The sequence below is a fragment of the Ischnura elegans genome, chromosome 1 (genome assembly GCF_921293095.1).
Source record: "Ischnura elegans chromosome 1, ioIscEleg1.1, whole genome shotgun sequence".
NCBI lineage: Eukaryota > Metazoa > Arthropoda > Insecta > Odonata > Coenagrionidae > Ischnura > Ischnura elegans.
In genome coordinates, this window is record NC_060246.1 from 36,626,697 (window position 1) to 36,770,875 (window position 144,179).

A 144,179-nucleotide genomic window follows, 5' to 3' on the forward strand; every position below is an offset into this window, starting at 1 on the left:
CATTCATACTTACGCGTCGCGTTTTCGTGCGCTAGAAAATTTTCACTTTTCATTTAATCGCAAAAAATAGATATCGTCATTTAAAAATCTAAAAGCGTGAAATACGTACTCCAGGAGTAATAATCTTTCGATTTAGGTAATAAAAAATAGGAAACCACCCCATTGGATGACTATGACAGATTCTTTGGATGCTATGAGAGGTTTGGTCTACATTGTCATGCCTGTGTGCCAATCTTTACATCGCCATGGCTTTTTAAAATGCATACACGTTACCAATGATATTTTTAAATCAATACTCACTGTAAATTATCCCAACAAATGTAAGAATGGGCATGTGATGGACTAGTGGTTCATGTTTGAATGACCTCAGGTTCGAATGCAGGTGAAGCCTTTAGAGACTCCCAGAATACAGCATATCATAGTTTGCCACTGAATGGAAAGGAAGTTGCCACTACACAAGGACTTCAGGATATTCGCACCCCTGAGGAATAATTTGAAGCAAAAAAGCTTTACCTCACTTGTCCGTCCCAACATCGAGTGTGAGTAGTGTATTAACATCAATATCTAGTAATATGTCCTCATTTCAAGCATTTCACTATCTGATGTATCAGAATGATTTCAGTTAAATGAGCCCAATTTTTCACTTCTTTTCACCCAGTAGTTGCCTCCATATGTGGCAATTTCAGCATCAAAAAAATATATTTCCCATACAAGGAATTTCTCCCAGTTTCAACAACCGCCAATGGTCAGCAGTCACAGCTTCTTCTGCTCTAAGCAATAATATAATTGCCTGCTCTTGAGCTTTACTTTGACGAAATACTTTGGAACACGGTATGGGAATGGCTCTCTATTTTCTGGGAAAATACGTTTGAATTCTTGAACCTTAAACGGGACAGTTTTGACGGGTAAATTCAAATTGTTCTTTTCTTGGCAATTTTTTTTATAGGAAAATGAGAATGCTGGCTTTTAATCAATTTTAGGGCACACACTCCCAGAAACAATGGGATGATTGAGCCATTAAATTTTTATTATTTGACTAGAGGGCCACCCGACGTTGCTCGGGAAGGACAGTCCCCAGAGAAGTGCAAAACTTGGAACTTGGAATTCATGGATAGGCATATCATAAAAAGGAACAAAGCCGGTATGATGATGTTATACATATGTAACAGCAAACAATGGAAAAAATTATTTGCCTATACCGCACCCTGGATCAGCCTATACCCCGCTCCACAACATTGATCGTTATGCACGTAGGCCAAATGTGTCGTGTGAGCAAATATCAAAGCAAAAAGGTGTGCACCATAGGGATTGATAGTTAAGTGTAGAATTCTTTGAGTTACTTTTTCCCTTTGAGCGTGCCAGAGGTGTGTCTACCCGGCAGGATGTCCAACCATTGAAATTGCATGACGTGGCGTAACAAACGGAAATGAGAAAATGCCGCAGAGGACACATTGGACATAACCAGAAGTAGCACTGCAGGCTCTGGGAGCATGAGATGCACACACGTGCTAACTTGGGTTGCAATCTGTCCAGCTGTATGGAAATTCATAGCAGACAGACAAACAGACATCCTCTTTTATTTATATATATAGATGAACCCACAGTTGTTAATGGGGCTTTTTTATCTCATGCGACATCTTTTTAATTGATATCTTAAGCTATGATTGCTGATATCTTATCATAAATTTGGTGTATGTGTACTGGCATTATAAATTTGTTTTATCAAATAAGGCTCTTACTTCAAAACTTATTGCTTACTACCATTTCAAAACATAGGTATATACTAGGGATTGTTATGTTGACTGTGATTGCAAAAAAATTCAATTAGGTTATAGCTGGAAAAAAACATCAGCAAATCATGATGATTTACTCTTTTTAAAGCCAAGAGAGTGAAATGTATGATAAAATTATCATTAACTCCTGTTCTTAAGGAGCACTGCCCTCAAGCATAAAGTCTTTGGTTGGACCAGGTTTGTCAAATTAATTGGGTATGGCTACAGCTTAAAACATTCAAGTGATTCTCACACATCTGGTGCCTAATAATGGTGCAGCCAGTGCCACAGTCCACCTCTATCATCAACACCATTCCTTCAATCCATATAACTATCTGAATGGGGATGGGGCTCCCAAGGAAAAGGTGAAGAATATTAAGGAGCCAAATTTACCTCGATTATTCCTTCAGAATGGAGTCTCCGATGATTCAGTGATTAAGTGAGTTGCAGCTGCAGTGGGTCACCAGTTTAGTCTGTTGTCCCAGTGATATGTCTGTGATGGTTCTTGGCTTGAGCAGCCTCGTGTCGCTTAGCGAAGCACTCCTTGGTCAAATGTCCAATCCCATGGCAAGAGTGGTAGCGGAAACGAGAATCCAGGCTGGGCTCGCAGGGTCAACGGCACAGCGAGGACAGCGAGTTTTGGGGGATAAAACCCCCCCCAGAGCTCAGAGAAATTTTTAAGTTTAATCCATTTTACTTAATTGGATTGATATTACTACATAATATAAAAGTGTAAGGATTAATAAAATATCCCTCATAAAGCCGTAAAACTCACCAATTTGAACCATTTATCTTAAAATTCCGTAATTTATTAATCTCGCACATACCGCTTATCCTGGTGGGTATTCCATGCCCCCACACACCCCAGTATTAGTTGCACCAAACCACCAAACCCCCCCCCCCCCCCCAAGCCTTAATTCCTAGCTACGCCCCTGCGCAGGGTTACAGTCCTGAGTCTGTAAGTCCGAGACTTTTCATCCTCACACCTCAGGAGGGGAAGGACAGAGGAAGGAAAAAAGGTTAGGAGGCGCCGCTGCGATGAGAGCCCAACAACGCCTCCAGGGAAAGGATAGGGATGGAAGGAATAGGGTAGGGAAATACCAATGCCATCACTAGGGCAATGTGGGCTATTACTAGCGAAAACATGATTAAATGTTTCTGCAGAAAGGAAAGATTTTCCTATGGAGAAGAAAAATCCTATGATTTTCCATAGATTGGCAAGGGTAGCAGTGATCAGGACCCTAGGTGGGTTCTCTGAGGGTTACAACACACCGGGGCCAGGACCCAATAACTTAACTGATATGCCCGCACACCCAGGGTGGGGAGTGGAATGGGTAGGAAAAAAATGTAGGCGCCGCCATGATAGGAGCCCAACATCGCCTCCAGGGTAGGGATAGGTATGGAAGGGCGGGACAGGAAAAACCTCGGCGATATGGAAGCGACCAGGGCCCACTACCAGGAAAACCAGGATTTCATGTTTCTACAGAAAGGAAAAAATTTCTGTGATTTTCCGTAGATTGGCAAGAGCAGCAGGTGGCATTCCTGGACAGGCAGTCTCTGTGGGAGTTCTCCGTGCCGCAACAGTAACAGCCCGCATGAATATCTTCATTTTCACTGCCACTTAGTGATGGCTGGTATTCAGGGATGCCGACTTACAAAAAATATTGGGGAGGCCCAAACCGGGGATCTTGCCCCAGGAAATTTTATAAGTAGTGAGTTATAAGTTTTTTAAGCATTTTAAAAGAGTCATATGATCAACATTAGAACCCTGATAACTCAAATCTTGACATCTGGACACTCTGGACATTTTTTCCTCACACTCAGAACAAATTTTCGAGGGGGCTCGCGCCCCCTAAGGCCCCATGAAGTCGGCGCCACTGCTTGTATTCTCTTGGCCAGTTAGGGCACTGGAATCTGTTAGGACATTCACTTCAGCTTGGCAACTACCCCTTGGGAGGGACCATGGTGCTGTGGACCATGGACCATGGTGCACAGCAATTTTTAATGCAAGGTGATCACATTTTAAAGAAAATAATAGTTCTTTCAGAGTCAGGTTTTTCATACCTGGAAGCACTTGCTCCAAGAGTGCCTAGTCTAAGTACTGAAATTTGCAATTGTCCAAGAGTTGCCTTAAGTTTTCTCATCTGGACACTGAATTCGCAAGTCAAACTTTCTTTGCTCTACCTACGCACATTTTGAAGGGATAAAATGATGAAAAGTTCAATAATTTCATTGGAGGATGCAGTTGATACTTTTTCTGGAGTTTTTTAACAAGAGCATATGTGCAGGTCCTAATACTTACAGTACAACTTTACTCCTTATTTTTCAGTGCATGAAGGTACATTATAAAATTAAACTGCAATGTTCCTTAAAAGAATTGCATAGACTATTATGGTCATGGTCTTCTGGCCTGGCTATCCTATTACAAATCCTCATTGTCAGAGGAAATTCCATAAAATTGTGAGACCTTACCAAAATTCATCATCACAATAGCACCAAACATGGGGGTTGCTACGCTATCAGCTGAATACCCAGGCATCACGCTGAATTGCAATATGTATATGTAAACATATGAACTGGGAAAATGTTCACTTATTAGGTCAATAAGAGGACTTGTGATGTATGAAAATACATATAGTCCTTCCTCATCCACACAAATACATTGTATTCATAAGTACATATTTAAAAGGCCCAGTGGCATAGCAAGGGAAGAGATATGGGGGGTCCTGACCCTCCCCCCTGAAATACAATAACACAGTTATTTTCCTTCTTAAAACAAAACAAAATATTGAATAATCATGAATTTACAAAATATTTCTTTCACAAATGAAGTTTTTCCGATTATCAAAAGTGTAAAAATTAGTTTAAAACCCTCTACTTAGTACCTGTATTTCAAAAATTTTCTCCCCTTGTTTTGGACTTCCCCGGAATGAAATTCCTGCAATACACCTACCATTCCTAATAAGGACAAAGAGATAGTTAAATGAAGAAAACCATTTTATGAAAATGACCAAATAAGGTTAGAAAATATTTACTCAAATATGTACTCCTTTGCTGAATAACAATCCAAAAAAAATATAGCATACCTTTTGGAAAATAGGACCCTTTTATACATATTTTACTCATAGGAAAGGGAGAAAATATGGGGTGTACTAATTGCTACTTGTTACAATGGAACTTTGTTCAAACTTAAATAAAAAGGATTTTCTTGGCAGAAAGCATTTTTTCTGGAAAAGGTGGCATTATTGATGCAGATATGAACCACAACCCGCAGCCTAAAGTATTTTGTATCCACAACCGCCACACCAACCACCTTCATCGCCTGCAGGATGCTGCCACCCATACTTGCACCAAGATGTCACACACTTGCTTCACGCAAGGGAACCATCAAAATGTGGATTTTAGTGCTCCCTATCAATACCATTCCCATCCCTTCCCTCTGCAGTTTCATTCCTATGTGCCTGTCTTGGGGTAGGAATAGGCATGTCAGACACCTTGGAGTTCCCTCTGACACTAACTGGTATCGATTCGAGATGGGGATAGGATTTGCCACAGGATCCCTCAAACCCCATCTTAGAGTAACTATACCACCATCCCTCTGAGACACGAACCTCCAAACCCAAGAATAGCTGAAAGGGGTGACTCCTTCATCGGGTGATGGTCCTCGAGCAAGGCTATTAATCAACCAGCCACTATTTGCAATCAGGGAAACTAATTTAGTCTGTAAGTAATGGCAAGCTTTCAAAGGAACCACCTGAGGAACCATTCCATTCAGAGGCATAAGCTACTCTTTAAAATTGAGCCTTAGGTTACCACACCAGGATAAAGACCCAGAGATCCTGGCACTTCCCAGCATTTTCGGCTCTGGCAACTGTGATCTGCTCGAATACATCCTATCACTATCGCATCCTATCACAACTTGTGAATTCTAAGAAGCTAACCAAAAGGGAGATCCAATTTATTAGTAGATACATGAGCTTGATTACAGAAAACCAAGAACTAGGTATGTATATAGCTTTGTCACTTACGTAATGTAAGCAAGAAATGCCACTAAGCTTATAAGCTATGTAACTTTAATGATAGGTGTATTTGATCAATGGATTTAAGACAGGATAATAAAAATATTTCGATATAGCATAATGCATGTAAATGAGATAAAACTGAACACAAAACAAATCTGGGGAAGTTTCTATGCACTAACATTTTTGTTGCTCTTCTGTAATTTTCCTTGTTGCCTTGAATATAGCATTTAATGCCTACTTTAAGTCAAAAGTGCCAGTTTATTATTACAAAATTTTTCAGCTAAAAACATATTTATAATTAGTGCATACTCTACGAAATCATAAACTTAATTTTTATATAACATACATTGTATGGGTAGCACACTACCTTTACATCTAACTTTTTTTTGTCTTTTTTGTATCTTCAGAGACAGATACATATAAGTTTTGCCTGAGACCCATTACTGTTAGTGTAGGTAAACTTTATCTTTTAAAATGCTATACGTATGTATGCTGAGAAAATGTAGCCCTTGCTTAATTTCCCTAGGAATTCAAAGGAACATTTCAATTTCTCTTGAAAACCTTGGAGATGTGTACTCTATTATCTGCAGACTCTACTGTAAAACATCTTAAGGCAATAAAAGTTTTGTCATATTTTCTTTGGTCAACTTTTTTCTCAGCTTCTGTTTAACACTAGAATGCCGGGAAATTTGTATCCCCTAGAATGCCGGGAGGGTGTCATTTTGACACCCATGTTCTTATATGCATGTTACGTTGCAGATTAGCTTTATTTCGGAGTCGATAGTGTCAACTTTTGTTTGATACTGATTTTGTGCCCTAATATTAAAAAAAAACCTAATGTTTTAATAGAGTACCATTGAAGTAAAAAAATTTTTACAAAAAAATACTCTCCTGGAATGCGTCATCCATCGAAAAGATTGCGCTGAAACGTCAGAGGGCGTGTGGAAGTGCAATAATAGCTATATATAATCATTGAATACTTTTTTATGAGTATTTATTGTTCACTGTAATTGGTTAAATTGTATGTGCATAAAATAATTAAAATCTACCCAGTGCCCCTTCCACATCGGCACACCATGTCGCGACCACACACAATTTCTTTTCTGTCCGATAACCAGTGCAGATCCAGTAACTCAATTATTTGTATATGCGCATTGTAAAATAAATATGTGTATCTTTCGTGATTAAATTACTAATACACTAATACACTGAAATATACAAAACACTGAAACTGACCGTTCTCACTATTTTCATCATTTTTGGACTATCTAAATTGCACCTCCTGTGCAACCCAATCGTTGTCCGACTCAACATCTGCATCAGACCCTTTCTCCAACACGTCTCCAGAAATATCACTTAATATTGCAATACTTTGCTCCGTCGTTATATGTCTATGCAGTGCCATTATCAAGACAGAACTGCCGAAGCAAGTCAAGCAGCACGACACACTAGCGACCTAGTCCGCCAAACACGCGCGCTAGCCAGGCAGCCGAACACAGAGGATCGGCAGCAGCCAACTGCATTGTCGCGCGCGTCACTTCACTGCAATGTTTCAGGGCAAATAACTGTCACCACGGTAAAAAAAAGTTAGCTGGTTTCAAGGTGAATCATTTGCAAAAGGCAGCGGAATATACTTACGTTACGAGCTACTAAACTTTTGAAAAAAGTAGTATACAGCCGATGCTCATTGAAATAATGTAAAACAAACAATCATGAAGGTAATATACTATACTAAAATATACTGTACCATACATAAAGGTACTACACATGAAGATAATGTACTACACTATACTAATTTGACAAATAATTATCAAGCCGCATCCCACGAGACACCTAAACCGAAGTAAGAAATGATATAATATACTGGGTGTCAAAATGACACCCTCCGGCATTCAAGGTAAATTTGAATTTTTGAGACGAAAAAAATTAGGGGGGTATCCCTTTTACTGCCGTTTCGTTAAGATCTAAAAATGAATAAAATTCACGAAAGATTTTTTTCTACAACACTCTCTAAGGGCCAGCTCCGTAAAAAATGTACGCGTAGGGTGTCAAAATGACACCCTTCGGCATTCTAGTGTTAAGCCAACAAGGACTTCATATGAAGGCTCAGAAAGTGGATATATAATTCCAAAAAATATTTGAGTACGATTTTTTCTCAAGATTTAAAATTACAGTACACTCCCGATTATCCAGGCTAGGAGAGACGACACGAATAATCGGAAAACCCGGATAATCCAAACTTTCACTTAAATGTCTTTTAATGTTCATAATCTACGTAAAACAAAAAAATATATTATTATTCATGTAGTTATTCTGTTATTGAAGAGTGCTTCCTGGACTCATTGAGAGCTTTCTTCGCCAGTTCGCGATCTTGTTAGCGGCGATAACATGGTTGTACTCGTATTATTAATGCTCCATGCAAGGCCTGGTTTCGAAAACCACACATCCGTGGCTTTGTGGTCACGGATTCAGAAAAGTGGATTACAAGAATGCTTAAAAACCACTGCTTGACATCGGAAACTACACTGTTCGGCACCACGCCACGTAGTCGCGTCTCGCACAAGTTGCCCGGGTTGCAACTGCTGCGGGACGTGTATCCGTGATCACTGAGTGCGGTCGTACACTACGAGGCTCGGATACAGGAACACGGTGCTCCCGTGAATGCAGCTATCACGCGATCGCTTCCGTTTTACGAAGGGGATTCTAACGGAAATAATAAGCCCGGTGTATCCTAGCATTAATGCCGTAATTCCGATGATTTTGCGTCTGATTTTATTTATTTATTTAAATAAATATCGCGGAAAAAATTGAGCAAGAGTGAAAACCATGCACGGATAATCCACAACCCGGATAAACCGCAGCCGGATAATCAGGAGTCTGCTGAATATTGTATATACTTAAATACACATATTTTCATTGGAAAAGATTTTGCATCAGAAAGTTATGGTTAATTTTCAGGAAATAAAGTTATGAATTTGGAACAGATAAGTGACACCATTTAATAGATATTTGAGTAAAGATTTTTAACTTTTAAGTGGAAATAATGGTTCAACACTTTTTTCCCTTATGTTTCCGTGGCATATATTCCTTTTGATATATTTCTTTTGTCCCAAAGGTGTAGGGAACTTTTGCACATAAATTTTTTGTATGATAACAATTAAAACATCATGTATTTTTTTAACAATTACTTGCTAACTTTTCTTCTTTCATCAGGCATTTTTCAAGTATAATTTACCATTCTAGGTGGGAAATACAGAGCATTCAATGGGTTGAGTTTTCTCTGATCAAGACTGTTAAAGCTGTTGCATTCCCTTTTGGTATGAGCAGAGTCCCATCAGGGGCAGCAGGTGATAGGCCCACGTCTCTGGCTCCGAGACAGCTTTCCCCCTGACAGACTCAGGGCTCCTGGTCAAAAGAAACTCCATTAGAAAAGGACTTTTAAATAACAATGTCTTAAAAAAATTTCCTTGAAACCAAAGTTTTTTTTATATTTTCAACCCATCAACGCCAACTGGTTCCATGAAGAACGTCAGTACAGAGTTGATTTCAATCTACAACAACTTCACTGTATTGGATTTTCTTGACATATTTATGATTTTTTCACGTAACAGATGGCTCATTCTCTCATATTAACAACAAAATAAAGTGTCTATGTATTACCGCAAATGATCATTTTATGTGCCTTTCAGTTATACATGTAGTGCCTTTTACTAAAAATGTTCACCATTTATGCAAGTAGAAAATTATTTTGAAAAATTGAATGAACCATTGTAATAAATCAGTTAATCACAAATTCTCAGCCCCAACCTTATTCGACCCTTCCTAGCAGGGTTATTATCTCGGACTCCGAAGGTAGTTGCGCTCCTTCCTACCAGCGGCATTGGTTCCCAGTCAGCTTGTAATTTGGGTATATGAATTAGCTACTACATGTACAATTGTTGTTTCTATGTAAATTGCAAACTTTGAATTGAATCCCTCAGTTTTTTTTAGAGAATTTTAAGATTTTGAACGAATCTCTACCATCACTGTTAATCCATCAATAATTTCAATGTAGATGTTTACACCAAAATTGAAATATAATTTAATATTTATGGTAGAGTTTCTTTAAAAATTGTAAATGCTGCATAAAAGGAAAATAATTCCATTCTTCGTTTAAATTGTTTGAGAAAGGAACAAATATTTATTTTGCAAAATGACTGAATAAACAATTGTATGACCGTTCTGCTCCCGGATTTTGAGGGTAAGGCCTAAGCCCCACTGCGTTGGGTCCCCAAACTAAGACTTTGAATACCAGCAATCGTCATGAAAGGGAGGGAGTAAGGGCCCGGAAATTTACTTCACTCATTCACTTGCTTAAGAATATCTCCAACCGATATTTTCGTCTTTCATCTCCCAGGTCTAGAAACGTACTGACAAATATTTCCGGCATTAGTAGCTGAAGGTATAAGGTGTATCAACTATTTTTGCAACAATAGGAAATTTAAGAAAAAATGTTTGAAACATTGTGCCAACAAATGATACATTATTCAAAAGCAATGTTTTTGAGTTCCTTTTCACTTTATTTTGCTACACGTGTTACATTGTGACAAAGAATGGTATTTTGTGCGCAAATGGTATTTTATTTTCCGTAGAAGGAGGAACTGAGGAGCGGAGTCCAAAGTGACACATGTACCTCAAGGCATCAACCACAGAAAATGTTATTTATCACAGCATTGCATTAATAGTATAAATCGAAACTGCAATAAGCAATATGATCTTTTACCTCTTGCTATATTAATGTATTGGTATTGGAGTATTTTCATTTAGTAGTGTTTACTCTGTTTCATGGGTGCCAAAGCACTTACTGTAAGCAAAGCAATTAAAGGGCCTATATCTTGATCAAATTAAATTTAATTAAAAATTTTTTATCATTACAATTTTTATTATTAAAATTTAAAAATTAAAGAGAAAATTTTAATAAAATTTATTTTATTTATTCATCATAATGAGATCGATATTTTTCTATGAAAAGTGAAGAGAAAGAGGGTGGAATAAGACTGGATGAGTTATTTTTGTCCTGATGAGGAGTGTCTTACGAGCACGTGAGGCCTTGGATGTTGATGGCTGCAGGCAAGGCAAGCCTGTGTCCTTCACTGTCTTCCCTCTCAGATATTGGCCGAATCTCCTGGAGCGAGTACCGCAGCAAACGGAAGACTTCACACCCGCATCTGAATGGGTTACCACCTAGGCGGATGGTAGCCCTGGCAAATTGAGTCTCCACGTCACAGTCCTGCGGAACCGTCCTTGTCTGTCGGTGTGAAAATTATGCATTCATATTTTTTTCCATAAAATTTTACCAAGAAGTGAAGATGTGCCTACATTATTCATTTGATGTAGTAACCGTATTTAATACCATAATGTATGCTTCATTCGGGTATCAGCTGTATTCTATTCTTTTGGGTCTCAAAATAAGGAAAAATTTCATGAGAAAATTTGACCAGAACCCAGTTAAGAGGATCCAGAGTGTAAAAAGCAAGAGAAAAATTTGATTGGACTTTTCCAGGTGCTGCTAATGTTGCTCTACATGCCCTTTGCAGACCTACTCTTGCACCACCCTTAAAATGTATGAATAACTTGTGTAATTTTATTTATACAGTTGAGGACCTCAAATCCGGAAAGCTTGGGACCAAAGGATTTCCGGATTTCAGGTTTTTCTGGATTTCTGGTCTTCATGGTATATTTTGTAAATTAATTAATTTATAAGTGCGTTCAGGCTCTTGTGCTCGATATTTGAGATCCATTTGTGTACCTGCCTAGGTTGTTAGCATATGTTCATAGCTTGTGCTAACTTCCTCCTCATCCCAGAACAAGGCTCAGAGAGTGGTGCCACGAGGTAGCAATTCAAATCACTATGCAGAGGAATTTTCAAATGTTATGGATTTCTGGTTTATTAGGGTTCTGAATTCCAGATTCGAGGTCCTCTACTGTATTTTATTATTCAAAAACAGCCGATATGGCCTTTGCATTGAACGTATAATCTGAAGCTATAACAAATATAAAAAGGATAAAACAAAGATTCAGGAGGAGATGACTTTTCGAAGCTGCCTCTTGAATAAACCGAAGGGCATTGAGAAATCCAGGGAAGGGTAGGTAGACAAAATGGTGTTGAAAAAGGTAGGAAGTCTGTGAAAAGGGATCTCTAGGAGAGAGAAATGAAGTTAGGTAGGTGCAGTAGGTGGTTATTACGAAAGACGCAGGTGGGAATGTTCAGTGAAATGATCTTCAAACCGATCCTCAGAAATACTACCATTCAAATGGTAGTATTTCTGAGGATCGGTATTTGCCATTTACGGCATTGCAAATGAAAGACATATCATGATTCATGAATATTCTTACGAGTGGATAGTGGTAATGATAGGACAGACATTATAATATTAGTATGCAGCATTATTTCTAACTTGCTGCATCCAAATCTGTTATTTTTCCAATTTCTTTTAAGTTCTCATATTAAATATAAACACAAACCGGATTTCGACTACTAAAGTCATTAAAAAATACTGCAGTAAAATACGATACTCAGGAACATGAATGAATACCTCATGTAATAATACAGTAAAACCTCTATGTAGTGAACCTCTTTACATAGTAAACCTCCATACTTCATACCACCCCTGCGGTCCCGTAAATTTATTTTTTCATGTAAGTTTATGGGCAAACCACTACTTAGTGAACCTCTTTATCTTGTAAAACCTTCACTTATCATACAAAGGAGACATCCCCTAGATGGCCAACTACCTCCGCAAATCATACAGAGTCAATAAGAGACCATTAATGCTGCGGCGATTACATACATGGAATGACATTTTCAGCAATAAATGTTTCACGCTTATATTTTTTATACACCGGTAATATGCTATAATTTTCACGTAAACCATTAGTTATGGCCATTTTGTTCCATAAGAGAGCTTACCTAACAGTAAATAAGAGAAAAGGTGAATCATTTTAAGTGACTGTTGGATAAAGAGAGATCACATCATTTTCTCTCGAATCATGGTAAAAATCATGTGATAGTGCTCGTTCTCTGTTATTATTAAATAATAAACATATGTTCACTAATGCATGCATGTTTGTTTAAACACATGAATGTAATGGTTTAAAAGCAGAAGTGCCTTTCATTTTCGAAGGATATGAAAAAATGGTGCCTGTCACTAAAACCTCTCTATAGTGAACCTCCATACATCAAATTGCCCAAATTTTGGTCCCCTCCATTACGATGTAAAGAGGTTTTACTGTAATAAGTTTTATAAACTCAGATGAATACTCAGATAAGTACATTTGCATGTGGATACCCAAATGAAAACTATATATGTATAGTCCAAAATGTACAAAAGTGATCAAGAAAGTTTATTGGATAATTATGGGTGATGTTTTGCTATAAGGCTGTCATAACAAAAAATGCCTTTTTTCATTCCATTTACACTAAAATGCACCAGCATTTAGAGGATCCACTTAGACACTCTCTTCCAAATATGTCCATGCCACTCGTTCTTGGGCATAAAACATTATTAATTCAAATCAGAATCATGATAATTCAGTTAGAAATAGGTGATAGAATTATTCTAAAATGGGCTATGGCATTTGAGTGGAACCACCGTCATAAATTTTTCATAATAATTGACACAACATTAATGGCTGGTAGATATCAATATGGAATGTTTTATCTATATAAATCCCATTAAAGATTTCCCAAATATATTACATACATCCAAAGAGTTAACAGAAAAAATGGCACTTACCTTTTCATCTGGCAAGACTATGGAAGTTATGTTGTTGTAGCTGAGGTCAATAATGAGGTGATGCGAGTTAGGGTATTCATAATAGATGTCTCCACTCACGCTAGTCCTCTTCACAAAATGGTGGCCATCAAGAGCAAAGGCATCTAGGTCATCTTCAGTGACACCATTAGTAATTAGGAAATCATGGTGCCACAATCTTTTAATCCTGTTATGGCTGAGGTCCACAAATCTCAGTCTTGGCAGGTAGTGCTGGAACTCCATAGGGATGAAGTTGATATAATTGTGAGAGAGAATGATAACCTGAAAAGATAATGGGCTAGTTCACCAATTTTATTTTACTACCACTTGCGATAGAGCTTAGAAAATAAATTGAACTGTATTTTTCCAATTTTTGATAGAGGACTATTTCTACAGCAATTTGTGACAAAAAATCGTCGACCTTAAACTTTTCACAGATCAGTTGATGGGGTCACAAACTCATGCATAGCAGGAAACTGCTTCCCCACTGTTCCATTTACTGTGCAATGGCCGCAAATGGTTTGATATTGTAAACACTCTTGTATATGATGTCTTCAATAAAAGATTCCTCCTTAGTAAGCTTATGATCCTTTCTTCTGGTATCAGCAACTCATGAAAAAGGGCAGCAACTTTTATGTTCTGTTCTTTACAATTAAGACCAATTTGCTTACGCTAAATTTGTTTTACTGCAACTCATCATTCCCAAATATCTGCTGAATTCTTTCCATAAATTGCGATTTTGGTATGATTGAACGGCCTCATTATTTTTAACCCATTATAACCAACATAATTTTGCTTCCAAGAAACAAAAAAAAAATTATACATTTCCAGCTTTATTCAGAAAAGATTTAAACTGCTCTTAGGTGCTATAAAGTTTATTGGCGAAATATGTAGCTGCCACAATAATTATGATTGAGTAGAGTTTCACCTTTTTAAGATAGGAAGTCTTGAAATTAAATTTTTCCCAGAAACAGCTCTGGGTAAGAAAGAGTTAAGACCTTTTATTCTTAAAACATTCTGAAGTATCTGATTGATGTGCTGTAACTGCCATAGAACAAATATCACCCCAGATTTTTACAATAATAGTTTCTAAATTGTTATTATTCCCTTTATAAAAATATTATTATCAACACCCTAATTCTTCAATGTTTTAAAGGCAGACCATATCTTCAGCATTGGGGAACAATCTAGAAGAATTAAATAAATTCCAGTGCCTACAAACAGACAGAAACTTAATATCGCCCAAAGTGTTTGAAAACAGCCTTGACAGTCATCACCCAACATGGGCGGATCTAGGGGAGGGGCATGGGGGTACATGTCCCCCCAGACCCTTAAAAAATATGCAAGATTTTTAATATGGTCCCATTATCATTGTGTTCGTTTTGTATTAGGAGGTATCCTTGTGCCCCCCCCCCCCCCTCAACAAAATCCTGAATACGCTTGTGCCCCCCAAGAAACAAATCCTGGATCTGCCCCTATCACCCAACACTCTCAAAATGGGCCATTAGAAAAAGGGTGAAAGCAAAATCATCTCAAGAGATTGGATTCATTTAAATGACTTCTGAAGGGGTGAAAATTCAACTGTTTTCTCATAGGGAAGCGTTAGCAATGGGATTTGGAGAGGGCATAAGGTTAGCATAATCTTAAGTTGGGTGGAAATTAACAGCTATGACGGAGTACTGGAGATGATTTTCAAAGAAATCCCAAGATTGCATGTGAGGGTGGTTACCAGTGGATGGCCCATTGTCATTCTATTGCAGAGCCATCACATACAAATTCATGAAGATGTGGGTCTTCATTGTGGATACTTCATGAAAGAATTTGGCTTAACCCTCTCACTGTGGCCCACCCTTGGGAAACCTACCTGTTACATGGGGCGAAAGCACTGAGCACATGGCAGGGAGGATGTAAAGGTACTTTCACAGCAGCAAAAGAACTAACACTTTGCATGCCACGGACGAAATATAACATCCTGCTAATCCTTCTGAGGATTGCCATGGACGTAATATTACGTCTTTCCATTTAATTGGCTTTGTATGCGTGAAGCCATAATATTTCGCCCGTGGTACTTTTCCAGTTTACTGCTTAGGGGTTCTGTTTTTTCAAAAATCAACTGCTCGATGGAAAAAGAGTTCACTTTATGTCTTGAGGACGAAAAGTCCTCCGTAGCTACCGGCATCCTCATCTTAGGCCACTTAGTGTGAAAATTCTTTGGGCCAATGGACCATTCGTTGAGGGTGCATTGACCCTTTTTGTCATCCAGGATTTATAATGCTTTGCTTGGAACAATGCTTTTTTATGATTTCAATGCTTTAAATAGCTCAAATTGAGGGTATTAAAAAAATTATTATGTATGTTACGGCAGTACAGCATTTGTTGCAACTATTTTATTTTTCAAAAACAGTAGGTTTTCATTGTTAAATTATATATTTAAAAATTAGCAATAAATGTTATTCAACTCATTCATAAAGAAGAGCAAAGTCCATTTTTATTGAAATGCACATCGAATTAAATATATTTTTTTTGTTAATGTTTTAAAAAATGTATGAATATAGTAAAAATGGCTGGATTTTTCAGTAGGGCTTTAAATTTAGCAGCCGGCACTCAAAGTGTTAAGGCCTATGTGGGTGATTTCAATTAATATTAATTATTATTTTAAAGATGAGTTACTTCGAAGCGCCTCTTATTTTACGGAAAATTTTCATTTTTTTATGCTTCAACATCATATTTTATAGTAATAATAATAATAATATTTATTTATCACCGTTGGCAAAATACAATGCATGGCTACGTCAAGATTTGCATACAAAAAAAGATGCAATATAAAAAAACAAAAGACATTAGGAGATGCGTATTGCAACTCTATTGGAGTTATGAAATATACTGCACCTAGCATGAGAACCATATCATATGAAACAGCTTTTTGTTCTTAGGGTACTTTTTGTGGCTCTTAAACTGTATCAGAATAGGCAATTTGGTGCAGCAATTGAAACAGCATTACTCTGTGGAATTTTCTCATCATGGAGACAGAATAGATTAAATTTTGCGATCCCACATAAAAATCTATTTTATCTAGAAATTTTCTCACTTGAGTTATAAATGAAATTGCAATTTGTGATTTTCAAATAATTGTGAAATTTATATGATACCACCTACTCTATGCTTCAAATGTTTTTCTTAGTAATTAAAGAAAATCACAAAATCATTTCAAAACATGGAAATTTTCAACATACTAGCCTAGGTAGTTATTTTTAAAATTGATGTTAAGTATTTGAAAATGGACTCTTCTCCCATTGATCATTGGAATGGCCATTTTGGATTTTCTTTTTCAATGGATATGTGACTTCATGAAATATTTCCTTACAAATTTACTTAAGTCAAATGTGGTCAATCAATAAATCCCACATGCACAACACGTAGTTTTTCATGAAATATCCTATAGTGGCAAATTTACCCTATAATGGCATATTTATCCTATAATGGAAAAATTAGCAGTGCCGGAACACACTTCCCTTAACTTTTTTTGAAGTGAAATATTACTGTTTGTTCTTTTATTGCAAGTTTTTATTTGCATTTTATTATAATATTTTTTTATGTTACAGATGTAAATATTAAAAATTTTGTGGCAATAAAATTGATAAAAGTGTCATTTGACTATGTACCTATTCTGTATTTTGTTAACCAGTGCCAGAACGGCTTTCCAGCACCATGAAAACACAGATATCCTAGATGGTGAACCAACACCTTTCATGTAGTCCTGCATGAATTTGGATACATAGTAATTCTGTTCATTGAGTTCTGTGAGTGATATCCATGCTATGTATGACAGTAACTCACCTCAAGTGCCTCCATCTCAGTGAAGAACGACATGCAGCCATAAACTTTCCTCTTCCTCTCCATCTTCTCCTCGCAGTAAGAGAAGTTCATCCCATTCCAGGAAAGATTAAGGTGTTTGACGTTTATCACCATTGCCCTCTCCCAGGCACATTGCATGTAAAATGGTTTCAACCTGAAGCTGTTGTTGGACAGGTCCAAGGTTTCCAATGCTGAGTCTTCATCTAGATCTTTATCTTCACCTGGACACTCAGAAATGAATCCGGGGATTTTATTGCCACTTAGGTTAAGGAATTTCAGGTGAGTGAAGATGAGTTTGAGGCTTGGAAATGATAAGATCTGGTTTCCTGACAGGTCAGCCCACTCGAGTTTCTTTAGATGGCTGCCAAAGAATAAATGTGATTCGTTCAGGTGAGTAGAAGGCAACTGGTGAGGTTTGTCTAAAGATTTGATTAGGTTATGGGAAAGGTCAAGGACTTCTAGGAAAGGGAGAGCGTTCAGAGCATCAGGGTCAATGTGAGTAAGTCGATTTCTAGACAAACCCAAGTGGGTCAACCTGGGAAGAGTTAAAGCTGGTATCCTCTCAAGCAAGTTTCCACTAAGTGACAGCACGAGGCCATTCATGTCGACTCCTCTTGGACCAAGTTTCACATCAAAGGGCTTGAATATGTTTGGTGGCAAAAATTCAATCCTAAGAAAACAAATCACACTATGAATGAATGCAATTTTGGGAGAAAGATGTAAAATCTACAAGTTATATCTTTCACATGCAAATTTATAAAGTAGAAACATCATTAATTGATTAACGTGGGTAAAGATCTAAACTTTAAGAAAATAAAAATATTTTATGATTCCAAATATTCGTCAAAATTCTTTGGGTAATAGTTCCCAGCAGCTGTAGATGCTTATAATTATTTTAGAGGCAATGATGCATCAACTAAAATAATTGGTATTGTTGAGATGCTAAATTTTAGGAAAAACCATGAGTCTTATGTCACACTCACATGAGTTAAACACATCTGTAAATAATGTAAATACATATACCAGGACTAGCCATGGTGAAATCTTTATGCAGTCACCAGCAATGCACAAACTGTGCAAAAAATCCACAGAGAGAAAATCATTCACCTTGACTGGGATTCGAACCCTGATCTCCCAATATTCGGTCGAGTGCTTCAGCCAGTTAAGCTACTGATGCGTCATTCTCTCCTCCTCAAATTCCTCAAATTTCCACGTCCAGGTTCAAATCCCACTCAAGGCGAATATTCTTTTCTCTGTGGATTTTTCACACAGCATCAATTAATTTCTGTTTCATTGTTAAATGTACCACAAATATTTCTTTGGAGATGAATGATTGATCATGAAGTAGAACATTTAATTAGAATAAAAAGGGCTTTAAGCTTTTCAAATCACAGGAAAAAATATTGAGAAATCTATGATATGTACGTATTTGATTGATTGATTATAATAATCACTTGTATCTATGGAAGTAAAATGATGTAATAATTGAAAATGAACCCCTTAAATGTTGGTCAAAATAATGACTGTTTGATAAATGAAAATGAATTGTGTAAGAATGAACGGAAATTGATTATAAAAACTAATTTGTTTCAATCTTAAAAAAAGGTTTAAGATTAAATTTTTTAATTCTGCCAAAAGTTTCAAGCATAGAGTGGAATGTTAATTTATTTAGATACAAAAAAGACACATCTATTTTTCTAAAATGTAAACAGGACCTGTTGTTGTGAAGTGATATGCTGAAGAGACCGGTGGTGTTTGCGAAGAAATCAGAGCCCAGGGTCTTGATACGGTTTCCAGAAAAATCCAAAAACTTCAGGTTGGCATTGTTTTTCAGAAGATTTTCCGAAAGATCTGTTATTAAATTATCAGATGCTTCAAGGTAAATTAGCTTCTGGTTTTCGGAGAAAGTGTCAGGGTGCAGGTTTGTGATCTTGTTCCTGGAGATATCCACATGATTTAATTCATCCAACTTGTAGAATGCGTCATCTGGCAAGTACTTCAGGGAGTTGTTCCGAAGATACACTTGGCGAATGGAAGCACTGCTGAAGATTCTGTTTCCCATCCTGTTAGCCGAGATGAATGACCTACTCGAATTAGATTCATTATTCCTTACTTCATCACTAATTTTGCCTTCTGCTCCCGTAAGACCTGGTATTTTTTCGCCTCCATTAAAATCATCTGTGATTTCTTTGGTATCTTTGGAATAATGTAGCGCTAAACTATTTAGTGAGGTCAAATCTGATTCCAGACTAAGCAATCTGTTTCCATCGACTTCCAAAACGATCAATGAATCAAGTCCAGAGAGACACTCCTGGGGAATGAATGTAATAAGGTTATTCTTTACACTCAGTCTGTAAAGCTTAGACAGAGAGCACAAGCTGGAAGGAATTTTGGGGATTAAGTTGTCCCCAATATCCAGCATGGTTAAATTCGTTGTGGTCAGAAACGAGTCATCATCTATGTGTCCTATTTCATTTTGACATAGATTCAACCTCTTCAATTCGTGAAGACCTCGGAGCACAGATGCATGGACCACTTTGAGTCTGTTTAGTGGCATCGTAATGTCTTGAAGGTGAGGTAGATTAGAGAAAAAACCTGGGGGAATGGTTGTTATCATAGTTTTGGAGATACTTACAAAATAGGCTTCTGCACCAATACCTGACAGAAGGTCTGGGTTCAAAGTTGAAAGTTTTGGGCATACAATCTCAAGAGACCTAAGCTTTATCAGTCCACGTAGTTGGCAGCTTGTCAGCTTGAAGCTTTTAGAATCAGCACAGTCTATGAAAAGAGTCAATAGTGGAAAATACTCTCCATGTATTTTTTTGCTCTCGCCTTCTCTCATGATGACTTCGGAGTAGCTCTGATTGGGAGGAGGACATCCCCTCACCATAAGCATTGCCCCACTAACTGAATGTTTTCCAGGTGTGGCCATGGAAAGATAATGATAAGGGTCAACATCGGTTTTCCCTTCGCATTGCATCAAGTAATTAGTGTGAAGTGACTGCTCCTCTTGGTATATATGGACCTTTCCCTCGCAGTGTCTGGAGACATACAAATTGCCAAAGCAAATGCATCTTTTGTCCTCCTCGCAAAAGAAACCTGAATCACGTCTAACTGGAATGATTCTAGGCTTCATCAATTGCTGGCCAGAACACACATTGGCAAGAGGCAAAAAGAACAACATCATAGTAGAGAAAAACATGACTTCAGCTGCTCAGGAAACACTGTCAATGCTCACTTGATCCAGGACCCAGTCTTTTCTTTCCATCCACGCCACATGTACCTGCAAAACTAGAGCAAAAAAAGGAGTCAATCAATGACATAGGTATGTATATACATAGATCCATAGACCTTAGTCACAGCAGAGAGGAGAAAGCAGGCCCTCTCCCATATATTTGCACCTGGGCCCCTTTCTTAGCACCCTTTCTTATCCTAGCCCCTATTAGGACTACAATTAGAATCTTTTAACATTGGTTTCACCTTAATGCAGAGTGAAACCTCAAATATTCAGTATGGCAATTCCGTTGGTTCAGGAATGGCTCTCTCTATCAGATATTCTTCACCAGGGTTAGTTAAAAACGTTCAACAAATACGTTTAATATGATATTTATCAAATTAAATGCATAAGTATAGTTTTTTATAGTTAGCTTTTACAAGGCAGATTCTTCTCTCGTTTTCAAGCATTTTCGTCAAAATTTTGAATATCTGCAAAACATCCAACATTGATAAGAATCTAGCCAGCTTCCTCTCTATTTAGGGATTCACAAAGAATTGGCAAAAATAGGGATTCACAGTATGCCATTGGCAGTGGCGTAGCAAGGGAGGAGGCTCAGGGGGTCCAGTAGCATACAAAGTACATAAAAAGTACACAAGTACATAAAAACACAATTACTTTTCTTCATAAATATAAATAAAATAAATAAATTGTTTTATTACTCCAAAAAAGTAAAAAGTATAGAATAGCATTAATTACATAAAAAGAATTTACTCAGCAATTTCTCGGTTAACTTTGGGTAGCCATTAAGAACAACCTGTTTTATGGCTACCATCATTTACATCGGGTCATGCTGACATAGAAACATTTTAGGCACAGCATTTGAATTGAAGTAAGTAGGTACATGTATTACATAGTATTATATCAAAGAAAAATAAATAATATATAAAATCAAATGAAAAAAAATATTGAAAAATCATGAATTTACAAAATATTACATTGAGAAATGAAGTTTTTCAACTATGGTAACCGTAAAAATAAGTTTAAAACCTTCTACTCAGTACCCTGTTTCCAAAAATTTACCCCCCTGGTTTTGGACCCAATCTGAACATAATTCCTGGCTACCCTACTGGCCATTGGAACTAAAATCGATCAACTTGGAGAAAATTGTCGGTAGAAAATTTAAGGCCACCTCTATGTGCTTGAACAAAATCCCCACTCTCTTTCCAAAGGTCATTGGATCCGTAAAAACTCTTATATATCACCTTTATCATTAATACCATTTGATAAATTTGGCGAATGAAAAGGCGGTCTTACATTTTCTTCCAACGTTTTTCTCCAAAAAGTTGGATTTAAATACCAAATGCTATTTTTAAATTAAAAAAAGAACTGAAGAAGCAGGATCCTTATAAATATTTAATTTTTTGCGATTTTTCTAATATCCGTACAAAATAATAAAAAAATGAGTGAAAAAGCGTCCTAAATAATGATAGGATAAAATTTTCACCTTTTATTCGATAAATATCATGTAAAACGTATTTATTTGAATATTTGATTTTTTTTTATTTTCGAAAATTCTTTATTTTGAAAACGAATATATTCGAATATATTCGTTTTCAAACTTTTTTGAGCGAATATATTCGTTCAATAAAGTTTAAAAAGGAGTGAAAAAGTCTCCTAAATAACGATAAAATAAATTTTCACTTTTTATTCAATAAGTTTCATTTAAACTTATTTATTTTAACATTTCATTTTTTGCATATTTTTTACTATTCCTTCAAAATATTTTAAAATTAGTAAAAAAAAGCCTCCTAAAAATGATAAGTAAAATTCTTCTCTTATTATTCGAAAAATTTCACATGAGGCGTACTTATTTGAGCATTTCATTTGTTTGCATATTTTTGCATATTCGTTCAAAATGTTAAAAAATGAGGGGAAAAGCCTCCTAAATAATGATTTAATAAAATTTTTCTCCTTTTATCAGATAAATTTCATGTTTATTATTCACGTATTTATTGAACAGTTTTTAACTAACCATGGCGAGGAAAAAATAACTTTATTTCAGCCGAAATGGAAGAAAATCTTAAGAAAATCAAGAATTCTTGAAAATTTGCCTATAGCTACATTGTTCTGGTCAGGTTAGATTGGAAGGGCTCAAGAAGGGCAAGAATATTTTGCATATCATCTAGTCATAGCAAAAGATTAGGAATGGATCCCGTCGCCTGAAAATAGGGTGGTTTCGTTTTATTTTTTTATTGCCTGAATCGAAAGATTATTACTCCTGGAGTACGTATTTCACGCTTTTAGATTTTTAGATTAATAACGATATCTATTTTTCGTGATTAAATGAAAATTGAAATTTTTCAAGCGCACGAAAACGTGAAGGCTAAGTATAAATCCTGGGAAAAGCCCATTTGACGTCATTATGGTTCCAGCTGCCGCTGTATAAGGCCACCTTGGTGCGAGGCTATGAGATCCGCTACGATGCAGGCTACTAGCAGGTAGCAGAGTACCCTGCTGGTAGGTAGCGCTTGGCTTAAATAAGGATTATTAATACCCAATCAGACGAAGGAAACTTTCCGACCTTAGGCGGTTTTAATACGTGATTATTAAGACATGTTTCCCTGAGCTCTGTGCCTCATGCATGCATTGGTAATCTCAGACGATGTAAAACTCCTATCTACTCGTATAGAAACTAACAACTTGTAAGTCCCTGTGACGTCACGTGGAGTTGCATCGCATGGGCGCCAATCTGGCCTTTTTCAAATGCAGTTAAAATTGACAATTGCCATTCATCTGAACTGGGATTTCTAAAACCAAATAATTTGTGTATTATGAATACAGTAATGGTGGGTAACGAATCGCAATCAATGCCTTTCGTTTTCTTTGATGAAGGAAACTACCCTATTTGAGACATTAACTCCGTTTCGATGCACCCTACCTCTCGCGTGATATCGGGATGGTAATCCCTAGAATAACTTGAAATGACGGGTTGATGATGGTAGAGTGGGCAGGATCATTTTAGCGTTTGTTTCTATTTTGGTTTAAGTCAGGGCACTGACTTGTGATGGTGTCATGGTGACGGAACGCGTCATAACGCCGTTCCGGCACTGGTTAACAAAAGACATAATAGTCAAGTAACACTTTTATCAATTTTGCTGCCTCAAAATTTCTAATATACACAATCGTAACCAAGACAAAAGTTTTGTCATAAAATGTAGATAATGACTTGCACTAAAAAAAACACACAGAGTAGGTGATATTTCACTTCTAAGAAAAGTCAGGGAAAGTGCGTCCCGGCACCGCTACTTTTGCCGTGACGTCACTGGGTTTAACTCGTTTTAAATTAGGCTACTAAAGTGGTATTTAAGGTACCTATTTAAAAAGTATTCAAGTTATATAAGGAAGCGTAGTGGTCTGCGCAGTGTCCCGTAAAGCCTAAGTTCCGTGGTTCCACTCTCTGTCCAGAAGATTTTTTCCATGGCAATTCATGTAAATACTTCACCGTCTTTCGTGTGGAAGACTTCGAAACATCACAATAACCCCGAGATTTCTCTATTATAGGGTAGTTGGAATTTACCTCGTGCACGATTTATTTTCCTAATTCAAACTACAGTACATACTCGATTTTTTATTTTCATTTCGAAGGGGGATCCCCCTTATCCCCCTTATGGGGATAACCTCCCCTTCGCGCCCATGGAGTTCACTCTTTCCCGCGCGCCATTTGCTCTCTGCGCGCTCCATCAAATGACGCTGCGGCATCGCAGAGGGGATGTGTCGCAGAGAGATGGCGCGCGAAGGAAGCAGCAGAGTCCTCTGGATTACTTCCTTAACACTACTCCGTCTCCAAGACCACGAGCAAGAGCTAGGTATTTTAGTTTTTGTCGACTCGAATTTACCGATCCTCAGAAATACTTCTTCTTTCCATTCCACAGTCGCACCCACTCGCACATGGGCGTACCCAGCGGGTCTCGGGGCGGGTCAGCGGGGCGGGTCAGCGGGGGCAGGAGGGGGCAGCAAAATTAAAATTAGTCCAAAGAAAGTTTAGGAAAAAAAATATTATCCAAGAAATTTAATATTAGTATGAAACAATTATTTCAAATTAGAATATTTTTCTGAGCAAATAATTATAAAAAATAATAAAGCGCTGTCACAATTTTTTTTAAATTTTGGTTTCCATAACCTTTTCTGTGTTACAACCTGAACGACCTCGGCTTACCCCCCTCTAATTTTGATCCTGGGTACGCCCTTGCATTCGCGAACCATTCTTTTCATTCCACATTCGCACCCGCGCCTTACGTAATAAGTACCTACTACACCAACCCAAATAACGTTTTTCTCTCTCCCAGATATCACACTTTTAAAGAGTGCTACACTATTTCGTCTATCTACCCTTCTCTGGATCTCTCAATGTCCTTCGGATTATTCAAGAGGCATCTTCAAAAAGTCATCTCCTCTTCAATTTTATTTTTATCCATTTTGTAGTTCTATTTTATTATATATTTACATTTAGATTATTTGGTACATTATAACTAGGGGAGAGTTAACTAGATCGCACCGCCTCCCAAATCACACCACCATCCTATAAACCAATGTATGAGATACATTTGCAATCTAATTGCTGCATTTGGAACTTCCTGCATCACCAAGCACACCGCACTTCAATTGTGGCCACCGGTGTAGTGACAAGTCAGGTGCGTAGGTATTAAGAAAAGAAGTATCTCCTCTGCTATTTCTTTCGTCTTTTCACAAGAATATTGAAGGCAATAAAATTTTCATTTACGTAGTTTTAGCTACATATCATATTTTTAAGTATATTGTGTTTCATTTAGTGGTATTAACAGCGTAATATAGTGACGTGCTTAGGCAGTGGAGATGATTTCATATAAATTGGCGTTCGCTCCCAAATCGCACCACGTCTCTCTATACATGTACGAACTAAAGTGTCTTGAAAAAGCTGCCGAGAAAAGACTGTTCCAAATAATAAACACTTCTACAAAAGACTTTTAAATTTTGTTTCAATTATTGCAGTCTTTTTATCGAGCAAAAAGCTTATTATACATCAAAGCTACATCTTTTATTAATGTCAAAGATATGAGTCATTCAACTTTTTTCGTTCCTTATGTTACGGCTATTTTAATGGGTATGTTTACTCTGTTAAGGGATCTAAAAATAACCTTAAATAACTTGCCTTCCTAATTTTGGCCTCCAGTGGAGCGATTTGGGAAATCGGTTACCTAAATCGCACCTTTTGTAAACGTTTGAAGCTCAAATTTTATCCATGAGTTCAACTTGGAATTGATTTTCCCCAAAAATTGTGAGAGAAGTGGAAATTCCTCTTCATATTAAGCAGCATTAAAAACTTACATTGCGTCACTTATTTTTGAGTTGATTCGTTTATTTCCAAAATTGATGCGATTTAGGCAACCTTCCCCTATATATTTTACTATTTAATATTTGCTAGGTATGGCCAGGTCGGTTGGTCGGCAATCGCCGCGGAAAGAGAGAAAGAAATTTAGCTGTTACAATAAATTACGCTAAATTTAGAAATTTAATGTAATTTATTTCAATATACTAAAATAAATAAAAATTTATTTATATCAAAAAAATTAATTTTAAGATAATGGAATCAATATTCATGATTTATCTCAGAGTGAATTATGGAGAAAAGCACAAGGTTAAATAAGTGGAATGATGGTTTTAGGGTTATTTTTCCGCTCAGTTTGAAACCATCCTCTGAATTAAAGATAAAAATCTTTTTTTATAAGATGCAACTTGAGTAGATCAAATCATTTTAATCCTGGAAGAACAATAAATCAATAAATTTTCTATCAGAGAAATGATTATTTACTAAAGTGACAAATACACCGTTCAAATTACATCAACGATAGCCATTATCATCATTTTCACATTAACATCACTTTTTATAAGTTTTATTTGTTTTGAAAACAATTCATAAATTTAGGTATAAACTTAAAAATTAATAAAACTTATTAAAAAACACTTTAAAGTATATCAATTGACCATAAAAGTTTAAATATTTCTTCAAAATTGAATAAGTGTAAATTCTAAAGATAAATGTAATTTATTTGAGGTCATGAATTTGCATCAAAAAAACTTAAAGAACACGCTTTTTATGGCAAGCCTGTAGCAAATACCTGAGATTCAATTTACTAACATGTTTAATGTTAGGTAATTATTTGTTATTATGTATATCTTTTATTTTCTCCGGGCAATCTTATTGGTCCATTTGCCTCAGAAGCCCCCGATATTTGCCATAAAAATTTCCTGGAACTGAGCCAACAGAATTTGAAATGTGGCCATGCTCTGAGTAGGGAAAAAATCCTTCCATGCGGGAATCAAACCTGCGAACCCAATATTAAAAAGCGAGGAATTCTCCCGTCACCGCTTGGACCGGCAAGAGATTAATGTTGTTTCGCACATCGAAGTCGAGCAATTTTTTTTCACGCCGCCGAGGATTACAAAGGAGACAGTATGCTGATGCAATATTATTTTTCTCCCGCGCTTGTTAAAATTACCTTTATCTCCGGATTCTAGAATACATTCGGGAAAAAAGAGTTAAATTTAGCTCTTTTCTCTCGAGTTACGGAGAACAGAGTAGACCCCAGGTATCGAAAAAGAAGATATAATTATAGCCGCTTGCTTTAACTTTTGTGTGGTTATTTCCGGTAGAAATTAATTATTTCACCATTAATGATTTCTCCTTGTGCTCATCGCACTTTCGGATTCCTAATGGATATCCTAGGTCTTTCTGAGCGGAATCACTCTCACTGCCACAATCGAGCACAATCACTTCACGTCAAAAATTTACTGATACGCATCACAGCGAAAGATCCTCCACAATATGTACTTCATGGAAATTATTACCCAAGTACCTGGCGAATCAACACTAAACTCGAGGGTAAATTAATTAGAATTCTCATGAATAGAATATAAATTCTCATCATAAGGATATTAATATTTTTCTTCATTTCAAAGCAAAGCAACTCTAGCAACACCATAAAAAAATATTCGAATGGGCCCACCGCCTTTCCAAACTATCCTCGAAAGGAAAAACTGCATCCCAACTTGCGATATCTTCTCACTCCTACCCAAAATTCGATCAGAAAAATTGTTGAAAGACAAATTTTAGAGATTCGATTTCAAATAGCGGAGAAAATATCCATTCTTCGAGGAAAACGTTCGATATCATTTTTATTTACTTTAAACTTCCTTTAGAAACATAAAAAAGTCTTCAGAATGACAATTTAGCGAGTTATGACAAAAATAAGGTCAGTTCCTACTTTTTTCTACGAAAAAATCAGTTAAAAAACAGCAGCCTAATAACCACCCTAACTCAAATTGATCGATTTATTTTAACAGTTCTCTTCATTAAGGTACTATCAGTGAATCATAAAAGTGTGATCAATTTATAATCCTTAAATTTTAAAAAATTTGGGGCAAAAAGTGAAAAAAGATTTTCAACAATTTCGTTTAAGATGTTTTTTTTTCAAAATAACTCCAAAAATAGTGAAAATAAGAAAAAATGTTACGGTAAATAATTGTAGCTACTATAATTTCCCAGATTTTTCTTTGTTTAAATTTTTGTGCGATGAATATATGGCCGTTTAAAGTCTCTATTTAAAAGCGAGCACCACCTCATTTAAGCTCTTTAAACTCACGATGGGTACATAAATGAAGACGATTAAAATATTTATTTTTACCTGCATTTGTGTAAATTTTATTTTTGTATATGTATCTACCTACATATTTAGTGTATTTTTGTGTAAATAAACGTTTGCGTGTAAATTTATTTTTTTCCTATTTTTACCTATTTAAGTAGTTTATAAGCATTGCAATGTTATAATAATAATAATAAAACGTCTTTATTCGGGCGAGGTGGAGACTAAAAAGTCCCCTCTTCCACGGGTTTCATAAAAGTCCCCTCCTTCTTATATGGGGTGGTTTTTAAGGGTTGAAAAGTCACAAAATGAAACTCGTACATATTTTAAGCAACAACATTCTTATATGAGAATGCTGTGACGAATAATATATATGTTTTAGGGTAAATTTTTTAATACTAACCATAAGCTTGATTTTTAAGGGTTGAAATATTCTGCTTTTATGTTCCAAACCATAAAACAAAAGTTATTCAACTAATGTAAACTAAATATTAACCATATAAAGCTTTAAAATTTATTTTTTTAACTTCTGGAATTTAGGGGTAGTTTTCACCCCTAAAAAATTAAATGCGCCCATCGGCATGGTATAAATTTTGAAGTAGAGGATAAGATTAGCCTAATCCCAAATTTTTATGCGATCCGATTCTGTTCGGAAAAATTGCAAAGTTTTGCACTTCTTTGAGCTTCATTTCCTGGATTAAAAGATACAAGGTTGCCTTGAGTAAATTTTTTGCTAAATTTAAGAATTGTAAATAAACGCACGACTGTCTCCCCCGTCTAATGCGTTTGGTATAACCTGCGACCCGTGTACCAGCGGCTCAGGGTTTAGTGCTTCCTGAATTCAGTTCAATCCGCGATGAACTTGAGTTTTTTCTTATTCTGCCGGCACCGAGTACTGCTACCAGTCGAAAAAATCTTGGCACTAGGCGACATTCGTGTCGCCTACTTTGTATATTTATATGCAGTTTCGAATCCAGAGAGGGGTTGGAGGGTTGTAGGCCGTAGCCCCCTGTTAGGCAGAATTAGGTCATTTTGTTCAAACCCCCACTATTGCTGGGAGGTTTCCCCCCAGTCCCTTATCCAACCTCCCCCCCCCCTTATATCTATGGTGGATCCGCCACTGTTTGTATGTTATTTTATGCAATGTTACGGATTGTTGCTTCATGAGGCTAAGTCACTATGGGAGGCTGTGAGAGTTCGTATATGAGATGTTCGTGATGATTACATCGCATGATGCTGGTTAATCTTACCTTCACATAAAGTGCTGACCTCCAAGAAGCAGGATCCGGTTGGTGTCGATTGCAGGGTAAAGTGTTGAGGTGCAAGCTCCAGAAAATCTTTGAGTTGACTGGAAGGAGCGCTTAATATATTTTCTAAGAGATGGGTGGACAAGCTCTAAGCACTGACGCAAGTCACTCACGAGGAAGGAGGAAAGACTTCCGTCGACGGAGGGGAACTAGCTACACTTATTCGCCCATCCGATGTAATGTACAACCGCAGAGGACTTCCACATTCGCTATGACATTGTGCAGTTACACGAAGGAAATATTTTACCACATGGGTGATATGAATGGACAATATGGCTCACATTGGGGCACTTCACCTAGGTCGACCTACATAAAGACACTTATGCATCAAAATTTACATGTCTCTTGATTTTCTTTCGGTACATTCCGTCGGTCCAATACCTAAAGCAGTAGCGGATACATATGGGGGAACAGGAGGCGCGCCCCTCCCCCCTTGCAGCGCCGCCCGCATTGCCGAACATTGCAGTACCACAATTGTTTAACTTTTTTATATCATAAGATGGCACTGTCTTGTATATAGCATCAGTTTTAAAATAAAACTTCCCTAAACTTTGCATGTGACTTCATTATTTTTTTATTACGATAAAAGTAAGCTCAAGATATCTTTTGCGCCCTTCCCCTTGAGTTTTTTTCTGTATCCGGTCTAAAGCGATCGAATCCTAAAAAAAATTCTTCTAGCAAATATTAAGATTTTCCAGGTAAATTTCCGTGCGATATAAATTGCACCATCCATCGGAGACAGGGACAATAATGCCGATTCTTTGACCCATTACAATCCAATGTTCCAATGTTCCTTCTAATTAACATAAAAAATGTATACATTTTCAGCTCTAATCTGGAAAGATTTAAAGTTCATGTTGTTTTGTGTTGTAAAGTTTAATGGTGAAATATGTAGCTGCCACAATAATTATGATTGGGTGGCATTTTTCACTTTTTTCAAATGAGAGGTCTTGAAATTTCTCTCAGAAGCAGCAGCTCTGGGTTAGAAAGGGTTAAAAGTAATTATGATATCATTTTGTAAAAAAATCTGTGAGGTATGAGGTCGTATACTGAAAATTCTCTGCACACCGATGACAAGAATGTAGCAATGATATTTATTCGATTGCTGTCTTCAGTACTGATGATGATGACGTTAAGAGATGGGGAGGGGAGGTCAAACGAAGATGCGCCAGAATGGTGCTGAGAAAATAGGTATAAGTACAGACTCAGGGCGGGCCAAAATACATGATGGCCGAGGTGTACTTAAAATATATTTGAAATACTCCTCAGCCACCATGTTAAATTAAATAAATAGTGTGAATCTCATGTTAAAATACCACATCATAAAAAATGCTATTAAACTGTGCAAAATGTTTTTCAATGTTAAATACTCTGCATTTTATTTCTCCATTTTCAGCATCCCTGTATTTTCTATATTTTCGGCATTTCTGAATTCATTTTCTGTATTAAATATCAATATTATCATCATTATCATTGTTATAGTGTTTCGTAAATTTTAACCTCTACGAATGACGAAAGCTCGAAAGACGAAAGTTCGAAAGAAAAAAAAGAAAGAAAGAGGAGACTATAGCGTAACCCTGTTTAAACGTGCCCCGCAGGAAGTATGCAAACACCCCTCCCTGTCATTCTTATCTTCTCAGCTTCAACCTAACATTATGATGAAGACTATTTCAATTCGCTTAAAATATAAAAATTTCTCTTCAAACTAAGACGGTTGTATGTCGCAATAACGTTTGGTTAAAAATCTCCACAGGCAAACAGTATTGAAAAGAGACTGACTTTTGATGCGTCCTAACACAAAGTTCTGTGTAACCGCAACCCGTATTTAACCCTCCGGTTACCTACCCCCATTTTACTACGTACCCCATTATGGGGTCCTTCAAGGACCCCATCGTAATGTTTATTTACCGGGAAAATGGAAACAATTTTAACCTTAGTAGATTGATTTATTTGAAAGAATATCAAAAGATGTCATTATAGTAGCTAAAATCAAACAATATTCGCATGATAATATTACTAAAATCAACAAATTTTATTTTTTAAAAAATGTGAAAATTCGTTTAAGCAATTTAATTTTTGATTTTTTATGAAATATTATGACACGCTATGCTAGTACAAAAAAATTAAATAAGGTTTTCATTAAAAAAATGTCAAGTAAAAAAATTGTTTGCAAAAAGAGGAAAATTCAATTACACCCTTCAATTTTGCATGTTATTTTGACACTCTTGTTGAGACGTTCTGAATAAACAAATGCTTTTTACGCTGAGCAACTTACATTTAGAATTTCGTTCGTTCGGGGGGGGGGGGGGGTCCAAAACCGGGGGAAATTAAAAAAAAACAGGATTCTAGGTAGAGGGTTTTAAACTAATGTTAACACTTTTCACTAACGAAAAAAACTTCATTTTTCGAAGAAATCTTTGTTAATTCATAATTTTTCAAATATTTTCTTTTCTTTTATGAAGCAAAGCATATGTGTTTTTATATTTCGGGGGTTCGGACCCCCTGGACCTCCCCTTCGGTACGCCACTGGTAACTAACCTATAGTTTCGAAGGCTTCCGCGACGTTACTTTGAATCTCTCTTGACATTTTACTAGGATATGTTGTCGCGCTGTTGATAAGAGGGATATATTATCACGATTATTTGCTGCAAAAATGCTAATATTTAAAAGAAAAAACTTCTCACGCTTCAAGCACTTATACACATTGGAGTGACTGACTTCATATACCGAAAGAGAAATAGTAAAATTTGATGCATGAGCGTCTGACCTTAGGTGGAGCGAGGTTTAGTGCCCAAATTTGAGCCAAATTGTCCATCCGTATAACTCAAATGGTGAAATATTTCATGCATATAATCGTACAATGTCATCAGGGACGGATCCAGAATTTTACTGGGGGGTCTGATAGGTCTTCAAGGTCACAAGGGTCTGATAGGTCTTCTCATATTTGAGATTAAAAACAAAATACAATAATGACTGATGAAAATATTATCTTTATTTCGATATGAAAGTTATCATTATTCAATTAAATGATTGAGGCATCGTGATGCACAAAATAAAACGAATGTAATGATAACCGTGTTAAAAGTATTGTCTATTTTTTTAGCGTCTGGAGGGGGCAAGTGTCCCCCCCTAAATCCGCCTATGAATGTCATCGCGAATGCGGAAGTCGTCTGCGGTAGCACATTGCATCGGATGGAGGTGTTTGTGTGACCAGTTCCTTTCCGTTGAGGGAAGTCCTTCCCGCTTCCTTGAAAGTGGATTTCGTCGATGATTTCGACCTGTCCTCTAGTCTCTCATTGCTTTCACACATATTATGATTCCGCTCCAGTCAGGGCCGATTTAAACGGCAAGCAAAGTACGCGGGCCCGTAGGGCGCCAAGCAATAGGGCGAATATTCAGTATAAAAGAGCAAGCGCGTTTTAATTTCGCGATGATATTTATGCCTCCACCATTATTCCTGAGGTACAGTGGAACCTGGATATTTCGAGCTAATTAAATTCGAAATATTCTTTGATTCGAATATTTCTCTTGGTCCCTAGCATTTTGTATTCAAACAACGCTAAAAAAATCGTGGATAATTCGAATTTTTAATGTGTCAAATGAAGGGATGCATTGTAATCTGCAGCTCCAAATAATTTTGAATCCATCGGAAAATATGCTTTATTAATGCTATTGTCAAAAGGTTTGCGTTAGACAAAATGCGTGCCAGCGTAGAGTCTGATGACTCACCCTTCCCATCCTGCCCGCTGCGCCGTCCGTTTCAAACCAACTTCGTAGTTTGTTGAAATAAATATTCCTGTTTCAAGGTTACTTTAATCTAGTTAATACGCGTAAATCATAGTATTTATATTTTAAGAGTGTCAATTTAATAAAGAGTTTTGATTGGAAATATGAGTTTTGTTTTGGACCTATTTATTAAGAATTTCTTTAATTCGAAGTTTTTATTTGGTCTCTTGATGTTCATCAATTATCCAAGTTCCATTGTATTTGTATTTATTTTAAAATAAAAGCAGAGTGAATCCCTACTCCCTTTCAGGTTATTTTTGAAGGGCGGAAATATTGTTCCCTTACACTAGAAAAATGTCTAGTACCGGCCCTGGTTATAGTCAACAAATCGTAAAGATTTTCCGAAGCTTAGGCTGTGACCAGTGGCGTGGCCAGGAGGGGTTCCGGGGGGTCCGGACCCCCCCCCCCCCCCTCGAAATATGAAAACACAAAAATATTTTCCTCCATGATAGAAAACAAAATATAGAAAAATCATGAACTTACACAAGATTTCTTTGAAAAATGAAGTTTTTCGATTATGAAGTGTTAAAATTAGTTTAAAACTCATTACTTAGTACCCTGTTTTTCAAAAAATTTTCCCCCTAGCTTTGGACCCCCCACCCGAACAAAATTCCTGGCTGCGACGCTTCATCCTGCGTTCCGTTCCATCAGGATCCTACTTCATGGAGTGTAGCAGGGGCAGATCCAGGATTTCTTTCTGGGGGGGGGCACAAGCAAGGCCTTATCCAGGATTTTGTTCAGGTGGGGGCACAAGGATACCTCGTAATACAAAACGAATGCAATGATAATGGGACCGCATTAAAAATCTTGCATATTTTTATGGGTCTGGGGGGGCACGTGCCCCCATGCCCCCCCCCCCCCCCCTAGATCTGCCTATGGATTGTAGCACTGTAAATGACGGTAAGATAAATCGCCATCCTGTGCTTTAATCATCAACATCTCATATCTAAATTCCCAAATTGGCGAACCCTAATGAAGCTTCATTCTGTAGCGAAAAATGGCGTAACTAGGAATATGCTTCGGGGGAAGGGGGAGTGCAGGAGGTTTGGGGGGTGGGGGGGTGCCTCCCCCCCAAGCAACGGGGGCCTCTGGAGAAAAGTTTTGAAAAATGACATCCCTAGGAACACTTTTTACATCATTTTGGCACTTAAAATTTAGGTTTCACTCATAATTCCGTGGGAAATCATCACAACAGGGGAAACATTAGTAAGTATACTATAAAATTCTCTCTGGCTTTGTGGGGGATCTACGTCACTGGTAGCAAATATTTGGCTTTGTAAAGAGAGTCAAGTCATATTTTCCCAAGTTAAAGCAAGCCGATTGGATGCATAGAGGGATTCAGGAAGGGGGCAGCCTTTTCCTGGAGTGTGGAGACATGAGATCATCGAAACTTGCAACAGAGAGCCCCTTTGGTGATTTGCTAACATCTTTTCTATTTTTCTATGGGTTACAGGGTGGCCGTCCTCCTCCCTGTCCTTTGGCCATAGCCGTTGTTGTTCCCTTCCCTTGTCTTTAGATGATTTTTCACATCATGCATCATTGCGTGGCCAATTATTTTTCCTGGTCGACTTAGTTAATTTTCAGAAGCCTACTACATATTTTCTATTAGGTACTATTCTTCGGGTTTCCTCATCTAGACCCAGTCGATCGATTTGATATTCATCTTCCTTTGGTTCCACTGCATTTTGAATCCTTCCACCATTGACTTCTCCACTGCCGGAATTATAAGTTATCTTATTACCAGTATTACTAAAATACACAAATTCTCCACCAAATGATGGCAGAAAGTTAACTCCATGGAGTATTTATGTGGAGGGAGGGTGACCCCCTCCTTAACCCCAAAGTGAATAAATTAAAGAAAACTCAACTATCATAAAAATTAGCATTTAGGAAGAGAAAAATTCTTGCACTCCTCTAGGACTATGAAGAGCCCGAGGTGCAAATCGACCATGCTATCTCCATAAATAATGACTAGGAGGCTGATAAAGATAATTCAAATCCATTAACGCAAGAGGATCACAATATTCCTTAGCAAACGTCAGGCTCCCGCTTCTACAAAAAAGGGGTACAGGCTTGCATGAAGTATGGGAGAAAATATATGTAGAACAAATAGCTGTTCTCGAGCAAGTGTTAATTCTCCAATAAAATTTGTACGAAGGTCTGTTGCTTTGCCCACCCTTGCCAAAAATTTGGAAAGTGAGGTTTGTGATAGTACCCCCAGTGAAAACTTGGGTGATGTGCGTGAAAGTACTTAAAGTGAAAACTTGGACTCATCATTTCAAAAGTGTCTGTAGTAATTTCCTCAGGCTATTCAGAGGACGAGGAAAGAGAAATTAATAAAATCAGTGCCAAACGAATTATATTTGACATTTAAAGTAATCCTAAAATGTCCTTGAGGATTCAAAGAGAAGGTTACATTATTATTTCCTTACTATCTGACCACATTAATGTCTCTACTAGGCATCTCATGGTAATCCTGAAAAAATAATATTAAAGATTCCCTACACCTCCTGGCCCATGAATTTGGCAGTCAGTATTCCACTATTAGTCGTATTTTAAAGCCTGTGTTGTCTCTCAAATAAAAAGTATGAGAGACCTGCTTGAAAGATTTAATGCTAAGGGAAATACACAACCAGTCAGTGAAAGTGTTAGACTTGTATTGATATTTATCCATTGATCTTGGTGATGTACTGTACCACTGCCTGAAGAATCAGGGTATATGCAAATACATTTCTACATTTTTGAAATATGTGCACTACTCTGTATATGATGTGAACCTGGATTTAAAGGATAGCATGATCCTTTCCCTACACTACCCAGATGAAAGCCCTTCTTTTATTTCGAAGCCCAACAGAGGGTATCTCCAGCCTTCGCTTACACTCAATGGTGGGTATGTATCTCTTTCCTCCATAGATGGTGGCCCGACCCTTCATTCACCCTCCATTGATGGTAGCCCCACCCTTCATCGTCATTGAGGGTACCCTACCCTGTACAGCTACCCTACATCTACCCTCCACAGATGGTAGGGCCTACCCAACAGCGTTCTAAAATATGCTCCATCTACCCTTTCTGAAGGGTAGGCAGTAGGTAGCACTACCATCTAATTACCCTCAATGGAGGGGAAGCCTACCTACCATGGAGGAGTTTATTTTTATCAGGGCATAGTTTGCAAGTAAAATTAACCATGTATGAGGGCACAGTAGCGGCTGACAGTGATACTCTGTCTTGTATATTATGATGATCAATGAAGATATCGCACTGCCCCCAAATTTGTGGACAAAACAAATGTGGGCAATACGATATCTTCATTGATAATTAGATATGTTGTTCCAAGACATCTCTCCTCAAAAAGATTACCTTTTGTATATTATAATCAAAATTTATTAGAATTATGGCCAAATTTAAAATGGGTTAACCAATAATTAAGAGGTGCTAGTGGCCATGAGGTGTGGGGAGATCCATAAGGGAGGGGGTTCAGATGGACAGCCCAGGTATGAATGTGCAGGAGAGTACCCACTCTCCTAACCCCAAAATTAGGATCTAAATATATACATCACTGATTGACTCCTTTTCTTTGCTTTAGTTTTGCAAGTACAAATGGCATGAAGGGAAAGAAAAGATTTCTAGATCGAGTAGGCATTGGCAGTGCTTCTGAGAAGCTGAAGTCATGTCCTTCTTTAACATGACATTGTACTTTATGCTTCTTGCCGATGTGTGCCCTGGGCAGCAAATGATGAAGCCTAAACTCTGAAAAGAATTATCATACTATATATTTTCATTCCCCAAGAGTGTCTCTCTGGAATTGATTCATTGACCTTTTTGGAAGCTAATGGAAACAGATTGCTGAGTCTGAAGTCAGTTTTGACCTCATTTAATATTTTAGTTCCACATTATTCTAAGAATGCAAAAGGAGTCACAAATGATTTTAATCGAGTCAAAAAATACCAGGTCTAACGGGGACAGAAAGCAAAATTAATAAAGAAGTAAGGAACCCAATTTGAGTAAGTCATTCATCTTACCTAAGAGGATGGGAAACAGAATATTCAGCAGTGTTTCGATTCACCAAGTGCATTTTTGAAACAACTTCCTCAAATACTTGCCAGACTTACCAGTTGGATGAATATATGGATAAGGTACAAGATCACAACCCTGCACCCAGACACTTTCTCCGAAAACAAGAAGCTAGATTTCCTGAGGCATCTGATAATTTACTAACAGACCTTTCAGAAATTCTTCTGAAAAACAACATCAACCTGACGTTATTGCATTTTTTTTGGAAAACACATCAAGATACTTGGCTCCGATTTCTTCGTAAAACCACCACTGGTCTATCATGCATATTGCTTCACAACAACAGGTCCTATTCCCATTCAAGAAAAAAATTGAGGCTTTTTTCTATTTAAATAAATTTATATTTGATTATATGCTTGAAGCTTTGGGCAGAGTTGAAAATTTTAATCTCAACCTTTTTTCAAGATTGATACAAAATAAATTTCATGATCGATTGCTGTTTACTCTTACCCAAATGTTACACAGACATTATTTTGGCCATCATTTAAGTGGCTAATTCCAAATATTATGCAGTTAAACATATGTTCATTTTTTATGAATATTTGGTACCCAGCATAAATTATACATGTACATACATGTACATATTTGTTTCATTATTATTTCTCAACCCACTTTACTAAGTTTATACCATATGTGCTTTCTAAAAGTAAATTTGAAAAAATGACATACATCGACTTCATCCCTATGGACTCATATTGATTAAAAGAAACATTTTTTTATCCCCAGCAATGGGGTAGGAGGTGGAGCCATTCCATAGGCAGGCATTCCAGTGAGAATGAAAAAAAATCAGCTGTTTCCCAAAATACCACTGTTATTAAAAAACATTACCAATTGCTATACCTGAGAAACTTTCTTGATTGCTACAGTACATGTCTGGATATACATATATTTTATTCAGTTGGGTATCCAATAACATATCTGAGAATGCAAGCATTCATTTAAGTATGTACTTAAGTATCATATAACCACAATATTTTAAACTGCTTTTGGGGCCTAAAAGTTAGGGCGATATACACAGCTAAACTAAATTAAACAGAGAACTTTAAAAAAATCAAATAAAATGACCTAATAAGGGTGCTAAAAAAGTAGCAGTACGGTAAAGCAAATGAATAATTTTGGCACAGCCTCACTCCTTTGTTTAACAGCAGAGGTAAAGCATGAATGCATAATTTTCACACTGACAACTGATATTACAGCCAACAAATTATTGCTCTTTATTTAAATTAAATAAAAACATTACATTAATTTCTAAAACAGTAACTTCATAATTTTTTAATTTTATATTCATAATCATTCATGTAATGTAAAATTAAGCAATTAGGAACCGATTAATTGAATAAATTTAAATTAATATGTGAGCGCATCATTAGAACTCCAGGAACCTACTAATCATGCCTATAGTTCCCTTCTCTTTCATGGATTTATAACCTTATATTTCATGATATTACTAATGTAAAAGAAAGCATTTCAGTAAATGTTTTAAGTACATCAATGTGCAAAAACTAGACCCAGATGTCCAAATCTACGTACTTCACTAATCTAGATTAGTCCCAACACTCATTCCTAAACATTCAACACATGGTTATTTTGAAGGGGATTGTCGACAACATATATATTTATCCCAATTCTGGCATTGAAGGGACCTACTATTGAAGACTTACCTAAACTAGGATTCATATTGTGTACTAGGAAATACTAAAGATTAAGGAAACAAGTCTCCCCTCTACACTTCAACATACAGATTGAGGCATCAGATTTTTTTTCATTTTCAACTACTACAATCAACATTTTTTTCCTATAAAAATCTTTATATACATATGTACATGCACATAACAACTTTTTTTAAGATCTAGAACTTTTGCTTTGTAAGTCGCACACAGCAGCAACATTTATGGCTAACAGCTTTGCACATATGGATGAGCTCCCAGCTATTCAGCAAAGGAAAGTAAAGTATGTAAGAGTATGATACTCTTGACCTCAGTTCAACATCAACATGAAACAGGTCATTGATAAACCGACATTTACATTTCTAACCTTCTTGGTATAGCAGCACAAATAAGCAACATGCAGTCTTTTGAGTAGGGGAGGTCTTGTAAAACGGGGGTTCCATGGGTGAAACGAATCATTACCCATTTGCAGTGAAGCATGCCAATCAGCATGTCAAGCAGCTTAAACTGCAAGCAGTGCTTTGCCCATGGTTAGGTTTTGGCCCATTTAAATGTAAATGGCTCTCACATTTCAGCTTCTAAGGTCAATCCACAACTTTGGCACCATGGTGATCAGTTGAAGGGATCCATCCCATTGCAAGCCATCGACACATAACCAAGGAATCATATCCCTTTAACGAACATATATTTAATATCCAATAAGTGCAACTCCAAATGTCATTCATGTAATTGCCAATCACCAGCCTGCCCAGACTATCTTTCTTGTCATTTCAGTTCCTATTTACTTCATCATTAAAAGTAGAAAATATACAGGGTTTATAATTCTTTTTATTAATCCTTCCACCTAAAAACAAGTGCTTTTGTGGTGGACTTTTGACAAGAAGCCTAAACACTCTAAAGAGGGAAAGCAGTTTCAGAGCCAGAGACGTGGGCCTATCACCTTATACTTCTAATAGGACACTTCTCATATCAGGAGGGAATACAACAACCAATGAATGATCATCGGTGGGAACTCAACTTAATGAATGCTACAGACTTTTAGCAGGTAATGGCATACTATACATGAATAACTCCTGTTGGAATAATAAAAGAGGGCAATTAATTGCTTGAATATGTATAGTGTTTTATTTCTTTTTAAATAAATACAATCATTAACAAATGCACACAACATAGGTTTGAGATACAGACAACTTTATATTCCACAGACACATCAGAATAATAAGTAATAAGAGTTGAACCATTATTACAGCAAGAAAATCAAATTTGTACTGAACATCCCATAAAAAGTGTCATGCTTCTGTTCCAAACTCATACTTTCATTCACAGAAAATTAACCACAATTCTCTGAGCTAAAATCTTTTCCAATAAAAAATGCATTCAAAAAATATAAGTTTAAATCTTGAGGAAAAATGGCACCCAAATACTCATTTGAAATACCCACTTTCTGAGCCTTCATTTCTTCGATGACTGAAATAAAAGTTAAGAAAAAGTCAACATAGAAAATACGACAAAACTTTTAAAACCTGAAGATGTTTAAAGAAGTAACAACAAATAATTGTGTATGTCTTTCCAAAGTTTGCAAGCAAAATTAAAACATGCCAGGGCTACATTTCCTTTGAATATAATTAATATAGATCGAGTTTATCACACTTAACTATAATGGGTCCCAGGCAAAAACTATATTTAACCATCAGGATTGGCATAAAAATAACACACAAAAGGGATAGATATTAAGGCAATTACCCACATAATCAAGTTACGTTATACAAAAATTAATGTTCCGATTGAATATACTTTTTAAGTATAAATTTTGTAGCTGATACGATAAAAAAAGCAATTAGAATTAAATAACTTCAATTCATGAAATTAGGTAGTAAATTCCATCCTCAAGGCAACAAGGAAAATTACAGACGAAAACAAAAATGTGAGTGAAAACAAAATTCCCCATGCAGCTTCCCGGAACACAGATTGGTATTTAAGCAGCTTCCCAATTGAGACCCAGTCTCCCCTAATATGGTATGAAGCTTCAATTTTTGTTTATTTCCGGCAATGATTCCCCAAAAGTCAGTGAAATACAAAAGCAACCAAGGTAAAATTCCCAGGGATTTAAAGGGTCGGCTAGTGCCCTCCCTCCCAGGTGCTTATAAAATAGACAAGAATTTAAACACTGTTGTCATTACGTTCATTTTGTGTTATGTATTTTGGAGCCTAAATTTAATTTAATAGCAATAACTTTCATATTAAATGCGATGGTGGTTGGTGTAACATGGTGAAACTCCTTCATGATGCACAAAGGTTAAGAAAACACTTAGCTGTTTCACAAAATAAAATATATTGCAACCGGTTTCGATACAGCGTATCATCATCTGGCCAGATGATGATACGCTGTATCGAAACCGGTTGCAATATATTTTATTTTGTGAAACAGCTAAGTGTTTTCTTAACCTTTGTGTTTCATATTAAAATAAAGAGAATAAATTCATACAGTAATTGTAGTACCTATGCTATTTTAAATCTCAAATATGAGAAGACCATTTGCTGTCTGACCCAGAAACTATGCATCTTATCCAGAATTTTTAGTACAGTCAGGTCTAAGAAGTCACAGTCACAAGAAATGAATGAGGTACTCAAAGGAAATAAAATGCATGAATAATTCCAGGATGGTCATTCATCTTATGATATTATTGTGCCATTCATGCAGAGAAATACAGAGTCCAGGAAGTGTGAATGCCCAATTAGAGAGAAAGTACTAGCAATGACCACAGAAGATAATAACGATTAAGTTGCATCTGGTGCTCTAAGTGCCTGAATAAGGGCAGTCAGTGAAGATGACTGGTGAATTGATGCATGTGCCTCCGAAAAAGGTAGATACATGATTTTAGGCTCTTTCTTTCTAAAACACTCAGGAGTGAGGCAACTATAGCCATGTCATTCTCCTGTAATCGTACAAAATTATGTCCATGGACTGCCATAAAATATTAAACCAATAATATTAAAACAAAACTAAACTGGCTTATTTTTATGTAATTTTAATACTTTCAGAGACAATTTAGTAAAGATAAACATTATATTTTCCTAATTTAATTTCCACAGATTATGATTACTCATGCCTGTGGACAGTCCCACAAAGATTTTCGAAGAGGTGTTTGTTGTATTAACAACCTTCACCAAATAATTTATTATAAAATCTATCACTAAACAAATTACAGCAATATAAAAATTACAACATTGAGTAATTTGCATGCTTTTATTTCATAATATTTATTTAAAATAAAAAAACTTTTGTCCTACCAAAAAAAGTAATGTCAATGAACACACAGGGAAAAGTGGAAATTATTCATAGATGTGGCAGTCCTGAACTTGGTATGATAAGTGGAGGATATGTGGGTGTCCCCTTGGCATGATAAGTGAAGGTTTTACAAGATAAAGAGGTTCACAATATAGAGGTTTGCCTATAAATTTACATGTAAATCTGATGGGACCGTAGAGATGGTATGAAGTGTGGAGGTTTATGATGTAAAGAGGTTCACTACAAAGAGGTTTTACTGTATTATAGTATTTTTAAACCTTTATCAGCGAAAGAATGGTGTGATGAATGCATTCTCAAGGGACTGATGTATTTATGATTTTTTTCATGCAACTTCATCAAAAATAAAATGATCATGAAAGTTTCTAGCTGTAATTTTGACAACACATTGAATAATTTTTACGATTATCTTCATTTATCTCCAAGGATGAAGGCCATAATAGAAAAAGTCTGAATATAAACACAATTATTCAAGATAAAATGCCGTGGGGGCATTGCATTAGCAGGAAACATTTGATTCCATTCACAGATACAGAGTTAATAAATCTCAAATGCAATATGAGTTTGCTGACACCTTCAGATGTTTATCGGTAATTGCTTACCGATGAAATCATCGATTTTATGGTGATACAGACAAATATCAATGCAAATAATTACATTGCATTCCACCAAATTAAATGCTCTAGCAGAGTAAAAACTTGGATTGACATCAGTAGCAAAGAAATGAAAGTTTTAAGGCATTAAAGTCACATTTGCATGGGTCTTGTCAAACCACCTCAAATAACAGACTACTGGTCTGAGGCTACAATATACCAAAACAGTGTCACCAGGAAAGCCATGTCTTGCAATCGCTTTCAAATGATTGTAAAATTTTGGCATTTTGGTCTAAATGATCCTAACTTTGGTCGCCTGCATAAAATTCAGCCCCTACTGGGTATGCTTGAAATGCGATACAAGGAAGTTTAAACACCAGGAAAGTTCCTAGTCATTGACGGGTCAACAGTGCCATTCCGTGGGCACCTTATATTTAGATAATATATGTCCTTCGTGGCAGCAAAGTACGGAGTTAATTAGTTCAAAATATGTGACCCCAGAAGTTACACCAACAAGGTGATTATTTACGCTGGGAAAGGGACATGCATACACGCTACAAATCACAATATGGCACCTCAGATACTCATGACTTTAATGGAAGCTTATTTGGACCAATGGCAAGTGGAATGTACAGACAATTACTACACCTCCATTAAGCTTCTAGAAAAGCTTTTGGAGAGAAAGACTCATTTTGTGGGAAGCATTAGAAAAAATAGGAAAGGGCTCCCAAAAGATATAAGGACTGCTGAATTAAAGAAAGTAGGCATTTGTGCTATGGAAAACTTAAGAAGAGGAGCCACGATAATGAAATCGAAACATCAGCGCGACATTCATGATTTCCACCACCTTCACATCTGAAATAATCCAAACGGGGAAAAGGAATCGAAGAGGGGAAGTGGTTACTGAGCTAAAGATGGTGATTGAATACAGTAAAATAAAGGGTAGAATTGACATTGCTGACACCCTTACGTCGTATCACCGCATCCATCAAAAAACAGTAATGTGGTACCACAAGGTGGAGGATGATGCTCTTTTTGCTTTGGGACTTGCATTGTTAATGCTTTTCTACTATGGAATGAAACATGGAGTCCAGGCACCCGCATGATGTCTCTCCAGCAGTTTAGACGAGAAATTGCTGAAGATTGGCTGCATATTCCTTGGGATTCCATTGATAGGACCTCAAAAAATCTACACATTACCTGGTGAATACAGATAACACCGAAGGAAGTTTTCAAAGGCAAGTAATTCAGAAGATTCGCAATATTTTTAGTGATGTTTCCTCATTTTAGAAAAGTCCGTGGGTGCTGTCGTGGATGTTATGAAGAACTCACCCAGACGATGAGCCGCAAAGTCGCCCTAAGTAAAGCCAAACATTTTTCTACTAAATGCATGACCCGTCCAGACCAGCCATACCTATGCCTCTATGTTCCAAATCTTTGCACGAATCATCCCCAAATGTGACGGCAAATCATAGCTTATCAAAATAGGCTGAACATTAATTTTTTATAACTTCTATTGGTTTAATTTTTAAAAAGGCTAAGTGTGTAAAACTGAGAATTAAAAGCATAATTTACAATTAAAATTTGGTTTTACATCATTTTCAATCATAGCTTCTGAGTGTGCATCAAAAAGTTTGGAACACAGATCCAATTGCCTGAACCGCTAAATGGGGTCTCATCAAATTTATGGAAACCTCAACCAAAAGTATGCAAAGGAATGCGTTTGGTGATTAATAAAACCGATAATCAATGTGATTAAAGTGACTATACTCCAAGGAAACTCAAAGATGAGGAAGTTCTCATTCTGAGGGTTGCCATGATGTCGACTGATATGCCCTTTAAGTTTAAACAAATTCAATTTCTAATTTGTGTAGCATTCGCAATGAGGAATAAAAAAATCAGAAAGTGAGTGCTTGTGATGTGAAAATAAAAAAAACCTATGTTTTTCTCATGGTCAAATATATGTGATATGTTCACATTCTGGTAAAACATCTGCGTTATTTTTTCTTGCGGCTGATGACAAAACAAAAACTATTTTACACCTGAAGGTACTTGACTCAAGAGAATAAAACTGAATGTGAAGGGTAGGTAGGTATATTTATTCAGTGCACTTTTTTTCCAAACCAAGTTATCACTGGCACACCACAAGTCATGACATATAATGCTGCTCCCAAGGGGCAATTCTCATGAGATTTTAAGTGAAAATGAAGCAACAGTCTAGCAATGCGTAAACTTACCTCAAGAATGGGGCAGCAGATTAGGGCATAAAATGATTTTATCAAGAATAATAACAAAAATAGTCCAAAAACTGAATGGATAAAATTTTGACTTCATTAACTGCTTTATCAGACCAGAATGTCTAACATTTCCAAAGTTAAAGTACAAAAATAACAAAATTCATCGAAAAAAAATCTGTGCATACGTGACCCAGTCTATCCTATGTAGATATTGAAAAAAGAAAATGTCTTACTAACAAGCCATTGTAATACTTATTTTTGTAGGTTTATTGAATTTCTTTTCATTTATTATAACAAGTCAAAAATTATTAAAATGAGTGCAGCCGCTCTTTATTTATAAATGCAGTAACTACGCTGTTCATTTATTATTAGGCAGTAAGAAGTTGGCTGGGTCAGCTAGTTTTAATTATAAAGCAAAGAAATGAACTCACCCCAGATTGTGAACTACCATGTTTATTGGGCCTAGTCTTCAACATCTCGTAGGGTATGTTAAGAGGATTGAAGCCCTTTATGTCCATCAAGCTCTTCATTGGACCTTCATCACCGTCTTTCTTCTGTAAACCAGAAAAATAAAAATCAGAATGACTTCATGCATAATCAATGATTAACAAAATAACAAAGGCATCTTACCTTCTTTCCATAGTGACGTTTCGTGGCATTTTCAACATACACGATTCTTTTAACCTTCGTAAGAAATTGCTGTTCTTCATCAGTACCATACTCTCTAATTTTATCGGACAATTCATCCAATGACTTCAGCACTGCGGATGCAGTCTCTGGTGATAAGGCTTTTACAGGATATCCATTCAGGGCAAGATATAAAAATTCGTACATAGCAGCATAATCGACACCGTTACAATCCTTAGGGTCTGGATGCGGCTCGTAGCGAGAAATGTAAAGAAACGCTTTGGATAGGCAATCACGGAATTCATCACTGTTTGTGAAGTGTGCCTTTTCAAATGAATAAAGCCACTGATCAATGGGAGCTCTCGTGTAGGTTTTTGCCTTGGCTGGCAATTTCTCACCAGGCTCAGTATCATTACAATACCAGAGTCTGGCCTTTTTTATAACCCAGTACGTATATGCTTTAATCTGCTCACAAGACTTCGTAGGCACGACTTTGTGCAGATTTTCCACATCCTTGTGTCCGTACTGCTGTAAACCAACAGCAAGCTGCATTTTCTCTGCCTCACTCCACTCTACACTGCTTAGAGTGTTGGATTGACTGGGCTTCGATGATGAGGCGCGAGAATTTCTGGAGTTGGCCCTTCCCCTTTTCCGAGTGGATGGGATCACAACCTGAAAACCATTTCCAAGTGTTTAAACACGTAATTACCTCCATTACCTTAAGCGTATCTACGCAATACTAAGATTATGCTAATAGTGTTAACTTCATTGCATAAAAATTGTCGTCTCACATAATGTTACTTACCTCTGGTTCAGAACTGTCCGAACTACTCCCAGAATCACTCATTTTTAGTTTTTTAATGAGCTACACAAATTAAACTACTTTGACGAGCATCTGACGCGCTCCTGTCTCACCCCGTTCTTCTAGTCAAGTTGAAAAAAAGTATAAAGCATACATCAACGCTCAAATCTTTTTAAAATTGATGATTACACATATGTACTCAACACTGCAAAAATTTTGAATGATCATTAGGCACACACGTATCTTAAGTAACAAAGGAATTTGTTTCCAAAATCCACAATCAAAAACCCTGTATCTCCCTGTATGCTTGAAAGACTCCTCTTTAAAATTATATTTGTACTGCACTTAGACCATTTAAGTAAGTAGACCTGCCGTTCGGGCGGAACGCTGTGGCCAACATCGCACGGCGGGGAAGTGAGTGGGATGAGGGCGCGTGACGTCACGGTTGGGACCGCAGACGATATTCTGTATGCGCGCTTGAGATATTTTAACGCTCATCCGCTGCAAAGTCGCTGAAAAGTGACAATATTGGGCACGCAAAATGATTATACACTTAATAAATATATTTTTACGATGAACTAAGGCATTTTATAGCCTTGATTGTGCGCAAAAAGCTAAATAAATCAAGATAAAGCGAGAAGCGATCGCATTAAATAAATTGATTAAGAATGTCATATGTAAACATGGGCGTACCCAGCGAAGGGCAGGGGGAGCAGCTGTCCCCCTAGAAGCAAAAATCGCAAAAGTCTTTAAGCAAAATCAGTACTGAATTGAAACGAAAGTATTCAACAAATTTTCTTCAAACCAACGAAAAATGATATGTATTAGTATAAGATAAGTAACTGAAATAAAACTATTTTTTCAAGGAAATAATCTCATAAACTAATAAAGCGCTGTTATAATTTTCTTATAATGTTGGTTTCATTCATCTTTTCCATGCTAAAATGTCACAACTTGGCTTGCCCCCCCTCCTAGATCATGGCTTCCCCCCCTAGACCATGGCTTTCCTCCCCCTAGACCATGGCTTCACCCCCTCTAGGTAAAAAGAAAGGGTCCTGGAAAGTATCACGTAATTTTTTCCGCAAAAACCAGTTTATTGCGATCTCGGTAATCTTCAATAAAAATAATTAAACAAATCGTTTTATTTATAAACCCAACACAATGAAGCCTAGATTAACGTATTTACACTGAAAATACGTATTTTGAAAAATCCTACGTGAGATTAGAAAGAAGGCAAAATCCCACGATATCTCACAAAGGATGAAGGGAGGGGTCCATAAAAAGGCAAAATTATTTTAGAAATATTACTTATTACTAGTAGATTAACCTGACGGTGACATTCCTAGAAAATGAATATTAAGACTGTCCCAACGGTCGTGTGTCATTTTTAACCCGTAATTTTAGTAACTTTGCATCGAGCAATATTCATGAAAATTGGCACACTTATGGGGAAAGGTCCTAAGTTTTGTTGAGTGTAAGCAAAATTTTATAATTTTGACCTTTTGACCTCACAATGTGGGTCCAAACCAAAAATTTTAATTTGCCTTATGTGGTTTTAATCTAAAAAAAATCGAGATAGAAAAAAGTCTACATTTCATTGACCAAGATGTCAATTCTCAGGTTTTCGAACCCGAGAAACCCGAAAATAACACTTTCATTTACGAAAATTCAACCGTTGACCCAGTTAGGTCATCGTAAAGGTCATAAGGGTGGCAAAAAGAATAGCAAATATGATGCATTAAAACTTAAGTTTCGTATAATTTTTTCTTTGGTATATTTCTTATATTTGAGTGATTTTTTTCTTCATTTCTTTTGCGGAAAAGGTCGTGAAATTTTTCACACGAATTTGTTTAGTTATATTTCACACATTGAATTGCTTTTCTGATGCACACACTTCATTTACAGTAGAAAAAACGAGTTCAGTCGAAGCAATTGCTTGTGGTAAGGGCAAAGAATATTTCTTAATTTTAGGGCAATATTGTATGGAATATGCTTTGTTTCAAATGATGAAATATTTATAACCATTTGTACTCTATCAAGAATTGTGCTGAAGCCCAAGATTTTACCCTTTTTTAACCAATATATTTTTTTAAATAATGATACCTCATTAAAAAGATCGTTTTTGGAAATATTATTATCTATATGGAAAATTTTATGCACAATGATCGAATGATTTTAGAACATCATTCCAATTAAGTTTATCTTTTAATGTAATCCAATGAAAATGTTCAATATAATTTTAATATAGCGTCCACTCTTCTAAATAATCTTTGCAGTTACGATAGAAATTTTTAACGTGATTCATGATATCTGCATGATTTATTGCACCCACTTCGAGCTCACTTATGCTCTTATCGATGGTTAATGGAAAAAAATTACTTTCTGACCGCTTTTGACTCAGATATTTTTAACTTCATTCGCTACTTCGATTACCAAAATTTTATCATCTTCAATAACTTCAATAGCATTTTGAAAAAGAGGTGATTGATTGTTTTTAAACTCTAGCTAAATTTGAGGATTCTTTTCAAAACTCTCTTCTACAATTTTAGGATATTGAACCTGATATAGATAGTAGGAATTCATAGTGTGGTATAATTTAAAAATTCTATCTACAGCTGACGAAAGAGGTAACTAGCGCGTTTTACAGTAACCAAGTATTTTCTTATACATGCGACTTCCGCAGTTTCACAAAATTCTTTCAGCATTTGAAGACGCACAGTGTAATTTAGAAATAAAAATATATTTTAAAGACAATATTTTCCACATCTGCGGGCAACAAAACAGCAGCTGTTTGAACGGCGTTATGACATAAATATGTGCGCTGCAAAACCGATTTGATAAATTGTGATGTACAGGCCTTACATCTGAAGGAAAGACTATGAAAAATAGAATGGAAAGACATCCTTCTGCTAATGCTAGTTTGTTTTCTTCGTCTCCATAAATTGTTTTTACTAAAAATTTCTGTATTTTGGAGGAAGATGCAGCAGTATTTAAATATCTTTTATGCTCTTGCGTCTCCAAGTGCTTCGAAATATCATACTGCCGTGAAAAATAGAAAATTATCCATTATATTTCACACATTTGACAGAGTAATCGCTTCTGGATTTTTTAATAAAATGAGATTCACTTCTTAGATGATTTTTGAATCCGCATCCTCTTTTCTTATGTATTGTGACAAGAATATAAAAAATTAAATTATGTCGTAAATTGTTTAAAAAAATTTAATTGAAAACTCTGTAAGTACATATGTACGAATTTACGTACAACATTACATGAAAATATTTAATAAGTTATTCAATGAATTACATATAATTGATTGTTTTATAGCAAATTTATTTTTAAAATTATTTTAATCCAATCCTCTCTTTCTTTCTAATTATAAATATGTTAATAGGTATTATTTATTCCCAGAAATTTCCGTAGCGAACTTATATCGTAGGTGTCACTTGCAAAGCCGGCGCTAGACCTTTTTCCACCATCGCAAAATATAAATAACACGAGAGCTGTCTGCTAAGTAAAAAAATATGCATTTATGAAATAACTAAATTACTTACCTAAATCATAAGAATGCTGATTTGTTGACATCACTTTTTAATATCACTAGCGCGCAGTTCAATTTGCATCGCATAATCGACCGTTTAAAAATTACTATATGCGAAGGCGTTGCCGCGTTACTTCGTGGACGACCGGCAAATTCTTTACACCATGACCCTTTTCCTCTCTAAAATTCCCCCGTTTACAACTTTTGTGCAAGATTTCATGTTTTCATAACGATGTTCCGAATGATGCTAGATCGCTAACGAGATAAGAAAAAAATCTGCGGAAGTTTACAAAGGGCATTGTCTTCATTTTACTGCCACAATATTTTTTCGTCGCTGCCAATGCCGAAAAAGGCCACTGTTTATTAATTGTAAGTTCACCAATCCAACCATGGCTGAGAGAATACTTCTCGTACATAACGCAATATATATTAGTACTTTTAATTGAAAAATCGTGAAGAAAATGGTCAAAATACCGCAGTGATACAGTGAATCCCCATTCGTTGCCATGCGCTACGACGATGAACGTCCCAACCGTTACGTCACGCCCCTTTAAAAGTGGGCGGGGAAGGAAGGGAGCGGAGGGGAGATGTTGGCCACACGGCGAGACATGGGTAGGGGTGGGGAATGGCGGGTCTAGTTCTTATATGGTCTAAGGTACTGCACATGCCACAGGAATATCGTCTTTCATTTGTTTCTTCTAGTTGATATGTCTACCGTAGAACGTAGCGCCACACTGCAGGTGGGAATATGAATGTGGATTCTCTGTGCCTGATTGTGGGAAGTCTTTAATGTGTTTTTTTCCTTCATAAATTCATTGAGATGCCAAAAAAAATATAATGCTGCATGAGGCCGCATCATTGGTGAAAAAATTTTCAGGGCTTCAAAAATTGGACATCCTCATTTGCAGGGAAGTCAGCATTACTAGCACTATGTAGAATACATAACTATATATGTATGTATGTAAGATATACATATACAGTAATTTACTATGCTTTACACATACCCAGTAATGTATTAATCATGACTATCACAATAAATATATTTGAGAATCAAAAGAAATTCGCTCCCAGAGCTCATAGCTGCACACACAATGTGAGTTTCTAAATAAAACTATTTTGAATAACTAACAAAGGATTTTTTATTTTTTTCTGCTATCATCGCGATTAGTATTATTAGGCTCGATATTTTCTCAGTAAAGACCAAAAATTTAGTTTACTCGATAAGATTACTGTAATTGCATTACTTTTCTGTTATTACAAGAGAGTAATGAATTTTGTGACCCGCATCTTGGACGTATAAATAAACGGGTAGTAATCATGCCAACGATTTTTCGGTGCTTTAACAAACGATTCAACGAATTATTTTTAAACTGCCTAATTGGACCCGCTTCCTTTTCTTACTCCGTCTGCCCAGTAGCATTGAATTCAGAGTTTACATAAATTTTACCGTTGTGGCTCGGGATTTATAATGCTAATGGATCCCTCACTAATTGAGAACTTTGTCCAAATGCATATTTAAATGATCCGCACTCCAAAATTAAGGGCAAACATGACTCATAATTGTTCACCAGCATAGGGCACTCAATGAGTTCGATTTCATACCCAGGACAATAGTTAAAATGCAAATAGTTATACGGCAAACAATGAAGTAAGAACAGAAAAAAATTCAAGAAAAGATAAATTCCTACGAAATGGCATCATTTTCTGGTCTCTATGAACGACCGATTTCATTTACGGATTTACAACAGATATTCAAATATTTCGATTGATGAGGCTGCGAAGCGAAGGTAACAATGAATAAATGGACACTCTACCGACTACACCACCAATGTCACCAGTATTCCCCATCCCTCTCTGGATAAGTAGTTCCAGTGACACTCCACCAAACTGGCACATGAGACAACCGATCAGTTGCCCAATGTTCTACCGACCTGTCCATCACGCACCCTCTTATTCGCAAGCTTGAAATAAATATTTTCCTTTCTCGGGTGACAGTACAAGTACTGAGGCGAGTAAAATAAAAAGAGACGAGCAGAACAACCATGATTCACTTTTGCTCACCATCATTGGGCGCTTCCTATCTATTATCTCCAAGCTAACCCATATACTTCATGGAAATAATTATTGAGAGAAAATTATGCTATTTTTGTTATTTGTAGGCCGAAGCTATCAGGTGCTCTGCAGCGGCGCCGACTCCATGGGTCCTGAGGGGGCCCGAGCCCCCTCAAAAATTCGTTATGGGTGTGAGGAAAAAATGTTTCAGGCTTGTCGATTCTCCCCAGAGTGTCCAGATATCGAGATTGGAGTTAACAGGGTTCTAATGTTGATCATATGACTCTTCTAAAATGCTTAAAAATACTTAAAACTCATTACTTATAAAATTTCCCGGGGCAAGATCCCCGGTTTGGGCCCCCCAGTATTTTTTGTGAGTCGGCATCCCTGGGGGTTCACTCGGCCATGAACCCCTATAATGTGGCAATTACTAAACCCACTCCCCTTCATCTAACTGTATTATGCAACACACGCTTCATTTACTGACATGATGATGCTGTAACAAATCATAATCCGACCGAAATGGATATCCTTTTCAGAATTCGATGGATGGAAGCGAAACATAAGCTCCAAAGCAAAGTAAATATTTCCTGTCCAGCAATTCTCTGGGAATTTCAAAATAAGAAAACGTGAAAGTTCCATCCGATTTCCATGAGTTGGTGGGGTCATTTTAGTTCTGACTCATAGTACAGGGAGAATTTATTAAAAAACGCTCACAAGAAAGGAGAACGCTACAAGACCCATGCAAAAGGCCGAGAAATAACTAAAGAAGCGGTGACTCCCTCGACATGAGTTGGTGACGTCTTGAAATTATCTCCGAAAGAATTAGGGTCTGTGATTTATCGTCACGAATAGTTCGTTAATAGGTAGAGAAACGGGTAAATGCGGGTCCCTTTATTTTTCAAGCTGTATAACATTTGACACAAAAATTAAAGTGCAGGAGAAGCCGATTACGCTTGAATCTTACTAATTTTCAAGTCAATGCGTTAGGTAGACGTAATAGCACAGATCTAACACTCCGGAGAAAAGATAAATGGGTACGATATACATGCCAAGCTTCTGTAAGTGAACCGTTGCCTCTCCAATGCAGCCAGTCTTTTCTCAATGAAATTGATTCCATATTATCCTTTTTCATTGCAACATATATCCTTCTGTGCTCTGTGGGGTGTATTCTCACACGATTTTGAGTCCCCGCCGAGCATCGGTCTAATATGCGGAAGGGATAACATGTTTTACATCAAGGTGAGTAAATTTTTGTGTTGAGCTAATTAAAACTACCTATAATGAAATAATAATACTTAGCTAACGATAAACAAATGTATGGAAATTAGCAGAATTTTATCCTTTTTAGAAAACCGTAATTTATATTTAAACGTATCCTTATAGCAGCATTGTGACAAGATCTAAAGAGTTTTTACGGCGGTAGCCAGGAATTTGGCAAATGGAGAGAATAAGTAGAGATAAATGAAAACATATTTTTGAACTGAAAGTTTCACGTGTAGAGGTAACTTTACAAGTCGAAAAAAGGAGGAGAGGTCGGGAAAATATTATTCTTGTAAAAGAGGGTAGGTATATTATGAAAGGGGTGAAATTTTACTGAAAGCAATGATGGATATTACCATAGAGTAAGTTTATTCTATGATACTCTTACTCTATGATATTACACACCGACTCTAATCATTAAATTCCTGCCCAGCAGTCAGCTAACTCACTGATACAAACGAAAGTGAAGGTACCTGAACTCTATAACGATACCTCCACTGCACAAACGCTCAACAACGACCCACAGAATCAAATCCACTCATCTAGTACTACAAGTAAAGTTACTAGATGAACGGATTTGATTCGATTGTAGAGCGTTTGTGCAGTGAGGGTATCGATAGGCTCATGTATGAGTTGTGGGCCGCAGTAGTAGCGAGTCGTTTGCATTGTCTCCAGGCTCAGTCCGATTGAGTCCTAGACCCCGGGACAAACACCAAGTCTTTCTCCAAAACATCAGCCGTAACCCAATCCTCAATTCATTTCCTATCAAAAGCATCAAAACGCAAGGGTTTGAGCAGGGGTGGATCCAGGATTTTTTTCTGGGAGGAGCACAAGGGTCTGACAAGTCTTCTCATATTTGAGATTGAAAACAAAATGCAACAATTACTGTAGAAAATATTCTCTTTATTTTGATACGAAAGTTACTAATATTAAATTAAATGACTGAGGCTCCGTAAAACACAAAATAAAACGAACGCAACGATAACCGTATTAAAAATCTTGTCTTATTTTTAAGGGTCTGGGAGGGGGGGCACGCGCCCCCGTGCCCCCCTCCTAAATCCGCCTATGAGTTTCAGTTTCGTACATCCTTTGACTATTTGTTTCTTTACCGCAAGTAATTATGAGCAGACAGGGACCACAGCACATAAAGGAATCAATCTTCTGAAATAGATCACTAGGTCGTAGAGAGTGAGGAGGCCGATGGGTTCACGTTTACGCGGTGCACTTTTTTTTAATGAGTTTTAATTGGCGCGCCAACAGTCATGACATATTAACTCATAGTTTCATATAGTCTCTCACAGCTTACAATAACGTAGTTCTGTCTTCATGCCTGTTCAGCTTGAATTTGATATCCAGACTACAATAAATTGTCTTTATTTTACAGATGGGAAGAAATTATTTAAAAGTAACTAATATTCTAAAATTTAAAAATTAATTTAAGCCTGTCGTGTAAATTTACCCCGGGAACGGGGCAAGTTTACGCAACAATCTTGGACCTTAAAACATTTTGTTTAATAGGCCAAAAACTGACTACCCAAATTTTTAACTGCTTTAGAAAACCGCAACGCCTAAAATTTCCTGAGTTAAAAAATAAAAATTAGTAAATTCGATGAAAAGAATCCGCCCCAGACGGCACAGAACCCTCCCTATCTAATTCGTATGTACATAGTACCCATTGACTAAGGGGATACTATGCCGCTCCGTCGCTTTTCGTCAATGGATAATTTCCATTCGCGGCCTGTCGACGAAGCGCGTACGCAGCATGTGAATGTCCGCTACTAAGCACGTACGATTGGATACGAAGCGCGCAGGAACACGGCACTCAGGCTAATCTCAATCGATTAGGTCGAAATTAGATATATCGTAACTCGCACGATCGAAAAATGTATCGAACGCAACACAATCGATAGCTACCGACCGTAGCGAGAACCTTGATACGAATCATTATGAATTGTAAGTTCTCAATAGGTAAATAACACCATATCATGAATTCTAATTACCATGAAAGACTCACGACCGACAAAGTTTTTGTCGGTTGTGAGTTTTTCATGGTAATTAGAATTCATGATATAGTATTATTTACCCATTGAGAACTTACAAAACTTATTCGGCCACTTAAATAACTGCGAAAAATGAGAATCTCAAGGCTAATTCACGCATCCCCAGCATCCAGCATTCTTAAGTGGCTCGTACTTACTTGGAAACCTTGAGATGTTAATAAGAGTAAATTCTTATTAATTTTGACACTAAATAAGACATCACATAGCCCACGAGCATTAAAAAGCTTACCCTAAAGCCTGACGAAATAAAATTTTTAAATAAAAATTGCCGATGAAACAGGATTGCTGACACATCTGCTATTATAGTATGATCGAATTCATCAAAATGCAAGCAAAAATTAACGTATAGTTCAGTCTCAGCTACTAAAACTTACCCATATCAGGCGCTAAAGTATTTGAAAAATTATTTGGGATGAGTAAAAGTCTCTAGGTCACTGCAGTAAATGTATCAACCTATTAAAAATATGAAAGTCCTGCCAAATCACCAGCATAAACACTTGTAAAATAAAACATGGTATCTCTTAGATCACACCTCCGATTTTATACTTACTTTGCATGAAGTCACCACCACAAGAAATTTTAAAGAGGCAGGAAAGAAAAAACCCACAGAAATACAATACATATATTATGTATTTTCTATTGTCAACCACAATAATATTTCCAATTTTCTCTTCTATCCCACATCTAATTTAGCGAAACAATTACTCTTATTCTCAATAAAATCAATGAATCAACCATGAACTCTTATTCTCTTTCGAATAGAAAATTATTTAAAAGAGGACTGGTCGATACATGAAAACTATCTTCAATACTTTCTCCGATGAACGTCCACTATCACAGCATCAACTTGCACAAATCAAATCCACATCCACAAATATGTCACTTCTGCCACAATGTCTGTCTTCTTGGCGACAGGTAACAGTGAAGCAATGGTACCTTCCTCCAATCTGGGCACCTTCAATTCAGCAAGAATTTTCTCCTCGTCTTCTCGTCCAAGGCTACAGATTATTTTCTGATATCACAAGGTGCGATGTGAAGCTCACACACCTAAAATTAATAAATAATAAAATACCATGTAACTTATTAGGTCAAATCATTTCCAATTTTTGGTATTTCTGCATGATAAATCAAATTACTAGGCTCGTAAATATAGTAAACATTTGTATGCCTGATATTTTTATTGTTTTAAACTATAGTATAAGATAATTTGAAATGATGAAAGCCGACGTGTAATACACCATAGGCATAGGCGCCGACTCAATGGGGCCTGAGGGGGCCCGAGCCCCCTCAATAATTCGTTTGGGGGGGCTCCGCCCCCCCAATAATTCAAGAAATTAATTAAGTTATATTATGCTTTGTAAAATCACAAAAATATGTTATTATTTTTATTTTCTTTGTTTGACGATAGTTACCTTTTAAAATACATTCAGTAATGATATAAAACAAATAATTATTACGATAGTAAACAGCTTAACTGAATAAAGTGGTGTGAATCATGATAGTGTTTCGGGGCTGCGACACACTTTGAATTTTTCCCGGTGCGTGAACCTTCGGGTACAAACTGGCGGGTCAAGAGGGATGTAAGGAGCCTCCCGGTTGATTTAAATGGAAGAATGACTTATTTTTGCTCCAATAATGATCACAAATTGGCCAAATACAGCATAAACCCTACTGAAACCGGCAAGATAATAATGGGAGAGTTGTGGTGTTTTGGACCCTTTGTATTACCGTAGTTACTCACACATAAGCTGACTTTGAAAAAAGAAAAATGTAGGATTTTAGAGAAAAAAAATAAGAAATTGGACCTCCTTGCTCCTATTAAGTATTATGGATGACGTTTTAAGGGAGAGTGGGGGTTAGGATTGTCTTACATGGTCTTACGTAACGAGGGTCTGGAACCATATTACGTAAAATCTTGTCCGTATTGTAACATTGTATTGCTCTTCAATAAAACTTGCAGCTTTTAGTGAACAGAGGGGAAACAAATTTTGTTAACTCAACTGAGTTTTTCAAAAATGACCTCGACATTGAGAGATTGCGCTTACACTTGCATATGTAAGCCGATATCGCTAATAAAAAACAGATGGTCTTAAAAAACATGCGTGATGTAAGAAAGTACATTACACAAGAGCCTGCAGTTGGAGAAATGTTATGCGAAGTAGTGAAGTGCATTAAGTTTCTCCAAGTAGTTCCAACAATGACAGCGATAGTAGAACGGTCCTTTAGCGCCCTTAGACGTCTGTAATCATATATTCGATCAACAATGGGACAGAAGCGATTGAACAACTTGGCTGTTCTTCATGTCCACCGTGATGTTTTGGATGAAATGGATATCCGACCAGTCATCAACGACTTCATATACAGTAATCCGGTCAGACGGTCGACATTTGCACCTTTCTAAAGACACTATTGCGCTAATAATGGTATTTATATAAATATTAAAAATCTTTATAAAACAGATAAATACATACAGAATGTTACATTTTCATTTTCAAAATGTTAGTGATAGGTCAGTACTGTATTTGTATATTATGATTACATCTATATTTCGTACTATAGCACTGTATTATTTATTTTCAAGGACTTCAGTATTTTTAGAGTGTAAGACCCAATTAAAACCCGCTATTTACATACTTGTTGACTGAAAGTATCAGGCGTATTTGCTAACTGTATTAAAGGATTAACGTTGAGATATTGTTTTAATTAAATGAACCCGGAGTCTCAGTCAAAGTAAACTTAAATTAGCTACATCACTTATTAATCAAAGTGCTATTGCTGAGTACCAGCAATGTTTTATTCTTTTTTATGATAGTTTAGGATTTATTTAAATATAATTTTAGTTTGTTCAGAGCTATATATTCACTGCTCTGTAATAGTCTATGAGCGTAATTATAACTGTAAATGAAATGAGCTTTTTACCAAAATACTGTGCTGTTGATGTTTTGTTTCTTTTTTCAAAGCCAAAAAATGTGTCAGGCTTGTAGGGTTTCCCAAAGTGTCGAGTTATAGAGAGTCGAGTTTTCGGGGTTCTAATGTTGATCATATGACCCCTCTAAAAGGCTTTAAAAAACTTTAAAACTCACTATTTTCCATCTAAAATTTAGAATATTTCCCGCGGCAAGACCCGCGGTATGGGCCCCCCCAATATTTTTTCTAAGTCGGCGCCCCTGACCATAGGGCAAGCTAAGAAGCAATATTCGATCCTATAAACTTGGCAGCTTATTCCTAGTTTCTCCTTTAACAACTCGTTCACCGAATGAATTAATACAAAAAAGACAACTAAAATGCAAGAATTATCAAAATAATTGCTGCTACAATATTTTGAATCACCATTTTTAGAACTGAATAGTACTATAGTACTTCAGTACTGAATAGTTCGGGATGTTGATGCATCAAAATCCCGAAGCCACTTCTAACTTAAAATTACATCCAAATAATTACAGCGAGAAAGAGTACATACCTCACAGTTTTTCGTAGGGGTGAAATGTTTTCTTCTTATCGCCCAAATGCACTTCTTCTTCAACTCAGGATCTTTTGGAAAGCTAAAAACTTGAACCATGTCCCGGAATTTCCATTACATCCCGACAATACACACACGAAAGGCATTTTTAACAAAAATATCTCACAAACACGTTTCTGAAGCCCAGTGAATGAAATTAAAGAATAAGGGAAACTTCACCATTACCAGACACTCTATTTTTCACAAACTTAACCACAAAAATCCCTGAAATGTGGTGAGACGTGACGTAAACGATGCGATCTCCAACGGCTTGTGCCGGCTTGTGAAGGCATGTGATCTTGCTAGGAGGATATGGCACGATGGCACCACCCGCGAAAGAAAATAGTCCCAGACCGAATACAGTTTTATCGATGAGATACAATTTTATCGATGCATATGAATTTGCCAGTCCTATTGCATCTTTTTTCGTCATTAAAGGAAATAAAGAAACAAAACCTTTTTAGTAACTTCCTAAGCGCGATTTTTGTATCTTGATGGTCCACCCTCGTATTCAGGTACGAAAACTTCCTGTGCCGTCTGGGGCGCAAACGTGCCCCAGTCTGACCAACAATGCCGAGTAGGTATGGAGTAAGCAGAGCGGCCGTTAGTTCTCCTATCCGTCCATCTCCCAATTTCTGCGTTCATCTCCATGCTAAGATCTCGAGTATCCTCCTGGTACCTGCACCTTCAATTAGTTTCCCATTCCCATAATTCTACATTACACAGCATCGAAATCCGTGCGATGATTAGAATAGGCCGAAAACGGTACTCTCGGATTGAGGCGTGATATTTGGTTCTACATAATAAACCGTGGGGCATGCGTTGCGGTATTCGAAAAAGGAAAAGTTCGATATATTAGTCGCAATTAACTAGGAGGACAAGAGATTTCATAGTGTGAATGAGTACAAGTATTCGAGTTGAGAGACAGGATGGATGGAATTAATCCATTATAACCAAATTTTGCTCCTTAGTAACATCAAAAATGTATACATTAACAGCTTTATTCAGGAATGATTTAAACGACGGGTTCTTTTGTGATATAAAGTTTAATGGCAAAATATACATATGCCACGATAATGTTGAATTACTAGCGGCGGAAAAAAGGTAAAACGCTGTAATTTAAGCACATTTACGAAATTATGCGGGAGCTCCGTGGGATCGTGTAGTATATCTTTCTACTCATTGTTTATTCGACTACAACAATGAAACCTTAAGCAGTGTTTAAACAAAAACGCTGTTTTTTATAGAAAGAACGACATCTTCACATTAGAAATAGCCTTTTAAAATTAAATTTTACCCATTCTATATTTTTTCAAATGACCGAAAGGTATAAGATTTCAGTTTCCGAGATGTAGAACAGAACATGAATATCGAAGTTACGTATGCTTAATGGAATATTTACAAACTATTCTTGTAAGGAATGTTGATATTGTTCCTCTCACTTAAAATGTACCACAAATAGATAGATTTTAGGGTGCTTAATTTTATTAGTTTTCAACAAATTCAAAAATAATATTTTAATGTTACTTTTCGCTGAATAAGAGCAAAGTCACAATTTGATTTATGTATTACGGAATGACCTTTGTAGTGGCTCTTGCTGTATACTATATAGTGTTTTAGCAACTGTTCCTGCGTTACATAGGCATATATTACGGTTTTGGCTTCCTCAATTTCTAATGAAAAACTATGGATCATCAGTAACACATAGTATGTTAGTGACACAAAAAATTCCATTGTTTCAGGATTATAATAAACTTCTTCCTTACTGTTTGAATTGTTTCTCGCTCTTTGGTTTCATGAGATCTGGTCATCCTGAGAATAGAGAAGTGTAGTTTTAAGGCACCAAAGTGACCGTTCTTGATTCAACTTTAGACGAAAATTTTTAAATCATTTATAAAGAGGGTTCTCGAAAAAATTTCTTTGCAAGTCTCCCAAATACTGAGCGTCGAAGAGGCTAGGGGATCTCTAATACCCATACCATGCCCAAGATGGGTAAACGTAGGCCATACAGTGAGACAATAAGGTTTGACCTTCGGATTGGCATGCGAGGACTTCCCGCAGCTGAGTCTGCAATTGTCTTCGACATCAATGTCAATGAGAAATGAGGAAGTGCAAGGCAGAGTACGAGATAGAGAGGAAGGCACTGCGGGGTGCTATGCGCGAAAGAAGAATACGGCGAGTTGGCTGTACCTCAGGAAAATACAAACAATAGCGCTCATGGTCCTAAGCAGCAGACGATATCCATAGGATATATATAAGGTTGATATATCCCGAGCAGAGACGATATCCATAGGGTATATATAAGATTGATACATCCAAAACACGTTGTTATTACACGATTGATATTTTTACAACGTTACATTGATCTCTACTTACTATTTACCTACTTGTGATATCCACGATGAGTTGTAGAAATTACGTCACATAGATACTACAATTTCTAATGAAAATTCCAAAAAAATGAAAAAGCTGTAATATTCGTGGTACTAAAAAAATTGTTGTTCCAAAAAATATCCATAGGTAGCATATGTTCTGTAAAGAATCGAAGAGCACAAATGCTTTTTGTACGTCTAGGAATTATCATAAACCATAATTAGCATACCCATTTTCTACTCATTAGATGTTCTGAAGATATTTAAGAGATGTTGTAGTATGTCCACTGTTGGACATCCATGCGACGTTGTTTGGCGGGAGTCCTTGGGACATTTGAGAGATATCCATACAACGTTAAATGGATTAACATGGATGTTGCACGAATATCATACCGATACATCCACTGCGCAAACGCTTCAAAATCGCCCACCGAATCAAATCCGCTCATCTAGGAGGCCAACAATACAAAGCCTGTAGCTTGGAGAATTGGAGGTGAGCGTATGTGCTCCAGGTACTGCCAGCTGAGCCACGCTGAGCGCATTCGTATCGCTGGGCTCCCACGTGAACGGATTTGATCCGGTGGGCGATTGTTGAGCGTTTATCGATATTTTAACTCCGACGACGCTGTCTGGAGGTTGTTGGGATATTGATTGCTGCTTGGGGTGGCATCGTTTTGACTAAATTAAAATAAGCCAGCAGTAATAAGCGATAATGTCGAACAGGCCGCAGTGAACTTGGAGGAAAAGATATCGCATAGTGTGGCTGTGTTCAAGTAGTCGAGTCGACAGATAGGATGGACGGAGATTAAGCTAAAATAAATTTTCAAAACAGGAACAAGCATGGAAAAGAGAGAAATGAAGGGAAAAAGAAAAAATCTAGGAAACACTTTATTTTTGATAATCCCTTAGCTAAACTTCACCCCTTCATTCATCACTTGTGCTAACCTTAACCCAGCAATAATTTCAAGGGGGTAGTTCAAACCCCCCAAAAATATTTTAGAGATAAAGTACGTATTTGCCCCTCCGATTACGGCCCTCATTAGTTAACCCGCCATCAAACTGAGGAAAATTAAGAGGAAAACTGGTAAATCATGAGCCTTGGAGATAAGAAGGCATGCAGAAATATGACATTCTGGCGGTAGCTGTTGCTAGAAAGACAGTTTCGTCGGGACCATCCCGGTGAGGAAATTCTCTTTTCGAAGTCTACCCTGAAAGAGAGTCGTGCGATGGGAATTGGTTCACTATATTTCAAAGATTACATTCTTTAAAGGTGGGGTGGGGAAGATTAGTAAAAGGTTCGGCGACGTAATTTGAAATACTTTCCATGACACTAAACATTACAACATATGTGAATTTAAAAAAAATAAAGAAGTATACAATAGTATTGACGAATTCATAGGTAGTGACTAAGATAGCTCGAAGCGGTGGACAGTAGAAAACTTAAACACTAAATCATTTCCTCATTCTGGGGTCGGCCCGGGCCCCCCACACCCTATAATAGATCATACCCGATTGATTTTTTGCGTTTTTATTCTATCATATAACACTCCATTTATCCACTCAATTGAACAGTAATAAACGATAATGTAGGGTTTTCAATTTCGTGAATTTAAATTCATAAAATTATTTTGGTACTGACATATATACATAATGCCGTAAAGGACTTGACTAATTAAAATAAGCATCGGAAGTGACTGGGCCTCAGGATGGTCTACCAGTTTATCTTTGCTTTCTTGACACACCCAATGCTATTGCCCGCACATTTAATTGACCGAAAGATAAACGTAAAATAAAAATAAAAAAGGGAAAAGTAGATAAGTATTGGCTATAGTATCGTTGGAAAATTCTTATGCTGAGGAAACGTAACACCATCGCTCACTAAGACCAGGTCTGAGGGAAAACATTCTCACTCTCCTCATTGCCTGCTTCGACACTTCCCCATTAGATGGCACTTAGCTTTTTATCAGCATAACGAATACGCTACACGCAATCAACCGTAGTGGTTTTACTGGTTCATTCGAAGTGAAGAAGAAAAGAGTTGAGGAGAAAGGGTGAACTAGCGCAGCCTTTAGCCCCAACGAACGACCTAGTAAAAGTCCGAGCGTAACCTTAATCGGCGAGGACTATGGCTCACTGCAAATTTTCCCGCTGCCATAAAAGATTTCGACCGGCAACGCGCAATATGAATGCCAATGCGACGAAAGGAGGCGAAGCAAGAGGGAGGAGAAGGAGCGGAGGGCTGCCTCCGGAGGACGATGGCGAGAGCGCGGAGCGAGAAAGCGCGGCTGAGGAGGAGGCGGAGTCCGCGGCGAGCGCTTCGACTCCCCGGCTCGGAGGTCGCCACATGATAAACTGTTCCAACAACATCAGAGTGCACAATTCGTCCGACATCCACATTGGAGACAGAACTTATTTGAACATTCACCAAACGACCACCTCCAACGTCGACGATCTTAAGCAAATCATTAGTCACGTGGTTGAGTCTTCCAGCATACAAACTGTGGTAAACGTGAAGACGACGACAGAACAATCCGGTTGCTCAAGCAGTGTTTTCGTCCAAGGTGTGAGCCTCGTTAAAGAAGGTAAGGGAATCGTTATTTTGGTGATGGAAAAATTTTAATCGACGATATAGGAAGTCCACGGGAAAAAATGAAATACAACGTAGGAAAAACTGTAAAAAAAAAGTTTTATATGAAAAAAAACGTTTTAAAAATTCCACGGGAAGTTTTTTTATGTAAAACTTTTTTTTACATTTTTCCTTTGGTGTATATCATATTTACCTGGAAAGGCACGTCCTATCAGCATTTTTTATATTATTCCTGAGAAATATGCACTGGGGTATTATCATTTCCAAGGATTATTTTGTAGGTGGAGACATTGAAAAGTCTAATGATACGTAAAATCCTCGCCTCCTAAACCGAAGGTCGCGGGTTCGAGGTGGTAGGTTGCACCAATCCAGGGCATGAATGCCTGTGTGCGTTAAATGTTCTGAAAACCCCGATGTAAAAACCAAATAACGCTATTGTTGGTGGTGCGGAAAAAATAAATAACAAAACTAAATTAATAAAAATGTCACATCATTACGGAAAGCATTTTGAATGAGAGAGAGATTTGTCGTCTGTAAAATTCCATGTCAGCACTCACTGTCAGTGGACTCGAACATGAATAGTTTTGGTACTTGCTGTTAAGAACTGATGAATAAGCTGAAGGAGCTAATTTCAAACAAAAAGTATTTAAAATTATGCAAATTAGATTCAAAGTACTAAAATTATACGATACACCATGAAGAGCGCCGCCCGCCTTTCAAGTTATTGGTTTAAAAAAATCGCGTTCTTTTCGAGACGAATGAAATAAACATTTTTATCTAACATTTTTATCGTTTCGTGTTTTCAGCGAGCCCATCTCTACGCTATGTACTTCCTTTTTCCAACATTCCACATGAGCGCATCCAGATTCGTTTAAAGGAGCTCACCTCCGTGGGTTTCATCTGCCCTCCTACAGGCGTCTTAAGGATATTTCCGCGTGGGTTTCAAAAGTGCTAATGAGGATGTCTATATATTCGGTCTCTCCCCTCCCCCCTACATATTCATGCCTGCATTTATAAATTTAGTTTCTTCTTTGAATAATTATGAAGCAAGTGTCCAAATTAATCATACATGTATATTATTACAGAAAGGTCTTTTTCTGTCACTCCGTACATGCTCAATACTGCACCAACAGAGATAAATGACGTATCATTTTAAACGTTGAATCACCGGATTCTGGCAAAAAATACAATTTTAATCATAAATTTCGCTATTTACCCATTCATTTGACTTAAAACTTTAAATTTTTCCATGCCGATTACTCGGTCGAGGTATATCGACTCCTCATTTTTTATATTCTAACCTAAAAAAATGGTTCAACAACCCGTTAAATCCATAACAAAACTAGAGAAGAGTAATATTGGCAGGCAAAAATATTAAAAATAAAATCTAAGAAGTATGAAGAATGTTTAACGTTCTTTAAAAGAGATATCGTGAGTAAGGAATTTAAAAGATAAGGGGTATTAACGATAAGGAATTTAAAAGATAATGAATAAATGAAAACGAAAAATTCGCGCGGTTTACCCATTACAAAATAATTTTAAAATGCTTTTTACCTTATTTTTCCGCATTTCAACTAGCATGAAATTAAAGCTCGACGTAAACATCCATTATTTTCGATGTCTCATCTTCTGTTTTAGGACTAAACAGAAGATGAGACATTTTATTCTCTATTGTTTTTATTTTCAAAGCTACTTTTGCGACCCTATAAGACCTCTCACCGCACCCATTGTAAACACTCCAATTGCCCTCTGCACGCAATCACAATCCCGGGTATGACGAAATTTTTTTATGAAATTGTAAAAGTGTTCTGAGAATAAACATTTTCTTAGCCATTGATCATTTTTTCACGGTCATGCGTAAGGGGGCGTCCATTGATTACGTGAAGTGATTTTGGTGATTTTTGGGTCCTCCCTCCCCCCTTTCTGAGATATAGTGAGATTTGGTTCGGCCCCTCCCTCTAATGCGTACAAAATGCGTATTTTAGTGTAAATGCGTTAATTTATGCTTCGTTGCGTTAGCTTTAATAAAAGGAAACAATTTATTTACTAATTTTTATTTGATATTAGCTAAGTCTAGTATTTAAGATACGTCAGCCTGGCCCTGCTCCGCCAGGAACAATCGAAGAGAAGAAGTAGTAATCACACGGCCTAGGAAAGGGAATTGCCCTTTGACTCACGCCTTTTTCTTCACTGAAGACAAGCAAGCCCCTCAATGTGATGAGTGTAGGTGTCCTTTAAGTGTGATGACCGGAATTTGAGCGCAAGATATTTGCGGCAAATTCGGTTACGAAAGTGTTTACTCCCTCGCTAGCAGGTGACTATGCGCGCGAAGCGAGGCGGAAGGGAAGGATGACTCGAGGCTAAGAAAGTGAAAGGCGAAATACGGCACACAAAAATACTCTTGGAGAGGACGGGAAGATGCAACACCATGGAGTTGTCGTAACAAACACTCCACTTCCTAGAGCCCCATATAGTCCTATAGGTCAACTGGGGGGGGGGGATATGACCTAGGGGGCCAAGATTTTGAATATAAAAACTCTCAAAATCTGAAGGAAGGCAGTTGGTGTTTGGGGAGTGACAACCGGGGTGTGTATCACGAGGGGTCGTCACTTGGAGCAGCAGAGATCGCCCGTCTACTCCGTGCCATATTGAGATACCCTGTCGGTAACCAGTACTTTCCCGGCATCCCGCGAACATCCAAGGGAAAAGCGAGAGTCTCAGCCTTGCCGAACGCCCGACGTCTATCCGCCTCTTCGCGACCTTCGCCTGTTCAAGCCCGTACGCTTCTCGGGAGACCCAAAGGTAAAGTGCCTTTTCCTATTTATAAAAACTACAGCTTGAATCAATTCATTGCTTACGGCACCCAAAGGCAAGGACCCACACGGCGAAGCCGAGTTCGATCCCCGTCGCACAACAGAGCACGGGGCGGACGCTACAAATGGTGGCAGCGGTGTCGATAATTGAAATGCCCGCATGGGGCGAATTCATTTTTTTGAGAGATTGAGGAATTAAAATTTTTTCGCTCTTTGAGGCAATCAAAATTTTTACTCAGGAAAGATGTTGTTCGGTCATTCCCATTCCGGGATTGATATTTCGCCTCCGAGTGAGAAGATTACTCTCAAATGCCAGGGCACTGTAAGACCTGAATGGTTTCACTTACAGGAGCCAGAAGCGTGATTTGCATACAAGCTGTACTTTCGGGTCTCTCGTTTCGTGTCCCCATGTTTTCCTTCTTCGTGTAAAAATTTGTGTTTTCCGATTTGTAAATATACCTTAGCCAGGTAGTTTCGTGGCTCTTTGTCAAAATTTTGCTGTGTGGTCGCTACGGTGGCATCACGAAGAATTGTGACCCCGCGGGAAGTCATTTAAAAGTAAGCCGTGCCACACAATCCATTTAAAAATGCCGGATCCTCCCACCGTTCCGCCCACCATGGCTCCTGCCAATGTATCCGGGTTTTTATACGCGGTGGAAGTATTTTCAGGGGAAGACGACGAGATAGCCGTCGAGGAGTTTTTGTCGACTCTTGAAACCGCGGCCACTTTGGGCCAATGGAGTCCTAACCATAGAGTAATGGTATTGAAATTACGTATCAAGGGCAAGGCAAGGCTATTTGTGAATACGCTCGCGCCCGAAGTAGGAAGTAATTGGGAGGCCTTGAAAAACGCGCTAAGGGAAAGATTCTCCGCACGGGAAAACGCAGGGGCTAGGTTGAGGAAATTATTAGATTGCCGACAGGGTCGCGAAACGGTGAGAGAATACGCGGAGCGAATCCGAGCTCTGGGCGAAGCTCCGCAAGATTCAGTGACCGACCCGGAGGAACGCCGATGGCGGGCCAAAGTGCGGGAGGAGACGATGTTACAACAATTTTTACAGGGGCTGAGGGAAGGGATCCGGAGATTCGTGTTAATCCGGGAGCCGTCCACTTTTCAAGAGGCAGTGCGCCTCGCGAAAATGGAGGAACAAAATGACGAGCAAGGCAGAAATAGACTATGTTTAGTGGCCGGTCCCACCACGCCATCGGGTGACCGCGATAATCACCCCCCATCACCGCCGCCCTTTTCACCCGCGCCATCACGGCCAATGTGCTACCAGTGTCGACAATACGGGCACTTCGCAAGGGATTGCGTAAAAAACCCCATGCGCTGCTTTAATTGCAACGAGATGGGGCATGTGAGGCGCGAGTGTCGAGCAAATAGATTTTCCACTCGGAACTATGCACTGCCTCGGGCGGGAAGCCCTCCTCCCCCCGTCCGATCGCGAGCCCCTCCCCCCAATGCTAACCTTACGGGAGGGACGAAGACGGCGTTCAACCCACGAAGAAACGCTCCGGCGGAGAGAGGACGACGCCCCACCCACCCAAACGGACTTCCCTCCGGGCACCAGTCCCGCCGCGCGGAGGGGACTCGGCGATAGTGAAAGGAAAGCGGGAGAGATTGGCGCCGTCAACCCGCCGAGCAGACACAACGGGTTATGCCGTGTCCGTCGAGGTGGGAGGCAGCCGCGCGACCCTTCTCATCGACACGGGGGCCACGCTGTCCCTCCTCAGAGAAGAAGTCCCCCGCCCCAACCACCCCCTTCACCCCCCCTTGACACAACTTTGCGGAGTCACTGGCCATCACCTAGCCATAACGGGGACGGTGACTCTCCCGGTGAGGTTAGGAAAAGGCACGTTTTTCCATGAATTTCAGGTAGTGGGATCGGACTTAAGATTACCCGCCGACGGCATTTTAGGATTGGATCTCCTTCGGACAATGGAAGCGAGTCTAAATCTAAAAACAGAAGTGTTGAGAGTGGGTAATGAAGACTTCCCTTTGGAAGCGGTTGTCTTTGGCCGGGACACGGGGGTTGTAGCGCGGGAGGAAGAGAGAGGGAGACGAGAGAAAGGGGAAAATCCTCAGATGGTTAGACTAAAAGAGCGCACGCGGATTTCCCCGCGCAGTGAGGTGGTCACTATGGGGATCCTCGGGAAGAACGGAGGGCAGGGCGAGCAGACATTATTAATGGAACCGGTCGAAGTTCCTATCCATGGGATCATGGTCGGAAGAGGAATTGTGCGCCGATTGGAGGGAAATCAAATCCCGGTGAAATTAATTAATGTCTCGAATGAAGAATTGGAAATTCCCGTAAATATGGTGGTGGGAAACATTACGCGGGAATTTAAAATTCCGGAGGCCGCTCATAAGGAGATTATTCGGAGGGAGAATAGCCTTCCCGAGGAATTAGAAACTAAGTGTTTGCAACTACCAGGGGAGGAAGGAAAGAGGTTGCGGGAAGTATTGTTGGAGTATAGCGACATTTTTCACAGGGAAGGGAAGCCGCTGGGTAAAACGTCGCGAGTACGCCACGAAATCCACACCGGAAACCATGCCCCCATATTTCGACGACCGTATCGGGTTCCACAGGCGCAGCGGGAGACAATGCGCACCCACATCACGGACATGCTCGCACAAGGAATTATTCAGGATTCTACATCCCCCTGGAGTGCGCCGGTGGTGCTGGTCGCGAAAAAATCGGAGAACGGTGAGGAGAAACTCCGTTTTTGCACAGACTTTCGCGCACTCAATCAGATTACCCGGAGAGACGAATACCCCTTGCCAAATATTCAAGAGACGCTGGACCAACTAGGAGGAGCGAAATATTTTTCCACGCTAGATATGGCCAGTGGTTATTGGCAAATAGAAGTTGAGCCAAGAGATAGGGAAAAAACTGCTTTCTCGACCCCCGAGGGGCATTATGAATATCTCAGGATGCCCTTCGGGCTGGCCAATAGTCCAAGCACCTTCCAAAGACTGATGGATTCCGTCTTATCAGGGCTTAAAGGAAGCAAGTGTCTCGTATACCTTGATGATATAATTGTTCATGGTCGAGACACAGGGGAGCATTTGGCTAACCTAAGGGAAGTGTTTGAGCGATTGCGGGCCTCGGGTTTGGCATTACAGCCCGCCAAATGCAAATTTTTGGAAAATTCGGTGAAATATTTGGGGCATATTATTTCATCGAAGGGAGTGGAGCCAGATCCCAATAAAATTAGGGCAATCAGTAATTTTCCCCCTCCACATAACCTACGGACACTCAGAGGATTTTTGGGCTTAGTTGGATATTACCGCCGATTTATTCCGAAGTTCGCCCAAATAGCTAAACCTCTGACGGAACTCACTAAGAAGGGTGTGAAATTTGAATGGACTCAGAAAGCCGTTGCCTCTTTCGCAACATTGAGAGACTTTTTATGTAATGAGCCGGTACTTCGGTACCCAGATTTCAAGAAACCTTTCATATTATACACGGATGCTTCCGGGGAAGCCTTGGGGGCTGTCTTAGCCCAGAAGGATGCCAGTGGGGAGTACGTAGTCGCTTACGCTAGCCGGCAATTAAATAAAGCGGAGCGTAATTATAGCGCTACAGAGAGGGAATGCCTGGGGGTAGTATGGGCGGTAAGGTATATGAGGTGTTACGTGTACGGGAGGGCCTTTACAGTTGTTACGGATCATAGGCCTTTGAAATGGTTATTTTCGCTAAAAGATTCATCGTCACGGTTGACTCGGTGGTCTCTTCTCCTAAGCGAATATGATTTCGAAATACAACATCGGCCCGGGAAAATACACCAAAATGCCGACGTTTTGTCTCGTAACCCGGTGGCGGTTATTCAAACACCTTTCGAGCCTGTGTGGGATAGACAATTAATACGAGACGAGCAGGCAAGGGATCAATGGTGTGGGAAGGTGATGGAACAAATGGAGAAATCCGGGGGAAAAAGTGATTTCTATACCGATCAAGAGGGGATCTTGTATCGGAAGGGGAAAAAGGGCGAAGAGCAGTTAGTTGCTCCCAAGAGCATGCGGGAGAGGGTGCTTAGAGCGTTTCATGACTCGCCGTGGGCGGGCCATATGGGAATAAAACGCACCCTGGGGACCATTGGGGCCAAATTTTGGTGGCCCAAGATGATAAGTGATGTGATCACCCATTGCACGCATTGCCATTCGTGTCAATTGCGTAAAGACCCGCAGAAACAAAACAGGGCGCCATTACAGTCTTTACCGGAAGTGACTGGCCCCCTGCAGAGGGCAGCAATGGACATCGTGGGACCACTACCAAGGACGGATAGAGGGAACCGATACATCCTTACCTTCCAGGATGCCTTTACCAAGTACCCGGAAGCGATAGCCATTCCCGATCAGGAAGCGGAAACGGTAGCTAGGGTATTTGTGGAGTCGATTATTACTCGTCACGGCGTCCCGCGACAATTGTTGACGGACCGCGGGGCAAACTTCACCTCCCAGCTCATGAGAGAAGTATGTAAGCTCTTAGGGATAAAGAAGTTACAAGCAACAGCTTACCATCCCTCCGGAAACGGGCTGATCGAGCGAAGCCATAGGACGTTGATGAACATTTTGTCACACTTTGTGGACAAATATCAACGAAGCTGGGATGATTGGGTACAGTTCGCCATGCTGGCCTATAGGAGCTCTCCCCACTCCGTTACCCGAGAGACCCCCTACTTCCTCATGCACGGACGGCATATTGAATTACCGTTCGACGATATTACTTCGCCAGCCTCCATTAATTACGCTACGGACAGTAATTACGCAGCCGAACTCCAAGCGCGGTTGAAACTCTCTTTTCAAGCCGTCGCAGAAAGAATACGAGCCGGACAAAAGACCCAGGCAAAAGAGTATAATAAACGTGCTACGGAAGTATCGTTCCAACAGGGGGACTGGGTGTTCGTGCGAAAAGACGCTACACGGCCAGGGACAACTAGAAAGTTAGATAAACATTGGGAAGGGCCATATGAAATCTTAGAGCAAACCAGTCCGGTGAACTATAGAATTAAAAGTGTACAAGGGCATAAAGGCGCTCAAATAGTGCATGTGAATCGTTTAAAACAGTGCAAACTAAGTGATGCCCCTCGTGCCCCCGCCTCCCCTCCCCTACCAGCCGAAGAAAAAGTGAAAGGACGACGACGGAGGAGGCAAGAGCCCTCCCCTCCCCTCCCGCCATATTGTGTCGTCCCAGGTGTCGAGTGGGACACGGGTCCCCCTTCAAGACCTTCCCCTCCCGCACTACCCACCCTCTCTCCCCCGCCACATCGGTACCCCCTCCGCAGCCGAGGACCGGTCGAGCTGACGAGGGAAGTGTAAACAAAAAGGGGTGACGAGACGCGGGATGGCCGCGCGGAACTAATGGTGAAAGATTTTCGGTTGTTTTAGTGTGGGATTTAAACGATTTTCAAGTGGATGGTGATTCATTTGCAACTCCAATTCGTTTTTTTGCTGCTTTTATTTTTTATTTTTTCTCCCCAAGTTATACATACAACAGACATGAGGATTAGGACAATATAATAGTAAAAAAAAAAAATCCAAAATGATGCTGCCTTCGGCCGGTCATCACACAATTTGAAATGAGGACGCCCGATGCATAGAAATGGTGGCAAAGTTCCGTTTTCCCATAATAATAACCTGCCTCCCAGTTTCTATTGAGAAATCTCAGCGGGTTTAGGGCCCCAAGCATTCGCTTCTCTGTCCCACCATATATTGACATATGCCCTGCTAATTTATGTGTTTCTTTTAAAAGACAATTTCAACACGCCAAAGGACAAGAAGGATGGCTCTGTGGTGGTTTCTGATGACAATGCTCTGGCACACGTCTAACGGGGAAAATAGGAACACGACGGAATTCGTGGGAAGAGGGGTAGCGTTCCTTGAGGAGGGCAGCTTCCTGTTAGCGGGGGAATGCTGGGCCTTTGCGTTCGATGTGGACATCGAACAATATTTACAGACGACGAACCACTTGATGACGGAAGTTCAGCACGTCTTAAACGAGGGACAAAAAGTGGATAGACCAAGCGGTGGTAATCGGACCGCGCTGACGGAAGATTTTCAGCAAATAATACAGAAAATCATCGAAACGGAGGGAAAGCAACTCGAGATGGAAGTCTCCACCATTCTGATGAGTCTGTGGGGTTTTGAAAAGACTCTGCAGAGGGAAAAGAGGGGACTAATCAATGTCGGAGGTGAAGCATTGAAATTCCTGTTTGGGACCCTCACGGAAGAGGACCTGAACTCAATAGAAAAAGAATTAGTAACAGTAAGGACCGCCACCCAAAAGAGTATACACCTGATAAAGTTGCAGGCGACTGTTATCAATTCAACTTATACTCTGGCTAGAAGGAACGAACTAGTCATCGCGAGGATTAGCAACGTTACTTCACGGTTGGCGGCCGAACTAGCCCTAATGAATTTAGAATTAGGCGAAGGCCTCCGTGTATTATCCCATAGGATATCCGTCACCCTATCCATTTCCGCAGGACTACGGCGATTAGAGACCGTACTAATGGAATTGAAAACGGAAATAAACTCTTTTGCGCAAGCATGGGAAGGGACAATACACAATCGCCTGAGCCCATACTTCATTCCCCCCTTTCAATTACTAGAAGCGTTAAAACAAGTTCAAACTAGGTTGTCCCCAGGCATTCGCTTTCCTTTTCCCCTCACGCCTGCGGACATTTATTCGTACTATGCGACGGCTCGAGTCACGTACGCCGTCCTCAATCAAAAGATAAGAGTAGTTGCTGAGATCCCGCTACAATCAGGAAATCAGCTTTTCAAATTATATCGAGTGGTGGCTTTACCGGTTAAAATACCTAATATAAACGCATCCCTAACTATCATTCCCGAAACCCCTTTCTTGGCAGTTTCCGAAAATCACCTCCGGCATATGTTATTAGATGAACGCGACATTAACAGTTGCACCTCCGGGCCGATGACGATCTGCCCGCCGAGAAGGCAAGTGACGGAGTTCCCATATACTAACTGCTTATACGCCATTTTTATGGGAGCTGACAAAGACATACGATGTGACACAAGACTAATCCCCCACCCCAGAGCATTGTTTTACAGAACCAAGTCCACCAATCGGTGGGTATACAGCGTCCCGCGGAGGAGCCACTTCCTACAGAGATGCCCCGGGAGAGAGGAAGCCTTGAACGTCACAGAAGACTTTCTCAGCGGCACCGGGGTGGTGGAGCTGCGACCCGGATGTTCCGGCTACAGCGAGGGACAGGTGCTGACCCCTTTTTCCACCGGAGCTCAGCCCTCACCACCCGACGGAGGGATATCTACATGCCGGAGATGAAGGACATCTTGCAAGGCCCACTACATCACTATATCAACAACCCATCGGCAGAGAAACAACAGAGACTGGAGAACCTCGTCCACCAGTCTCGTCGCATCTTCGGGAGCCAGGGAGGTATTCCGGTGGAGCAGGTCCACGAGATGCTCCAGGAAGCAGAGGCCCTAGAAGAACCGTCATGGGTACCATCTGTGCACACCATCTCCTACCTTGGCCTGATCCTTACGGCAGGAGCCGCCATATGCGCAACGGGGGTCGCGATCTTCCGCCGGTTCCGGAAGCGGTCGATTCAACCCCCGCCTACACCATCGGCACCGGAGGAGATGGAGATGCTACGAACTCCACAGTAAAAAAAAAAAAAAAGAAATTTTTGTACAAAAAAAACTTTACAAGCATTGTATTATAAGAATAAAGAGGAAATGGCGGTTAACTGGAGGGTGGGACACTCACGAGAAGCATACACAAAAAAAAAAAAAAAATGGTTTAAAATGTGAGCAGTCTCGTGATAGAGACGGCTCAATTTAGAGACAGCGGGGAGTGGTGTGATGACCGGAATTTGAGCGCAAGATATTTGCGGCAAATTCGGTTACGAAAGTGTTTACTCCCTCGCTAGCAGGTGACTATGCGCGCGAAGCGAGGCGGAAGGGAAGGATGACTCGAGGCTAAGAAAGTGAAAGGCGAAATACGGCACACAAAAATACTCTTGGAGAGGACGGGAAGATGCAACACCATGGAGTTGTCGTAACAAACACTCCACTTCCTAGAGCCCCATATAGTCCTATAGGTCAACTGGGGGGGGGATATGACCTAGGGGGCCAAGATTTTGAATATAAAAACTCTCAAAATCTGAAGGAAGGCAGTTGGTGTTTGGGGAGTGACAACCGGGGTGTGTATCACGAGGGGTCGTCACTTGGAGCAGCAGAGATCGCCCGTCTACTCCGTGCCATATTGAGATACCCTGTCGGTAACCAGTACTTTCCCGGCATCCCGCGAACATCCAAGGGAAAAGCGAGAGTCTCAGCCTTGCCGAACGCCCGACGTCTATCCGCCTCTTCGCGACCTTCGCCTGTTCAAGCCCGTACGCTTCTCGGGAGACCCAAAGGTAAAGTGCCTTTTCCTATTTATAAAAACTACAGCTTGAATCAATTCATTGCTTACGGCACCCAAAGGCAAGGACCCACACGGCGAAGCCGAGTTCGATCCCCGTCGCACAACAGAGCACGGGGCGGACGCTACATAAGTATATGACATATCTTGATAGTGTGAGACAAATACCGTGACGCGCGGATACGGTTAAATATAGGGGGAGACCTTGAATCCCTCCAAGGAGACCACCCTACTAATTTAATTTGTACAATTTTGTTTCTCAAGGAAATAGGTCTGTTTCATTAAATTTAAAAGTTCCAGTCTATTTTTATGTAAATAAATTGTGAAGTAACGATCCCTTTATTATAGGATTTAAATCAAATGACTGAGTAGCGGTGCAGAATGACGTTGATGCACTCTTGCGCTCAATTCTACTACTACTAGTATTTAAGATTATTAAGATCGCAATTTACACACTTTCTTGGGGAAAAAAATACTTGATACTCGCCAGGACCCCACCCACGTGAGATTGGGTGAGAAGCGCCCCCCCCCCCCCCAAACGCCTCAAGTGATAATTAATGGATGTCCCCTAATGGATACCCCCCCTCCGGGATTGTGAGCTTTTACTATTTCTCTGGTTGTCCGGTTTTTCCCGATTACATGCTTCTTCTAAGTGACCTTCAAATAAACTTTTTCTACGATTAAGTTTTTCGATTTACCTTTAAAGTTGTTCTCATCTGAGCAGCATTCCAAATCATCTTAGGGAGCATTGGAGAGCACAAAAAATCAATATTAATTGTTATTTAAATTCATGGTCAATTTCATTATGCTTCTTTCACACTTTCCCTATCATAATGGCATTCCACTGAGGGAAGTCAGGAACTACATCATGCTTGTGTAAGCCATTCCATTGATGTATGTGTATTTATGACTGAAATCTCTTTTGTATATGTTTAGTTTGTTTTCTTTTCTTGAGTTCATTTGTTGTTTGTTTTATTTGCCTGTGAGCATGTTTGTTTTTATTTTGATTCCTTTTTGCTGATTTGATGGTGGTGGTGGCTATGGTGATGAGAGATAAATAAGTTATTGCTAGAGAGAAAGCCATCTTGAAGTGAATGTAGAATAAGATTAAGATTAAAATACAGTGTGTCAAGTGATATTTTCCTTTGGTTTAATCGCTCTGATACGTTACCATTTTTTAAGTAATGCCATGGTGTTTCAATGCGGCATCATTCAATTTGAAACTTTTAATTCACTCGGGTGTTTAGTTGTCCCCAAAGGAAATCTTTCAATGGTTTCAAATTCAAAATAAATGTGAAATATTCCGATAAAATTTTCAATTTCGCACACATAAATAGTCTGCAGTTGAGGCAACAAACTGAAATCTGTCCAAGGACTAGACTCGATACTTGAGAGTATTACATCATCATCAGCAAACTTAAATTGGAACATCGATTTGCTCTCACTCACGATTCTTCCCAATTAGTTAATCATCCTTTTCTTTCATGATTTTGTATTTTCATGTCATTCCGGAAATTTCCCTGAGATTTCCAACCTTGAAGCTTCACAGAACTGTTTTCCACTCACTTCTACTCCAATTACTTTTCGTGTATTGGCAACTGTACCTTATTTTGTTTCAAAAAAGCCTGCAGTGTTTATCATTCAAAAAATTAAATTTCAATTTATCACAGGACGTTTCAATTCGCAATCATCTCAGTTAGGCTTCACAAACTACGTAACTTTGAACGAGACTTTTTGAGAGTTTTTTGGTGTACCAACACTATTACCTCCCGTACAAACCCAATCATGATCTCAGGTAGGCTTCGCAAACTGTGAAACTTTCATTGAGAATTCTTCATATAATTATTTCAGCGTAAAGGGAGACGAAGATCCTACATGTAGCTAAAATTGCTTTTGGCACTACCTAGACTTTATACATTTCCGCGACGTGCACTGATCGGAATAATATGGGAGGGAGTCCTAAGTAAAAATTAAAAATTTTTCACGTCCATTACATTCATGGCACATAGATGGTGAATCTCACATATATCGGAAATGTTAGAGATCCTACAATCAATATATATCAATGATCTCACATTACACCGGTATGGCAGAGCAAGAAAGTTTATAAATCGCAAATCTTCCTTTATTTTAATACTTACTCATGTATATTCATACATGAGTAAGTATATTCATTTTATATTCATAAAAATTTATTCTTATAATAATTCCTTGCGTTGAATTTGTCAGCAATTACTACGTATTTACCCTCGGAGTCTCGCGAGAAATTGTTCAAGATACTATCGGTTAATCACACAAAGTTATCAAACTAAATACTTCATGTATTTAGATATTAATTCAAACACAAACTGCCATTTTCACACCCGATACACATTCATAAGTAAAAATTACGTGAATTTTTTCCCAGTCAAAGTGAGTATTCTGAATTATTCCCATAATATTTCATTGGATTCCGTTCTATATATTAGTCAACAAAACGATCGCTGTGATACAAAAACAAGCGAACAAAAGCTTCCGAAAAAATCATATTTCAAGATTAGTAGGAGCAATTAAAGACCTGAATTAGCATTGTCAAAGTAAGGCAAGGGTTCAACTCCCTCTGCGGCACCACGCGGTATAGCTTAGCTCCCCTAAGTCTAACGAGAGTTGCTGGGCATGACCGTGAGAAGCCGAACGAGCGGGGATTCGCTAGCCTACGCGATAACTAGCCTACCCAAACGTCATATCGATGGCTAAGTTCTAACAACACGTATCATAAAAATAGCAACTTTTCAGGGTGCAAAAAAATACTTATTTTTTTTTAATTTTACACTGAAACGAAAAACAAAAACTTAATAAAACTGAAAAAGAAGCATTAATTTACCAACAGAGTTGTTATTTTGCTAGAATTTTATTTTTTTAATGTTATTACACTTTCTTTAAGATATCTGTCTCAAATCGGCTGAATTACGAGGTAGGTGTTGTTAGAACTTATCCATCGATATCCTCTTTCATAACTGACTGGGAAGACCGTTGGGAGGGGTTATGCTGCCGAAAGAGATTCCCCAAAACGTGCCAAACCATGACTTCTTTTCGATTTTTTAAAGTCGTTTCTTCGGCAAAAATCGGATCAATTGTCGCCGTAAAAATCGTAATTGCCTTAACACCGGATAATCGCTTGCTGGCCTTTTCTTTAGTAATATTTTTCATTTTGGTTTAGTCATCGGCGAATCCAGAGATGATTGGACGCTTTGCCACTCCTATGTATTTCCTCAAGCTATGAATGGTATTTCATTCCATTTCCTCTCAACGGTATAGAGAACCTTCAAGGTCCATCATATCAAAGTTTATCATATTTAGTTTTTTATTTTATTAGTTTGTCATTATCATATCAAAGTTTTTCTCACCAGAGAGCTTAATGTTACTCATAAATGTAATGTTTTAAGAAAAGATTATTTAAAGAAATGGTTTACATATCAAAATCAAATAACAGTTGCAATAAAAGATCGGACATCGAACACCTAAGCAAAATTTATTATTATTTAATTCATCGAAATTAAAATTGTTTAGTATAATTTAGATACCATTTGTTAACAAATGAATCAAAATTTATAAGTAACCATGTTTAGCCTAGTAACGAAACTTTTCTATCACAGGTATGTTGTTTAATTCTGTACACAATTTTTAATTTACCAATGAATTTGTACTGCACAATTGTATTCAAATTTTTGTAACCACTTAATTAATTAATTTATTTTCTTTATTTTCTTTGTAAACATTCATTATAATTAAGAGCCCTGAGGAAGGAGAATAAATCTCCGAAACGTTGGCCAAATGTGAGTTTAATTTATCATGACCTATACTCCAAGAGCATAAACATTACATTGTTGTTATAATAAGGAAGGTCAGGAGAAGAAACTTCATTCGTTACTCATAAAACTAACTTGCTGTGTTATATATAGCTATGATAAGAAAGGAAAACTTTTGCCGCTAAGTTAATTTCAACCCTCACGAAGTAACCCATTTTGAATTACCCAGAGCAAAATTAATAAAATAAAGATTTCTTGAGCATTTTGAACATGATATTTAAATATTTCCCCAATCATATTAAATTTTAAAAAATATACATCAAATTTACAGTCGGAATTAAAGCTTAATTTTGTCGAGATATTGAGCCGATCAGTGAAAGATCAATCGCCTGGTGTACTGGAGGTTCTGAATTGGTGACGTCATATGGGGAAATGTCGACACTTTGATGATGGAAATCCCGAATAGCCGCCCAAGGCCATGAAATTCTCCAGATTTCCATAAATTTTGGCGTCCCAAGGGACCTTAAATTAGAAGTTACGTTTCGGTAACACAGAAAACTTAATCAAAAATCGACATCGGTGCGGGATCCCTTACGGTGTTTTTCAGGGGCATTTTACTGAGTGCCTAAAGCAAATTCTACGGGAAGGTATATAATTTATGCAAAGATAATTTGACTCATTTCTACTAACCATTTTTCCTTCGCTGTAATGACCTTGTTCTTTTTTAACGATGACAGTCATTTATTGGACGCTGGCCTCAATATTTCTTCCAACAACAGAAATAAATGTTGAAGCCACTTTAAGATTTCCAAGCCTAGCCATTTTTGTGACTGTCGCAAAAAATAAAATTCGGTGAATCCCTTAAATTTATGATTAAGGAGATTCGATCAGAGAGATCGCCAATTCCTGCTGTGTATAGCTACTGCATGGATGTGATCGCCGTCAGAGATTTGATAAAAGATTTTGATCAAACATTTTTGAGCTTACTGTCAGTTGGAAAAGGACATTTAGACTGAAAAAAATCATGCCAGACCCAGGGGCGGATTCAGCATCAAATTTGGGGGGAGGGTCATAACCTGGGTTCCGGGAGCATGGAATACCTCCCGGGGGAGAGGGACGATCTCCCGTGTAAAATGTTTTGCTGGGAGTGGCACGCTCTACGACAAATACAGCTCAAATTTCTCTCGCGTTTGAGACTTGTAAACAAGCATTTGCATATAAACTCCCCCTACTACGTGACAAGGATACAGAAACTATTGAACTAATAAAAATTAATATTTTTTTCTAAAATTTGGGGAGAGTTCATGACCCACCTCTTCCTTGCTTTGCCACTAACTTCCACCTCTCCATTTCTATTGACATGCGGATTCTCTTTTACCCTTCTATTTCCCTTTCTGCTCTTCTCCAACCCCTTGGCCTTGCCGTTTCTGGGGTCCTTTCCCCACTGTACCCTGTTCCCTACACCTTCGTCAAACTTGTCAAATCCTCCCCCATTCCCTTCCTCAAAGGTATGATTAACAAGTAAGTTCTTAAGTACTACAGTGTCTTGTACCAGATGATACCTCTGTGAGCTGAAAAGAGTCGGGCAAATTAAATTATTGTAAAGAAGTGCAACTACTTTTCGTTTCAAATTGTCGAATTTCCACCAAATAGCGCCTGAATCAGTTGAATTTAGGGGTCATGACCCCTGTGATCCCCCCTGAAAACGCCAGTGGCCAGACCAGACACTCAGAATGGATTGGGCCAGTGAATTCTGTTTGAGATGAGACACGAGCATGAATGACGGCAGTGGGCCGATTACCATTCTCAGGCGGACGTCGGTTATCATTGAATACGTACTTCCCTTCCCACCACTACCGGTTCGCGGCTCGAATAGAGAGAGCAGCGGGTGAGATGTGGTGAAGAGATTTTTCAGATCCCACGCGACTGATGGAGGTGGAGAGGTTAGGGGAAGGGGGAGGGAAACGCGTAGGCTCACAACTCGTGACGTATATTAGGGGTGGCGTCTCAACAGTGACGTAGTTCTCGCGGGACCTGTTTATATGCGTGGCGCGGCGTTGCCAGGTTCTTGGACACACGTGAAAAATTTCTGGCACGACTCTGTCGTGGTGGGGGAGAGACAGACATTTTTATCTTGAAAGTCTCCGTGTACCGTTGCGAAACAAATTCGTACTGTAATCGAGAGCCGTGCTCAGAGGAGGGTAGAGATTGGTGCATAGCATGGACATCACCAGCATTTTTTGGTTATTAAAATGATAAATGGCAAAACGTCAGGTAACAGGCGGCAAAGAAACAAGCCAGGCGTTGTTTTTCGTTACTAATATCCAGAGTAGTAATTCGGTATGTTGCCTGACGTTTACGGACGGCGCGGCGTTTACTAGCGGCTTTAAACAGCGGCGGTTGCGGGCCAATTTTGCTGAGGTAGGAAATTTTCTATGGGGAAAATTTCCGTGCAAGAACTGTATCAACCTCATATATTTGTGTTCCCATCTTCATTAGCTCAGGAATATGGTGGTTTCCTTTTATTTTTGTATTGCCTACATCGAAAGATTATTACTCCTGGAGTACGTATTTCACGCTCTTAGATTTTCGAATGACGATATCTATTTTTCGCGATTAAACGACAAGTGAAAATTTTCAAGCGCGCGAAAACGCGACGGCGAAGTAGGAATGATGGGAAAAGTCCGTGTGACGTATTTCTGGTTCACCTTGCCGCCTTGTGAGGTGACTTTGGGGCAAGGCTTGAGCGCTGATACGACGCAGGCTTCTAGCAGGTAGCCGAGTACCATGCTAGCAGGTAGCGCTTGGCTTATATATGGATTATATATAGGGGATATATGGATTATTGTTCCCCTACCAAACGAAGGAAACTTTCCGAACTTGGGTATTTTAAATGTGTGATTATTAAGAGATGTTTTCCTGAGCTCTGTGACTCATGCATGCATTGGTAATCTCAGACGATGTAAAACTCCTATCCTCTCGTGTAGAAACTAGGTCCCTGTGACGTCACGTGGAGTGGAATCGCATGGGCGCCAATCTGGCCTTTTTCAAATGAGGTTAAAATTGACCATTGCCATTCGTTTAAACCGGGATTTCTAAAACCAAATAATTTGTATATTATGAATACACTAATGGTGGTTAACAAATCGCAATCAATGCATTTCGTTTGCTTTGATGAAGGAAACTACCCTATTCTTACTTAACCATAAGAAACTCTTTGGAGAGATGATCTCAAATTGCAGCGGCGGCTATTTACTATTTCTTCACCGGATATTTGCTTGATCTGTTTACGTTTTTCGGTGTTACATGTATTGTTCAAGGATTTTCATTCACTTCTCATTCAGATTTCAGCGAATTTCATTACCTGAAGTGTAATGAATCCTATTGGCTGTTACCAAGAGCGGATGCAGGATTTATTTCTGGAGCACAAGGTCAGAGAGCAAACGGTCTTCTCATATTTGAGATTTTAAACAACATACAACAATTGCTGTACATAATATTATTTTTATTTTAATATGACATTTATTAATATGAAATCAAATGACTGCGGCTCCATAACAAACAAAACAAAAGGAACGTAATGATAACCGTATTAAAAATCTTGTCTATTTTTTAAGCGTCAGGGAGGGAGGGGGAGGCACGTGCCCCCGCCTTCCCCCACCAAATCCCTCTATTGCTGGTACGCAAAATTAGGCGAAAAGAAAATGGAGAGCTCTGATAAGATCTTGAGAACCAACTACTGAAATTTCAACAGAGAGAGCAGACGTCACGGCAGTTGTTAGACGTGATGCATGCAAAGTTGTGTCACAGAACATAATGAAGGGTATGCGAAGAAAATTGGATAGCTGGATAGAACGAGGAAAATTGATGGGGTAGCTAAAACGTCAAAAATTGATTTGAAACGTTGAATTTGTTTTGCCTTATTTGCGGGATATTCTCACGATTGTTGCATACAATTAAATCGGGGTGAGCTCTGCCATAACTTATTTATACAATCCTTTGGGGCAAAAGGAAAAACCTGATTGAGTCTTCTAAATTCTGCGGAAATATAATCAATAGGTACTGACGAACATGTTTCCTTTCAATTTTTAAAATCCTTCACGAGTGATAACACTTCAGCCGAAAAAAGTGACCGTCTCGTTTTGTTTGGCTTAAACTATTCTTCTTCTTCCTCTGTCACCAAGTCCTTTAGTATATCTCGCTATTCAAATGAAGTATTGAGCCGCTATATACCACTTTTATTAATATACTTTTATTCCTCAATATACATGCTAAATAATTCGCAATCGCCTCCACTATAGCTAATTTATTACACTTTCTTAACAATCGCATCCATATTGAAATCTCATTGAGCCGCTAACTTTCGATTTATTATTTCTGTAGTGAATCAAGAGAAATGATTTCTGTCAACGTACAAACTACAATTAGGAAAACCAGCCTTCCACTAAACAGCCCAGATACCATTCCAGGAACCTCGAAAAATACATATGAGTTTCCTGGGATGACTTGAAGAGTGCTTTTTACGTTTAGAAATCTTAAGAAGGGAATAATAATGGAGAAAAAATGGTGGAATATTTTGGTGAGAGGATGTGCTTCGTCAAAAACGAGACACTTCAGTATATAAGAGAGTGAGAGTAGCAATAAGAATTTCGTACGTTGTAAGAAAAATAGTTATGTCTTACGCGTTTCTTTGCTCAGAAACTTGACCCCTACCATTATTATCAGTCGAAGTCAAAGTTCAAACGGAATATTAGGATCACTGGAAATCGTTACGAAATGTATTCGACGATATCGCTGAATAATTCCTCTCGCTCAGAAATACATCGCAAATGGAATCCCCTGAATAATTTTCTTTCAGTTCTTCACGCCAGTTTTTCCATTTATTAAATTCCCCTAGAGACTTCATTATCATTTTTTTATTATTTACCAATCAAAATGCGTGAAGATCGCTCAATTCCATTAGTGACGCATTGTCATGACACAGGCATCAATCATGTTCAGACACTTCGGTTCAACAAAAAGAAGAGGGTGGGGAATACATCAGCGCATTCGGAATCCTTAAAAAGCGGCTCCCTGCGAGGTATTTGCCTTAAAACGTCATAGTAGAAGGAACGGCGAAGGTCCCTTGCCATCGGCAGCTTGCTCTTTTTCAGCGCTATAAAATGTCCAGGATGATATTTTCAGAGACTTCACAGTGTGTTAAAGATATTGACACGATTATCTGCGTTCACATAGGAGCAATCGATTCGGATCTACTGCCGGGAATTCCTGAAAAAAAATTTCAAAGTGATTTTACGTCACGAGGTAAGTTTTTGTGCACGAAATTCTAATTTTGCAGTGCACCTTTCACATGAAACAAAAATTTTAATCTATAAGGCGACGGATAACTATGATTTAATATAATTTCAGGTAGCTCTTTGTATAAATAATCGTATTGGTCACTAAGTGATTCAAATAGATGGTTGTTTTTTATAGGGTAGAGCTCACCCCGGACGTGTGATCATCAGTGACGCATTCTGTTATGTGAATATCACACAGTCAGGGTAGGGGGGCAGCTTCTTACCCTGGGACTCATCGCAGATTTTTGCTTTGGGACTTAGGATTTGAATCTGGAATAATTCAATCGGCATCTAAGCGATCCACTCGCTAGGCTACGTCGTTCCCATTATCATAGAAGTACTGTCAGGAATTTGAAAGTCTGTGGTGATCTCTGCTACTGTTAACATTCATCATGATCCGAAATTTACCCAAAAATACCACACGTTTCGCAATAAACTTAATTACTTTGTACTCAAATCTTTCGTGCCGGCCCAAGAGGCAGTGGAAAAAGCTAAATTCAAAGCAACGCTGCTAGGTTCAAATCTCGTCGTAATATTTCATCCATAGCTAAAATATTCCGAAGTATTAATGGATATAGCCGGTAACGGCATTGTTCATTTTATTCCCATTACGTAGGTACCGGAGACAGGAAATTTGGTCCACGAGTACTGCACACCTTGACTTTTCGACATTTATTTTCAATTCATAGTATTAAAATTTTCAATTGAAAATTTGCTATTTAGTTTTTTTTTTCATTTAGCTTTCAGGATAGAGTCTTGCAATAGAATAGAGGTAAAACCTACGTAAATGACGTTAAAAACCTTTGATTGATGCGAGCCATTTTCAGAAAAAGTTCACAATAAATGCTTTTGAAACCTGCATTATTTGAAATATTTCTACTTGTATTCATTTCCAAGCTCCTACGGACGCAACAGATTATTGCAGGGACAGTTTTGGTACTATTTAGGACAAATTAATAAAGTAAGCTATGCTTTTCAGCACGAATTATGTTCTTCGGACTAGTGGATTCACCGGAGGATGTTTTGACAGAAGTAGAGACAACAGTTGCGCACGTAACTTCTTACACTAAGCACACTATCCTGACAGAGGTTTTCGTTTTCCTTTTTTGTTAATGAAAATGACTAGGTTTAAACCCGTGGATTAACTTTTCGTTACTGATTATCATTCCATAGCAGATGTCAAAGGGGCCCAGGTGGACAACCCAGATTCGCATGCCAGTGATTCCTCGAGGAATAAGAAAAGGTATGAATGCGGACCAGGAAAAGCAGTCATCTTCGCCCTTGTAGCTGTGATATCCGTAGTGACCTTCGCTGGATTAATATTCGCTGCCATTCATCTGACTTCAGATCATCGAGTCAAGGAATATGATTCGTTCGAGGGAACGGAATCTCAGGTTGTTCAGGCAGCCAAAGAAGACGACCATTCGGAAGGAAGCGTCAATGGTGAGTACAGATATGCCAGGTCAAATAGAAACGAGATCGATTCTCGGCGTCCGCGCATGCGAGTAGGTCTGAAATGGTAAAATCCGAGATCACGTGGTCGGTCCGATAGATCTTGACACGATTGACACGATTATCTGCGTGCACATAGGAGCAATCGATTCGGATCTACTGCCGGAAATTCCTGAAAAAAACTCATAGTGATTTTACGTCACGGGGTAAGTTTTTTTTTGCAGGATATTCTAATTTGCAGTGCATCTTTCACATGAAAAAAAACTTACCTCGTGATGTAAAATCACTACAACATTTTCTACTCTTATCGAAATTTATTTTCTATTCACAGTATTAAAATTTCAATTTGAAAATTTGCTATTTTAATTTTTTTCATTTAGCTTTCAGGATAGAGTCCGCCAAAAATGAGTAGACGTGGAATTAACCTGGAAACCAATCATGAACTTAGTCGTCTCGGAAGCCTCCGTAATAAGTTTATCGTCAAATGTCTCAAAAATGGCGCATGATAATCCCTTTTTCTTTAGATCATTGAGAGTGCGTCTTTCAAAGAATATGACAGCAGTGGCGGCTCGTGAGTCAAATTCTGAGAGGGGCACACTCCACCGGGGGGGGGGGGGGGACAAAATTTTTTAATATTTTGTGTATTTTAGTGAGTTTTTAAGGCAATCTAGAGACCATTATGACTCACTAATACACAAAACAATCACTAACACAAAAACACTAACAATTACTCACTCGATTAACTCAACTACAACTAGGCCTATTTACATTAAAACAATTTACACATAATAAGTCAACTGGTCACCAAAACAAGGTATTCTGCAACAAAGCAACACCATGACTAACGGCCGCCGGGCAGTGTGGCGATGTCAACTCACCAGATACGTCGCTCTGCGCATGCTCGGACGGCGTCCCAAGACTTATTCCATAAGGCACAAGCTTAGGGCCGTTTTACATGGGGCATATACTTGCACAATCTGACGTGTGCATGAAGGCGCAGTCAAACTTGTGTCGTGTAAAGCGGTGAATTGCTAGAACACATGCGAGAATGCACGTGCAAAACGGCCTTAAGACGCGTCATAGCACCAGCGGCCCCTATCACTACCACTCTTCTTATAACTGCATAGTGATGGATTGGGACGTTCTGGCTAGCGCCCCGCGGATACAAATGCGAACTTCTCGCGCTATTTTTGCGTGTTTTTCCTACATTTTCGGTGTATGCGATTAAAAAAAATACTTTGGTTAATTAGATGTATAATTATAATTGAATGGGTATTTATTTTTTTTCTTTTTCAAATATTTAGGAGGGGCGGCGTCCAAGAGTCCTTATGGGCAAGCCGCCACTGTATAAAGGCCGTTTTACACGGTACACGGAATTCCGCAATCTGACGTACGTGCGAAGGCGCAATCAAAATTGCGTCGTGTAAAGCGGTGAATTGCTAGAACACATGCGGGAATGCGTGGATTCGAGATGGCAAAATAGCCCCTGTTCTAATTTCGTTCATGCATTCGCGCAATTCCACGCCATTTTAGAAATTATGCAGCTCTTGCCTGCGCAATTCCGAGCCTCGTGTAAAACGGCCTTAAGACCTAAGGTTAGTCAAATTCTTATTACTTTTATCGAGGCGCACATACTACCTTAACAGCTTATAAATGAGGTCTATTGCGCATGACAATGTATGATGAATCCTTTCATCCTAAAGTGATGTAAAAAAGGAACGCCGACATATCCGCCAACTTCATTTCTGAAGGTCTGCTTTTCGCTTGACAAAATATTTATCCAGACGCCATGAGAGAAGTGTTTACGGATAGTTTAGGGTCTGGTGATGCTTACGTAAATATTTCGTCCCAGTGAAAGGTCTTTTTTAGCGAAAAAAAGCGTTGGGAGCACCGCCTCGGCTATCATTCATGTCCGTAGCTTGAATGGAAATTTATAAAACGCAATATTTGAGCCAAATTGTGTACTGGCAAGCATTTCATTCGCTCCGAACTCATACATTTCCTGGTAAAGCCCATGCTTGAAATCCATTTTTAAATCTAAGAATAGAAACCAGGTGCGATGATATTGATACAACTTCTTATAAAATACGAATCGAAGCAGTAAATGTATAACTTCAAATGACCTTAATTTTCCATTTTTTATTTATATTCAAAAGAGGAGATCGGTTTTTTTCGATGCATTAATCTCATACCCACCCTCATACGATGATAATAATCTCATACATGACGTAATCGAGGGCCTTCGTTCGTACATGCTGTATGAATCAGGAGTGGGGCCATCCACTGATACATCCATGGGGACATAAGTCTCATGCGCAAGGCTGATCAATGCTAGTTCCGCATAGTGCGCGATTCGGACACGGCTATAAATTTTTCTACTTGGAAAAATCCGACCTGCTAACCCGCTACCTCAATCGTTTAAACGCTGCATTTTTCCTCAGCGAAGACGGCGTCTTCTAATCTACACTGAGACCGCAACCGGGAATCTCGCATCCTGAACCTCCAGTTTCCGACCCAACCAGCTGCTTTTAAGAGGCAGTTTGCATCCACAGCCACTCACTTCCCTCGTCCTACCACATGGGTTTCCCACGTGGGCCGATCCTCGCAGTACAGAAAAAAGAACTTCAGACTTCAGCTAATGTAGGAGCTCGCTTAGCTATCTCGTAGATCAGCGGTTCCTAAACTTTTTGTCCTCCCGCACCCCTCAGATTGTATAACTAATATTGTACCCCCCAAAATGTAACGTGCACATTTAATCACATAATTTCATTACGGGTAGGTTTCAACTTTAGTTATAAATATTCGTACAGATAGAAGATTTGTTTTAACACCCCATATAATATGTATACATATTTCCTGGTTAAGAGACACATAGTTCCTGGCGTCCGCCATTAGCGATTATTTTCGATGCACCCCCGACGGGTTCGTCGCGTACCCCCCAAGGGTACAAGACCATCGTAACGCTTTCTCACGTACTTGGCAGCTCTTCTCTGTACGCATTTTAACTCACAGTATTCAAGCCTATGTCATGAGGATCCCAAACACTCTCAGCGTATTCCAAATGGTGTCTGACGAAGGAGAAGTAGTTATTAATAATAACTTATTATCTCTCACTTTGTCGTCACACTTTCATAGTATTATTTTAACCAATTAAGTGTTGCTGAGCAGACAGATACACTTTATGAGGGTTAGGAGGAGAGAATGAAAGCATCTTTTGAGAATAAATGTGAAATGAAACACTGGACGCAGACATTTGATGATAAATTTATTTATTTAAAAAAATTATAAAATGCGTGAAAAAACCAACGAATATTACAATAGAGTATCTTAAAGTCTGCCTCATAATGCGTCGTCGCACACCGCGCATTTAAATGGGTTTACAGAAGTCGCCACTCGCGTCACTGACGGACAAATTGATCCGAGTTTCACGGGGAAATAAGGTATAATTGAGGGTGTCAACCAAAATTTACATTCATGATAATGTTATTTTATCAAAATTTGCATAACTTTTCGATGATATTCCTCGCAATTACAAACATTAAACTGCGAAATATTGGATCGCATTGCACTCATCACCGCGCTGCAGATGTTTCTGAAAATCGATTAAAATCCTATTAATAATGAAAAACACTTTGTTACTTCCACAAATTTTGTGGAAGTAACAATATGTTTTTCATTATTTCAAATTTTGTGGAAGTAACAAAGTCTTTTTCACTATTAATATGGAGTCCTTCCACCACGTAAAAGCTTCAAGTTTCGATTTAATTTCTATTAAAATCCGACCGAAGTGATAAAAGAGATCAATCATCTGTGAGGTTGAATTGGGCCTCCTCTATCTCCCTTGAATCCGCCATTGCAATGTTCGCATCAGCCATCTTGAATGCTCTATTTTAATTTACTTTAAGGCTCAATAAAGGTCTCCTCTCTGCTTCCAAGTATCCAACGGCGTTCCTCAACCACCGAAGCACCACCGCGGCTGGACGCCTGTCTCTCGGGACCTCTGGGGTTCGTGGACATCGGAGGCCAGCACCCCTCCTCTGCAGCATCCCGTCGCCTTGGTCATCGTGGCTCACACTGCGGGGCAGTCTTGCGAGACGGTGGTCACGTGCCGAAACAAGATGAAGGACCTGCAGGACTACTCGGTGGGCCAGATGAAGAGGCCCGATATCCCGTACAACTTCCTCGTGGGTCGGGATGGCAACGCCTACGAGGGCGTGGGCTGGGACCACCAGAGTATCGCCAATAAGAAATACAACAACTGCAGTATTTCTATTTCTTACATCGGTGAGTTTGGAGTACTTTCCACCAGGGATGGCAATCGAAACTGAGCGAAAGTCAAAACCAGAAAAATTTCAATAGTTTCGTTCCCGGGTGCGAAATGTAGAAACGAAATGGAACTAAAAACGAAATGTAGAACGAAAATAAACTCGGGGAGCTAAACTCAGGGTCGAAACAAAACAGGATTCAAAACTACTTCGGGTCGAAACTAAAGAAAAACTCTGGAGCGAAACGAAATACATATATTGTTTCGCACCGGAGGGACCACGTGCTTCACCTTCGAACAGTTTAGTTCCGACCCACACTCCGATCAAGAAGTATGGTTGAAGGAAGTAGAGGTTCGGCCTACCGCCATTAGATGCATGGGGCACTCATATTTGTACAACCAATAGGAGAACGGTGAACACAAACTGGCCATTAGCTTTTTAAGCTCAATGTTTTAACCTATCTACGCGCATGTCAAACGCAATGGGTCGAAACTATTCCCTCTTATCCCCCTCCACTCAACTTCAGGGATCGAAACTTAGATAAGAGCAGCGGAGTTTCGATTAATTTAGTTTCGTTCCCGGGAGTAAAGTTTCGTCCCGAGTCTAAACTAAACTCCTTGGTGATTTTAATTTCGTGCAGGAACGAAGCTAAACCTAGGCCTCGTAGGAAACATAATGAAGATACACTTTTGTATGTTCCACAAGAGTTTTTAATACCGACCCAGGTTTCGGCAGTACACACTGTCATTATCAAGGTGAATATACAAAAATTTTGCGAGCTTATATATACCTTAGGGAGATGGGGGTTAAGGCAGGGAGGAGGTGGTGATGGTGGGAGGGGAAAAGCTAACGAGGAATAGTTTCCTCAAGGTCAGTGGGTTTACTTGCCGAGTCCAGCAGAACTGATAATAAAGGGGAGGAGTGGGAGGGGTACAAAAGGTCGTTTACCACCCGTACATTTTTGTTTCGACATGCTCTTAAAATTTCGAACTGCTCAAGAAAATCCAACTTTTTACCTTTACAAATATTGTGGAGAACCTTGACATTGAAATCACTGCTATGGTTGCAGTCTAACAAATGTTTAGCAAAGTTAGAGGTTGAATCGCCTCTTACCCAACACTTCATATGTTCATCTGCCCTAGTTTTTATGGACTACTTTTACTAGGCCTCGTATTTTCGTTTCCTTTCGGATCGAAAAGAAACATTTTCGTTTCGACCCGGAGGGAAAGTTCACAACTCCATTCACAACAACTTAACTTGAGGTAACTTGATATATCAATTCATCATCATCGCTAGCCAACAATCCTGAGATTGGTTTGACACAGTTCTCTATTCCTCTCACCTATCCGCTAGCCTTTCCATAGCGGCATATTTCTTCTCTTTCAAATCCTTTATAACCTGTACTACGTAACTCATTCGGGGCCGTCCCTTGCCCTTTTTCCCTTCCACTAGTCCTTCAACGATTGTTTTCATCAGGCCATCATGTTTCGGAAGGGGATCGGGATGGTGTGGTGGCTAGAGTGTTGGCTTCCCACCCGGCGGGCTCGGGTTCAAATCCCGCCAGTGGCAGAGATTTTTCAGAGACTGCCCGATCCCTGCTTGAATGTTGTGTGGAGGACATTTAAAGCGCAACACTCCGTCCGTCGGATGGGACGTAAAGCCGTGGTCCCCTTGACGCCTTTCGCTAAGAGCAGGCTAATGCCGACGCCGGGTTTGTCTCCACCCTTCCTTATCTATCCTTCCCTCATGGCGCAAATGACCTCAACTGTCGGTCGCCTCCTCCAAATACCATACCATACCATGTTTCAGAATGTGGCCAACAAAGTTGTCCCGTCTTCTCCTCAGGTTTTTAGAAGACTTCTCTATTATCCCACTCTTCTTAGCACTTCCTCATTACTTACACGGTCGATCCATTTTATTTTCATCTTCCTTCGGCAGCACCGCACCACATTTCGAATGTCTCTAAACTTGACTTCTCTGCTGCTGTCAACGTCTAAGCCTAACTTTCATTGAGAAATATGCTCCATATGTAGCATCTGATGACTTTTTTCCTAACTTCTTTGCTTATACTCTCATCTGTAACAAGATTCTTCTTTTTGTAGTAAGCTCTCTTCGCCTGGTCTATTCTACTGACTATTTGTCGACATTATTGCCAACGCTTAGATGTCCGACTCGGTCATGGTCCTGAGGGCTATGAGTGTCAATTGAAGAATTTTTTTGGCCCAACAGCCAATCAGGAGTCATCTGACTACCGCAGTGACTGTAAGTAAGCAAGAGAAAAATTCTCTCTCGATATTTAAATTCTCTCTCGGACATCGAAACGTCGGCAGTAATGCAATTCCTGACCCGGTGGCGATCTCGATAACTCTTCACGCAACAGAGGAGGCTGACCTTTACTCAAATTAGGACGGTGCAAAGTCACTCTACGCCTCTCTTCCCCAGTTTTCGACTCCATAATTACGCCAAGTTAAGTCAATATAAGTTGTGGCGATCGTGGTTTTAAAATCTAAAAGGCCGAATACATGATACATAACCTTGCGCGAGTTCATGCAAATGTATTTCCGTGAACGGTTCGAACAGTGAATAAATTAACTTGTACGAATAAATTAATCAAATTAGATAACGTCATAATTCCTGTTCAAGGGTCGGGTGGTTACTTGGTTAATCATTGCGTTCATGCTCGCGTTCATGTATATACACACTCATTTGTACGAATTTATGCATGGTGTATTAGGCCTTCAGTGTATATATTATAATCAATTTGGCCGTGGGGAAGCCGGAAGCTGAGGCTTCGATTAAAACTGTGGAACATCGAAAAGATTCCGATAACACAATGGAAAATGTTGGTGAATAAAAGCTTCGGAGAAAGCTAATATTCAACGTCTTCTTCGTATAGTCCTAAATTTAACGGGAGTAAAATTTTCAATCGAGATAAACAAAGTGACCTCCTAAATCGAAATAATGCCATCGTCGAATTGAACCAATCAGCGGTCTCCCCTGCACCGGAAATGCAGCGGGCGTGGGGTGGGAGATCATTGGCGTTCGGAGATTTTCTTTTTAATCTTGGTCGCGCACGTGGAAGGTATAATTCACCCTTTTCGATATGTTGTTGGAAGACGTAGAACGAGAGGATTGGGAGCGCAGTTTTCAGCATTTGATTTTGTAACTAAAATTAGCTACACTTCTGAACTCAGAGTTGCCGCATTGTTATTATACAAGAAGTTCACAATACTTCATTATTTAAAATATCATCTATTTATGCTCTCACCCTTCTAACATTTCGTTTTAAAACTATTCCGTAAATTTTTATGATGAAATGTTGGAATATGCAAACGAGGGTGGAGCACGAAAGCAGCCTTTATAAATAATAAATAAATAAATAAAGCAGCCTTTATAATAGATGCTTAGTCAGATAATATGAATGAATAGAAGCTTGATGTGTGACATTTATGAGGAACGCATACGTCTTTACCCTCCCACGTCTCGCATTTTCTCTAAATAAGGAAAACGAAAAATCATTGGCAAATTCAGTACAAAACTATTTCAAGAATATTTTGCCCTAATTCCAGATTGAAAAGTGTATCGTGGATTTTTCTAGGGCTAGGAACCACAGTTAATATCGAGAAATCCGAATAAAAAGTTGAGTTCATGATTCTCACTTTATTGCTTGCTGGAAAAAAAAAATTGATTGGGAAGAGTTGCATTAACTTTTAGTCGCTTTGGCTTTAAAGAAGGTTTTCCTATGAAATAATGGCGAGTTAAAAAATGAATACAAATATCGTTGGAGAGGAAATTCTTATTTATCCCAAATACATTTGTTAGAATACGCGCATAACATTTTTCTCTCAGAAATAAATCAATTGCCTGCGCCGTAGTTGTTTCAACTGTGTAACAGAAAGGAAATATAACTAAATATTTTTCCTTCTATTAAGCTGAATGTATTCTGGTGGAAAGCCACAAAAATAATTTTATATCTCCTTGTTATTTTATCTTATTGTTATTTTATCCGCTAATAGGTTTCATTATGGACTTAAATATTGATAAATTTAAAGGAATTTTAGTTATCGCATTCTAAATTATGAAATATAAAAATTGGTTGCTTATGGCAAATGGTTGACAATACTACAATCGTATCACTGCGGCCAAATAGTCTAAACGGTACATGTCATGAGTTGATCGTATGAAAACGCGCCTCTATTGAATTTTAACTTCCAAGTATCATCATTTACTGGAACAACTCGACATTGTCGAATCCATTACTCTTCAATGATATTCCTATCATTCGCAAAGGCCGTACTGAAATTGAAAAAAAAATGGATCGTATTGCATTCATCACCGAGCCGCGGACATTTTTGAAAGCGGATAAAAATGCGACCGAATTGGCAACAGAAATCAACAATCTTCTGTGGGATGGAATTGAGCTTCCTCCATGTAGTCCCCTTAGATTATTCCATGAAGACGAAAAATTCTACGATACTTACGTAGAAAGATCGCAGCAAATGAAGCTGTTCATCAGCGGAGGAGAAAGTGAACTTTTATCTATGCTTGGATGCATGCATCCCCCGCGGAGAGTATTTACTCACCGCTCGACTTCCTCTTGCATTAGCCGAGGAATCCCCTCAGCAATCTCTCTACCTCCTCCTCCCCCCTCCGCCCCTCTCTCCAACGCCCAGAGTAACCAAAGTCACTCTCGCCTCTTCACTCCTGTCCAAACTTCCATCCCGGCAACTGAAGAGAGAGAGACGCTGGCAGTGCTTCGCCCACCCAGGACCGGACCAGACCAATCTATCGAGGTGGGTAGGATCGAGTGAGCCTGTCCTTATATATTCCTAGGTCAGACTGAAACGATAAATTAACCTTAAAGTAGTCGCGTCGGGACGAAATGATCCGAGAGGTTTTCGTGGTAGATGCATTCTTTATCATAATTTAGCGTTTTGACAAGTCGCGAGTGTTTGAGAATTTTGCGCTTAAAATTTGATATACGAAGGCAGTACTTGCAAATCTTCTATAAAACGCTCTGTTACACCGCTAAATGTTTTGAAAAAACGATATAAAATTCTTTAAATAGTTTCAGTATCTAACTACTAAGACAGGTTTATTTCCAATCATGCGACCTTTAAAGATTTTAATTCAGGGTCAACATCTCCCTATGTGTGTAGTTACGTAACTTTATCTCACGCGATTACTTAAGGGTTAAGAGAGAAATTTTGCCGAACATGTAGGTTTAGGCAGGGGTGGAACTAGGAGTTCGATCAAGGGGGGCAAAGATCAGTTTGACCACCCTCCCCTCATGCCCCTTCGCTCCCTCTCCTCCCCCACACTTAAGTATAAAACACCCGTTAACTATTTTTTGAGATGCAGTGGTTGAAATTACACCCCGTTTGTTTCCTATTAAGTAGTATTATTAATATCATCGATCAATAACTTATGAACTGATTATTATCGTTTAATAATTTAATGAGAAAAAATTAATTAACTTTTTTAGATAAACATTTCAAATTTTACCGCCCCCTAAATCTGTCGCCCGGGGCACGTGCCCCCTCTGCCCCGCCCCAGTTCCGGGCATGGGTTTAAGGATTCATTTTAATCCCCAACATTACTGAGTTTAAATAGATGTTTGGTGGTATTCAGTGGGACAATGTGCGCATCTGCTTCTCTTTTCTTTTTTTACGTGAACGACTGAACGTCCTAAGGAACCCCGCCACTCGCCGATTTCGGCGGCTAGCAGGATTATACGTAGACGAGCGTGCTGCGCCCGCTCCCAGCGGGCTTCCCCCGCTCTTTTCAATGCAGGTCCACAGAGAGATAGGCGCGTTTCTAATTTTAAAATGTAGAAAAAAAAGGCAGGGTCTTATACACAAATTTGATTGGAATGTTCATGTGCAAATTGAGGTCAGAGGACCTCTTTAAACACAACATTGGAAGTAATTACACTATCCTCTGTTAAACGCCCATGATGACTCATGCTTACGTATCAACAGGAGACTTGAATGTGGAATCAGCCGCATTTTGATAAAAGTTATTTAAAGAATGCGAGATATTTTTGCAAATGAACAAATTACTAGATGACTTCTTACCTCGGAAGCCGAATCTAGTAAACACCTCCTTTCGTATAGCATTCGAGCAGAAAATTGTGAAATCCATAATCATTATACTCGGCCGCAAATACAGTCAAGCCCCTGGCCAAGTGTTGAAGGTACAATGTGATTTTTGACACGCGTGGAAGTAAAACATAAATCCTGACTTTTATAAATATTATTTAAATTAAGCATGGCAAAACCTTTACCAATATTTTCAGTTTAATATGGCATTATGCCGAAAAAATTCCATATGTCACCGTTTATTTTTATTAAATTTGTATTATTACATTCTTCTATATTATCTTCTATTGTTTTTCCACTGGAACATACCTGGTACTCCATTCTGAAATAATTCATTACTGCATAACTTGTTATAAAGCACCATTCTTGGGAAAGCAAAGGCATTTATTCAAGAGGTAGTGGCCATTTGGGTTAATATCTAAGCATGGATTAAATTATTGAATATTAGCCAAGAAAAGTTGCAAACTTAAAACATTGTGAAGGTCCTGATAAAACTTAGGGATTTATTCTAGACTATTGAAGAAAAAGGAATTGATATGGGAAATACATATTTGCATAGGAATTTGCATTCCAGGATACATAACATTCATGAGGTGAGCAGTTGAAAAATTATAACTAAAAAAAGAATAGTTATTCAAAGATTTTGCCTATGAATACGAATATATATTAATGAATTGAATTATTTTCGTATATATGCTGGGGAAGTATTAATCAAAAGTTTTTTTTTAATACTTCGAACTTTAATAGCAGTTTTGAATTAACTTAAGGGCGAGTTACATATTTTTTGTATTCCTGGTACCTTTAACGATTGATCTACAGAAGTAATGTAAAGTTGATTTAAAGGATTTTTGAACGGAAACAGTTGAGAAATGAAACTCTACACAAAATAATAGTAAAATTAAATAAATAGTGCATTCAAGTCTTCTAGGTGTTCCAGTTGAAACTAAGAAATTAATAGACCAGAGTAATGTCCACCGAATAGATAAGGATTGTTGACCGGATCAATAGAAGAGTTAAAATTCATTTTACGTACTATTTAAATTGTTTTTACTGTGGCTTTATTACCTCTGAATTTTTCGATGGTGCAAGTTGGAGCGAGTTTTGTCAACAGCATCTATAATAATTTTTTATGCAAGCAGATAAAAATGAAAAACTTAAATTAATTTTACAGTGGGTTCGAATATGTCTACTTTTCTTGGTAAAACAAAATAATTTGTTCAGAAAAAATAGTGTTCAGGTAATAAATAAGAATTTATCATTGACGACAACAGTTCAAAATTAAGCTTTAAACATTTTATGACGTGAGGTCACTCACATTTCCTTTATTAGGTATTAAAAATAATCTTTTTCTTATTTTATGCAATGCCCACCTTTAAATAATGCAAAAATAAATCTAGAAACGTTGTTGAAAAAGTATCTTGGAATTTTTAAATTTCCTACCACCGAAAAATTCAACCAAACATTTAGGCCTTTTTGGCCGTGAAACTCGCGCTAAAAGCATTATTTTCTCCCAAATTTATTGCTTTCTAGGAGCTCTGTAAGTGACCAAAGACTTTATTATCAATCTACTTCTCGCCCTTATAAGTCAAATATTTTTTTTTTCAAAAAAGTCCCAAAACGTCTGCTGCAAAAGCTACTGAAAGAAGTTTTTTTGTGAATTAAGAAATTTTGTTGGATTAAGTGAAGAGGTATATTTAAAAGTGCAAAATCCACTATTTTTAAAAAGTTTGTGAGAATTTTTCCGCGCTGTAAATAAATGAAAATTTGGACAAACCGTTAAATAATATTGCTAATATATCGTCTGAGCATAAGTTTTTACTGCTCCTGCTAGAAAAAATCGCTTTTGGGGCCACAACGTACTCCGATTATTACCATTGGCTACACCAGGTCAATCACTAATATTTTCACTAGCCGCTAAAATAATTTTAATGATATACAAATTTTAACTGCTTGTATTAGAAATTCTTATACTTCCCGTGCTTGTTAAAATGCTTTTACACTAATAGAAAAGTTTAAAATGTTTTAACAAAGCTTTAAATTAATTAAATAGGCACTGTATTTTTTGCATTCGGATTTTTCAACTGATCACGTAAAAAATTCTTAGTTTACAAGTGGATAAAGCTTTCTCAGAATGTCTTAGGCCCATTATTTTCATTGAGGATATTGAACTCATCGCTATAGCGTTCTTTTAAGAACAATTATCATGAGTTGATTTTTCTTACGCGTCATATCATTGAATTTCTACTTATAAGCATCAGTGAAATACGCTGCTGTGGAAACCTATACATCTTTGCTGATAGGGATTTCCTGCTTAAGATTTTATCATTCCCCCTCAAATAAGACAATAAGCGTCCGTTTCATATCAGAAACAAGTGTATTTTCAGCTTTACATTCCAACTGCCAGCGTCAATTATTTGACACTAGCAGTAGGAATGAGCCACTTTGTTGAACGAATTATGTAACCGTACGAAACGTTAAATTATTTTAGCGGCTAGTGAAAGTATTAGAAACGAGCCGTTTTATCCTTGAGCCACTTAGAGAGAACGAATGAACTCCAAAGCTTATATAGGATAATTTACAACATATAATTAGACGTAAAATATTCCGTAATTCGTCGTGGAACATGAGATGTATCACTGTTGTCACTGTTAATGGTTGGTCAATGTTGAAAAATATAAAAGCAATATTTTTATTGAATTTTTACAACTCACCACGTTATAAATGTTCATATCCTGTTGCGATTGCTTTCTAAAATTAACTTTCATTTTTATATGCAAAATTATTAACATTTGAACTCACCATTGCAATAAATCAAACTCTGTACTTTTACGATAGTATTTTTTCTTATGTTCCCATAAAAATTATCCCTTATCCAAGAGCCACATAATATTCCAAATACGTTCCTTAGAGTTAAAAGGTGCGTTGATATTTATTCGGAATCATCCCTAAAATTGTTTCACTATTTTATTCTTTATGCTTGTCAACACTACTACAAAGACGCAACTGCTATATTTCGATGAAATATTGTTTTCTCAATAAACTAAGGATAAATATGTAACGTCGGCACTATCACCTGTTGTAATATTTGCAATATGTCCTTCGCACCGCACCTCAACTTCACCTCGCCCAACCGGCATCGAAGGCTTTCACTGATTGGCTTTGGATTTTACTTATTTATAGTAAAATCTTCTAAAACCGTTGGCACATTAAACTGCGGTTTCGCTAGTAGTGGGCCCTGGTCGCTTTCATAGTGGCAAGGTATTCCCGTCCCACCCTTCCATCCCTATCCCTACCCTAGAGGCGTCGTTGGGCTCCTATCGTGGCGGCGCCTCCACCTTTTTCCTTGCCGTTCCACTCCCCTCCCGGGGTGCGCGGGCGTATCAGTTAAGTTACTGGGTCCCGGTGTGTTGTAACCCTCAGAGCTTCCCCCTCTTGGGTCCTGATTCTCTGATTGGCTGACGGTTTAACGGCCATGTGCCCACTGAGGATAATCTGACAAAAATATTTTAACGCGCGACTTTCTTTAATCCATTAAAATTCGCAGTGGGTAATAACACAACTAGTGGCCGTCTGAAGAATACTCTATTTCTATACTTATTCGTGTTGGTCTGCTTGTGGTAAACGTAGCAAACTGAATTCCTCCGTTTCCAAAAATTTCCAAGGGTAATCTGCGTTTTTTCTTCCTCTCAACGCCTCTTTAGGGAACTACGTCCGCGTGGAAGCGACTTCAGAGCAACTGCAAGCCACGAAAAACATACTGTCTTTGGGAGTGAAGCTGAAGAAGTTGTCTCCGGACTACATTGTCGTCTCCCACAACCTCACGATGAACACCATGAGTCCTGGGATCTCTGTTTTCGAGCAAATCTCTGGGCTACCCCATTTCACCAACGACGATAGCTTCCTCCCGTTATAGAGTGACATTTACTGAACCATATGGAACTTTATTGAAGAGCCCAGTTGTTTGTGCCTAAAATGTGGGTTAGGCTGAGTGCGGATAAAATCTTTCAGCCTTCATAACACTATCACCACGAGGAAAACAGTGCGTAAAATCTCAAGACTGTTGTTTAATGTCCATGGTTAATAATGAGGGTATAAGAAACCTAGGGGTACATGTGATTCTTTTCTAATCATAGTTCGGCACAGAAATTAGGTAAAGAAGACAAACGAGGTCAACTAGATATTTAGTAGTGCATTTAAGTTTCCATCCGATGTCAGCACAAAATAAGAGACTCACTCGTATAACTTGACCAACAAGTGTTTGTATATTTCTCACATCAATTTCTACACCTAGCTCTGTTTATAAAAAAATCACTCGTACCTCTTGGCTTATCAGCCCCCTCAAATAATATTGACTATATTTTCATTTAGCATTTTGACCAATAATATTGCCATAAACATTTAAAGCCAATTTTTAAATAATTTTTGGCTCCTTCTTTGGCTGCTAAACTTTTTAATCAAGGATTATTTTAGTTTTTCGTCTGATTAATTGAGGAGAAATTAAATAAATTACAACACATGCATGAGTTAAGTACCATTATTTCGCGAAAATTTTCATTTATTTTTTTTCAAATACTTTTCAAACGATTGCAATAAATTTGTAGATAGTCAGTCTATAGATAGCCAGATACCATTTATAGTCAGCTGAGTACAAAATACGACAATTTTCAAAGTTAAATAAATCAAATTAAAAATAAGGTGACTATTTTAAATCATGTTTTGTCTGAAATTTTGGCAAGAAATCTATTTTCAATACTTTATACATTTAAATAGATAAAATACCATTTTCGCGACCCTCTTAAAACATCGATGAAAAATAACGAATTCCATATTGGCATTCTTATCCAAAGAATCGCAAGACATACCATTACTTATAATAAACCAGCTGAAATTCTAAGCAACGCGAGTTGCAGGGTGAAGAGTGACACCATGTCACTTTTTACCTTTGAACCTGCGCCCTGCATGTTGACGAACCAACCCTTTTTCTGATATCCAAACTGAAAACAAAAACTTTTCAGCGCTTACGAAAAGCCTGAATCACACGGTATTTTTTCCGTTCCTTTCGACTCGAGCGAGCCCTAGTGATCGCTTCTATGATCATGGAAAAAATGACCGTTTTACGAGATCGTTTTCCACGGTGGTTCCAGGGATGATAAGTCCCATTATTCGATAGATCCTTTTTACCGTCGCTCAAACCATAGAGTTTTAGTGTTTATGGCTGGAGCTATCGCTGTGAAAGTATTTCAGCTAGTGATAGGTGAAAATAATAGATTATTGTGTTCCGATTTTTTCGATTATGAGATCGATTATGGGGTGTCGATTTAATCGTTGAATCGATTATATAAGCTTGATCTTCACTTGAAAAAATCGGCGGCACTAGTTGTTGTTTTAATGTACCTCTAATGCGAGATAATCAAGTACCGGTGATTACATTTTTACATAGCAATTATATCGCAGTAGGCGTCGCCTATCGCCTATACTTGAATTTTTAGTGATAGGGAAAATTCCTATCGAAAAGTCGTATGACATCCTCGCGATTATCCAACATAGAATCGGTATAATCGTATGATTTGTTGCCTGCACATAATCGGTAGAGTCAAATGATTCGTTGCCTTCACATAATCGGTAGAATCATATGATTCGATGCCTACTAAAAAATCATATGATTCTACCGATTTTCAAAATAATCGATTATGCCTTCCCGATTTTTACACTGAATCGCTGCTTGAGAACCGATGATCATTTGATACGATTAATCGATTACTTCGGAATTTTGCCCATCTCTAATTTCCGCCAATCAGGACGCACGGTTGCCAACAGCGAAAGGAATATTTGCGGCACAGCCATGAAGAAATTAGGATTCGTGAAGCGTATTGTGGGAAGATATTCGAATGAGAAAGTAAAAGAAAGGTGCTATTTCGTACTCGTTCGACGGTACCTTGAATATGTAGCGAGCATATCGGATCCGGTGCAGAGAGACTTAATCCGTGAACTGAATAAAATACAACGGAAGGCTGCGCGGTTCGTCAAAAACTGCTACGGGCGTACAGACAGCGTTACCCAGATGTTAAGCGAATTAGGCTGGGAGCCGCTGGAGACTCAGAGGCTGCGCGCTAGGCTTAGATTGCTTGAAAAATTGAGAATGAATATCTTTAAGAGTGATACAGAGAACATAATATTTGAGGCCCACTATATATCCAGGTTTAACAGAAGCGATAAATTAAGAGAGATATTTAGGGGAACGGATACATAAGGGAAATCGTTTTTCCTCAGAACCATAAGTACTCTAATAAACGTTAATCGTAAATTCGCATTTCCTTTTTATGTGTAAACGGCTGGTGTCCTTACACCCCCTGTAACATGCCTTTTACGCATCTTGCGGGGTAGTATGCAGATGTAGATGAAGATATGAACCATTGTATGTAATTCCATTCACTCGGAAAAGAACTAATAAGTGTTTCAGTAAAGTGGCTCCATCTTTCCAAATTGGTCTAATTCTCCATTCTTGAAGTTTGAAGATTTAGAGAATATTTATGCTTTCCTGAATAAAATTGATGCCTTCCTTAAAAATCCTACTACTCCTAGTAACTGCAAAGATAAATGCCCTAGAAAGATTCTTGGATAGCTCAAAAGTCACTTTGGTACTGTCTCTGTCAAAAAAATAATGAACAAAATTGCAGGTAGTCACACGCATACATGAATAAATTCAACAGACCGAGTAAGAAAAGTCAATATTATTCGCCTAATTCGATTGAAGTACTTGACGAAATGTTTAGAGTCGCTGCTTACAATCCAGGTCAACCTGAGATTTTTCTGTGGAATCGCCACTATTCATTTTGGTTTTAGATTCAATTAAGTGTCATCAAATTCGAATGATTGATACGGCAATACAATGTATCAATTACTCTCCTATACAGCCATGGGCGTACCCAGCGAAGGGCAGGGGGGGGCACCTGCCCCCCATAGAAGCATAAATCGCACAAGTATCTAAGCAAAATCAGTCATGAATTAAAATGAAAGTATTCAACAAATTTTCTTTAAACCCACGAAAAATGATATGTGTTAGTGTAAGATATGTAACTAAAATAAGACTATTTTTTCAAATGTCACAACTTGGCTTGCCCCCCCCCCCCCCCCTCCCTAGACGATGGCTTGCCCCCCCTAGACCATGGCTTGCCCGCCCTAGTTATGATCCTGGGTACGCCCTTGTAAACAGCTGCTGAGCGTGACGCGAACTGGGAAATCTATAAATGAAAAATTATGGGCCCAGATTTCGTGACCTTACTTGGCATTGACTTTTCAGTGATAATGATACAGACATTTATAGATAATAAAGCAGTCTTAGAACCGTCAACAGAGCAGCCTTTTTCGTGGAATTATATCTGTTCTTAGGAAGTTAAGCTATCAATAGCTATTTCATGTTATCATACTGAGATTGAACATACCGACAGGGCACTAAGCTGTAGCATCGGACGAGACTGATTTCTTCCGGAAGTGCGAATTCAGCTATTCCTTCATCATTTTCGCCAATAGCGTGTAAATTATAGTCTCAATATATCATTTAGTTAGCTGTCGTCACTGCTACAAGTCGATTTGATGATGAAAGCCATAGCTCTACATCTACATAATATATTGCGAGCCGCCTCTAGGGCGTTTGGCAGGGGATGATCAATCAGCAGCATGCAAGAGGATTCCCACATGCACACCGCACGGGCATAAAAATGTTACGCATACTAACAAATTATACTTCCACATTAATACAGAGGCAAAACTTGCCAACTACTCATGAAGGCAATCTGCCTATGAGACTAAAACATGCGAAACATGCTGTAAGAAATTCTAGACAAATTCAGAAACATGCAATAAGGATTACATAAGTTAGTAAGCTATACCGCAAGTCAACTAACTTATTAGTAAGTACTAATGCTGCCGTTTTTGTCTCTTATCGACTGTGGAAAAATGACATTCTGAATCTATCAGTTCTACTCTCAATCTCTCTTATTATATTTATATGTCCTGATCTACCGTATTAGGTATGTAGGCGCCCGTAAGATACGACTAACTTCGTGGGAAAATACACTGCTCTTGAATTAATATTAAAGGTTTAGTTGATTTTTCAGTCTAAGGTCTGGCAGAGTATTCCCGAGTTCAACTAAGGTCCCGAGGTCCGGTGTTATTTCATTTAGTTTTCTCAACATTCCTTTCACTTTATCGTAATCTTTCCATCCTTTCACTTTCCTAGCCCGCGTCATAATCTGACCTACCTAGAAATGCCACTCCTCTTCCATTCATTCGCTGTTATGTATTTTTTAACGGAAAGGCGAGAGTTTTCCTCATTCTACGCCATTGACATCCAAGGAGACCCGGTTCAATTCTCTCTTCAGAGAAAAGATCACCCTAAGGAATTATTATTGGCTTGTGTAAGGGAAAAGTTGTTCTATGTAAGACACGAATGATTGTAGTGTCTCCATAGACTCGTTTTAGACTTTTTCTCCCCCAATTTCGACGTTTTCTTAATTGCGATCTCAATATGTGGCCAAGGAGACATGTCATTTCGTTTTTCCTAGAAAACCTTTTGCTTTTATTTCTATGATATTCACCGCAATGTTTTTTTATCAAATATGAAAAACAAGATAGGGAAGTCAAATCTTATCTTTATGAATATCTTATCAATAGCTTCTACTTGATGTTATCTTGTTTTCCACGCTTTTACTGGCGATAAGGTTATCATCACCGGTGAATAAAAGGCATACATTTTATTTTTTATTACCACTGAATGAACCTTATTCCTCGGATTATATTCAATCATTTTTCGATCCCGTCAATGGAGAGTTCAATGTCCACGCAGTCTTTTTAATTTTTTCTCTCGTTGAAACAGCTTATTTTTCTCTGTGGAGTATTTACACTTCGTATTTTTTTAGTCAAAGCTCTTTAGATGGAACTGTTAAAAAATTAATTTATTTAATCGTGGGCGCATTTTTCCAGCCAACGTAGATCCAGTGCTTCTGTAATTACTATAGTTATTGTGTTACACTCAGATTTATGCAAAAAATATTTTTTCAATTTGACGAATTCGAGTGACTTTTCTACAGTTCCATTTTCAGTGTCTGCTATTTTCTAATTAGTAGCTCCTCAGGATTGCAGTAAACAAATCTGATGACAGAGTATCGATGTACTGAAAGCGATTGGTACTTTTTTAATTTTTGCTAAAACTGAACGGTATTCCAAGAATTGAGAAAATATGTTGAAATACTATCATAATGATTTAATTTGACATCTTTCCAACACACCAAGACTGTTAATTTATGAAAGTGCTTCCCCAGCATTACACTAAATTAACAGTGACTTGCTTGGATGGATATGTAATTTGGTCATGTAAGTTGTCACTGCTACATTAGCACTACCCTTCATATCCTGAAGGTAAAATACTTTATGAATTTACTTTGTGAATTCCCTCAGCATATTCATTCATATCTAACTGCTCGGATTTCTTTAAAACATGTAACGGAGGCAAATGACCGATGTCCCCTGATAAGCGTATTATGTGGCATCTATCACTTAAAACGGCTGCGAACGTTATGATTGATAGGCCCATATATGGACATACGAGAGTCATTCCACGTCAATTCAATGTTTGGAACCTTAAGCTCTTAGATTTCGATCAAAGTATCTAACTGGATGTGCATTCACCTCAAAGTGAATATTATAAAATCGCTACACGAGAATTGGAATATAAAATCACACAAAAACAGGGTATGAAATTGTACTTATTTATTTTATATTTATTGCCTAAAGCAAAGGCTATAATAAAATAAGTCAAAAGTATTATGATAAATAGCACAGTAAATTTAGGAAAGTGATTCTGTTTGCATGGGAATAATGCGATAAAATTTAAAGTATGCATGATTCCTAGAATTTTTCCCGAGACGATATTGGTTTATTTAGCTAAAGATTAATGCACAACCATATAGAAATTTGAATCGAAATCTGAAGCCCATGGAGCATAACGTTTAATTCATTGTGGTCGAATGACTTACCTTTCTGTCTGGGAGTTCTTGAATCAGGTTAACCCCTTGTCCCTCATTCATTATGTTATACGGGTGTCGCTTATTATTTACAATTCGCAATTACAAATGTTTCTGGTCATGATTAGATCTCACCGGTCCTGATATCATAAGAGTATGGTAGGAAGCAATCACCAATTTTTCAATAAGGTTTTCTTCATCAAAGAAAACAAAAAGCATTGATTGCGATTCGTTACCACCTTTGGCGTATTCATAATATACAAATTATTTGGTTTTAGAAATCCCAGTTTAGACGAGTGTTAACGGTCAATTTTAACCTCATTTGAAAAAGGCCAGATTGGCGCCCATGCGATGCCATTCCACTTGACGTCACAGGGATCTAGATGCTATACGAGTAGTCGGGAGTTTTACATCGTCTGAGATTACCAATGCATTCATGTGCCACAGAGCTCAGCAAAACATCTCTTAATAATCACTTATTCAAATTGCGTATGGTCTGAAAGTTTCCTTCGTTTGATAGGGTATTAATAACCCTTATTTAAGCCAAGCGCTACCTGCTAGCATCCTGCATCGTATCGGCGCTCATAACCTAGCACCAAGGTGGCCTCCCACGGCGGCAGCTGGAACCAGAATGACGTCAAACGGGCTTTTCCCAGCATTCATACTAAGCCGTCGCGTTTTCGCGCTCTTGAATTTTTCACTTTTCATTTAATCGCGAAAAATAGATATCGTCATTTAAAAATCTATAATCGTGAAATACACACCCAGGGAGTAATAATCTTTCGATTTAGGCAATTCAAAATATTAGGAAACCACCATATTAAAGGACAATAACAAATTAAATCAATTTTTCACACATTAATATAATTAGCATAGTATTTTGCTATTATGGCTAAGCAAAAACTTAATGGTGAAATTAATTATTTATTTTAATTTAAAGATTTCTTACAAGATTGTTTGATAATTATTTCCTATGTAGTATTCAAACATGATGAATTCGGCAGACTATTTTGGCGATATACGCGAATTCATATGTAAATATTATTCCCTTCGCGAATTGATGTCTAATTTACGATATTATTGCTCTAAAACTGATAACCCAAAATTAAATTCCCATGGTATTCCAACGCTTTGATCTACCAGCCATGTGTTGGCTGTTTTGAAGCTTGGGAAGAAGGTGAAAGTGGTACAGGGTGTAAAAATTGGCAACGAATATGAAGATGTTTGAGAAAAAGGAAATTAAAAAATATGAGTGATGCCAAACGAATTCTTACACTCGAGGGATTTAAACCAAAGTTAAGATTTGGATCAGCACAAATATGCTCTCCAACGTCTGAATTTTAACGCGATATTTAGATCAGAGCAGCAAGCCCACAAATATCGCGGATCCTCAAGCTGGCCTTTAAATGTGTTGTCACCTACCGCTCATTTAAATAAGCTTACAATAGTCGCCACTCGCGTCGCTGACGGACAAAGAGATCCGAGTTTCACGGGGAGATAAGGTATGATTAGGGGTGCCAACCCTAAATTTATACTCATGATGACATGGTTTATCAAATTCATGACTTTTCAATGCTATTCGTCCCATTACAAACACGGAACTGCAAAATATTGGAAAAAAATGTACATCGCATTTCACTCATCACCGCGCCGTGGACATTTTTGAAAGCCGATTAAAATGCGACCGAAGTGGCAACAGAAAGCAACTGTCTATAGGACGGAATCAGGACACCTCTTGGGCAAAGCGCTCCGAGAAATGCCAGTAAATGAGGCGCAAAACAATAAGCAGCCGTGAAATGCAGTGAGCGTCTTAAGGCCAAGGTCAAAGGCCAGGGCTTATAAGTAAAACCTTCAAGGTGTCTCCTCATGACGCAAATCCTTTAAAATAATCGCTCACGAACTTTTGCGAATTGCGAATCAGTGGATAACATCCCCAGCGTGGAGAACAGGTCCATTCGTCCACTCATCGCGACGTAAATAGCTCGGGTTTCTAATCATGCAGGGGTGGACTCGCTGTGTTTATCGGAAGTGCTTCGAGGGGAAGCACCGGCTGATGATGAGTCGGCCGCCGCTCCAAAATGAGGAAACGGGCCAGACCGAGCTGCTCACTCGAGCCGATCTCCCGAGGCTACCATACCCGTCTCTGTGAATGAATGACTCAGCGGCTGTGTTAAGATTGGAAATACCGCCGCTACAAATTAGCCTCGGTGATGCTTGAGAGTGAGAGTCGGACATTTTCGGTACTTTGGGAAAACTCAAGGGGACTGCATGGAGGAGTCCCAAATACATTCCGCAGAAGATGATTTCTGTTGCCACTTCGGTCGCATTTTAATCGGTTTTCAAAAATGTCCGCGGCGCGGTGATGAACGCATTGCGATCCACTTTTTTCCATTACTTTTCAGTGTGATGTTTGCAATGACGAGGGATATTATTGAGCTTTTATGAATTTGGTATAGATCACACCACCATGTATATAAATTTCGGTTAAAACCCCTAATTATACCATGTTTTCCAGTGAACGAGAAGGGCGACTTTTCAAACCCATTCAAGTGCGCGGTGATTCAAAACACATTTAGAGGCCGATTGGTGGATCCTCTCTGGTAATATTTATTGGAAAACTTTCGAATTTTCGCACTTCATTTCACTTTTTAGTGGCGCCATGAAGACGCCTCGTCGCGTCGCCTAGCTCACGATCATCCAAAACCCATCACATTTACAGCGAGACAAACGTTTTCAAATGGCGAGAGCCTCGCCGGCATATTTGGTATTTACAATGAGCTCAAACAGGAGATGCTCGATTCCATGATAAAAACTACATATCGATGGCTAAGTTCTAACAACACGTATCTCAAAAATAGCAACTTTTCAAGAGAGAAAAAGAAACGAATAATACTTTAAATTGTACACTGAAATCAAAAAACAAAAATTCATAGAACTGAAAAAAGCATACATTTGCAAACAAAGAGTTGTTTTTTTAATTTTATTTTTTTAATGCCATTACAATTTGTTTGAGATACCTGTCTCAAATCGGCCAAATTTTAAGATACGTGTTGTTAGAACTTGGCCATCGATATGGTCAATTCCACCCTTAAATACAAAACCCAACTACCGACCATGGTTTCAACATATTATGTCATTTTCAAGGTCTAGTAACAGGATATAATAATATTTTTAAACCATGGTCGGTAGCTGAGTTTTGTATTAAAGTGTGGAAATTATCTTTTGTATTTTTAAGATGCATGTATCGAACTTCCACCAATTTAAGCCTGAAACGATTTGCTAGGTTATCTTCATGGGACTAGATAGAGATAGTGAATGTGAAGATGGAAAAAACTGACATTGCGTGAGAGATGATCCGATTAAATAGCTACTAAATGCGTTCGAGGTGTTTGATGAGGGCTGCTAGAATCTCCACAGTTTTTTTTTCATGTGGTTAAATTATTACATGTCTTTAATCTACAGGCGTCGTAATCCCTGAATACATGCGCTAGTAAACTGCTGTTGAGGGGGGATTAGGTGGTTTAGAAAGTTTGAATCAAGAAAATAGGTTTCTCACTTTGTATTTCACATCATCGTGGACAACTCATCAATATATACTTTCTTGAATCGATAAGTATGCCAAAACCTATTTAAAGGGAATTATATGACAAAAATTTAATCTAAATGGAGCTTACCCATCCTTTCCTTATAAAAAATACTTAACATTAAGAAGATTTAAAAGGTCAAAAATCAATCCTGAAAATTATTTCTTTTTCCTAAAAATTGATTTGGACCTGACTACTTGAGTTTTAAAAAATTGGACAGCAGTGGGTTAATCACATTTAGTACAGGAAAGAAATAATAGTAATTGGGTTTGGGTATAGCTCACGTATATTTAATTTTAAAGCAGCCGATTCGCAGACTTCTCCGGGTCGGGATATCCTTGAATTTAAACGTGATATTTGTGAAAGGAAGCACTTGTGGCGAGATGTCTTAGAGGATGGTCTGCCCTGAACAACATGCGATAGCACTTCGGTATGTCTTCTCGCACATTGGAATTTTATTCATCTCCGACGAAATAAAGCTCTTTGTTTGTGACAGACGCCATCCATGATAAAGGATCTATATTATTTCTACTGTATAGATACCTTTTTCTCTACTTATACGCAACCAAACTCTACAAATGAGGTACCAAAATGCACAGAATTTATCAGAGAACATGCGACGGCATATCTTACTTCCTTAATATTGCTATTGTTTCCTAAAATTGATCTTTAAATAATTAAAAAAAAAACAAAAACCGGTAAATATTCCTGACGTTAACGGCGCACCAACTGATACATTTGTTCACTTGCAAATTCCACATTCCTGATTGCACATTGAAGTCTCCTGTTGATACGTAAGTATGAGTCATCATGTGCGTTTAACAGAGGATAGTGTAATTACTTCCAATGTTGTGTTTAAAGAGATCCTCTGACCTCAATTTGTACATGAACATTCCAATTAAATTTGTACGTAAGACCCTGCCTTTTTTTCTACATTTTAAAATTAGAAACGCGCCTATCCCCCTGTGGACCTGCATTGAAAAGAGCGGGGGAAGCCCCCTGGGAGCGGGCGCAGCACGCTCGTTTGATTTTATTTCTGGATAGTGCAAGGAGAGTGCTAAGACTTTCTCCCTCCAAATCATGCATGAAAGTTAGATGACGACCTCAAAATCTTTATTTTTAGCATCTTCACCGCTTAAGATATTTAGAGCGTTCCGTTCGAAAATTGGTTGATTGAAATTTAGACAGTGCGAGAGACTTTAAAGATTCGTGGAGTGGGTATATTCATTATTTCCAAATAGGAACTACGAGTACAGTTAAAACACTTAAAAGGCAACAAAAACATAACCACGTCATGAATTTAGCCAAGGAGGCATTGTCGGGAAGTAGCAAATCCATGCCTATTAGCAATTGATAATATAAAACAGAATATGATTGCATTAATCACATTTCATACTCTGAATATTCAGAAGTACTTGCATCATATCATGCATCCTGGACATGATAAGGTACGCTCGGTGCCATTGCGAGCTGTTATTAAACTAAATTAATTAAGCTATTCGAGGCATCAACTAAAATTAACAACCTATGAGATATAAAAATAAAATGAAATTCAATTAACAAAGGCAGAGTGTATTCCACAGTCTCAAAGAAAAATCTATCCCGAAAACGTATACATATATTTTTAGATTCTTAATATCTGACCTAGTTCCTGAACGATTGAAATTTCTCCCCACGAGTCCACTCCTATTATCCATGCCAAAGTGAAATATAAAGTTCCAGTCCCGAAAAAGTAAGATTTTCAAATTCAGGACAGGGCTGATTGTTCTTCGTCGCTCACATGTGTTATAAGGTATTATGCAATAACATATTAGTTTTCGGATACATTAAATAAATAAATTAAAACTTTAATGAATTTTCTTCTCGAAATCCCACCGCAGTATGACTCCACTCGTAAGATACAATGTAACATTAAATGCTTCGAATTTTTTCAGATTCTCAGCCTTAACTTTCCCAAAATATATTCCCACCATCATACAACTTGAAAACGCTGCTTAATTAATCATAACAACTCATCAGAAGTCTGGCCACTCTTTCTAATGACCGCATGGTAACTGCACCCATGGATTTTCAAGGCCAAACCATTTCAATCAAGGAGAAACCGAAGAGGTTTGTTGCCCCCAATTGGAAAGGAGCTCACGTCAACAGATACACGCGACGCGATACAACGTTCCGCGAAGGCGTATGCGTCTTCGAACCTGGTTCCACTGACGCACGAGCTTAATCACTTGGCGTGGGACCTATTTCTGTCCGTGGGATGCTGGGGAGTATTTGCGCGTCCGGTGGTTCTCTCGCACCTACGTCAAAACTTTTCTTCAACCTGTTTATTTATTTCGCTCGCCGACGCTGTGTTTTTATTTTCTCTTTTTGAGAAATCCGAATCTGCGATCGGAGCGGTGAGCATTCCGAGACTTAGAGAGGCGGTGTTGTTCCCGAGGGTAGGACGAGCTTGATGACGCAGCGGGCAGAACGGTGACGTAGGGAGTTGAGATCCTTTGCGTCATCGCTGGGCGGCCATTACCTGCAGCATCTCATCAGAGGAGATCCGTGTCGGTGAACTCCCGAGCTATTCCGCTCTCTCGCTGTCACTACATGGCAGGGGGCGCACGGATGGAAAAAAGGAGGCAAACTGATCACTCCTGATTGATATTTTCCGCAATTTATTTTATCGCCATCACGATTATTATTCCAATATCTTGGTGACTCATGAGGCTTTTGGATAAAATTGGTCCGTGAGTGAGTGACTCATTCATACACCCGATAGCCGTGAATTTTCATTGATAAAACTTCGAGTGCGAACTTGGAGGGATTTTTCAAATTCCTGAAAATAATGTCATCACATATCATCCCATCAAGCTTAACTTAATATTATTATACTTTAGATCATATTAAGACTGTTTTTATACTGTACTTGAAATAATATTCAAAATCAATTATGGCCGATGTTTATTCACACCAGTCATTACATTATTGGTGGGGCGAACAGAATTGAGTAAGGTTTAAGAATGACTCAAGTTTGATTTGAGTTTCTATAGGCTTTGATATTGTGGCACTCTTAACAATTAACTTAAAATATTCCACCAGACTTAACTAACAACTCGTGTCAGCACTTGAGCTACTCATTTTCTAGGAAATAACTTTAGGTCCTCTTAAGGTTGTACCTAGGCGATAAAACAGGCTGGGATTTGGTTGAACAATGCAACAGAAGTAACTTTTGACGTAAATCCTCAATTATGAGTGAGTCTAAATGGGTAGTGGTAAGGTTTCAAGAAAGTTTCAGGTTCTTCTCGTGTAGCTGAACTGTTTCGAACACTGGCAGTGGAGACTTTAGAGGCAAACGCTATGTTTTAAAATGTTAAACGAAAAAAACTGTGTATTAAATATTACATCCGTCAGATAGTATGTTGCAACACAACCCCCTAGCAAATCTTGATTGAAATTAAGCTACCTATCTCAAACTTTATCATGAGAATTCTATTCTTCCAAAAACAATGGATTACTTACAATTTCACGGACCTGTTTCTCATTTCAACATTTAAGCCTAACGCACTCGTATTTTTACCTATTCAAGCGAATCGAGCAACCATTCCCTCAATTTTTTAAATCATTTTCTGTACTGTAAAAGCTCTTATGACGAGTTCTTTGCTCTACTGGATATTTCCATACTGGATATTTAAGTGGAAATTGCGTTAGAAATCATGAAAAATTCGCCAAACCAAACAAAAAACTACTTTCAACGCGTGATATCTCTGCCGCAACTCATTGAAAACTTATAATTGCGTTCTTATGACAGCTACAAGATTCTGCGTTGCAACTCATTAAAAACTTATAAATGCGTTCTTATGGCAGCTGCTAATTGTGATCAAGATATTCATTATTATGTTACTACGGGAAAATGACCGTTTAATGCCTCCTAAACATCGAAAAAGAGTTATATATGCTGGGTTGCTACAGTTTTTCAATGCCTTTCCGAAGACATACATTTTAGTCCTGGTGGTGAATATTATTTTTATGGCATTTTATTGCCATACGGAGAGTTTATTTTGCAGCACAAAAGTTAAAATAAGTCTTCCTTCCTCTGCAAAAACCAAAATAATACTCCGCAAGTCAACTGGAGTGCGCTTGAAAAGGATTCATTTTTATCACTATTGCACCGAATTCGCAGAACGGATTCTTAGATGCTGATAACACAATCAAGGAAGAGTGTGGTTAAGGATAAAAGAATTTTAAGAGAGTTCATTTGTTGTTATCAAACTATGAATTATTATTGCATTGATGAATGCGATTTTTTTTTCATGAATTCTCTAATTGGGAAACAAATGTTCCATGACAACAGGTAGGGGAATAGCCTTTACGTTGAATCTTATACATGCGGCACATGAGAATTGTAGCGGCGGTGATCAACTGAGTATTCGTGTATCATTCTTCATTCCAGTGCTCATGGATTCATTCGAGTGCCCAAGTAGGAATTTTGGTTCCTGGTCAAAAAATAATTTCAACATTGCATTTGGAAAACTAATAGTTTGGGCTACCAATCACAGTGAGAGAATTTTTCGTCCTGATGCAAAATAATGGTCAAACTCCTGAAGCTACGTACTGTATGCAACTAGAGGCTTCCATCAATACCACTCGCAGACTGTAAATTAGAACTGATAACGCCTTACCCTTCCCTAGCCCTCAAATCTCCTAAGCTCTCCCACTCATCACCAACGACTCATTTGATCTCAATTGCCAATTACCTGAATGGATTAACAAGAAAAGCCGACGCACAACAGATCTGTCTCCGAAGGACTTCGAGGCACGTGTTTCGACATTCATTGGCGAGGAAGAAATGGAGACTCAAGTAGGTCAATTCAAGAGGTCGTCGACATCGCATAGCGACCTTGCTGAAATGCTGCACATAAAGGTCCTGGCTACTCACGAAGACAGCCTCCTCACTTTCATCACGGTAGCGAATAATGTCCCGTGTTTATTCACACCAGGCATTTCATCATTGGAGGGCCAAACTAAAAGGAGCTAATAGCTCTGACATTCTCTCCAAACAAAAAGGAGCCTGACGAAAGAATAACTTTAATAGTCTCTTCTTCGAGTTTAATCCTAATGAGATAATGATTGGGGGCTATTTTACAGATAAATTTTATTTAAATGAGCACTCTTAACACGTTGCGTACCGGGGTGGTTAAATGTTGAGGAACGACGTACCTGAGTAGAGGTGTTGAGATTGAAAATATGTATCAATTTGGGCCAACTATATCTGGTTAAAAATGGTTAAAAAGTCAATGTTTAAAATATAACTTTACTAATCATCCATTACGATGCGCCCATTCATAATTAGTAATTAACAAATGAAAAAGTACTGACAAATCCCATAGCAAGCCTTCTAATTGTTTAATTTGACGCTACTAAATGGGTGAAAATCTTCGACATCCATACAGAACTTTCGAAAAAAATTACTTTCCCTCCATCCGTAAGCAATATGTTGGAGTCTTCACTTCTACCTACCTTCTTTTTTTCTTCTTCCGCGTCTTTCAAAGAATATGTGACCAAAGTTTCATCAAATTCTGGTCAATGTTACCGAGACTCTCTAACTACCCTAAGATAAAATTATAATATTTTTAAAATATGATTACCACCCTAAAATTAAATTATCATACGCAATCCATTTTTCCAAGTTAAGTGAAAAACGGGTACCCACGCTAACACATACCCGCTACCAAATTTTCTACATGAAAATATTTCAGTATGGGCTTCATTAAGTTAACGAGTGTTTTCAGACAATAATATCGATGCATACAGGATATTTGAGTTGCGATCAAGCAACTGTCAGACAGCTCCTTATTTAGGATTTGCTCATTGTAACATACTCCGTATATCATTCATGTACCATTGAATCCTAACGAGTACACACGGTAGGGACCTATACCTTTTTCAACATTTGTCTGAATCTCAAAAGTAAAAAGTTTACACTTAAGAATAACCCGAGGAAAATTTTCAAAGGAGAGATACAAAAAGTTGGCGAAGTTTTACCTCGTATGGTCTAAATAATATGGAGGGACCAAATATGGGTGCTATGTAAAATGAAAATATAAAAAAATCATGAGGTGGTGAAAAGACGACCACAAGTACGGTGTACCGGCCGGACTTAATCAATCAACATGAAAATCAAGAGCTATGTAGACACAGTGTGTAAGGTAGGGAAGTTCTTCTATTCCATTATCACATGAAAATGAGACGGTAACTATCCAAACCGTTCTCATTTAACAACTTTAGAGAGGACAGTGGCTATGATATCAGGATACAATTCCACAGTATTCTTAACTTGTAACTTGAGGATTGCTATGGTGAAAATTAGAAAACTCGAAAAAAATTCTATGAAGTATTCCCTATGCCTTTCATTATTTTCGTAAATTGAATTTCGCAATGCCATTATAGCAATAACTTAACCCAAATGACAATGGAATTAAAACTCACGACTCAAGTTCCAACACTAAGCCGCCTAAAGATGACGCTGAGCGTAGAAACCCGGATCGTAAATATATAATGTCAATTTTGAATAGTAAGAGTCGTTGGAATAAATCCATAGCTGAATGATTTTAGCCTTAAATACATTCCAAGGGCTGGAACAAATCCAAATGCAATCGATACTACCTTATGCAGCAATCCCTTCTCGACAGGTGGCGTACCCCCAATCAGTAGGGTCGGTAACGGCGATGCCCCTTATACACGTACGTTTCGCGGGTTGCGTCTCTCAAGGAGTTGAAAGCCCTTCCACGCCATAACATACTATGTTCCAATTATTTCACTACCTTTTTAAGGGAAATGTTATCGATTTCGGCAGCGGTGTGACGGATTCTATTGGCCAAATAATTTGAAAGGTTTCAATGATAAAGAGTATTGATTGAAAAGGGAGGGGAGATTTTGGAGTGAAGACAAAGATAATTCGTAAAACAATGCATGCAAATCTGCCTCACCCTATAAAATATTTTTAATGTAGAGTTATATCAGAAAAGAATAAAATTCATTAAAAAGGGTCTGATCCAAAGCGCCAATGTGTTATATAACATACACTATAAAAAGTAAGAAGCTGTACAGTAGAGATGAAGCTAGAAGAAGAATTTCGGCTCGTAGGCAGTAACGGATATAGAAAAAACTCAATTGGGGGGCGCGAAAGATATTTTGAGCTAACTGTACTTTTATCGCAATGAAAAATAAACAAGTTACTTGCAAAATTTAAGATAATTTTATTTAAACTGATGATGCGCATATACAACTTATGATATAAAAAAGTTACAATTGCGGTTCTGTAATGTTGATTAATGCGGGCAGCCCCCTCCACAAGGGGGGGCGCGCATCCTAAGCTCCCCCCAAACGTATCCACCACTGCTGGTAGGGGTGTCAGTAGGTATCTAAACTCAGACATTTAATGGTTTTAAATGGGCAGGTGGCTCATCAAAATTTATGAGTAGGAAATATTTTTCGCCAAGATTACTTCACCGCTGGTCTGTCGGAGATTGTTTGTTTCGTTTTATCTGTGAGGAGGAAATGACAAGGTTTGAAAGTGAATCTGAAGCATTCAATGAGGAACACGTAATGCCGATGTGAAATAACCCGACAATGGGATGCCCTAGCGTGTGGTCGCGGAAACCAAGGTTCCTGAAAGCTTCCGATTACGTCTATTTCCGTTTCTGACTCCACATTCGCACCAAGAGAAACATTTTTAGCCCATAATGTGCTTCATTTTTAGTACATTTTTTCCTCTAGTAAAAATATTTTCCTCCAGATTATTTTTTTCTTGCAAACAACAATTGTCAGGTGGTCAGTGGCGGATACAGATGGGGGGCGCAGGGGGCGCGCGCCCCCCCTTTGCGGGGCCACCCGTATTGCCAAACATAGCAGAACCATAATTTTAACTTTTTTATATCATAAGATGGCATTGTCTTGAATGTGTGTTAAATCACTTTAGTTAAAATTTCTGAAGCTCTGCATGTGACTTGATTATTTTTTATTGCGATAAAAGTAAAGGTAACTCAAGATGTCTTTTGCGCCCCCCCCCTTGAATTTTCTCTGTATCCGCCACTGCAGGTAGTTTATATTTGCTCATACCAGCCCTTTTTAGCTCGTAAAACTTTGACAATAGTATCAATGCTTAAATCCGCATATTAATAAGAAAAAAAGTTAGTTGTGATAATAACTGTACTATCTTTAGGTTCAAAAAAGCAAATTTGCTTGAAGCTGTTCATCCTTGAAGCTGTCAGTAACGAAACTATTGACAAGAGATGGTTACCCAATCATTTTCAATAAACAAGAATAAAAAATTCCCTCCACCCACCAGGTAAATCATAACAACAGTAATAATAAAAGGGCTTTTGCAAAGGAACCAATGAATTAAAGGCAAATAAAGTATCATTCATAAAACCAAAAACTTTGATCAATTACTAGCTTAAATACAAGCAGCCTTCTGATGACGGACCACATAATCATGCGTGCCGGAACAAATATATTCGTTAATTACTTATATCAACATTCCTCCTGGTCAAGAAATAATGTGTTTTTCTCGTTTACACCACTATTTGCCATTTCGACAGATGAAGAAGTTGGAATTTTCGAAAGGAACAGAATCATGAAGCGCGAACAAAATCTTCAAGATGAATTCCAACAAAGAGGAAACATTTAAAAAGATTTCATGGAGAGGAAATATTTGACTTTCTACATAACTCAATCCAATTTCCACCCCTCAAGGCGATTTCACTCCAGCAAGAAGTGGACATCATTTTTTCCGGTGAAATTTCAGCACTGGCAAACACCAGATACCTCCGCGAAGCTGTCATTAGTTCTTGAGAAGCCTCGTTTAGTGGGCAAACGCCTAGTCATGTTTTTGACGCAGATTGCCTGCTCAATGTTAAAGAAATTTTGGCCTAACCTATGAAAAAATTTTCATCTAGCATATTTTTTTGCCAGCAAGAATTTTTAGGTGGTTTATTTTTGCTTTTTCACTAAAGTATCAATCCTAAAACCAGCATATTAATATGAAAACATGTTAGGAGTCATTAAAACCGTACTACCTCTTCCTATTTACTTCCTTCCTTCCCAGCTAGGAAAATGGAATAAAATCCCATGCCGTATTTCGCTGCTATAAGAATTGCTTTTGAGTTCCTTGAACCCATTCATCCTTGAAGCTGTTAGTAACGGCACTATTTAACAAGAGACGGTTACCCATTCATTCTCAATAAACCCGAATAAATACATCATTTCCCTTCACCTAGGCAAAGTATTACAAGAGTAATTATATGAGGGATTTTTAAAAATACTTCGACATCTCGTTCATCAGAATGACGGATCCAATTCACCGTATTACCTCCCATTCTCGACCCAGAGAGAACAAGATCCAGGAAATAATTTTCCCCCACGGCGAGAAAAAACACTATGGAAAGACCAATAGCATGCAGCGGGTCACAGGCAGCTATATCAGCTTTCCTCTCGCACCAGTCTCTTCGTCTGAATCTCTGGAAAAACCCACCGCCCCGATTTCTCAGAACGGAGCCGAGAGAGAGCTTCCACCTCCAACCGCGGGACGACGCTGCGGTCGCTCGACGGCTGCCGCGCGTCTCGTGCAGACCACCGCGCGCTGTCCTTCGGCAACACTGTCTTCGAAATCGGGGGAAGGGGAGGGCGGATTAGACTATTGTTGAGGGGAATGGGGGGGTTGGAGATAAAAAAGAGGAGCGGGAGAAGCGACGGGTGACGTCAGCAGACTCTCGGTCGGCCCGCCTTTCGAGCATAACTTGGCTCTGTGGTGTAGTGCTCGGCGTTCCATCTTGGGGAGAGGTGAAGGAATTACTTCGTTCCCAATGATGAGGTAGATTCTGCAGAGGGCGTGGTGCCGTTGGAGTCTTCGATAGGAGGAGGAGGAGGGTCTGAACCCTGTTCCGAAAAGGGGGTGGCAGCCAGGTGGGATACCAGTGGGGTGAGGGGGTGTTATATCAACAGACGAGACCAGGTCCCGTGTTCAGTCGTCCGTCTGATTCACCAGTGCGTAGATGGCGCGACGGTGCTCTTCCTAAGTGTTGGTGGTGCGGTGTTATTCATTCCTGCTACAATTTTTTGCGCTCCCAAAAGTTGGAAGACAATTCCAAGTTCGCGCGTGCCAGTGATGGTTTTGTGTTATGAGGAGGAGAGCCACGGCCTCTAAGGCTATCGACGACTCGCAACCCTTCAGCAACGGTCGTTTCGAGCCATCGCCCGCATCCCCCCGCCTGAGGACGGAACCGAACCCAGCCGACCGGGTTGGAAATGTGCGACGGCCCGAGATGTCGGAAGAGGGCGTCGGTGGCCCGGAGCCCGTCTCCGCCCAGCCAGAGACCCAGAGGCCCACTATGACTGACCTTGGCAGTGCCAGTGAGGCTACCAGCGACGATGACGAGGAGAGGGGCGACCAAACCTCGACCTCGGAGGATGACAGCGACGAGGACAGTGACAGTGATGATTCTGACGACGAACCCGGGACCTCGGCGTGTCGCGGGGCCCTCGCCCGGAAGTGCGGGGACCCCAACTTGGCACCGGACGGTTGTCCCCCCGGTGCGGTGGTGCCGGCCGTGGGGGGTTTCGCTCCGCACCAGCAGGCCACCAACGTGGCCACGTACGGGAACATCACGGTGAAAGACTCATCCGGCATACATTTCGGAAACAAGACCATCTACCATGGGCCGGTGATAATAGAGCAACATGTTTACGGCTCGAAGTCGGTGAAACAGATTGACGATAGTTTGCAGCTGAAGATTGGCGGTGGACCGCTCGCCATCACGGATGGTTCGGAGGTGGGGGAACAGAAGAGGACTGGGTTGCAGCTGGGATCGGGGTCCTTCCGGATAGGGCCCTCCTCGACCACTGTCTCCAAGAGTAAGTATGGGTAGGAATTAAGAACCGCCTCACAATTTAAGCAAAAATCTCCTCTGGATATCCAAAGGATTGGACCCTCCTAACACGTTATACACTGGGCACGTAATTGGTTTGCATTGAAACATTTGTTAAAATTGCGAGATTGCGAGCTCGGAATTAGATCAGGGGCTATTTTTCCATCTGGCATACATGCATCCTCTCATACGGTCTAGTAATTTATCGCTTTACATGACGCGATTTTAACTGCGCTTTCGTGCATTCATCAGATTGCGCAATGACGTGTCCCGTGTTAAACGGCCTTTAGAGCGACCAACGTTTTGATACTCGAGTCGTGTTTAGTCATAAAAGCTGAAGAATCTTATTTCAAAAATCTTCCGGGTACTTATACGTTTAGGATAATGAACAAGTGACCTTACAAAGTATCAAGAAGCAGTGGCTGTGAAATAACGGACACTTGCTCACTACACTCAATATTTTAGCTCCAAATTCTGCGTTTTCGATGATTATTCGACTTAATATGAAACTTCAAACTATCAGAAATAGTACATTCCGTTTTGGTTAAACCGTACAATACTGGACGCAACCCGTTGACAACGCAGTGACATCATGCGCAACCATTAATCTGCTCTTTTTTTTATTTTGTCATACGTCACGTTAAGAATTTCCCAGTTTCACTTCCTGAAGTAGTGAGAAACTAACCACCGCGAGTGCCGTAAATGTATTAAAAAAATAACAGCCTTGCGAGTATAACTTCCATCACAATTTGTCGGATGTCATTATCGCTGTGTTCTTGACGTTTTATAACGTAAACGTGACTCATTGTCTCGAAGATCTATTCAATATTCAACTGTGCTTGGTAAATCTCTCCAAGAATTTTATAATAAAAAAGGATTGTCGGAGGCTTAAATTTAAGAAGTTATCAGTCGTTTACGAAACACTTCATATCGGTTTTCACTTCACATGTCACTACAACCAAATTGACCGTAATAAATATGAGTTACTCCTGATATAGCACTTCTCAGATTTCTAAGGTATAAGAATTTTTATTGTTCACAAGTTTTCCTATAATTATATAAATTATTTACAATATGATTGGCTGATTGAATGAAAATGCATACGCCTGGTTAAATGTCATTTCAAGCACTCAACCACAATCATGACTCTAGGGTTGGGGCATAATTACTTCAACTCTGCTCGTGAGTCAACATCTATGAATCACAATTACTGCCTAAGTCATATCTATCCGAGGTATTCCCGAGGTATCTATCATAATGCCTACACACTGCTATCTTACGAGAATTGCATTACATCGATCTTTTCTGATGCAGACGAGGCGTGATGATAAACATTTACAAAATTAATAACCAAACCAATAAATATTTCCAAATCTTGGATTCGGCCATTGCAGTGTCTTATTTTACGTTCATTCAGGATGTCTGGCATGATTTCAACATGACCTATATCACCTCTTAATAGGTTGTCGAAAATGTTGCTAGAATCCGATGCATTAATCAGTTTTATTTGGGTATGGTGTAAGTTTCCAAGGTTCCCAACTCCCCGCGTTTACTTGCTAACTACAGTGTTTCAACTGCTTAGTCTTTCTCTTTCATGAAGAATGAGGGCATAATTCGTAATTACCCTCTTCGGAGAGGGATTGAATTTTAAATATTTTCCAAATCAAACAATTTGCCAGAGACTGATATTCAATCCAATGATGAGGCGGAAATTTGGATTTTCATGAATCAAAATTACGCTATGACTAACCTCATGGCGTATGATATTAGAAGTGGACTTTTTTTTAGGCCATTTTAGATTTTCCGCCTTATAACAGAGTGATTGAAACTTTTTAACTTATGGTAATAAATGCTTTTGATTGGTATTTCGAACTTTAAAATGTCTCTACACAGGTTTCCAGTTTTAAAACTTTTACTCATACGTATAGGTCAAATCCTTGACTGCACAATGTGATTATTTCATTGTGATGCATGACTGCGATCAATAGCCCCTAAACTTTAAATATTTTCTGAAAACTTTCTATTCCAAGAATCATCAACTTTCTCAATGCTTTTCTGAGAAAATTTTGATATATTTTTCGCAGTTTTTTCTTGATTTTTTGCTTTAATAAATTCTTTGTCCCAAACAATTTAGCTTACTTTGTCCCTAATTTATGGCCTGTACTTTTATCTTCAAAAGTTACTCTTTCTTCTTTAGGTAATACCCTCAATCTCAGACCTCACCGATTTCCTTTGAAAACCTTGGCACATTTAGATACGTAACGGCTGGAGGAGAATAATAAAATACACGCGGACTCTTTCCATTTTTGTCCTCTGACTTCATGCGGAGAGTATTTGGATGAATAGAGGAATTCTCCAGCGGAATTAAAATCATAGGCTTCAGTACATCAGCCAGAGCCCTTCTGGGTTAGACTGGAGAAAATCTTAGAGCCGATATTATCAAAATGCGCCAATTAGGTCTTTACAAAACTGCTAGATAGGAAGGAGAACTTCTAGACTTGGACCTGGAGATGTCCTCGGTTCATGGCTTTCAAAATATTTAATGCACTGATAAGCATTCGCGTACAAAATCTATGTTTAGATTATGATTTCAACCTGGGCACTGGATGTGTAAAACCAATTCTCTGGTGACAATACAGCCTGATTACCACGTGCTCAATTATTTTCATAAATTTGGAGATTTATAGTTAGTTAACGTGTGTTTGCTCGAACATCCAGCGGACAGTTTTATCCTGGATTTTTTCCTCTTTAAAATCAATTAACGATCAAATAGGAACCATTCCGTCTTCTGTTTCTCATAAAAAATACGGCTTGTTGCTTGTTTCTTATCTATGCGAAGGAACAACTACTGCCACGGACTTTCTAACTCCGAAAGAGGGTGCAGGGTCACTGACTTTTGGAAAGATTTATTTCCTGTTTTTGCTCCCCAAAATGCCGGAATTTACATTGGTCTGTTGTCGAAATAATACTGAAGTATTTTTATTTTCAAGTAGTCAATCTTAGAGAAATTTTTCAATAATAGATTTTCTATTGGATTGGAAGATAAGATCTTTTAATGATAGATATCGCATGTACTTATAGATTGTTCGTTGAGAAAAGAGTAACCAGAGTTTATGGCAACATCAAGTCAAGATAAAACCTACTTGAAATATTTACCAGTAACAATGCCATTTTTTACATTCAATGTAATCATAATGCACTTACCATATCGTGACTTACATTGAGGCTGCCATTTACTCACACAACCTTAGGGCACCTAGTATTTTTTTTCTCATAGTTTTACCATAGCATAGTAACCTTAGTTTTATTTTTCTTATCGGCGATCGTGGTCTCATGGAATAATGGCTAAATATCCATCAAAATAAAATATGACAGTCTTAAAAATGCTGAGCTGAATAATTTCTTCTGAAATGATGTTCAGGGTTGTATATTTTTTACGGTTATAAAATAAAATGTCGTACGTACGCCTTTTCTTTGATACCAGATATGACAACTTTCGAGTAAGAAATCGAACTTAAGTTCTGTTAAGAGAACAGTTCCTAATCTCTTCTCTACCCTTCCAAAAACATTCATGATCTATATTTGTAAGAAACGCAGGCTCTTGGTAACAATATTCCCTTGAAACAAACATTAGCACCCTGTAAGCGCCTTAGTATATTGTAGTTATATACCTGTTTTCTAAAACTCACTATCCTTTGTAAGCAAGGTTATCATGAATTATTTCCTAGTGCATAGCATTAGAAGTACTTATATCTGATTGCGTAGCTGCTCCCCCTCATCCTATCGAGTTAAATTTACACCCCACAATGTTCCTACCACGGCTTCATCTACAATCTCTTAGTAGTTCAGATTTCGTACAGTCAGATAACATATCTATTCCCGCTGTTAAGCCATTTCCAACTCGTGATTCAATAAAATAATCACTCATTGAAGGGATAAAATCAAGACTTGGATCAGATATCCTGAGATTAAAGTTTATTTTATCTTAACAGAAGTTCACTAATAAGTGGTACCTTCGCCGCAAATAACAGTGTTACACGTTACCAGGTAATCAAGGTCGAGATTAGTGGGTGAGTCGTCGCATCTTATATCAACACGTATTGAATAATCCTATTTCTGTACACTTCATATCGCAGTCACCCTGTAATCAAACTATTTATTATTTAGCAAAACTAGTTGTCAATAAATAACCAATAAATGATATTAACCAAATGGTTTTAGGTTAAGAAATTTCCTCGGTAACCCTATACATTAATCATTGTGGTAAAAAAAAACAAATCCAAGAATTGATTGTAGTGAAAGGTACTTGAGGAATATAATAACTGAGGAATATAATTTTTATCCACTGTGACGAGCGCAGAAACAGCTTTAGTCACTGTCTCCTAATGAAGCAAGCTACTATGATTGGGCAATTTTTTGTGATAAATTATTATGGTCCACTTAATGAAGAACAATGAAAATTGTAATTATTTTCTGTTAGTTTAAAGATTCTAACAGCTTATACGACTGACTGCAATGCATTTAAGTATATTTTGCAACCGCGTCTAAAAAAGGCTGTAGTCATTCCTATTATATTTAAAAGAACAAGGAGTATGGAATTTAAAAGCCTATTAAACAAAAAAGTAAATGAATAAAAACTTCAAAAAAACATCCGATGAGCAGCAATGAGTTAACATAGCAAAGAATGATTTAGCGGAGTTGCACAGGTAAAAAATCCATTTAGATTCTTTTCGCGGTGAATAAACTGCGACGACGACATGTTTGGCTGACATAAGTGACTTCTCACTTGAATATCCCGCTATAATTATTGCTAAAAGCATATATATATCTAAAACAAACCTGTGAGGAAGAGTATCCGAAATACTTCATTTCATGTCTTCCTTCCGACGATTATCCATTACTATCCGTTAGCTTTCGTCGAAGTTTATTTTCGGGCAAACTTTGTTTTTAGAAATCTTTTAACCTCATTGTAACTGAAAGCAGTGGGTTCTCAAACTTCATCTTTCACGAAGAAAATGATATTTGAAAGGAAATTTTAAAATATCTAGAACGACTGGGAACAACCATCCCGCAACAGTTTTTCAGCATTTACACCCTTACGTAGGCCCGCTATCCCGCAGGTTTTTGTAGGAAACCAGTAAAATAGATGCAATCATTCATAGTGTTGTGATACAGATGGGAGTAATTCAATCATCCGTTTCCTTCCTACACTATCTATTGCATTCAATTCCCCGGTGTTGTTCTTTCTATGTCACAAGTACCGATCTCTTATGGCTTCCTAGGGGAACTTTACTCATCATTGAATTTAATACTTGCAATTTTCCACGATTATAAAATTTATTACGTCCTAGGTTTCAATGTTACTACTTGATTTCCAAGGTACAAATGGTTTTTAGTGCATTCAATCCATACAGTTTTTAACTGGAGTGGGGAAAGTAAGGGGAGAGAGGCGGGGAGGAGATGGAAAACCAGGAGAAGAAAGTGTACGGAATAGAGCGGAGAGAAAAGGGTGATGCTTGGAAAAAACGGAGAAATTGGCGGTGGAGGTTAGTAAGGGAGGAGGCACGGGAAATGCAGGGTTTCGTTTGTGCTATGTCTTATATATATTTATATTCATCACCATGAAAACGGCGCTATTAGGTCTTTACATTCGAGAGAGGCTAGGGAAGACTACAACAGATTACAATGGACAATCACAAACAACCATGCCCGGGATATTAGAAAAATTCGTTGATAAAGTATGAGGGGTTGAGAAGCCAAGGGGTACAGGTGATTTTTTTCTCAACAGAGTTAGGTAAAGTTAATTGTTTAAATAATACACAAAAACTTGGTTGCCAAGGGATACGAGTGATTCTCTGCTGACATCGAGTGGAAAATCAAATGCACTACTAAACACCTAATTCATCTCGTTTGTTTTCTATGCCTAATTTCTGCACTTAACTCTGTTTAGAAAACAAAATCACTTGTACCCCGTGGCTTCTCACCCACACATATAACCAATAAATAACATTTACCAAAGAGTTTTAGGTTTAGATACCTCCTCAGTAACCAATCACACTAAACATTGCGGTAAAAAATTAATGTTATGAATTATTGCAATGAAAGGTAACTTACTTGGGCTGCTGGAACGTTTTCTTAACTATGTACAGTTTTGTGCGAAACTTCGCACCCGAGTTTATTACTTAAAAAGAAAAGTAGAAATATATGCTTCTCAAAAATAACTTTAGGTATTTTTTAGACGCAGTTAAGATAAAATGGACGGATAGGGTGAGAAACGTGGAAGTAGGTTGGTTAATAAATTCCATTCAAAAGTCTATTCATGTACATCGATGTTAACTATGAAATTATGTATAATTTGAAATAATGCCAATGTGAATTTATTTCTTCTTAGTACTTTGGAATATCATAATTTATCGGAGAAATTTTCATAATACAGGCGCCAGTTCGTTTAAAATGCAACATGTAAAGCTGTGAACCTCATACTTGTTTTTCGCTCTTGCCTACGAATATCACAAGATAAGCACGGTATTAAAATAAAGATTCTATATGTATAGACATAATAACCATTCCATTAGTTGGGACACTTTGCATAAGAGACTGGCAGGCCACCCAACGTTGCTCAGAAAGGATAGTACCCAGAAAAGTGGGAAATAGTGTACGTAAGATTCATGGTAACAAGGTATGATTTTTAGAAAAACGTCGTGTGAAGGCATACCCCAGCAAAAAGGTTTAAACCTAGAGGATTAATAGTAAGTGTAGAATCCTTTGAGTTATCCTTTCCCTTTGAGCGAGTAAGGAGGTGTGCCTACCCGGCAGGATGTCCAACACAGAAGTTGTAACAAACGGTAATGAGAAAACGACGCAAAGGACGCGTCGGGGACAACCAGAAGTAGCACTATGGGCTTTGGGAGAAAGGGATGCACATGCGTACTTACTTTGGTTGCATTCTATGGAGACGTATGGAAACGCATAGCGGACAGACAAAGAGGCATTCCCTTATATATATACGTATACTAGTAGGACAGCTGGCGTTGCTCGTGAAGGATAGTACCTAGACAAGTGGGTAACTTGCATTCATGATCACTTACAGCAGGATTTTTATGCCTTCTCTTTCAGCTTGTCAATAATTGTGCCTAACCAGCAGGATAAATTGTATGACGTGACGTAACCAACACTATTGAGAAAAATACGCGTCAAATGCAACAAAAAGTAACATTATAGGTTTCAAGAGCATGAACTGCAACTATGTACTAACTTTGGGCGTAATCCGTGCAGTCGTATGGGAAACGGAAAGACAAACAGATATCCTCTTCTGTATATATATAGAAGATATGGAAATAAGATATCCAGCCACTTGGAAGGTATTCGATTTCGTCCTCTCATGTGTCATTCTTCCATTTGACAGGCGGGAGCGGATTCCTTTGGAGGCACCTGCTCGGGGGTCGACCGGGGTCCTCGACGTGGGTGGCGTGGGCCGCGCTCTGCCTCGGCTGCGTCACCGTCCTCGCGGTCATCCTGATGGTCACCTTCCTGAGCGGAGCGGCAAGGAAGACGGCCACGACGGCAACCGCCGATCAGGACACGGCCGACATTGAGGCAGACGAGCTCTCCAACGGATACAAAGTCCCACCCAAGCAACAGAGTGAGTCTGTTTTCCATCACGATTATATTAGGGGGGGTTCCATTAATTAAGTGGGGTAATTTTGGCGATATTTGTAACCCACCTCCCCCCTTTCTGAGATATCGTGAGATTTGGCTCCACCCCCTCCCTCCAATCTCTCGTGAGATTGTTCAAAATGCAAATTTTAAGTGTAAATACGTTAAGCTTTACTTCATACAGTGGCCTATCCAAGGGTAGGATTTTCCAGGTTACAACATCCCTCTTGAGCTTTTACTTCATCCAAATTACATGCTTTATTTCAATAAATGCTCGTACACTGTTTTTGAGTCCCAAAAATCTCATTTTAACATCATAAATACCAAAATGTTCTTAGCTCTGGGGTACTTTCTACATATACACCCCTAAAAGGGCCCCGAAATCTCCGGTAAACCGCCCATTTCAAAATCCTGGCTACGGCACTGGATTCATTGCGTTGGATTTATTAAAAAAACAATTTATTTGATTATTTTTATTTAAGATCAGTCAATTCAACCCTGTTTTCTCGCAATTTTACACTGTTTTTTTCGGAAAAAGAAATAACTTGATACTTTCCAGGACCCTACCCTCTCCCCCACGTGAGATTGGGTGAGAATCGATTTGACCCCCTCCCCCGCCCAACACCTCACGTAATTAATGGATGCCCCTATAACTGTACAGGATGATACTCAAGTAAACCTATGGATACGTGTGTCGTCTCCCGCCTCGCATTTAAATGGACGAGTAACCACATGCGTCGCTGACTAGCAGAGCGATCCGAATCTCATGGGGAAATGGGCTGTGATTAGGGTTTTCGACCCAAATTCATATTCGTGATGACATTATTTATCGAATTAATAATACTTAAATGCTATTCCTAACCATTAAATATTTCCAATAAGTGGGTCGGATGAAGTCATTGCCGCCCGGCGGACAACTTCGAAAACAGATCTAAATGTGCCCTAATAATAACCGGCGACATAAATCAAGCTTCTAAGGTATCATGATAGAGATAAAACAGTTGTTTTATTTCCACAGATTTCATTTCTTAACCGAACTACATTTCGATAATATTTAATGTCATTATAAGGATAATGACAGTGAGTATTGTCACGCAGATTTTATATGTCTTAACCGACCTAGATTTCGACAATGTACAACGTCAATATCAAGGATAGTGGCATTGTATATTGTCGAAACCTTGGTCGGTTAAGAAATAAAATCTGCGGAAACAAAACAACTGTTCTATCTTTATAATGATATCGATTCTCGATTCCCACAAGTTATCTCCTTAGACGTTAATCTCAATTCAAGCTCCTAAGGGTGGGACTGATGCCTCGTCTATGCAATCCCCTTGCTATTTTTCTTCCTCCTATCTCTCGATAGCTGTCGTTTACAACCGCTTTTTTTCCGCGGAAACACGACTTCGACACTTGAGGCCTTGTCGACCGCGGTTCTCGGGATCGTGAGATTAGCCAGGTGAGAAGAGAGTTCTATTTGCACGTCGGGCTCGCTTAGGACGGGTGGACTGACTCTCCGGGTGAAGTTGTAGCCGACTTTTCTCGAAAATTTCATTGAACGATACCCAACGATTTCCAATGAAACTATACCTTTTTCCAATGCTCTTCTTTTTTGGCATACATCCTCATCGTTTTATAATCATAAAAGTTACCCGGAATGAATAGCCAGTACATGTCAGTGGCGCCGCGAGGGTTTGAGGGATAAACCCCCCCCCAAAGCTCAGAGAAATTTTTTAGTTTAATCCATTTTACTTAGTTGGATTTATATTACTAATAGAATAGTGTAAGGGTGAATAAAATATCCCCCAGAAAGACGTAAAACTCACCGTTTTAAACCATTTATCTTAAAATTCCGCAATTTATTAATCTCACGCCTACCGCTTATCCTGGTGGGTATTCTATACCCCCACACACCCCGGTATTAGTTGCACCTAAACCCCCCCCCCCCAGCCTTAATTCCTAGCTGCGCCCGAGGTACATGTTACCTTAAGATACACAAGCATGTCTAGTCGCACTGCCTATTTTGTCATGAATAGCGTTTCTTATCTTATTTGTGAGAATGCCGGTCTGTTAGATATGGAGAGTGCCTTCACTGACAGCCAAATTCGTCGGCTTCCTAAAGAATCAAGAACCACCTGCACTCTAGAAAGACGTCTTTTCTCGTAAAAAAAACGTTGACTCGTGCAAAGCTTACTTTATCGTCTTGAAAATTTCAAGTTTTACGTATAAAGTAGATCATTGTAGAAATTTGCCTGCGTCCCAAATTTGAAAAATTTACGCCAGCACTTTCTCGTTTGCCAGTTTTTACACGCTTATTATTCACTTGCCTCGTCTGTTTCGTCGATTGAATCTTGTGATTGATTTTTCATCCCACTTCCGATTGTCGAATTCGCTTGAAATTTTGCAAACTTGCTTGATTTTGATGGCAATACTTTATAATCAGGCATTATAAATTTTACTCCATTGGGAACTAATTTATTGAGATACAATAGAAAAATAATTTACAATTTCCCCAACAGAGGGCGTTAGTTGTAAATTTTTGTCAGAAATTTCTTTAACTGCTCTGGTTCAATTTTTACAAGATTCACCACCACTAATAGATTTATGTATTAATATTGTGTGCCAATCCTTTCTCACCTATCACGTTCTTCTTCAGTCATTTTTAATAAACCTAATAAGCTCCATGCTTTTCCTAGTGATTCAAAAGTGGTTCCAAGTGATGAAAAGCTTATTTTTTTACTTGTTAGTGCATTTTACACGGTTTTTGGAGAATACATTTGTTTTTATATTTTTTCTTTATTTTCATTCATAGTTAAGATGCAAGCAATGTTGGCTTAGCTATTTCAAAATTTTAAATTTAAAAATAGAAGTTATACATGAGTTTTAAGTCGCGAAAAAAGATAAAATATGGCCGTTCTAATAGGCGTATTTTGACCCACCCACCAGACGCTTAAATTATAGACAAGTTTTTAAATTCTGTTTTCGTTTTGTTTTTTTATAATTACGGAACCTCGATGTTAATAATTTTCATAACAATAAAGAGAATATTTCGTACAGTAATTGTTGTATGTTATGTTTAATCTCAAATATGATAAGACCGTTTGCCTGTCAGGCCCTTGTGCCCCCCTCCCAGAAAAAATCCTGGATTCGGCCTTGGCCGTTCCGGTGGGTGTGATGAGTCCTCGTTAAGTTTAGTAACACCTTATGGTTCATTGCGTAACAATTCCAAAAATAGAATCATAGTTTTTCAGTAATGGTAACGCTAGTGCTATAGTGGTCTGAGATCCAATACGATTTGATAACTTCCTCTCCCCCCTTCCGTGACAAATTTCTTCTAACGTCTCCGATAAGAACAACTACGATACGACTCACTCAGCTCACCCACTCTTTGAGCTAGAATGTTAATGTCCTCCCGTGATAATGCTCGCAATATATTCTTACTCTTCTCTCTTTAAATAATCAAACATGTTTTTGTTATTATGGCAAGAGTTCATTTCGCCCGATCAGAAAGATAAACCAAAACAAACATTGAAATAGATTTTTATGCTCGAGTTTTATGTCCCACTGGTGAGAATGCAGTGGGAAGCACAGCCTGTCCGTGAGCTGTTGCCACATATGATCTATTTTTAGCTCAAACCAGGAAAATTGCGCGCATGATGAGAAACTTTAGTTGCGGTCCTGAACGAAAGAACATGTTCGCTAAACCAAGAGATTAATTATCAAATTACGATATATTATCACTTAATTGGTTTATAATTTGACATAACAATAATTTTTTACAATAAGCCACGTAAGGATTCGTAATTTTGCAACAAACATTACAAGAAAATGTGATATCATTTCACCAGTAAGTTAGGATACATCTCAGAGAAGTCTATAGTCTTCTAAAGGCCTGTTTACACGATAAATTAACACGTATATGTTAATGTGTGTTTGCATGATCGATTTTGGTGGTACGGAACATTTAAGAATTCAAGAAGCAAAATAGAAAAGGGTCTATTTTCAGTTCATGCATTCGCACAAGTTGGGTGGTTACACGGTGCATTTTTACGTGCATTCACGCGTTCGTACATCATTTACTCCTACGCGTTAATGTACCCTGTAAACAGGTCTTTATTGTGTGTGCAATATGTGATATTGCTTGTCATAACGGAGGACTCTATCTTTCTTGCTACTACGTTGAAAGTACGTAGTTTCCGACAGTTTAGCTTCCTTTCATTACTCTGTTCTTATGTTTCGTCTTGTACTTCATAGATATACGCTTCATATATGCGCCCTCTGCGCATACTTGTGGCGTTCGCGAGGTTACCTCAGTGTGGTTGAGGCTCCTTCCCTGTTTTCATGCAAGAGCCGAAATATTTCGACAGCTCTGCGTCCGTCTCTTCCTGCTTTGAGAAGCCTTGAGCGGCGCACATCGTCCATGGCTCGGCATGTCCTTGAAGCCCATTCCGCTCGCTCCGCGCGAACACGAGTCAAACTTGATAAGCAACGCTTATTACTTCGTCACCCGCCTCTTTCACGATGTGTGCGACATCTCGTGATAAGTGCCAGAACTAACGTTGCGAATAACTTGTAGGTATGCCTGATTAATTTCCCAAAAATGATACTTCCACACAGTGGCGGATACATATGGGGGGCATAGGGGGCGTGCACCTCTCCCCTTGCGGGGCCACCCCCATTCCCTAGCATTGCAGAACCACAATTGTAACTTTTTTATGTCACGAAATTGCATTGTCTTGAGTAAGTGTATATTCAGTTTAAATAAAACTAGCTTAAAATTTACATGCGACTTGTTTTTCATTACGATAAAAGTAAAGGTAGCTCAAGATATATTTTGCGCCCCCCCCCCCTTTGAATTTTTTCTGTATCCGCTACTGCTTCCTCAGGGGTACCAAGCGTACATGAGGGCGTTTCAAAGCGCGGAGTTCGACGGTAAAAATAATTTTTTCAGTTAAGGAGGTCTCTCAAGCTTTATTTTTTAGGGGCACCAGAAAGAAATGAAAGGAAGAAATCCATTATTTATTTTAAATCTAAGAATTGACTGGTTATGAGAGACTTCCCGCTAATATTGATTTTTTTCATCAACAACTAACTTAATGAATCGATATAACTTCATGATTCCCGATTAGTCCCACTGGAGAGTCAGTGATGGATATAAGAGTGATTCATTGGTAGGGCAAGTTCGATGCATAGTTGTTTTTTTACATTAACAATTAATGAAGAAGGGTGAAAAACAAGGTTTAAGTCGTAAAAATTCAACGGTAGCGGCACTCCTGATTTATAAGTGTAAATATAATCACTAGGCCTTCGAAACTCACCATCAGTGATGCCACGGAGAAGGAAGTATTAACTGGTCAGAAATGCAGTTCAGCTCACATCGCTGAGCAGCCGATAAAACTTTTTTTTTATTCCAATCAGTGGTGTATTGGTGCCGGAACGCAGCGGATCGTGGTCCTGCACTGGTTAACAAAAGACATAATAGTCAGTCAGCCAAAAGACATAATAATCAATCATAATAGGAAACTTTTATCAATTCTGTGGCCTAAATATTTCTAATATAATATACATTAGTAACCAAAACAAAAAATTTGTAATTTAATTTTAAATAATAACCTGTAATAAAAACACAGTAATACTTCTCTTCTAAAGAAAGTTACGGAAAATGCTCTCAGGTACTGATAATTTTGCCATGCCGTCACTAATTCCAATAGCTTAAAACGGTGGGTAAATTCGAGAATTTTTACACATTGAATCATACGGCGTTACAGCGGGATAATATTTTAAAAAATGAATCATGGCACTGAATCATATCATGTAGTTCAGCATCCTTGTGTCTTTGATGAGTATCATCGGTCTATTGGTGGGATAAAATAAGCTATGCAAGATTAAGTAAAGAAAAGATATGCTTAATTAAAAATATATGGTAAAATATAAAACCGTCTGCCTCTCATCGAAAGTATACTTCTACTAAACGTTTATGGTAACCCCAATACTCATTTTACAATCAAAGTTGCCGTTATGTCAAATTATAAACCGATTAAGACAATACATACTCAATGTACAAATTACTATCACCCTTTTTCCAATCAAAGTCAAAATTAAACTTTCAGTACCAATGGCTATTTAAATGTACAAATTCAACCTTCTTCGTTAAAACTTTCGCGGGTACTCGTCATGTTAAATAAAAACTTTTGGGCTTTTGGGTAAGATTCCCTTGAGAAAGCGACCAGCATCGCTCGGGAACAGGGGTGCCGACTTACAAAGAATATTGGGGGGGCCCAAACCGGGGACTTTGCCCCGGTAAATTTTATAAGTAGTGAATTTTAAGTTTTTAAGCATTTTAGAAGAGCCATATGATCAACATTAGAACCCTGTTCACTCGAATCTCGATATCTAGACACTCCGCGGAAAATCGACAAGCCTTACACATTTTTTTCTCACATCTGTAACGAATTTTTGGGGGGGCTCGGGCCCCCTCAGGCCCCATGGAGTCGGCACCACTGCTCGGGAAACGTTGGGGCCACCCAAAACTTGGCGCGGCGACAAAGCCCAAAAGTTTATATTTAGCATGAAATTCAAACTTTTTTTAATCAGCAGGATACAGCAATTCATGTATTAAGCAGAATGAATATGAAAAAACTACGTTTTCCAATCAGAATATTTCCATTTGTATTGAAGTGCCCGCACGTGATTATTTCAGCTATTATCCATAAGCACAATAGGACTTCGGCATCAGTTTGATTTCACCAATCGGTAGATGATACAAATCATTGAAATTGAATGGGTTTGCATACTGGGAAAATGAGTTAAGAAAGTGGAAATAATTAAAAAATATTTAAAAAGAATATTTTTACTATTTATTAATATTATTTGTTTTTCATAAATGAAATAGAGATTTAAGTAATTTCTAGCTGAATTCAATCAAAATATATAGCTCGGAAACGAAAGGCTGAATGAGTTAAATTCCATAGTTCTGAAATAATCATTGCTATAGAAAACAGTTTTTTACGTGCAGTTTGTAACGAAAAAACAGCGCCACAAGTTCCAGTTTTGATCAAAATTTAGGGTTGATGCATTTTTTTGGCTTAAAATCACCCTAAAACGATAACTAATTGAATTTCCGTGGTTCTGAAAATTTAAGCTCCAAAAAAATAGATAACTGTCAGTGATTTAATCCTTCGATAGATTTGTCAAGGTGACGGTAAAGCTTAGCCTGTAATAAGCCATCGGTTAGTGTAAAGTTCACACATTGAGAGTAGGGTGGGTCAGTTCCTTTACCTCTGCCTGCCACCTCGCACTTCGAGGTTTTTTTTGTCATCTCCTCAATAAAACCTTCAACTTTTCCTGAACCTTCCACTCATTATATTCTTGTTCTCTCAACAGACCGGACGGTTCTGAGCCGCCGTAAACTCGTGGTGGTCCCGCGGAGGGAGTGGGTCGCCCAGCCGCCAAAGTCCACCACCCTGCTCAAGCACCCCGTGGAGTACGTGGTCATCTCACACACGGCCACCGAATCGTGCACCACGCAGGCCGAGTGCACCTACATCGTGAGGTACCAGCAGGTGTTCCACGTCGAGAGTAAGAAGTGGATGGACATCGCCTACAACTTCATGGTGGCGGGCGACGGACAGGCTTACGAGGGCCGCGGCTGGGACGTGGTCGGGGCCCACACCGCGGCCGGCTTCAACAGCATCAGCATCGGCATATCCTTCGTGGGCACCTTCGAATCCGTGATGCCGCCTCCCGTGCAGATCAGGGCGTGCAAGCTGCTCATCGAGGAGGGAGTGAAGATGGGGAAGATCTCCCCCAACTACAAGCTGATCGGCGACCGGCAAGTGTCGCCAACGAAGAGCCCGGGAGATGCTCTCTTTGAGGAAATGAAGACGTGGGAGCACTGGACCTCGGTGGTTTGAAAAAAAATGTTCTCTCCTGACTACGCAGTATACAAGTTTTACCCGCCGATCCTATGAATCGGTAGTGTTTTTTTTCTTTTTTTTTGGAGTTACACCAGGTGAAGCAGCTAATTCCGTAGCCGAAATTTCTATCCCCTCGAGATTAAATTCATTCATTACGGCAAGAAATATATTTCTCGCAAAATGGAAAGACAAATTCGAAGTGCTGGTATCACCTCTCAATCTTCAAACTTTCCATTTCAAAAGTTTCATTTGTTCTCTATCCAGACCGGACGATTCTAAACTGGTGATAACTTGGGGTGGTCACGAAGTACTAACAGAAGAGAGTCGTCCGCGCCGGATTGGGGGGGGGGGGAAACTCTTGACTAGAGTGCATAAATGTCGGCCACAATGAGTTGGGCTACAATAAAATTTATTACGGGGAGCAACACCCGAAAAACTGTTGATTCGCCTCTCTTGACTCCCTTTTAATCCCGCCAGTTGATATTTTAATGGGGATTTTTCAACGAGGTGGACGCGTGCGCCGTGAATGACGATGTGATATTCTTTGGTGAATGATTTGTCCCATAAACAAAGTTGTCGAGTGACTTGGACTTTGACGGAGTTTTGCTATGGGATATTTAACTTATTTTTGAGTGTTCGATGAAGTAAAGGACCTCTATTGGAATGAAAGTGTGTATAGTTTTGCAGTGCGTGTATGTGTGGACATTCAATAAATAAGTAGCAGATGATTGTACTTAACGGTGGCTTTTCATTGAACAATGTTTCAATTTATTTTCTGTTTTCCTGTATGCCGTCCCATCGTTGTTTATTTCTAATTGTTTTCTAATTTTTGGCATCCTCTTGAAACAACCACAATGCTTAAGAACTGTTCTTCAAGAACTACTTACTTACTGTCGCCTAGCTTATGCGATGAAGTATTTTTTAGCCGTAGATTCAACAATTGTATATTTTGTAACTGCAATTTATGCGTTCATCGATATAACTGCCAGAAAGCTATACCATATGTATGGCTGACAGAATGATATCATATGGTCATTAGTCCGTAGTCTTCAACAAATACCACACCATAGCATGAAGCTACCTGTAAAACGAATATTGAAGGAATAAATACATATTGTACTTTTCCCTCAGGTTTACTAATCACTAGTTCTTGTATTCCTGTGGAGCCTCACTTTTAGTATTAAGTAAATACTGTTGAAACCTATCGAGTTGAAAAAAAACAAGGGAAAATTACAATTGTTAGAAGCGTATATTTCCTACAGACTTGCCATTCCCAGAGGGCTTATCAACTTCACTATTGAAATGGAGGAAAAGAACTTTGAGATCATTTATTGGTGCCTTTCGACTTCAGTTACAAGCCAACATTGCTACTGCTACCTCCTATCTTTTTGGGGAAAATACTCAACAAATGTATATGTTTTACACACACGATCGTGGTACATTTTCACAACGTATCATAAAAAATACCTCATTCTAAAACATAATCAAATAGCTCTTTAAGGACCATACTCACTGAGTAGGCTAGTTTAATGTCGACATATACCTCAGAAAATATTTAACTCTCAAGTAGTTACTAAAACGGGATTTATACATAAATCGATTCATCAATTTACTTTTTTATTGTCATAATTTCTTTTCTTCAGAACAATCCATGTCAGTTAGAGGTGAAACGAAATCAATTGTTACATTCATATCCGGTGAAGGGTGTCAATGAAATACTGTCATTACCAAATGCATAGGGAATATTAAATATATTTGGAAATAAGATTTTTAGGCGAATGCCGGAAACTATTGAGGAATGAAAACATTTTACTTTTATTATGAATACATATTTTATCAAAAGTAACTCTTCCCATGGTAGTTTGGAATCTTTGGACTACAAAAATGTTAGGAGTAATAAAATATTGTCGTGTCCTCTCGTAGACTGCTGGACAAAGGGCGACTCAGACTTATGATCTTGAATGACGCTGAGGGATTCCGGACTCCGAAGGTGGTCCTCTCGGAGGGACTGTATCCTTCTACTAAAATTATTCAATTATCATTTTATAGGTATATCAACCATTTGATTTTTTATTTAAATTTTTAAAGTTTTTAAACAATTTCTTATTAATATTTATTGTAAAAATATCTTTATATTTTGACGAATTTCTATGCTTTCGACCCAGCGGCTTCTATGCATGTGCCGTGTTCCTGTCTGCGCCGTACGGTTGAGATCAAATGGCGATTTTTTATTCAGCTTAGTAAAACCACTTGTCTGTTTCCACACACTTTTAGTGGCGATGTTTTTAATATATATAATTGTCACCCTTCCTCGGTTTCTTCTTCACTACCCCCCTAGACGTGCTGCACCACCAACTCAAATGCCTGATAGATCCCGAGCGTGCGTTCGGGGGAGGATATCCATCGCCTTCATCGATGAGTGAATTAGTAATTGTTTTCGGATCTGCTTGAAGCCCTGACCAAGATGACTCGCTACTTACTTATCGAAAAAGCTTGCAATCACGAAGACCGGATTGATTATTATTTACGCTTTTTTTTTCAGGGGAGTGAAATAACTCAGAACGGCATTTTCTTCTCAATCTAGCATGAAATTGTGCGAATGCATGAACGGAATAAGATCAGGGGCAGTTTTTCCATCTGGCGTTCATGCATTCTGGTATGCGTTCTAGCAGTGCACCGATCTACTCGGCGGAAAAGGAAATGCGCTCTCTATCGTAGGTCAGATAGTGCAAGTGCATGTCCCACGTAAAACGGGATTTAATAGTACGAAATGGTTAAGTATCAATAAACTGCTGCAGACGTACAGGAAGCGATACTCAGATGTTAAACCAATTAGGCTGGGAACCACTAGAGACTCGGGATGCTGCGCGTTAGGCTTAGATTGCTTGAGCAAATGAGAATAGATATCTTTAAGAGCGACACGGAGAACACCATATTATTACCCCACTACATTTCCAGGTCCGACAGAAACGATAAATTAAGAAAGATATTTAGCCGAACTAATATGCATGAGAATTCCTTTTCTCCAGAACCATAAAGGGCTTTAGTAAATCATCATCACTGGTCAACAATCCTAGGATTGGTTTGACGCAGCTCTCCACTCAGTTCTCCTATCAGCTAATCTTTTCACTCCTACGTATTTCTTCTCTTTCATATCTCTCTTTACTTGTTCCATATATTTTGTTCGAGGTCTTCCTTTTCCATTCTTGCCTTCCACCTGTCCTTCGACGATTGTCTTCATCAGGCCATCATGTCTCAAGATGTGGCCTATAAGGTTGTTCCGTCTTCTTATTAAGGTTTTCATGAGGCTTCTCTTCTCTCCTACCCTTCTTAGGACTTCCTCGTTACTAACTCGGTCGATCCATTTGATTTTCATCATTCTTCTGTAGCACCACATTTCAAAGGCCTCTATCCTTTTCTTTCTCCGCTGCGGTCATTGTCCATGCCTCACTTCCGTATAGGAGCATACTCCAGATGTAGGTTCTTATAAATTGTTTCTTTACATCCATATTTAAGTTTCCCGCTGTTAGCAGGTCTCTCTTTTGGTGGAATGCTCTCTTCGCCTGGGCTATTCTGCTGATAATTTCTTTCTTGCTTCTCCCGTCACTAGTTATCTTGCTTCCCAAATAACAGAATTCATCCACTTCTATCAGTTTTTGCCTCCCTATTATAATGTTGGTCTTGACTTCTTCTCTTCTACTGCATACTAAGATCTTGGTTTTCTTCGTGCTTATTTTCAGTTGATATCTACTCATTACCCTACCCATATTAACCAGAATATTTTTCAAATCCTTCTCTGTTTCTGCTATAACGGCTATGTCATCGGCAAATCTTAGCATGCTTATTTATTCTCCATGGATATTCACTCCCAATGCCTTTTCTTTGATTTCTTTGACATGATAATAAATGCCAGTCGTAATTTCGTTAGACCATTTCCTTTTTATGTGCAAATGGCTGGCGTCCTAACACCCCCTGCCAGACGTCTATTAAGGCGACTTGCGAGGTAGTATGTAGATGTATAAGCCATGTGTGACCATTGCCTAATCCCTTTCATGTCAATCAAATAATTTGCGTTTTTCAAGATGGACTTACTTGGTGAACATATCCGAACTAATGGGATTAGCGGTATTGCATTCACAAACAGCGGTCTGTTTGTCCTATATGTCTCATTCTCGGTGAGTCATCACCATTATTCAGAAATTAATGAACTTTAACTATTTTTAACTCCTCGAGAATGGCAATGAGCATCTGAAACCGCCGGTGGAAAATGAACCGTATTTTGTGAACAGCCACTATGTTATACTATTTCTTTCAATGCCATCACGTCAATTATTTCTAGGCATCGTTTTACGTAATGATTAAAGTCTTCAGGCTGAAGTATTCCACCATATGTGACCTGCCGTATATAACTATAATCAACTCAAGTCGTACGTGTAGCCAAATTTTTGCCAAATACGTTGAATAGCTCCTTCGAGATAGCACTCTTCTGAGAATAAGGTTTTGTCAATCGCTCGTCGATAGGTAATCAACGGTCTCTTTGAAATATCCACAATTCCGTATCTAAGGAAGCTTCTCGCTACGAAGGCAGGTTCCTAGAAGTCAACGGATTCCACAAATGCGCAGCGGGTGTTGTCGGCTACCTCTTCAAAGATTTTTGGCCGATATTCCCTCCATTCACGCTATTGAAGCCACTCAATAGCGTGCTTAATAATTTCCCTGCACCGATTTTTACACTCGTAAGTAATAAGACACTCGACTCACAAGCGGACAGTGGATCAATTGGAGCATATGAATGTGAGCCGTGAAATGAGGAACGCTGAAATGTTATGGACAAAGTCTTAAAACTACTGTGTAACTCTAATTATCACAAACTAGCGGAAGCCAATTATCTACGTCGATCGAATTTCATTGAAAGATCGTTTGACACGCGCAATTAGCTGTTGTAAGCGCATTTGTTGTGACAGTAGCAATAGAAGTAGGTTTTAGTTAAACATACTTTTGCAGTATACTGTTCACTGTACAATAAAGAGTACAGTGTACATTAAATTTTTTAGCGAACAAGCTTTTTTTCCGTCATATTCATGAATCCGGATACTTGGTAAAACGGAGGTGAAAAGTAAGTTATTTTCAGAGACGGATAAAGAGAGGGGGCGTGCGCCTCCCGTATTTTTCCTGGAAAATTGGATAAATTTAATCTTAAAGGTGGCTCTCTTGTTTAATTTATCATTTCACTAGCTTAAAACGCGATACTTATAAAAACTCATGAATATCTAAAAGCCACTTGTCTATCCATATCGGGCCATTGATGCATTAGCGCTCGAAGGAATTGCATACTACCAAGGCGCCGCGGAAAGTAACGAACCGTTCCCAAAACCAACGACAACTTTAATTCGCACCTGGTTATTTTCGCCTTCATTTTAAAATCATCTCGTTTATAGGGCACGATACATGAAGTCCACTAATTATTCAATTTACATAAATAGCTGAATGGTCGGTGAGAGCCCTCTGGTGTGCCCTCTCGAGCCCAAACAAATCATGGCCCGCCGCAGAGCTTGTGATGTTCCGACACAGAATTAAAAAAAGTGATAGGGTACACTTGTCTCATTAAATTGATTATGTAATTAAATGTGTCAGCAGTTATAAATCTAGCTGGTATAAAATTAACAAAACAAATAAGTGGAAAAGAACTACCACTATTGTTTAATTTTTATTATACAATTTATACTTTTTCCGAAATTAAATATAATGTTAACTGATGAATACAATCATTGTAAACGGTGCGGCCCTCCGATAACCTACGCCCGTACAAAGTGGCCCTCGATCCCAAACAATTGCACACCCCTGCTCTAGTGCATCAAATGCTGGTGTAATAGTTCTAAAGGCAATGTATTTTATTGAGTGGTATAACCGTTGTTAAAACATTCTGCATTCCAAGCACGCTCTAAGGCTTACGGTGAGATTACGCGTCGATTATTAAGTGAGTGTGATTAAGTACACCCAATATAGTTCTCCTTGAAGGTTTAACAATGAGCATTGATTGGAGGATTTCCAGACGCAGCGTTCGCCAAATATTGATTGACGGAGCTTAACGAAGAGGAGGAAACATTCGAACAAAAATGTCTGGCGAATGTGGCGGAACATACCGTGACGATCGAAAATCAGAAAATGATTTTCAAAATGAAGAGGCGAAAACAACGCATTCCAAATTTTTATCAACGAGCATGGAAAATACGGTATTAACCGTATTCGAAAATGCGAAGGAAATTTAAAGGGAGAGACAAATTTACGGGGATTGAGACGGACGAGATAAAATATAAGTGCAGTCTAAAAAAAATGCTCATCTCAACATGCCGTGCTGTAACAGAAAGGAAAATGAATTGAATATACGATAATTTAAGTAGATATTTGGAAATCTACCCGCATTGTCAGCGATAACTCAAACTTTCCAGGTAATCTTAAGGCTTATCTAATCATAGAACTATCTTGAGTGTTTTAAAATATTCTCGGAACCTCCACGTAAGTAAGGAGTCGATTGAATAAGTTAGAATTATGCATAGCAACAATTTAATACTGTTTATTCGCTTTATATTTTCACTGAATGAAATACATGGTGATGTTTCAAAAATAATTTACGTATTTCGAGGGCACATTTATTTAACTTCAAGACGTACGAATATGAAAATTCACACACACATTTACGAACCTATCTAGTTCAGATTACAGGTGTTCAATTTGTCCTCCATCAGCGACATGAACAATATCACACGACATCCATACTCAAATAGGGTGGTTCTATTATTTTATTGCCTAAATTGAAAGATTATTACTCCAGGAATACGTATTTTACGCTTTTAGATTTTTAAATGTCGATATCCATTTTTCGCGATAAAATAAAATGTGAAAATTTTCTAGCACGCGAAAACGCGGCGGCTAATTATGAATGCTGGGAAAAGCCCGTATGACGTCATTTTGGTTCCGGCTGCCGCCGTGTGAGGCCACCTTGGCAGGAGGCTATGAACTCCGCTACGATCCAGGCTGCTAGCAGATAGCAGAGTACCCTGCCAGCAGGTAGCGGTTGGCTTAAATAAGGATTATTAATACCCTAACAAACGAAGGAAACTTTCCGACCATAGGCAATTTTAATAGGTGATTATTAAGAGATGTTTCCCTGAGGTCTGAGCCTCATGCATGCATTGGTAATCTCAGACGATGTCCTGGATACTCGTGTAGCATCTAGGCCCCTGTGACGTCACGTGGAGTGGCATCGCATGGGCGCCAATCTGGCATTTTTCAAATGAGGTTAAAATTGACCATTAACATTCGTCTAAACGGGGATTTCTAAAACCAAATAATTGGTAAATTTGAACATCAATACACTAATGGTGGGCAACGAATCGCAATCAATGCCTTTCGTTTTTTTTATGAGGGAAACTACCCTATTCCTCCCATACTAGGGCAAGCATGCCCTTCGTCACTGATGTTACGGCAGTATGGATGCGGTTCTTCACCTCTTCGAGGTGCAGTGGGAGTGATGTTGAGAGTGAATCAGTACATAAACTTTTTTTTCTAACGAAACCCCACATGAAGGAGTCACAGGTTGTTGCTGTTGGCAGTTTTGACGCCCGACTGGCGCGACGAGTTGATTTTGAAGGGCTACGTCGGAAAGCAGTTTGAATTCGTGAAACATTTTCTTCGTAAACACTCATGACGGCCTGTACTTTTATTTTCATACTCATCCTGTATTTAAAAAACTGTCCATACCATCTGCGAATGTTCCACAAATTCGAAGGATCAATTTGGTACC

General features: G+C 38.7%; 4 protein-coding genes across 9 annotated transcripts; 2 read left to right on the top strand and 2 right to left on the bottom strand.

Moving 5' to 3' along the window:
• Window positions 1-8,779: 8,779 nt before the first annotated feature.
• LOC124158807 (protein artichoke-like) lies at window positions 8,780-29,725 on the bottom strand. Of its 2 annotated transcripts, none has more exons than XM_046534150.1 (6): window positions 29,589-29,725; window positions 20,681-20,733; window positions 17,425-18,112; window positions 13,570-13,869; window positions 10,870-11,081; window positions 8,780-9,199 (listed from the first exon to the last, which is right to left on the bottom strand). In XM_046534150.1, exons 2-6 carry the CDS (start codon window positions 20,719-20,721, stop codon window positions 9,088-9,090), a joined length of 1,353 nt encoding a protein of 450 aa, XP_046390106.1. In that variant the 5' UTR covers window positions 20,722-20,733; window positions 29,589-29,725; the 3' UTR covers window positions 8,780-9,087. The 2 variants fall into 2 exon arrangements, with proteins under 2 accessions (XP_046390106.1, XP_046390097.1); XM_046534141.1 differs by having other exon boundaries at window positions 19,158-20,733.
• Window positions 29,726-40,267: 10,542 nt separating this feature from the next.
• Window positions 40,268-47,079, bottom strand: LOC124158817. Of its 3 annotated transcripts, none has more exons than XM_046534170.1 (5): window positions 46,975-47,064; window positions 46,739-46,854; window positions 45,937-46,605; window positions 45,738-45,860; window positions 40,268-40,636 (listed from the first exon to the last, which is right to left on the bottom strand). In XM_046534170.1, the coding sequence occupies exons 2-5, from the start codon at window positions 46,778-46,780 to the stop codon at window positions 40,622-40,624; spliced, it is 849 nt and encodes a 282-aa protein (XP_046390126.1). In that variant the 5' UTR covers window positions 46,781-46,854; window positions 46,975-47,064; the 3' UTR covers window positions 40,268-40,621. The 3 variants fall into 3 exon arrangements, with proteins under 3 accessions (XP_046390126.1, XP_046390135.1, XP_046390118.1); XM_046534179.1 differs by having other exon boundaries at window positions 46,739-46,857; XM_046534162.1 differs by having other exon boundaries at window positions 46,739-47,079.
• A 16,430-nt stretch (window positions 47,080-63,509) lies between these two features.
• Window positions 63,510-100,803, top strand: LOC124158834. 3 transcript variants are annotated; one of them, XM_046534192.1, is made up of 5 exons: window positions 63,510-64,104; window positions 82,475-82,561; window positions 85,643-85,912; window positions 89,858-90,205; window positions 99,989-100,803. In XM_046534192.1, exons 1-5 carry the CDS (start codon window positions 63,648-63,650, stop codon window positions 100,198-100,200), a joined length of 1,374 nt encoding a protein of 457 aa, XP_046390148.1. In that variant the 5' UTR covers window positions 63,510-63,647; the 3' UTR covers window positions 100,201-100,803. The 3 variants fall into 3 exon arrangements, with proteins under 3 accessions (XP_046390148.1, XP_046390166.1, XP_046390157.1); XM_046534210.1 differs by lacking the exon at window positions 82,475-82,561 and having other exon boundaries at window positions 63,511-64,104; window positions 85,646-85,912; XM_046534201.1 differs by lacking the exon at window positions 82,475-82,561 and having other exon boundaries at window positions 63,512-64,104.
• An 18,817-nt stretch (window positions 100,804-119,620) lies between these two features.
• LOC124158846 (peptidoglycan-recognition protein LC-like) lies at window positions 119,621-137,113 on the top strand. Its single transcript, XM_046534223.1, has 3 exons — window positions 119,621-120,789; window positions 128,209-128,445; window positions 135,843-137,113. The coding sequence occupies exons 1-3, from the start codon at window positions 120,057-120,059 to the stop codon at window positions 136,370-136,372; spliced, it is 1,500 nt and encodes a 499-aa protein (XP_046390179.1). The 5' UTR covers window positions 119,621-120,056; the 3' UTR covers window positions 136,373-137,113.
• Window positions 137,114-144,179: the final 7,066 nt, after the last annotated feature.

Coding starts and splice junctions, on each gene's coding strand:
- LOC124158834 (XM_046534192.1), top strand. CDS start 63,648: ATGGCTCACTGCAAATTTTCCCGCTGCCATAAAAGATTTCGACCGGCA. Junction 64,105..82,474: donor TGTGAGCCTCGTTAAAGAAG/GTAAGGGAATCG, acceptor CTTCTCATTCAG/ATTTCAGCGAATTTCATTAC. Junction 90,206..99,988: donor TATTTCTATTTCTTACATCG/GTGAGTTTGGAG, acceptor ACGCCTCTTTAG/GGAACTACGTCCGCGTGGAA.
- LOC124158807 (XM_046534141.1), bottom strand. CDS start 20,644: ATGTTTTTCTCTACTATGATGTTGTTCTTTTTGCCTCTTGCCAATGTG. Junction 11,082..13,569: donor TAGTCTTGCCAGATGAAAAG/GTAAGTGCCATT, acceptor TCACACCGACAG/ACAAGGACGGTTCCGCAGGA. Junction 9,200..10,869: donor ATCCAAGGCCTCACGTGCTC/GTAAGACACTCC, acceptor TCTTTTGACCAG/GAGCCCTGAGTCTGTCAGGG.
- LOC124158817 (XM_046534162.1), bottom strand. CDS start 46,780: ATGAGTGATTCTGGGAGTAGTTCGGACAGTTCTGAACCAGAG. Junction 46,606..46,738: donor CGGACAGTTCTGAACCAGAG/GTAAGTAACATT, acceptor AATGGTTTTCAG/GTTGTGATCCCATCCACTCG. Junction 45,861..45,936: donor AACGTCACTATGGAAAGAAG/GTAAGATGCCTT, acceptor TCTGGTTTACAG/AAGAAAGACGGTGATGAAGG.
- LOC124158846 (XM_046534223.1), top strand. CDS start 120,057: ATGAGGAGGAGAGCCACGGCCTCTAAGGCTATCGACGACTCGCAACCC. Junction 120,790..128,208: donor CTCGACCACTGTCTCCAAGA/GTAAGTATGGGT, acceptor TCCATTTGACAG/GCGGGAGCGGATTCCTTTGG. Junction 128,446..135,842: donor AGTCCCACCCAAGCAACAGA/GTGAGTCTGTTT, acceptor TTCTCTCAACAG/ACCGGACGGTTCTGAGCCGC.